The 144179-nt window shown below is 32.1% G+C and overlaps 14 protein-coding genes and 1 long non-coding RNA gene across 23 annotated transcripts; 7 read left to right on the top strand and 8 right to left on the bottom strand.

The window, feature by feature from the left end:
- Positions 1-7529: 7529 nt before the first annotated feature.
- Positions 7530-13143, bottom strand: LOC11424724 (NADPH--cytochrome P450 reductase 1). The gene is made up of 18 exons (XM_003610061.4): positions 12680-13143; positions 12527-12586; positions 12342-12418; positions 12156-12210; positions 11970-12056; positions 11828-11864; positions 10993-11062; positions 10702-10893; positions 10528-10620; positions 10178-10403; positions 9975-10058; positions 9738-9889; positions 9242-9338; positions 8877-9026; positions 8705-8782; positions 8460-8582; positions 8264-8377; positions 7530-7982 (listed from the first exon to the last, which is right to left on the bottom strand). Exons 1-18 carry the CDS (start codon positions 13007-13009, stop codon positions 7902-7904), a joined length of 2106 nt encoding a protein of 701 aa, XP_003610109.1. The 5' UTR covers positions 13010-13143; the 3' UTR covers positions 7530-7901.
- Positions 13144-32311: 19168 nt separating this feature from the next.
- LOC11423899 (afadin- and alpha-actinin-binding protein) lies at positions 32312-37670 on the top strand. 2 transcript variants are annotated; one of them, XR_003010938.2, is made up of 17 exons: positions 32312-32470; positions 32572-32600; positions 32689-32800; positions 32893-32990; positions 33097-33193; positions 33445-33534; positions 33646-33708; positions 33859-33933; positions 34024-34089; positions 34177-34254; positions 35014-35124; positions 35204-35281; positions 35384-35503; positions 35934-35977; positions 36060-36078; positions 36852-36928; positions 37326-37670. XR_003010938.2 is itself a non-coding variant. In XM_013603069.3 (16 exons), exons 1-16 carry the CDS (start codon positions 32438-32440, stop codon positions 37338-37340), a joined length of 1128 nt encoding a protein of 375 aa, XP_013458523.1. In that variant the 5' UTR covers positions 32312-32437; the 3' UTR covers positions 37341-37597. The 2 variants fall into 2 exon arrangements, 1 of the variants encoding a protein (XP_013458523.1); XM_013603069.3 differs by lacking the exon at positions 36852-36928 and having other exon boundaries at positions 37326-37597.
- Positions 37671-38123: 453 nt separating this feature from the next.
- On the bottom strand, positions 38124-39200 carry LOC11418637 (uncharacterized). Its single transcript, XM_003610055.4, has one exon. The coding sequence runs from the start codon at positions 39160-39162 to the stop codon at positions 38593-38595; it is 570 nt and encodes a 189-aa protein (XP_003610103.1). The 5' UTR covers positions 39163-39200; the 3' UTR covers positions 38124-38592.
- Positions 39201-40388: 1188 nt separating this feature from the next.
- Positions 40389-44625, top strand: LOC11446020 (replication protein A 32 kDa subunit B). The gene is made up of 10 exons (XM_003610054.4): positions 40389-40655; positions 40799-40909; positions 40981-41078; positions 41185-41226; positions 42010-42084; positions 42253-42331; positions 43172-43270; positions 43346-43422; positions 44061-44132; positions 44211-44625. Exons 1-10 carry the CDS (start codon positions 40554-40556, stop codon positions 44290-44292), a joined length of 837 nt encoding a protein of 278 aa, XP_003610102.1. The 5' UTR covers positions 40389-40553; the 3' UTR covers positions 44293-44625.
- A 9240-nt stretch (positions 44626-53865) lies between these two features.
- On the top strand, positions 53866-57746 carry LOC11445798 (AP2-like ethylene-responsive transcription factor AIL5). Its single transcript, XM_003610053.4, has 9 exons — positions 53866-54040; positions 54129-54456; positions 54634-54716; positions 55241-55249; positions 55465-55553; positions 55674-55747; positions 55860-55910; positions 56055-56131; positions 56724-57746. Exons 1-9 carry the CDS (start codon positions 53866-53868, stop codon positions 57374-57376), a joined length of 1539 nt encoding a protein of 512 aa, XP_003610101.2. The 3' UTR covers positions 57377-57746.
- A 9069-nt stretch (positions 57747-66815) lies between these two features.
- On the top strand, positions 66816-73643 carry LOC11438241 (glycerol-3-phosphate acyltransferase 9). 2 transcript variants are annotated; one of them, XM_039833439.1, is made up of 13 exons: positions 66816-67021; positions 67658-67803; positions 67909-67966; positions 68070-68188; positions 68494-68593; positions 69442-69537; positions 69644-69740; positions 70829-70916; positions 70991-71087; positions 71245-71330; positions 72314-72433; positions 72524-72622; positions 72726-72945. In XM_039833439.1, the coding sequence occupies exons 2-13, from the start codon at positions 67682-67684 to the stop codon at positions 72751-72753; spliced, it is 1110 nt and encodes a 369-aa protein (XP_039689373.1). In that variant the 5' UTR covers positions 66816-67021; positions 67658-67681; the 3' UTR covers positions 72754-72945. The 2 variants fall into 2 exon arrangements, with proteins under 2 accessions (XP_039689373.1, XP_003610100.1); XM_003610052.4 differs by lacking the exon at positions 72726-72945 and adding an exon at positions 73328-73643 and having other exon boundaries at positions 66817-67021.
- A 1332-nt stretch (positions 73644-74975) lies between these two features.
- LOC112421362 (uncharacterized) lies at positions 74976-75883 on the bottom strand. Its single transcript, XR_003011649.2, has 2 exons — positions 75602-75883; positions 74976-75202 (listed from the first exon to the last, which is right to left on the bottom strand). It is a non-coding gene; the product is annotated as an uncharacterized lncRNA (long non-coding RNA).
- Positions 75884-90582: 14699 nt separating this feature from the next.
- On the top strand, positions 90583-96381 carry LOC11443783 (VIN3-like protein 2). Of its 6 annotated transcripts, none has more exons than XM_039833900.1 (5): positions 90583-90868; positions 90973-91057; positions 92765-93443; positions 94188-94507; positions 94972-96381. In XM_039833900.1, exons 2-5 carry the CDS (start codon positions 91033-91035, stop codon positions 96138-96140), a joined length of 2193 nt encoding a protein of 730 aa, XP_039689834.1. In that variant the 5' UTR covers positions 90583-90868; positions 90973-91032; the 3' UTR covers positions 96141-96381. The 6 variants fall into 6 exon arrangements, with proteins under 6 accessions (XP_039689834.1, XP_039689832.1, XP_003610097.1 ...); XM_039833898.1 differs by having other exon boundaries at positions 92762-93443; XM_003610049.4 differs by having other exon boundaries at positions 90583-90874; positions 90978-91057.
- A 1094-nt stretch (positions 96382-97475) lies between these two features.
- On the top strand, positions 97476-98881 carry LOC11446762 (ribulose bisphosphate carboxylase small chain clone 512). The gene is made up of 3 exons (XM_003610047.4): positions 97476-97726; positions 97860-97991; positions 98459-98881. Exons 1-3 carry the CDS (start codon positions 97577-97579, stop codon positions 98696-98698), a joined length of 522 nt encoding a protein of 173 aa, XP_003610095.1. The 5' UTR covers positions 97476-97576; the 3' UTR covers positions 98699-98881.
- A 1246-nt stretch (positions 98882-100127) lies between these two features.
- Positions 100128-104739, bottom strand: LOC11443782 (U4/U6.U5 small nuclear ribonucleoprotein 27 kDa protein). The gene is made up of 2 exons (XM_003610046.4): positions 104046-104739; positions 100128-100534 (listed from the first exon to the last, which is right to left on the bottom strand). Exon 1 carries the CDS (start codon positions 104631-104633, stop codon positions 104073-104075), a length of 561 nt encoding a protein of 186 aa, XP_003610094.1. The 5' UTR covers positions 104634-104739; the 3' UTR covers positions 100128-100534; positions 104046-104072.
- Positions 104740-107338: 2599 nt separating this feature from the next.
- Positions 107339-107896, bottom strand: LOC112420972 (uncharacterized). Its single transcript, XM_024780834.1, has one exon. The coding sequence runs from the start codon at positions 107894-107896 to the stop codon at positions 107339-107341; it is 558 nt and encodes a 185-aa protein (XP_024636602.1).
- Positions 107897-108274: 378 nt separating this feature from the next.
- Positions 108275-109187, bottom strand: LOC112420971 (glutathione S-transferase T2-like). Its single transcript, XM_024780833.2, has one exon. It carries the CDS (start codon positions 109166-109168, stop codon positions 108275-108277), a length of 894 nt encoding a protein of 297 aa, XP_024636601.2. The 5' UTR covers positions 109169-109187.
- Positions 109188-114903: 5716 nt separating this feature from the next.
- Positions 114904-118918, top strand: LOC11425444 (probable receptor-like serine/threonine-protein kinase At5g57670). The gene is made up of 7 exons (XM_003610043.4): positions 114904-115450; positions 115554-115808; positions 115917-116074; positions 116168-116247; positions 116354-116489; positions 116890-117039; positions 118635-118918. Exons 1-7 carry the CDS (start codon positions 115246-115248, stop codon positions 118794-118796), a joined length of 1146 nt encoding a protein of 381 aa, XP_003610091.1. The 5' UTR covers positions 114904-115245; the 3' UTR covers positions 118797-118918.
- A 5959-nt stretch (positions 118919-124877) lies between these two features.
- LOC11438240 (WD repeat-containing protein 75) lies at positions 124878-132649 on the bottom strand. Its single transcript, XM_003610041.4, has 15 exons — positions 132199-132649; positions 131940-132113; positions 130916-131324; positions 130345-130463; positions 130161-130238; positions 129446-129586; positions 129079-129123; positions 128777-128943; positions 128542-128620; positions 128377-128462; positions 127859-127988; positions 127281-127413; positions 126918-127063; positions 125804-125966; positions 124878-125623 (listed from the first exon to the last, which is right to left on the bottom strand). The coding sequence occupies exons 1-15, from the start codon at positions 132487-132489 to the stop codon at positions 125418-125420; spliced, it is 2367 nt and encodes a 788-aa protein (XP_003610089.2). The 5' UTR covers positions 132490-132649; the 3' UTR covers positions 124878-125417.
- Positions 132650-134089: 1440 nt separating this feature from the next.
- On the bottom strand, positions 134090-136773 carry LOC11441757 (uncharacterized). 2 transcript variants are annotated; one of them, XM_024781083.2, is made up of 4 exons: positions 136351-136773; positions 135889-135986; positions 134527-134594; positions 134090-134437 (listed from the first exon to the last, which is right to left on the bottom strand). In XM_024781083.2, the coding sequence occupies exons 1-3, from the start codon at positions 136613-136615 to the stop codon at positions 134541-134543; spliced, it is 417 nt and encodes a 138-aa protein (XP_024636851.1). In that variant the 5' UTR covers positions 136616-136773; the 3' UTR covers positions 134090-134437; positions 134527-134540. The 2 variants fall into 2 exon arrangements, with proteins under 2 accessions (XP_024636851.1, XP_003610088.1); XM_003610040.4 differs by having other exon boundaries at positions 134524-134594; positions 136351-136771.
- Between the last annotated feature and the right edge of the window lie 7406 nt (positions 136774-144179).

Below are 144179 nucleotides of genomic sequence, written 5' to 3'. Positions count from 1 at the left end.
CTATCTACGGTTGTAATACGTTTATGGGTTGTATGAGGTTTATATTTTCATATCGGTCTGTGATGTGAACTTAATCTTGCAGATCCGTTTTTGTCATTGTTTTGTGAAGGAGGAAAAGGTGAAGGGAAGGTGGTTTGCAGAGGGGAGGAGTGTTAGAGAGAAAAGGAGTAAATTACAGTGAAATGAGGAAGAAGAGGAAGAGAGAAAATAACAACATTGCACATCCAATTAAAGTTGAAATTACATAATTATCCCTGATGTATGTATTGTGTTCACTAACAAATACAATATTGTTATTTAATAATGTGGTGGGCCCGAGTTTTTTTTAACACAATACCTTACAAAAAGTCACAACCCCTTATCAGGTAATGCATCTCCGCCATCCGAATAAACAAATATTAAATCTATGACTATTGTTCAACTTTTCCATCATGGGAAAGTAAGTTTTAACCATTAGATTCAATGAAGAATACACTTTTATCATACTCCTTCGATACTAGATTTTTTTCTCTCTCTCTCTCTCTCTTCAACCACACAATCATCAACCATGATCTCACTTTCTCTCTACCTCCTCCTCTCTCCTTTCTCTCCGTACAAGACCATCATAACCACCACCACCACCATGTTTAACACCTAGATCTCTCCTTTAGCTGGAACTGCAACAAACCCACAATAGCCTATGGACCTACCATTTCAGTGCTTCTTCTCTTTGAGGACAGATCATGGTTCGGTGGTTTCTGTTGTTACCAAAGAGTGCTTTTTAAGCTTTTTTTTTTTTTGGTCTGAAACATTTTTTTTTTCTTCAATTTTACGAGCAAATCATTTCACTCAAGATCTACCCATGGAATGAAAATCTTATCTCATGGAAAAAGTATTTGCAACTGATATTTTTGGCAATTTCATCTTACTCTTAATCTATTCACTTTTTGGTTTTTTATTTCTCTAAGTGTAATTTTTCAACCCAATACCCAAATCAACAAATAATATTAGAGATGGTATTAACTTACACCACGATGTTCTCTCTCTATGTTTGTTTGTGAAAAAGACACAAAGGTAGGGAAGAAGGGTGGTGGTGGAAGATGATGTGGGAAAAATTTGATGTTCAGAGACCATGATAAAATTGTGTACCCTATTTAATCTAATGATTAAAAATTAACTTTCCCATGTTGGGGAAAAAGTTTGCTTTCCCAAATTAAACGACACCCAACTCACAGTGTCAAGTCCAACTGCAGCAGAAAATACAAGAGAACACCTGTATAAAAGTGATCATTATCATATGTCTCTACTAGTACTATAACAGAATCTATAACATAAGTTATTGTACCCAAAAAAAAGAACTGGTACGTTAGTTTTGCTAGTGATTATTGCTCTCACTGCCCCCATTAACCAAAAATGAACTTGGTTTCTCTCTTTTCTCTCCTCCTCTATTTTATGACCTTTTCTCGCTTAATATTCTCTCTCTTATCTTATTTTTATTTTTATTTTTCTTCCTTTTGATCTTCTCTCTAAAATTTAGAGAGTGAAAGAAACAAAAAGAGGAGGGAGCATGAGAGGAGGAGAGGATCCAAATCCACAAAAAAAACATAGAAATAACACTCCCTAAAGAAAAAGAAAAAAATATAGAAATAACATATTACGTCAGTCTATATAAGATATTTTTCTTTTTATAAAAACACAAAAATTAAGAAAAAAAATTTGCATTAAATTTGGCAAATGGTATACATTCTATTTTTTTTAAATTATCCATCAATCAATTATTAAGAGAGAAAAATGATTAATCTTTTAATTTTTTTCGTTTAATTAGGAGTATTTTTATATAAGAGTAATTAGGATTATTTTTTTGAAAAGTTAACTAATACATCTTGATATTTGAATGTGTCATATAAAAGGACAATAAAATTTTGTATAATAGTATTATATTTAAGAAGGAAGGTAGTAGTAGTAAAATTATGTGCCTGTTTTCTACACAAAGTATTCTTATAAAGGATAATATTATAGAAACTAGACCACTGACCCATGCTAACGCACGGGTCATTTTAAGAAGTAAATATTCACTGTAAAAATAAAACAATGTAGTTCGCTTGAATGTAAAAATTGTCGTGAATCAAAGCATAATGTCAATTACGATAGACTTTGTTATTGTTCCATAATTCTAAGACGCGATTTCTGTTATTTTAACATAACATATAATTTTAAAAGGGAAACTGAAGTACGTTGACATGCAAATAGTTTCAATAAGTAAGAAAATGAATAATACAAAAAAAAGTCATACACATTACAGAAAACTTCTTTGTAGACCACATTTGATGCAACATCGGTATAATCGCCGTCCTCGTCATTAATCAATATCTTTAAACCACCCCTCGAACAATACGTGTGAGTAAGATATGATGGTTGAGCAATAAAGAGTATTACTTATCACGATAAGCACAAAATAGTGGAACAAAATTAGGAAATGCCCAACATTTTAGGATAAAGATTAATATGAATAAAATGAAATTAATATTTTTGATGAGACATTTTTTTTTACTTAAGAATTGGCATGTAAATTGGGAGGGCGCAGCACAAATGGATACACTTGAAGTGGATTAAATTTAGGAAATGCCCAACATTTTAGGATAAAGATAAATACAAATAATATGAAATTAATATTCTTGATGGGGCAGTGTGTTTGACTTAAGAATTGACTTGTAAATAGGGTTTAGGGGCGTAGAACAAATTATTAGGATAGTTGACTCGGGTGAAATGTAGTAGTTACTTGAATGAGATGAATTAGAATTTTTAGTTTGTTTCCACCCAAAACATATTTTAGAGATGTGGATGAAATCTCTTACTTATTTGAATGAGAGAAATAAGAATTTTGGTTTGTTTCTACCAAAAAGTTACTTTAAAGATGTGGATGAAATCTATTGGTTACTTGAATGAGAGAAATTAGGATTAGGATTTTAGTTTGTTTCCAGCTAAAAAATATTTTAAAGATGTGGATGAAATCTTTAGTAGTTACTTGAATGAAAGGAATTATGATTTTTAGTTTGTTTCCACCCAAAACATATTTTAGAGATGTGGATGAAATCCCGTAATTATTTGAATGAGATAAATAAGGATTTTAGTTTGTTTCCACCAAAAAGGTACTTTAGAGATGTGGATGAAATTTCTTAGTTACTTGAATGAGAGAAATTAGGATTAAGATTTTAGTTTGATTCCAACCAAAACATATTTTAGAGATTAGGATTAGTAATTGTTAGTAATAATGTTACTAAAAGTGTCACCAAAAGGTACTAATTGTTACTAATAATGTTACTAAAAGCTATGCTACTAAAATGCTTCAATAACACAACAATGCTACTAAATATAGTTTGAGGAGCACAAACACAAATATATAAATCAAAAACTAAAGCAAAGCAAGGCTAAATTATTTATGAAATTCAAGGGACATTTGCTAAATTCAAAGACAGAAAAATAGATGCTTCCAAAACTTTAAGAAACTAAAACTTAAAATTCAAAGTGGAAAGATGTTGCACAATTTATCTAAACATGGACTAATTGTAAATAACATCAAGGTAGATGGTATCATGTGACCCAACCATCGGAGCACCCCCTCTGATCTTCACACATTCACGGAGCCTGCGAGCTTCCATAAACCTATTCCAACGCTGTCCTATCTTGGAGTGTTCATAAGGAAAAGTTTCAAAAGTTAGCTCACACACCCATAAGTTACCGCAATCGTCGATAATATTCACAGTTGTCTTTGAGTGTATCAAGCATCTGCGGAACATTGCCGATGTAAAGTAGAATCTGCAAAATTAGAAATCCATGTAACTTATATCAACTAAACGGAAAAGGAATAAATGAAGTTAAGGTGGACACGAAAAGTGTATCATACCATGCAACCTTTAGTAACATCATACTCAGTTAATTTTTTTTTTTTTTTTTTAAATCAAGAACCATGTCAGTGATATTGTTACGATAAGCGAGAAGAGATGTTATTGGGGGGAGATAGTCATCGAAAGTTGCTTGCAAATTCATCTTGTCAAGAAGGAAATGCATAGGGGGATCAAAAACTGGGTAGGGGATACTCTTGTGAAAGCTATCAGTCAACTGCATATCAAACTGTCCTTCACCAACAAAAACTAAGGTAATCCAGGCACCAAGATCGATTCCGTAAAATTCACGAATCGCTTTCCATCCCTTTGTGAGAAAAAATGCTCCGTTTACTTTGTCGACCAATACTTCAAACTTGTTGGACTTAGGATCAGTCAATATTGCATAGCGCCCAATTTGATCTCCAAAATCACCGCCAAACATGTTTGGCAAGCATACTGCACCCTAAAAAAATAACAAACAAAAACATCACAAACGTTGATAAAATAGAATGCAAATAATTAAGAATAGGTATATTTCGCAAAAAACACATACAACATCAATGTCATATTCAACGATATATGATATGTATTTCAGTCTCAGCTTGTTGATTGCTTTGTCAAGATCGAAAAGAGGGTTTTTCACCAACGGACCTACAAAAGATTAAAAGGGATTGAAAGAATGATTTATACTTTACAACAGCGAGGAATAAGAGCAAAAGTCTATATATTTAGTATAAACCAGAGTGGAATGAAGATATGGTTACCAGTGAGGCGGCAGTGGTATGACAGCAAAGACTAAATGTTTCTGGAAGCCATGTTGATTAAGAAATTTCGGTTTAAGAGAAAAGTATGGTTTTAGAAAGAGATTTCGGTTTAGGAGAAAGGATTAAAATATATTGGTGAGGGTTTGGAGGAGGGGAGTTAGGAGATATGATTTATGGAAATCAATTGGATAGGTTTTAGGAGGAGTGAAGTTAGGAAATCATGGTTAGGGTTTGGAGGAGGGGAATTAGGAAATATGGTTAGATTTTGAAGGAGGAAAAAGTTGCTAAAATATTAGGTTAAAATATTAGATAGGTTTAGGAGGAGTGAAATTAGGAAATCATGGTTAGGGTTTGGAGGAGGGGAATTAGGAAATATGGTTAGGTTTTGAAGGAGGGAAAAATTGATAAAATATTAGGTTAAAATTAGGGCAACAAAGCTTTGTTTAGGAATAAGAAGATACCTTCACTAAAAAATTTAGTATCACATTCGATCCAAAGAAAAGAGTATAACATCGCATAAGAACGGGTCATTGTGTTTTGATACAAAAAGGTAAAAGAATTAGGCTTCGAAGACTAAATATTTACTGCGTTATGTACAAATCAGAATTAAACTCACAATCTTACAAATGAGTGAACTCTTTGCTAACCTTCATCGACATTAAATCAGTCACTGAAAATACTATAGTCGAATATAGTAGTTGGATGAATCGGTCATTGAATTACTATATAGTGTAGGTGATGGTGCTTTGAAGTACCCACTGAAAACATAAATCAATCGCCAATTGAATTAATATAACTTAGTCCAAGCTTACAGGCCAGAAGCGGTGTGTGTCATTGTCACAAACAAATTGTTTTTCTATCAAAATGATTGACTTTGTTTACCACTTGACATTGATGAAACATTTCGTCCATCATGAATTCATGATAGTCAGGGACTTGGTGTTAAAGAAATTGATGAGTTTGCTGAACTAAACTGAATATGGTTGAATAATTAATTATTGTGAATTCCGCCTATTTAACTGATTTTTCTTCATAAGTGAGGCAGATCAAACCGTAACCATTTATTTAAGATGTCCAATATGTCATTTCAACCAATTCATTGTTGGTATATTTATTATACAATCTTTTCATAAAAGTTAAAAATAATGACTTTGTTCATTAACGGTAACAGGGTCGGCCGCAGCCCACCATAGGCTCTGTTTGGTAAAAAGAAGCTATAAGCTAGCTGATAGCTGAAAAGCTAGCTGATAGCTGGTAGCTGATAGCTGATAGCTTATAGCTGAAAAGCTTGCTTATTAAAAATAATGTGTTTGGTAAAATTAGTTGTTGAAGTGGCTGATAAATATAAAATGACATAAAAGGACATGTTTTTTTTTTAATATACATATAGACACACACATTTTTTTTGTAATGTATTTATTTTTTAATATTTTTAATTATAGTTAAATATGTTTTTGGTCCCTATAAATATTCAAACTTTTGGTCTTAGTCTCCATAAAAAAATTCTTCGACCTTTAATCCTAAAAAAAAATTCACTAACAATTTTGATCTCTGCTTAATGAGTCCCAAAAATAAGAGAAATGTGGAAACAAAATGTGAGGTAGAATATATAAAATTTTACAACGTACAATAGACTAGTTATTTTTTCCTTTAAAAAAAAAATAGGCTAGTTATTTTTTGTGTGGTGTACGACATGTTAGTTATAACAAAATATAAAGCATTTCCATAAAAAAATATTATATATATATAAAGTGCTCCTTAAAAAAAACGGCATTTTATTTAAGGAAAAAATGGGGCGGTTATAAAGATGAACATGGGTACTTGTTTAATTAAAAAATAATTAATTAAATTAATAAGGTTAAAGTTGGAAGAAAATATAAAAAGCAACCAGCTATAAGCTAAAAAGCTACTTGAAATAGCTTTTCAAAAAACGCTACAAGCTCATGAAAAAAGCTTGTTACCAAACACGTCACGTTTTCTTCTAACGAGCTTATAAGCTAATCCAACAAGCTATAAGCTAGCTTTTTTGTGTTACCAAACACAGCCATAGATTGAGTTCAAAACAGATTCTAAATGATGCATTTTAAGTTATTAATAGTTTGTACGAAGAAGAAAAAAAAGTTATTATAGTATTTGTATTACGAAAGTAATATTTTTATTAAAAAATTCACTTTTCAAACTTTTTTGAATGCAAAATATTTCATTAAATTATTGTAATCAATTTTGTTTAACGACTCTTTTTCAATCAACAATAAAACATATTCATTTTAATCTTTATTGATACATATTCATCTTATATAAGATATTAACTTTAATTTTGATATTTTTTCGAAAAACACGACAATTATATGAATTGTTAACATTAAATATTTTTATATAATTAAGTATATCGATTGATGTATCATTTTTCATTTGTATTATCTCTCTTAAAAAATTAGCTCCATAATAAAATGAGATATTGTGTATAATAGGTAAAAAAAAAAATTGAGAAAAAAAATTGGAGGCTTTAGACAAAGGCTTAGTTTACGTAGCTTGGGTCGACCCCAAAAGGCAACTTAATCAAGATTTCATTATATTGTTTTTATAATTTCCTTTAGAGTGTCATTTAAAGTTCTTTATAAACATTTACTCGTTAAAGACGTAACTTAACATTAAGAGTCTTGCTAACTTGTATCCTAAGGACACAAGATGAGAAACTATATGTAAAATTTAATCTTCAAAATTGTGCATTTATAGTCTTAAAAGCTTAACGGTGCATAGCGGGAGAATGGTGTGCGAGTTCGACCCTAGTTCACCCGTCCCCCCTCTCCAGTGTATGCATCTCTCTTGGCCACTAAGCCATTGATTAAAAAAAGACATACTTTAGAAAACCGGAATGAAAAATGGAAATTGCATCAGATAATTGGGATATCAAAATTTGATATAATACTAGCAGAAATAATTCTCATTTTTCTGCAAACAATTTTATTAGAGGTTTACAATACAAGGAATTGTCTGATCTCAAAACCCTCCTTATAGGTTCATACAATATAAGAAAGCTAAAATACATAATCTATGTATAAACAAAGTATAAGTTACACGAACAAAAAAGAATCCATTTGAAAATAGTGACAAAGAATCGTAGGAATTGTTGCCGTGATGTAACACGCAGAAGTAACCCCTTCTCCCTCTTTTGAGGGCATAACTGAAAGGGAATAAATAAGTCCCTTCCAATATCTTATCTTCAATCCATTACTAGTCTTTACTGGCGTTTTATCATAAGCCCGGTTCATCATTACCATACATCACGCAAATATCTGCCAGTCATTTGTAGGTTCTTAACCATGCTCTCAGTCTTGGAATTGTCCAAAGAGCCCTAAAATAAGTATAGGAACTTGGTTAGATATTGAATTCACCATGCTAGTAAGCAATACATCTTAAAAGAAAATTAACGGTATGGTGAAATATTAGAAGGCAAACTCAACATGAACAGTAATGAGAGGCTAAAATAGACAAAACAATCTACTACACATAGACAAGATGTAATCATGCTCCAGTTAGCAGAGATATACTGTTTGGCATTATGTGTTGATAACCACATATCCCAAATGAAAAACTATTGTGGTCAGCCAATAATACATGGCAGTGAATATTTACCTGTTCTTGCAAAATTGTATGTAGAGTGCGGTGTACATCCTTAGCCATACCCTTGGCATCACCACACACATAAATGTAAGCTCCCTGAGATATCATGTTCCAAATATCTGAAGCCTGCAGAGAGGAAAGTGTTAATTAAGATTTAAGAGAAGGTATAAATTGTAAATTGGCAAGTCTTAAGAGAAAAAGTAAGCACCTTCTCTATCATTTTATGTTGGACATATTCCTTAGTAGGCCCCTCTCGTGAGAAGGCAACAATGAGCTCAGAAAGTGCGCCACCATGAACGAAATGGTTCAATTCATCTTCGTAGATATAGTCCTTCAATAAAAAAATATTGTTTTTTTTAAATATTAATAATCCAATAAAAAATGTTACCCTACTCACATGCACACACTTGTCTGCTTAAAGTCATGAACCTAAATGGAGAGCAGACAACTTACCACTTGACGGTTCCTGCAACCAAAGAATAAAACAGAGGGGCCTAGCTCAGCTCCTTCTTCTTTCAAAGCTAATCTTTCCTGAAGCGCAAATAAAAACGCATAAATAATTGGCATAGACAGTCGGATGGAAGAAAGAATTAACAGATCGAACATCAAGTATGTTGGTTCAAACCTGCAAGAAACCTCTGAAAGGAGCCAACCCAGTGCCAGGACCTATCATAATTATAGGCACTTTATTATCAGCAGGGAGTCTGAAATTGGACTGCCTAACAAAGATAGGAGCCCAACTACAGTCCTGACTTTTCTCCAATGGTGCAGAATTCTGAACAGCAAAACAGAAGGCAGGTTAATACTTTGCAATGAAGGAATAAAAAGTCGAGTATATTTACTAAAAAAAACTCACATAGACCAATCTCTAAATCCACCAAAATTCAAAGTTGATTGTTGAACTTAAAGCTAATATTTAAATGAATTAGACCCGGCAAGTTTTAAATAGTTTAAGTGGCCACAATTTAGGAATCAGGTAAATATAAGTACCTTCATCCAAGTTGAACACACTCCTTGATGAATCCGTCCAGTGGGCATTTTATCATGCACTAACGCGCAGGTAACATGAATTCTGGATGGTGCCACTCTGTGAGCAATAACGAACAGCCAAACAGTAAGTACAACATAAAATATTTCGTGTAAATTAGGAAGGGGGAAAATTACAAAGCCACTTTTCCTCTTTTGATGCCAATTAAGATATGCCCAAACTTAAAACTTGATGAAAATTCTGGGTCAAATAGGTTGATAAAAAATATTTTGGTATGAATTTGGTAATCCGTACCTCAGAAATTACAAAATGGTAGCCAAAAGATTTGAAAGATACGCACAAATTCTTTTTTTTAATGCATGGTTAAAGACTAGCGAGTAACTAAGAACTATAAGGCTTCTCCAAGTAAGTGTTCAGTCACGGGCCTCTCCCTAATTCTACATACCAGCACAATCCCACATGCACCAACAAAATGCAAGAGTAGCAAACAGAACTAACCTTGGAGATGATGAAATTGAATAATATCTTGGCTGTAGGCGAGGAGCAACTGATGCAAAAAAGACACCAATTGGAGGTTTGGCTGATGAAAATTCAGCCATAACCTCAAGGAGACTTCTTTGAGAGGCAATCACCCACTCTGCATACTCATCCTGTGAAGGCAGACCCACATACCAATGAGAAACATAAGCACAAAAAGTTTATTTAAATCCTCAAGGTATTAAAAAAAGTTACAACCTTTCCAGCAGGTGAGGCAAGATGTCTTAGTCGATCCGCTTCAGATGGATCAGATGCATGAGCAGCTAAGGCAAGCAAGGCAGACTGGAACATACATTCAAAAAAAATATTAACATAAAGTGAATCTCTCAACAAGTTAGCAAAGATAAAGGGATAAAACTTAAAAGTTGAAATTAAGGTGCAGCAGAACTCAAAAGACGCACCTTTTTAGGTGAACTCAAAACATCTGCGTATTTAGCAAGCGCTGTTCTTAAAGTACAGGGTGGGAAAGGAGGAGGCAAGGAGCTTCCACCAAGAGGTTTCCCATCTTCGTCATCGGTATGGACGGAGAAATAGGTGTCCGGGGACAAACCTAGTATCCTTTCTGCCTCTTCCACAGTGTCGGATAAATTCTCACAGTAAACACCAACATGGTCCCCTGTTTCATATCTGTGAAAAAAATATGATATGCATAAGAATAATAAAAAAAAAATGACAGTACATTATACAAACAATTGTGTCTCTGCATGCATATTCCCACATGACATGCATATTCCCACATGAAAATACTTACACAACTCCGGTGCCTGAAATGTCAAATTCTAAATGAGTGCAAGAACGATCTGATGCAGGAGTATGAAGCTCCTTTCGCACAGCCACATTAGCCCTGCATTGGTAGTAAGTATTCATGTCAGATTACAGTTTGGTATAACTCAGTAGCCAAGTAATATACTGCTATATACTGCACCTGACTGGATGATGAGCGTCCACAACAGCATGGCCATTTCCATTAAGCTGCTTCTTTTCGTCCACAGTTGCATCCAATTGATCACGAATAACAACCCGGTACTCCAAAACAGAAGCAGTATAAGGTGTAGCCACAGTTGCATCATCCTCATCTCTTAGCAATTGATCCAACGCTGGCCATAGTTCTTCTTTCCTGAAATATAAGTCATAGGGAAGGAGAATAGCTTGAAACATCAGCATTGAAATAGAGTGTTGATCCAATATATTCATATCCACTTGAATGATTACATACCATGCAGTAAAATCATCTTCTATACACTGATCATCATCTCCAAGACCCACGGGGACAAGACGATTCCCACCTGAAATAGCAGAATATAGGCCATATTAGATTTGATACACATATATCAACGCGGGTAAGATAAAAATAAAAAATAAACTAAAAGTTGACAACAGTTATTCTAAAGCTTTGTAACACACAAACTTCATTGCCACCAGGATTTATGTAAACCATATTAAATACTAACGAAATTAAATTTATAAAGAGGGAAATTGATGCTTAAATATGCCACTTCATTAAGAATGTTTTTTAGTAATAATTAAATCTGGAGAATAAAGAGAGGGTTACTAGCAAGTAAAAACCAACATATTATAATCATTTATGCAACAGATAAAGTCATTTCAGGATAATCATTCGATTCTCATGTGAGGGCCATGTGGAGAGAGAGAGTAAATTTGTATTAAGATATGTGTGCCAGGCTATCATTAAAAATATAACATGTCATGCGAGATCCAGATCCAAATAATTAAAATAATATTCTACTAGAAGGTCAATGTTATACAAGGAGAGGAGATTCCTGTGTATTTATTTTATTGATTGACTTGCAAGGTTTTCAACCACTGGAACATGCTTGGAAATTTTCATCAATGCACAGCATTATACACAAGAGTGAGTGACAGAAAAATGAAGGGAATTCAAAGCTACAAATCGGTAAAAAAAAAAAAAGCAACTGCAGTTGATTGCCTGCAAGCCAAGTATCAAACTATGTTCCTAAATATTCAAATGGAGTCCACCAATTCACATCAAATTCTAAAAAGGACCAAATGTGATCAAGATGATCATATACCTTTCTCAAGAAGCTTATCATCAACTATTTTAGCCACCTGCGTTGAATGATAGATATCAGAGAAAGCACGGAAACTAGCAACACCATCACTATAGTCAAAGCTTAGAAAACCACAAGAATGCATAAGGGCTTGAGTGCAAACCTTATTAAAATGCTCATACTGTCTGTTCCCAAGTCCAAACACACCATACTGAAGATTCTTAAACGAATCTTCTTCCCCTTCAAATTCCTGAAATCAAAATCACAATCACGCAATAAATATACAAACCCAACACTAATAATCTCACACCCAATATCAAAGAAACTACATAATCTATATCAATCTTACCTCGAACCATTTATAAAATCTCGCGGCATTATCAGTTGGCTCACCATCACCATATCTACATCCATCCCACCAAAAAAATAATATTACAATTATCAACAAAAATAGCTGAAGACACACACAAAGATGCATATAACTCAATTTTTCAAAAAGGTAAAAAAAAAAAAAAAAAATGAATAAATAACTTACGTAGCTAAGAAGAAAAGAGCCATTGTCTCCTTTTTTAATTTCTCCTCGTATTCATCGTCATCAGCAGCATAATCATCCTATTATACAAATACAAAACATAGATAAAATCAACTTTGAAAAAATAGACCAAAAAAGAGAATTATGATTAAAATCAAATAAACCAAGTTATAATAACATAACAGTACCATATCAACTACTTTAAACTTGGCCTTCTCATAACGCGCTTTTGCCTCTTCCGCTATCGCCTGTTAAGTTGAAAACGCGAAAATAAAATAAAATAAAACTCAGTTAATCAAAACACAGAAAAGTAATTAACTGATTATGATTGAATTAATTACCTTGGCAAAACCTTCGGCGGTACCGGTTTGAGTGCCAAAGAAAACGGTAACTTTTTTGGTACCGTCATCGATTTCAAGTTCAGGAAGTTTCTCGATAACGCGTTTAGGAACTTCAATTGGTTTTGGTTTTTGAGAATTGGATCTACGCCAAATTAAAACGACGACGCAACCGATGAGAACAGCTATTGAAGTTGTTAAGATCATAACGAATTCGCGGTTCTCAAGTATGAGTGAAGCTGGAACGGTTCCATTGGATGGATCGATTTTGCCTTTGATTAGTGCTGACATTAGATCAAGTGGAGAAAATTTCATTGAGCTTGAATCTTGCATGGTTAAAAAAAATGAAATGAAATGAAATGAATTGAATTGAAGAAAGAGTCTCTCTCGTCTTGTGTGGTAGGTGTGAAGTAGATGGGAGCAGAGAGAAAGAGAGAGACTCTTGTGAATGGAAATGAAATTAGGGAGTTATATTAATATTGTTGCAACGCGAGGGAAACGATGCAACCAATAACAATGCAATTGTACTTCTTTTTTTTTTTTTTTTTTTTTTTCTTTTCTTTCTTCACTCAACTAAACCAACGCCCACCAACCCAGACCGGTCAAATTCACCTACTTCTTCCCTTAACCATGGTTAACAATCAAACACGCTTGCTTTTTCTTATTTTTTTAAAAATGTTTAGAGGTCATATTTTATTGTTTTTTTTAACAGTATATAATTGTTTTTTCTTAAAAAAAAATAAAAAACAGTATATTATTGTTTTTTATAAAACTTATTACTCCCTCCGTCCCTAATTATAAGACCCTTTTAAGAATTTTTTTGTCCCTTTTTATAAGACCCCTTTGTTATTTTCAACTACATTAATTATTTCTTTACATACATGCCCCTATTTATTATACATCTTTTTCTTCAATCAACAATAAATAACATGTTGAAAACATAAACTAACCTTCTTTCTTAAAGGATAAAATTGTAAAAACAATAGTGATTACAAACAACTTTAATACAAATATCCACTATCTTAATTCCCGTGATTTTGGCAAAAGGGTCTTATATATAGGGACGGAGGGAGTATATTGTTATTTTATCGGGAAGGACTATTTCTTTTCAGACTGAACCGCAAGCAACGTGAAAATTGTCACACACAAGTTGAAGAGTCGAATTCGAATGTTGATTAGAAATCATAATGTCCGAACTAGTAATTTTGATATTTTGTTAACTAAGTTATCACTTATGGGATAAGTAACGATCAATTATCGATGTTTACCATCATTATTATCTCTTTCAAAAACAAAAACCATCATTATTATAAAAAAACTCTCGATTTATATATAATTTTATAGGTGAATTCTAAGATGAGAGTTCAATTAAGTCTCTCTTCCATGGAACACTTAAAGGTCACCATTAGATTTAATTAATTGTCTATATTTATTGAAAATAAAATGATAATTGTATACCTTTCCACACACAATTCTACACATCTATCTTTCCCATTTGCATTCTTTCCAATTAAGCATAAGATGTTTGTTGAAAATAAAATGGAACCCGTAATGGATAATTAGGAGGGTGTATTGGATTAGAATTTTAAATGATAATTTTTGTTTTTTTTTTTTTTAGGATTTTAAAAGACTTTGGAGGATTTTGATGATTTTAAAAGACTATTAAGGATTTAATTCATAAGATTTTAAAGAATTTGAAATGATTTTATGGATTTCAAGAGATTTCAACAGATATTATGAATTTTAAGAAATAATTGAAAAAAATATCATAACACACTATCTTTCACAAAATCTCAACAAAGACTCTTTTATTTATTTTACTTTATTTTTTACGGGAGAGAGAGAGAGAGAGAGAAAGAGAGAAGGAAGAGAGAGAGAGGGGAGGAGGAAAAGAGAGAGTAAGAGAGAGGGGAGGAGTAGGATCGAGAGATAGTAAAATCTTAAAAGAAAAAACAATCCTAAAAAATCTAAAGTTTTTAATGAAAGACTTTTTCATGCTAAAATTTTATTAGAAAATCTCACAAAATCCATCAAAATCTGATTTATTACACAATCCTTCGAAATTTGAATGATTTTAAATATCACTAGACTTTTTTTAAGTGATTAAAAATCTTGATTGAATACTACAAGACTTTTTTTAAATGACAAATAATCTTTATTGAATAACACAAGATTTTTTTTTTTTAATTGGAAAGAGTCTTGATTGAATCCTGCAAGATTTTTTCATGATAAAAATATTTTTTAAAATTCCTTAGAATCATGATCCAATACACATCCCGTTAGAGTCAATAGAAATTGGCCACGCCATGGGAAAATTGAATGAAAACGATGGTGGCTCTTGTTTTTATTGGGTTTAGTAGCAAAGGTAGAGAAGATGATTCAATTCAATTATAATTGTGCTATTGTTTGTTAATGGTACTTTTTCTTTGTTGTCGGTTGTTAACTAATACTTAATTGTTAGATTTGATGAAAATTTATGGTTATTTATTTGGTCTTGCCCAGAAAACAAAACCATATAGGCTCTTTGGTAAAAATAGCGGATAACTGATAAGTTAGTTGATAGCTTTTAGCTGATAAGCTAACTGAAGTGTTTGGTAAAAATAGCGGTTCAACTAGATGATAAATGTAAAATGACATAAAGGGTATTCTTAATTCATAATAAAAATTATATCATTAATTTAAGTATTTGTAATTTTGTAAACTAATTTTTCTTTAAAAAAAATACTTTAAATTTATTAATTTAATATATCCTATGTATTATAAATTAAATTAAATTTTATTCACTAAAATTTTATCTTATATTTATTATCATTTAAGTGTTTCCACTTTATAAAAAAAATAACATTTACCTCAAAAAAAAAAAAAAAAAAGGTAGCACTAATAAAGTAATACTAATAACAGAGAATAAAGAAAATAACACTTACCTCAAAAAAAAAAGTAACACTAATAGAATAATAGTATTTTGTTTCGTAAAAAAAAAACGAAGGTATATATTTTTTCAAAAAAAAAAAAAAAAAAAAGGCCAGCTGATATATATACAAAAATTGGAATAAAGGGATAGTAGTCTTTATTACGTAGCTTATTATAAAAATTATAATGTATAAAAATACAATTTAAATGAAATAATAAGGGTAAAATTGGAAGAAAAAGTGAGAAGCTATAAGCTATAAGCTCAAACGCTACTTGGGTACCGTTTGGCCAGGCTTTTTTTCGGTCTAAAAGCTACTTTAAAACAAAGTTAAAATAAAGCTCTTTAAGAAAAAGGTTAAAGCTGTTTGGTTTCTTTATTTTTTTTTTAGTTCTAAAGTTATTTTTGAGTTAAAAGCTGTTTGGCAAAATATTGTACAAAACTTTGAATTTATTATTTTTTGGTGGTGTCTGGGGTTCGAACCCGGGACCTTGCATATATTTATGCATTGTCTATAAATAAAAAAACTTTGAATTCATTATGAATTAACATAATAAATAAAAAAATGTCTAAAATATTTTTTGAAGGGAAAAAATGTTTAAAATATAAAAGATATATTTTTACCAATAATATATTTACTCAATGACGTTTATTTTGTGTAACATGAATACAAATTTGTATCATCATATAAACGACTTGTTAAATATTTGAATAGGATAAATAATTTAAGGAGGCTCAAATAATAACATAAATAATATCAAAGTAGTTTGGGAAATTAAAAACAATAATCATTTTTTTTAAAAGACATAAATCATCACAAACTCAAATATTTCTACTCTCCATCAACGCAACTCCTATTTGATTTCTAACTTTATTCATGTAGCCTCCATCTTGCACTCTTCCTGGATTATATGAACTGATTTCTTCATTTATATTACTTTCTTCGTCACGCTCAATCATATATGTAATATGTATATGTGTGTATATATAATGAGAATAATTGGTTTTTTCTTTTCCAATTATACTCTATAACAAATTTTGTTATAAGAATACCATATTTTTAGTGTTGGTCAAAAAGATAAGAATTTATATATATAATATTATATTTGTTACATTGATGGTGTCATTGAAAAATATATGTTTAGTTTTTTTAAGAAGAAAAAGATATGCATAGTTTGTTACAATACAAATGTGTAAATTATATATAAGTATAATTTTTTTAGGCAACTACACTTGTACTTTTAATTAAAATCAAAATTTTATAAAAATAATTATACGCATTACACAACACTAACAAAAATTATACGCATTAGCATAACAAAAAAAAAACAGAAAGAGGAACATAAAGTATTACTCTAAACACTAATGCGTGTGTGTATTTCCGTGGTTGAAGAAAGGGAATAAAAATATTCGGTGTCATTCATTGACAGCGTGAATACAAATATTTGCGTGGTTGTGATGATCAAAAGATATTGAAATTAATATATAAGTGATAAAAAGATAATAAAATTCCTTAAAAAAATAGATAATAAACTTAAATGGAACCTCATTAAAAAATTAAATGGACCAGTTGAAAAAAATAAAAAAAAATAAAATGGAAGAAAAAAGTGTATTGAAAAAATAAAACAAAAGGTTGCCGGCGGGAGTTGAAGAGAGGTGCTTGTGAAATAAATTGGGGAGAAATAGTTTTTTGAAGTAGCATTCAACAACTTTTGGTTAAAGCTCATTCCATTCAATTTTATGCATTCTAAAAAAAATACTTTTTTTCGAAGGTACTTTATTGATATTGTGTTTGGCCTAGCTTCTCCTTAAAAACGTAGAAAAGCTGAAAAAAACCCGAGCCAAACGGTACCTTGGAATAGCTTCTGAAAAATAGCTTATAAGCTCGTGAAATAAGTTATAAGTTCATGGTGAAAAAGTGTTACCAAATAGAACTTTTTTTGTCAAACGAGCTTATAAGCTATAAGCTAAAAGCTAAAAGCTCTTTTTTGAGGTTAACCAAACAGACCCATAGTATGTACCATCGCATTTTCTCAAATTGGAGAAGCTGTATATCTTTTTTTTTTTTTTTTTACTTTCAATTAATCTCAACAGTTGTTTCAATCAAATGGTATTTTCTTTTTGCGCTCCATTAGTAACGGAAAACAAGAATTAGGGGGGTGTATTGGATTGGGATTTTAAGAGATTATTTTGGAAAACAAAATTCTGCAGATTTTAAAAGACTTTGTGTGATTCTATTGATTTTATGAGATTTTAAAAGACTTTAAAATAACTTTTACAATCAGGATTTTGAACACAAGATTTCAATGGATTTATAAGACAGATTTGTTAAGATTTCAATGGATTTGTAAGATTTGAGAGATTTTGAATTTTTTTAATTCACTCTTGTCATTTTAAAGATCTTAAGACAGACTTTAATGGATTTATAAGACAGATTTTAAACACAATAGACTTGATGAAATTTTAATATTTAAGAGGATCACATGGATTCTTAAGAAAAATTCAAAATGACAAGAGTGAATGAAAAAATTACGAACTTAAAATATGGACTTTACTAATAATAATTATAATATTTACAAGTTACTCAAAATAAAAATAAAAAAAATAAATTAATATTACTAATAATAATAACAAAAGGTTGCAAAGTAACGTAAGATATACAAACAACAAAACAAACTGCTAAAAAACAAATAATGAAAAACTTTGTAATATAAACGTGTATAAGAAAAGGGCTTATGAACAAGCATGGTGAACATGGAAGAAGAGTATAATAGTAGCGCTGAAGGCTTATGAATAATACCAAGAAAAAGGTATGAGTGTGGTATGAGACGATAACAAAACAAAAATTATGGGAGTCTCTAAAAGTCTCAAGGATATTTGTGAGATTGTTGAATAAGCATGTTATGTGTATTTTTAGCTAAAAAGTCTCACAAAATCCACTCCATAAAAGAATCCATTAAAATATGTATACTTTTGAATACCAATAGACATTTTATAAGTCAGCCAAAGTCTCATTTGAATACCACCGGATTTCGTTGCCCTGAATAAAAAGTCTTGATTGTCTTGATTGAATACCACAATATTTATTTATATTATATAAAAGTCTTGATTGAATATCACAAGACTTTTTTATTTTAAAAAAGTCTTTTAAAATCCCATGAAATCCCAATTCAATACACATCACTATAGAATCCATCTATTTATAATAGAGTTGTACTTTTCCCACCTTATATCTTTCCTCGCGTGCCCTATTAATAATGTTTTACCAGAACTTTTGTAATTTTAAGCTTTACAATTCATAAAATAAAATAAAAAACAGAAATAAAAAGACACAAAACATAAAAACAACTCATTTATATAAAAATGTGAACAATACATTACAATAATTTTCAAGCTTTTTAAGCTTATTACATAAGATCCTAAATCTATTTCTAATCTTATCTTATTACATAAGCTATATCAGTGGCTCCAGCCATTGGTGGAGAGGAAAGAGGGGGGAGGAAAGAAGACGGCGGGGAAGAAGAAATCAATGTTGCCTGATGGGACATACCAGTAGCTTTGATGTTGGTGGGGAGACATATGGGGCACACTGGCCTCTAGGGAACAAGAGACCATGATGGTCAATATGACACCCAGACAGACAACCTCACACCCAAACTGACCACTTCCCTGTTGACCGATCACATGATCCCTGATGGATTTCCAAAGAGGCCTCTTTCTATGAAAGGCCAACGATGGAAACACATTGTTATAAAAGGAAGAATAGAGGAGGAGAAAGAAGAGGGTGTGAGAAATTGTGAGAAAATGTTCTTCTATTTATAGGGAGGGAGGGTTAAAAAAGTAGGTGGGAAAGCCATTATTACAGTCAAAAAATGTGTAAAAATGCGTTTTTCAACTTGACCACCGCCCAAAACGGTTGAAAATCGTTTTCTTTGTGATGCAGACCACCAGCCAAATTCTTTTGGTGCAGTCTGGAATATGCAATCCGGATTACATATTCCATAAACATATGATACTGGGGTGTAACAAGGGAAACTTGGGACTTTGTGTATGATGAGGGTTGGTTCGGATTTTAAAATCCAGAATTATTCAACATTGGATTCTTTTGTGTGTCCCACATTGCCCGACAATTTTTGTGGTCCACAATGACCAGATAACTCTATAAATAGGGGTCCCTGTTTTCATTACAAGTAAACTACACCAGACAAAAAATCATGGAATATCAACCGTCAACTCAATCACAGAGACACGAGGAAGGTGGTCGAAGTTGAATATCGATGTCCATTGTCCGACTCAACTGGACTCTTCGCTTCAGCCGGATGAAACTCATGAACGTCGACGACGTGAGAACCATGTTATTTGTCTTTGGTCAGCACAGTACAAGAGGACCGATCGAGTTGGACGCTTCGTTGGTTAGATATGCTGAACAAATTCTGAAAAATTTGCACCGGACCAGGAACTAAGAAGAGCTTCGGGCTCTGCTGGAGGGACCAGCGAAGGAAGAAGTTAGTTTAGATGGTCCGTTATAATGTGCTATGTTTTAATTAATCGTGTGTTTTATGTTGTTTTAAATACGCGTTAGTTATGTGTTGTTGAATTAAGTTGTTGCATTATGTTTTGAATAATATATATTATTTAAACTTTCATTATGTTTTAATTTACGTCAAAAATGTTCATTTAATCGATAAAATAAATGAATATATGCAGTCCGGATTGTAAATTCCAGATTCACATAGGGCGTAAGTGTATTCCGAATTTTGTATACCGGAATGCTTCAGCATAGGATCCTTTTGTATGGACCACATTGCACCAAGAGTTTATGTGATCCACAACATCCAAGGACCTCTATAAATACACCCTCTCCGGTTTTCAGCTTCAATACCACCAAAACACACAAACACACCAAAGAAAACCATGCAAATTTTTGTCATTAAGCTGAGGATCTTCCTCACGTTGTCGTAAATAGATGAGTTAACTCTCTATTTGACGGCGTGATGAAGATCTTCTACATGCTGTCAAAAATACAAACAAACACACCAAAGAGACCATGTAAATTTATGTCATTGTACTGAGGATCTTTCTCATGTTGTTTTAAATATATATATATATATATATATAACAACATGATGAAGATCCTCAACATGCTGTCAAAAATATATAGATACTCCTTGATGCCTCCTTGATACATAGATAACTCAAAAATATCAAGAGGTTGCTATGAGTTAGATCGTGCTGTCTGCCAGATGAATATGTTATTTGGCAAGGCAGCATGATCTAACTCAAAGAAATCCTTTTGAAAACACTTTCCCAAAAGATTTATGTTATTATCGTTTTTTTTAACTGTTTATTTGTCTTATGTTGCTTCTATTTATGTTATGTTCTTTTGTTCTATTTTTTCCAAGGCATTCGCAACGAAAACGATCGAAATAAAGGGTCTGGTGTAGTTCAAACTTTACAATCCGGAATAGCTTCAAGGATTCAAGATTATAAAATCCGGAAACTCTCAGAAACATTTTGGTCGGTGACGTTTCACCAAAGGTTAGGCCGATTGGTGGAATTTTAATACGTTTTTTGGACGGTTTTGAATGAAAAACACGTTTTCCTTGACTTCCAAATTACCTATGACTTCTTGTTTTAGGCTATAAAAAGGCTTGGATCTTCAACATTTTCCTTCGTTCTTCTTCACCCTCCTTTCTTACATTTTCTTCAATTCTTTTTAGTTTTTTAGGTAGCTTCTAGGAGTGTTTGTGGTGTCATGGTCATTGTTGACCGCTCATACGACCCCTGCTTATGCGGAAGTCATATAACGGTCAATAGAGACCATTGACATCAAAGAAAGACACAAGATATTCATGTCATATTTGTTCGGATATATGTTCCGGAAACACTAACAATCTGATTCGGAATACGTAATCCGGACCATGGATATTTTTGGAATTTTTACAAAGCGCGCGAGAAGGCAACATGGTGGAAAAAATAATTATCTTTATAATATTATAGAAAATATTATTTGGTTTTTGTTAGAAGTTATTTACTAATCAAACTATTTTCATTTTATATACTATTACAATTTTACGCTAATCTTTTCAAATTTTTGTATAGAAGTTTATTAGAAGTACCTTAAAACAAATCTCAAATGTTTTAATGTTCAAATTTTACGAACAAACTATTTGGAGTATAGTATATAATAACCCTATGGATCATGCTGAGGTATTGGTTAAGCATACCAAAAAAGAAAATTATTATTATAAAAGAAAATTGTTTTTGACTTTTTATAAATTAATTACACAATTTTAATGCATTAACTAATATATAATTTCTTTTTTAATAATGCTCCTGAAGCACCGGTTAACATTTCCCTAAACCTATTCATTATGCATGCTAAATTCGTTCAACATATACTGTACTTAAATATTTGCCCACTTGTCTTGCGCTTCCTTCGGTGTCGTCTTTTTTTACTATTGTTTTGTGTACAGTGGAGTAGCACAGCTTTGAATGAGCCGTTCAATTTCAAAAATACCGGTAGTCGATAGAAATGGGATCGCGTCTGTAACCAACATCTCAACCGACTTGAGAAATAAAGATTGGAGGTGAGATGTTGGATCTTTCCAAATAGTTTTTTTTTTATCCATATTTTATTTTATTTTTTGATCTTTTTAGATTTTAAATCAATAAAGTTGTGTCATTTTAAATATTTAAACATCTTTTCTAGTATTATTTTTGTAAAATATCCATTCAAAGTCAGAGTTTTTTAAAAATATTTTTCAATGAAATTAATCAAAACCAGTTAAAAAAATACAACAATATGTGTATATAATTTTTTGTGCTCATAAAAAAATGGTGTCTTGAATTTTCAGACCTCCTGCCCATGTTTAAGGACACCTTTAAACATGTATGAAACTGTGAATTGTGTCACTTAATGTATGATAAAGAAAGTAATGATGAACGAAATCTCGCGCTTTTCATATGTTTCCATTTAATGTTAAGGTCGACGTTATACAAATATGGAATAATCTGTTATATTTTAAACTAGGTCTTACTTACAATATTCAGATTGTACCAAAAAAACATTATTCAAATAAACGAAATGACAAATAAAATTGTGTTTTTATATAATTTAAAGTAATTTTATTTTTACAATATTTAAAGTAATCTTTTTGGCGGTTATCAATGATGATGATGATAGTATAATTATTGTTTGTTTTTTAAAGAATTCTGCACAATATCCAAATGGTTCCACTCATTTCCAAAGTAAATGTTCATATTGTCCCTACGCATGTTAACATACGTAGCGTGACTTAAGTTGCGCTAGTTATAAGAGAAATGTGATTTAAGTCACGCTACGTGCTGTAATTAGCTATAAAATATCATTTTATTAATATAATTCTTATTACATTTACAATGGGGTAAAACTAAATTTGCGAAAAAATAAAAACCACCAGAAAACCTACCTCCCTGGCGTAAAACTAAAAGAAAACCACAAAAAAACCAACCTCCCTGGGGTAAAACTAAAAGAAAACCACCAGAAAACCTAGCTCCTTGGGGTAAAACTAAATCTGCACATTTAGTTTTATCCAATCTGATTCTTTTTCCAATAAAGCTGCTCGCTACTTATCTTTTCCCTAGCATTCCCACTACTTATAATTCTTTCTCTTTTTACACCAAAATAAAGAAGGAAAAAAGAAGGAAAGGAACAAGATTCATGGGGGGATAGAGTGAGGAGGAGAGTGAGAATGTGAAATGCTGCGAGGAAATGAAGAAGTTTAGAGGTGTATTTATAGGGGGAGATTGTAACATAGGTTATATCTACCACAAATAGGGTCAAAAAACATGTACAAACTTAACAAAAACGTGTAAAAATAATTAAAATGCATTGAACAAAGTCAAAAAAACGTGTGTTCTTGAGCCCATGATTAACACTCGCATGAGTTAACTCACATCCAGAATTAACACTAACGTGATGTTAACTCACGCCCAGGTTAACACTCGCGTGAGTTAACTCACGCCAGTTTGGCCGATGGTCAAGAACACGTTTTTTGGACTTTAGTCGGTTATTCAACACTTTTATTGAGTTTTTTGACTGCATTTAGTGCATATGAAACCTATGCGCTAAATAATTTTCAATTAGGCCTTTATTCTTATTTTTGGTTACATTTAGGCCTTTATTCTAATTTTTTTATTAACTTTATTCTAAATTATTTTATTCTAATTTTTTTATTTACCTTATTCTAATTTTTTTTTACTTTATTCTAATTTTTTTTATTAACTTTAATCTATATTATTTTGTTTACATTAATCTAAATTATTTTGTTTACATTAATCTAAATTATTTTATTTACTATATTCAAATTATTTGATTTACTTTATTCTAATTTATTTATGCACTTAAAATAAATATTGATTCGATATTATTCATTAAATAAATACAAATATAAATAAAAGTAAATGAACTAAATTAATATTTATTCATTAAACACAAAATTAGAATATAAAAGCAAATATAAAATAAAAAGGAATGAATAAAATTGAGGCATATAACAATATCTCATTTTATTAATAATTCATACAGTACAATAATTTATTCAAATTCACTACTTATTTTCTCCCTCTTTAGGGCTAAAAGGTGACCAATCATCTTGGGGTAAAATAGTGAGCAGCCTTCTTGGGGAAAATACATCTTCTACCCTTGGGCTAAATTTAAATTTGTTTTTTTTTACCCCAAAAAGATTCTTTTTACTCACGGTAAAAAGTTTTTGGGGTTTAAAAAAACAAATTTAAACTTATCCCATGGGTCGATCACTTCCCCAAGTCAGCTCCTCACTATTTTACCCCGACGAAGATTGATCACTTTTGCCCCTAAAGAGAATATTGAAAAAGAAAGAAGAGAAATAGAGGGAGAGAGTGAGGAGGGGGAGAAATGATATAGTGTGAGAAATTAGGGAAGTATGAAGGGGTATTTATAGGTGGGAATGGTAGTATAGGTTGTAAACACCATTAATGTGGTCAAAAAAACGTGTGAATTGAATGTTGAAAAAATGATCACAAACCAAAAAACGTTTGTTCTTCAGTTCTGCACCGGCCAACTAGCGTGAGTTAACTCACGCTCAGAACACACTAGCGCAAGTTAAGTCACGCTACGTGACTTAACTTAGGTATAAAATACACTAGCGCATGTTAAGTCACGTAGCGTGACTTAACATAAGTACAAATTACAACTAGCGCATGTTAACATGCGTAGGAGCATTTTGGAATTTTACTTTAGGAATGAGCGAAACCATTTGATAAGAGTAGGGTTGAAAATGTGTTAGATCATGGTCTTCATAAATTTTACACAAAAATAGATTTTATTCCACTGAATGTGGACTTCATAGCCTTCGAATGTTAAACAAGTTTGCATTTGTGATGTTTTTGGGACGTTTTCCTTTGCACGTTAAACAAGTTTGCATTTACTCCGAGACACTATTTAACATCTTCCTTTTATTTTATGGTACAAATTAAAAGAAGTTAAATTTATATAACTAGACAAACTATCGAGTCTTATTATTTCTCGTGGAGGAAAAAAAAGAGTTAAAGTATTAAGCGCCCACTGTGATATGACAATTGGAAGGTGCAGCACCCGGCCACAGGTCACGAGTGCCACATGTGACAAAAGTTAAGTTTGGATTGGTTAGTTGATAAAGAGAAAACGATAATCACCCGGAAAAAAGGAGAAAAAAACTTGATACATACACATATCAAACCATAAAAACGTGGAAGGATATTCCACCTCAACTTTTGTATGATGTATAAACACTACAACCACTCAAAACCAAAAATAAAAATAAAAATTACAACACCGTTTTTATGGGTTGAGAAAAAGTTTTGCTTTTTTCTCTAAACAAAAGCGAAAGAAACCAATAAAAACAACACAACTTGACTTTATATTTATTTATTTATGTTCGATTTCCTCTAGTTTTAATTTAAATAAGTTAATTTAGTTTTTTCAAACAAAAATAAATATGGTCATGTTAACTTATGTCATAATAAGAGGGTATGGTTATCCTTTTTAGAGATCGTGACCACACTCTTCCTTAATGTTTATCTGATTTCCCTTTTATTGATCGATTAAACTCTCCATGCTCGACTATTACCTGACTTGACTTACTCGGGCATGAGCCTATGTATATTATTTAGTATAGGCCAAGTAGATATTTTAGAGACATACCGATGCAAAATGAACTCCACAGGGCACTGAACTTTTTCTCTTCCTCCATTGATCAAAACCTCAAATCTAATATAATTTGTAAAAAAAGCAACAAGAGAAAATCTCTATTCTCTACATATCCAGAAACACACCCACAAGAAGCAGAAGGAAACAAAAATACAACTCACTGTGGTCCGATACTTCATACTTACATCCATATATCTCAACAAAAAATTTATAATAACTCTAAACTTTTTTTCTTCACACTGCTTGATGTGACATTTGAATGAATATTCACTGTGTCATAACACTGTAATTGTTTATATAAAAAATACTATATTAATAAATTTAACATAAATTTATTTGTGGTAAATATTTTTTCATGCATGATATTATCTTCCTTGTAGGGTGGAGAAACAAATTTAATGGCCACACTTCTCAAATCAACGATGAAAATATTTCAAAGTTTTACTCAATTTATTTTGTCTCATAATGATCTCAACAATTTATTTTGTCCAGCAATCATTAACTTCAGTTAGCGATTTCACACGTGTATTAAATCTTCCTGTCTTGGCTGAAACGATCTTGCGAGCTTTCTTCTTCATTCGGTTCACCTTCTGTTGCCTATAAGAATGTAAAGCAAGACGCAAACATCACCGTGATAAATTCTCATGCATCAAACCCTAATTATTAAGTATATACGCCAATTGAAGAAAAATGAAATGTTTTCTATGCAAACAGGTCAATTAGTGCATATAAAACTGTATTATAAAATAGGTAAATTTAACATTTATCAATCAATAAATTTAATTTTCTTAATCCTTTGAAGACTCATGATTTTTATTTTATTTCTCTTGCATAAAAAGCTTCACTTTTAAGTTCGCTTTATGCATGAAAATATGTTGACCCGACCTTATGGGTGAGCCAATCAAACTCAATAGAGCAACCCAACAAGAGAACATGTTCCACCTCTTCCATTCATATCGGCCAAACTCATTTTAAACCTTTGATCTTAAACTATTCTCATTGTCTAGAATTGAATGAAAATTGTCCACGAGAAAATTAGGGGTTATTTTCAAAATTTTAAAAACATCAGTATGCTAATTAACTACGTGAAAAATTGAATTGAAAGGGAACAATAAAATACTACATTAAGTTGAGGTTTTGAAAGTGAACTGGTCAAAGTTCAAAGTAAGGACCAAGGATGTTTATTTTATATATGTTTTGATTGAGCTTGATGTTGTATAAAAAAAAACTAAGTGAAAAGTCCCCTGCTCGCATTTCTTGTTCTTGGACGATGTCAATACTCAATTGAAAAGTCCAGACGTTGATACATACATGTTCAGGGAACCAGCATGACCAATATAATATAAATTTTCAAGCTTAAAATATGTTAACCTTGCTGCTATATATATGTTTTCTTTAGTCAAGTTTTTTCTCTCTTCAGTTTTAAAAACATATTACAATTTGCTGTAATTTAAATTTGATTGATTACATGCTTATGCCTTGTTTCTTTGTTTGAGCATAATTTTTCAGCATTCATCGATTGAATTATCGAAAAGGTCAACTGCAGACTTTTCCCTCCTGTTGAGTAATCGAAAAGGTCAATTACAGACTTTTCCCCGTTGAATCAATATTCACTTGTGATAAAAAACAAATTGTCCAGTTTTTTTTTTCCAGCCAATTATAATTACATAATTAATATTATATGCATCACCATTTGCATCACTCTCAAATTATTATATTACCTTTATTATAATGATAAATACATTATTTTGTAAACAACAAAAAATACATTATTGTTTGGTTCTCTTCATAGTATTTGCCTTCAACAGAGCAATTAATCCTTGATATTCTTCAACAGTGAGGTTAGGTGTCTGCTTCTGTTCAGCAATAACAGACGTAGAGGTATCGGATTTGACAGATGTTGTATCTGTAGCATCAACACAGTTACTAGTAGAACCATTTATGAACTGAAAACCAGGAGAAAACAAAAGAACAATTAGACTCCTTTGCAAGCTTATGAACTGAAATCAAATTGAAACTAAAAGATGGCAAATAGAGCAAATCAGTTAGAATAATTGAGTCAGTAATGTGGACCTCACCAGAAAACTCAACAACAATGTTATTTCCATTTGGTAACCTAACATATTTATGATCGATGGGTCTATACGTAGAAAACATGTCTAATACTAAGGAACAATGATCGGTTGCTCCACTATCTATTATCCAAACCGGCAAATTTCCAATAGCAGAACAATATAATATAGATTGGATACCTTGCTGCAATGAGTTAAAAGCACTAGATGTAGTGCAGGTTAGATTGACACTATGAACGCCTTGGGCACCGCTTGTTACGCCGCTTCTCGACGGCAAGAACTACCACTCCTGATCGCGTTCGATGCGCCGCGAGCATAAGTCTTATTTTAACTGACAAAATACTAAAATTGTTTCCTTAAAAAAATGTCAAAATTGTTAAGCGGATGTCATGACCGGAGAGTTCAAACCACGGTTCCTCCACGTATATCTGAGTTTTCAACAACTATCCTTATTTTATCTATTTAAAAAAATACATCACTGTTTGTTACATATAATTTGGTATATTTTCTATCTTATGGGCATAATAGTTTATAAATGCAAATGAACTAATAATGGTTAAAAGTTTTTGTAAAAAGAAACTTATAATGATTGAAAGTCAATAACAAGAGTTCACATGAAGAGGAAGAAGAAATCAATAGCAAGAATCAGGTTTTTCTTTTGATTTTTCTTGTTTAATGTTCATCAAATATTCAAATATCTCCATACTAACATCAGCCTATATATACGTCAACAAAATTATAATCTTCTATATATAATGGAGACCACTAACTTATAACTTAAGAAGCGTAGATTAACAGCCTTCTTTTCTATTTAGACTATATGATACTAGAGTTGAGTACTTTAATGTTACCACCAATACCAACTGCTCTTGCAAATTTTTGTCTTGAAATCGTATCAAAAGTGTTTGCCGATAGATTATCAACTATTGTCCCCAAGCTTATTTCTAATGAGCAGAGAGGCCTTATTCCACACTGCATTTATCTTGCTTTTGAAGCTATTGTTTCAACAAAAAAGAAGAAGCTATTAATAAGTCTGGCAATAAGTTCTGCGGTGGCAATGTTGATTTAAAATTTGAGGAAATGTTAAATAGTGCTCCCAGGGCACTCGTTAAGGACTTTAAATAGTAACTTTTTATAAAAGTTTGTGTAATCACTGCATTGGAAATTGAAAACTTTTAAATTTTTAAAGAATAATTACTTAATTTAGCATGCTTAAAGAGTGTCCTGGGGGCACTCGTTAACAACCTTGCATATTTTATACATTGCCCCTACCAACTCAGCTAAGCTCACGAGGACATGATAATTTCCTTTTAAATATTCTCAATCTTTTTGGTTTTTAACTTTTTATCCTAAATTCATTCATTGGACAATTTTAAATTCTATTAAATTATCATTCGTTGTCAATGGAGATCCATTTGGATTTCTCTCTTGTAGGAGAGGAGTTTGGCAAGATGATTCCATTTCCCCTTTGTTGGTTTGCTTAACTGAAGAAGCTTTAAATAGGGCTATCAATCGCGGGCAGCACTTGGGTGAAATTGTGGTTGGTGACATTGTGATATTGGCCAACCATAACATCACAAGTGGCTTTTCTTCTTTCTCTTTCCTAAGGTCTTTTTGTTTGTTATACACATGTGACATTGTGGTTGGTCAATGTCACCAACCACAATGTCACCTAAGTATTTTCCATCAATCGCTGGTAGTTGATAAGAAAGTAATACCTACATCTGGTCCTAGATTTTATGCTACTCCTACTCATGCATTAAGAAAATAAAATGCTTAACTAGTGATTTTGTCCAAGTTGTAACACCCAAATAGTGAAATGAAATATTTATTCTTTTATACTCCGTTTCATTCTATTTCATTTTATTTTGTTATGCTCTGTTATATTCCATCAATCCAACAAGAATCTAAGAGTTTATTTGATATGCGATTTTTTTAATGACAAACAAATGTTGGTATATAGTTGTAATGTTATTTTCTCTTTTGTCGGAATTTGAACTCTGAAAAGTGAACCCCCCTCCCTTCCCCTCCTAAACCCTCCATCCAAACACACCCTTAATTTCTTAACACTTTTAATCTCATAGTTCAACCAAAATAGTTTAACAACCAAGCTAGCTATTCACCCCCTCTAATTTGATATGTCAATTTTCTAGATCAATCATGTGAATTTTTTTAAGCCTTTCTTGGCACCAGAAAGCATACATGCTTTCGAATGGGTTCTTCTAGACCAAATTACTCCTCCTGCAAATTCTCCAAAAGTATACTCCTCGATGTGTTTTTTAAACAGAAAAAAAATAATATAAATGGGGGGGTTTTAAGAACATTGGAGGTGAGAAAACAAGCTCTCTCACTTAATTTCTTCCCCAACCCAATGGTTAGAACCAATGCCCAAAGCCTAAAATTGAGAATGGATTTAAGCTCTTTCCCTTGCATTTTTCGCTCGCGTCCTGCAGCCATGACGAAAATATTTTACATTAGTTAATTAATGCAAGTGTAAAAAAAACGTGATTTAGTTTTTACACATACGTGACTTAAGTCACGCTGCGTGAGTTAACCCACGCCGAAATTAACACATGCGTGAGTCAACTCACGCAATATTTGTTTTTGCATGATTTTAATGTATTTCGTTTACTATGGTGTTTGCCCTTAAATGCATTCATGGAGGATTTAATTTTATCTACAATCAGTGTAGAACTTTAAGATATTAAACATTCTTCTGACAATATTTCAGTTGATTAATTGCTGAAATTACAAAAATACATACATGATGTTGTCCCCCGCTAATGATCAGCTTTTGTTGTGGTAAGCTCATAATTTTTCATGCAAAATTGATTTTTAATTAATTTTCTCTTATCGAGCTTTCATTGAAAACATGGTTTTGTTTGCTTCGTTGTGAGATATCTAGTGTCACCAAGGAATATGCAAAAATAAAGTTACGCATCTGTAAAAACTAAGTCACGTTATTTTTACACTTGCGTTAATTAACTAACGCAGGAGTATTTTCGTCATAGCTGCAGGACGCGAACGAAAAGTATAGGAAAAGAGCAGAAATCTTTAAAATGGAGCATACCATCAAATAATTCATTGTCTATGCAAGTTACTCTCAAATTAATTAACAACTCCAATGATTCAAACTAATTCATATTTTTGTTCAAAAGTTTGTCAACAATGTTTTTTCTTGTTTTTGCTAAATTATCTTTTTGGTCCTCTAACTATTTAATTGGTATCAGATTGATCCTCTAACTAAAAATTGATTTATTTCGGTCCTCTAAGTTTCTCACCGTTACTACATTTAGTCATTTCTGTTAGTTTTATTCAAATACACGTTAGAGTTTGTGTTATGTGAGTCCTCTAACTTTATTTATTAGTATCATTTTGGTCTTATGCCTTGTTAAGGTATTATGATTAAACAATGAGTGATATTATTGGTAATTATTATGGTTCATATGTATGTGTGAAACAGGAGGTCAGGTACCCACATAACACAAACCCTAACGTTTATTTGAATAAAACTAACAGAAATGACTAAATGTAGTAACAGTGAGAAACTTAGAGGACCGAAATTAATTAATTTTTAGTTAGAGGACCAAAAAAGTAATTAAGCCTTTTTTTTTTTCCGTTCATGAGATGAAAGACCTAAATTTTTAACAAAGACAACAACTGTACTTGCAGAAAGTATGATCTATCAAACTAGGGTTGATAATGTTTAGGTCATCCCTTAAGAATGCTCTCAAGGGGGTATTTATAGTGTAATTAGGCTCGTTTATCTACTAACTTAGGCAGGAAGTCAGTTGGGCTTAGATAAGCACTCGACGCTTTTAGTTGCTTCTATAAGGCCTCAAAGGCGGTGCCCGCGTATAGGTTCACCTAAGGTCTTCTTGGCCCTTATGAAGGGCGTTATGCCCTTATCCGGGCTTTCCCGGTCCAATAACTATTTAAAAATATTAACAAAGTAGATGACTAATTTAAAATGACTTATTAAAAAAAAAAATCTATTTTAACCCTAAAATGAAAAGCTATTAGGATTAGCTTTTCTCGAAATCTATGTTTTTCAAAAACAATGAGGTAACCAATGTACAAGGTAAAACTCATTTTTTAAAAAATAAATTTTTATGGGTAGTAGACAAACAAAAATAACTTCAATTTTTTTATTTTAAAATTTTTAAAAATTAATCTCTAAATTCTTTTAGCATAAAATCTATTTTATTTTTTAAGTCGAAACAAAAGCACCCTTCTGGTCACGCATGGTAGCACATGGACCTTCTTCATGGCGCCATAATTCCCAACCAAAACACAACCCCCAAATCCCAATTCCCAAACAACTCAAAATTCTCCACGTGGTAAATCATTAAACCAAAACCAGTTGTAAGCTTCCTATTGGTGAGTACATAAACAAATATCCAGATCCGAATGCAGAGTATTATTATCCACCCGCCCAACAAAAACAAATAAACACCGATTTCATTTATTTTCATCATTCAAATTCAGACACCGCTTAAAGCATTAGCATTAGATAGATCTAAAACAAAGAAAAAGAAGAAGAAGAAGAAACTCTTTTATCAAAGACAACAATGCCTTCCACTGAAGGAGACTTAGATCTTAGGGTAAAACTCAATTAAATTACTATTCCCTTTTCTTCTTCTTTAATTTCTTTCCCTAACTGTCTCATTTTTTCTTACACTCTTTTAATTGATTTTTTTTGCAGCCATCTTCTCATTCTGCTTTCACAACCGGGTCAGTTGAAAACCCTATCATCTTCAATTCTCTCTTTCTTAGGGTTTTCGTTTTTGCAACGACTAACGACATTGTCGTTTTGTTTCAGAGAATACACATTCGCCGATGTAAACAATTTGGAACATTGTGCTAAGTATCTGAACCAATCACTCGTTACATTTGGTTTTCCCGCTTCACTCGATCTATTCTCAAACGATCCCGTAAGAATTTTGATCTTCGATTTTGTTTCGATTATTACATTTTTTTTTTGTTCTTGTTTTTGAAAATGGTGATGTTTTTGAAAATGTGGTAGGTTTCTATAGCGAGGACGTGCAATTGCATATACTTCTTGCTTCAGCAGAGACAGCGTGATGTCGAATTTAGAGAGTCTGCCAATGAACAAAGACAACGGTAATTGGTTCAATTTTGATATCATTAGGTTAATGTTTGTGTTTGTTTGTGTGTGGTTTTGATTTATCTAGTCTAACTGTAAGTGTTTTGATTTTTGATATTATAGATTGTTGTCGGATATATCGAGATATGAGGCTAAAGTTGAGAGACTTGATGGACAATTACAAGCTAAAGATAGAGAGATAGCGACGATAACTAGAACGGTGAGGCAATGATTTTAAATTATGGTTTCGGTAAAATGTCAAGCATTGAATTGAATGATTGAAAGTGTATCTATAATGTGAGCATTGAATGATTTCCTTATTTACAAAATAATGCCAGTAGATCTGTTTGTTTTTTGCTCTTTAGCGGTGGGATTTTTGTTTTGGGTACAATCAGTGGTGGATTTTTGTTTTGGGTACAATCTAGTGGTGGAATTTATTTTCTGTGTTAAGTGTTAACTCTTCTTGTCTAGGAAGCTAAAAATACTGCAGCTCTCAAGGCTCAAATTGAGAAGCTGCAAAAAGAGAGGGATGAATTTCAGAGGATGGTTATTGGCAATCAGGTTAGAAGCTGTATTTACTTTGATTTTTTTCGTGTCTTGTTCTGCAACTCCTACTTTAAAATGGACAAGCTCTGACTATTTATCTATCTTACTATGTGATCGGTGCTAAAGCAAGTTAGGACTCAACAAATACATGAGATGAAGAAGAAGGAAAAGGAATACATTAAGTTGCAGGTAGGATATCTTTGACTTTTGTTGTTTAATGTGAATGGTATTTTGGTGATTCGTTCTGCTATATGGTAGGGATTTTACCATTGAATTATTTCATGAACTCGCAAGTTATTAGATTTAGAAATATGAAAGGCTGGTACATTTTACTTGCAGGAGAGACTAAACCAAGTGTTGATGGAGAAGAAGAAAGAATCTAGGTCGGGCATGGAGATAATGAATTTGCTTCAGGTTTCAACCATCCATATAGTTTTGAATGTTGCTTGTAACTTTTAAGACTGAATTTTGTGATAATTTGGTATTTATGATGTGCATAAACAGAAGGAAGGGAGGCAACGTGGAACATGGAATGGGAAGAAAACTGACAATGATTTTTATAAAAAGATTGTATGCAAGCTTTCACCCTATCATTACAAACTTTATATTCTGGACACATTTTCATCTTTCACAATTTATTTATTATAATAATGAAAGGTGGACGCTTATGAGGTGAAAAATCAAGAACTGATAGCAGAAAATGCTGATTTAAGGGCATTATTGAGATCAATGCAGGTAGGTTCTTGATTAGTAAGTTATTTGTTGAAATTTCTACTTGCAGACTTATAAGAATGCAACCTATGTGTTTCTTTTGCCCATGTTTCATTGATTCTCCTTGATGTGATTTGGATTTTCCAGCAACTTTTGTTTTTTTAACATCCGGTCAATGTATTTTGATTTCTTAACGTGTTCACTCATTAAGAGGTCTCCGGGTATTTGTGCACGCACACACACACACACAAAAACACGAGTTCGCCACTTTCATTCCGTTCTCATTTCATTCCTAAAATTTTTATGCTTTGGGGCTGATTTAGATATGAAAGCATTAGAGAGAAACTTGGAGGAAAAACCTTATGAATGGTGGTTGTTTAGGTTTTGGTGGTTGCAAATCTCATCGGAGGAAAAATTTAAGCATTAGAGAGAAATTTTAGGTTTTGGTGGTTGTTGCTGACTGGGTTTCAGACATAAAGACAACAATATAAATTCTTTAATGCATTTGGGGAGCTAAATGGATGCAAATTCCAATTGGATGGAGATTGGAGGGCAGTAATAACTAAATGGAACCGGGAAAAAAGGAAAACGTGAACTCTAATAAATTTGGTCTGGTGACTTTCAGCATGTTTCTTCTTTTGTTTTTCATCCATCTTGTCATTTTTATTTTGCGTAGGATTTGTTCTTCCTTCCTTGTAAAGGCCATTGTTCTATAATGCCCATCCCCCTCTAAAGCAGGGTACTCAACCTAGATTATGAGATTTGTTAGTGTATTGATTACAGGTTGATATGCGTGATTTCTTAAATGCTCCTAATGGACTACCAAATCAATCTCCCACTACTAACGAAAGATCTGAAAGTAATCCTTCACATTCTCCGCTGGTTGGAAGAACGGTGTGGAAATTTACTACTTTATTGTCCTTTCTTCGCATTGTCAAACTCCCCATGAAATTTATGAGTTTGTTACTTGCAGGACGTATTTGATCTTCCTTTTCACATGGCAAGAGATCAAATTGAAGAGAGTCTAAGAGCGAAGATGGCTTCTATAAAGGTTATTATTATTAGTATCACCTTTTGGTTTCCTTCGTCAAGTACTTGCATATATGAATTGTTTGTGTTTTGTTGTTAACGGCTTGAAAGTTGAAATATGAAGGAGCGCATGGTCCAACTGCAAGATGCTCAGAAAGAGGCCGAAGTCACTTCGGAAGCTACCGAGAGAGAACTTGAGCTTGAAGCTCAACTTGTTGAAGCAAGGAGCATTATACAAGAGCAGGTAATGTTTTTTGCTCTCGCAATTGCAACAAGTTAGGTCCAAGGCATTTAGAAACCTGTTTTACTATGATTCCAAATAACAAAAGCTGATACTTTTCATTTTGAAATGCTCTTCGTCTTATGTTTTATGGTGTTTGGCCTAGGCAAATTAGTTCTTTATGATGACAGCATAAAATAAACTGCTATTAAATTGGTGTTTCTTTTAAGATTGATATATGCTTACAACTTATAAGTCCATGTCTTTAGGTGGTTGCAGCCCTAAACATGTATCTTATTTTCAATCAGCACTCTCCTTTAACAAACCCACGACTTTTTTCTTCTTTCTTTTGCCATCGAATTGCCTGACAGTACTTTGCTTAGTGCTGGATCATGCTAATTTGGCAATGCATTTCAAATTTACGAGAGTAATGTGATAATATGTTGTATTGCAGGCTTCTATAATGTCTAAACATCTTGCAAAGTCTGACAGGCCAAGGTATTCTTAGTGTTTTCTATTTGTTATAAATTGTCTAATATGTACTGCTGCAGTAAATTGATTTACTCTTTGAATTTTACAGGGAATCGGCTCCGGCTGAGGTATGTATTTATGTATATGTTTGTCTGTTTCATGTTTTGGGTTAGGATTCTGTTGTGTCAATTTATAATCAACCTAATTTTATACAACTGAGAGTTTGAAGGTTTTTATAGTGTGAATTTTGTGGTGGTTGGTGGAAAAGTATCTTTGCTGATTTACTTTCAGCAAGGTGTATTTTATTTTGTAATGACTAGGGCCTCAAACAAAATCGTTGCATGGCTAATCCTATCTATGGGTCTGGGTTTCTTAAATTTCTTAGTGAGATAGTTTATGCACGTTTTCACATCAGATGAAACATCTAATATATTATGTCTTTTTTCTTTCGATTACGCGCATGCAAATGGTTGGTTAGGATTTGTTTTGGGGGTCTTACTCCTGGATAAATTTTCCTTTATGTTTATCGAGGTTATATGAGTAGCCATTTTTGTTTGTAAGAGTGCAACTTTCAAAAGAAGATTTTTTGTTAATAAGTTGATACAATTTAATTAACATGGTAGGACAAGATGTGTACCTAACATTTTAATGTTTTGTAATTTTTGTAAGTATGTTCAAAATGTATTGATCTGATTAAAATCCCCTGGCTTTCCTATTTTGGGAACAACTCATTTTGTATCTTTTCAGATGTCCAGTTTTAAAGATACAACTGGTTTGTAATAGGAATTAGAGCTTTAAAGAACAATAGAAATGGGTTGTTGTCGAACTTATTCCTCTGCTGGCAGCAGAAGGGGATCAACTATTAATGTTGACATGGTTCGTGTCTCTGTGGTGTTGATAGGGGTAGTGCTAGACTGGGAGCACATGTTGGTGTAGAAACGGTGTTGATGATGGCATTTAGCATCAACCTTTTGTGAGGTCATTGTTGTTGATTCTTCTGTTTGCACAATACTTTCATTTCATTCACTTTACTTGAAATGTTGTTTATTGAAGTATGATTATGGGATCAGTGTCAATGACAGAAGGCCAAAAATCCGCCATATAAAAATGCCATTGTGGCCTATGGCGCCGCCATGGTGGACATCCCTTTGAAAATTGTCGTGGCGGTTGTAAAAAAAAACTGCCACGCTATTTCTGCCATGGCCGGCATTTAACAACACTATATGATCATGCTGGTAGTAATTGGAAGCCTGTAATATCAAATATGGTAAAATTGTTGTTACCACTTTACATTTAGCAGTAGATTTGTTATTAATTGCATCCCAATTGGTCACCTGATGCCTGTGTTGTGATATTGTTCTTTTCTGATTTACAGGGAGTATGCAACTAACATGGCTGAGCGTACTCAGGTTTCATGCTTGTCATTATTAATTAAGTTTAACTATATTGGCTCGTAGTGGAGCATGCTTGCTTTTAGCCCGTGTAACTAATCTTGCTTGTCAATTCTTCACTGCCCCCCTTAGTTCTTATGTAAAAGGCCATGGTATGGTCGAATGTCGTTGTTGTTAGTAATAATATAGTGATATTGTAATCTTGGAGGTGCTTCTAGAGAAAAAAAGTTAGTAATGTCTCGATGGTTCACTCAAACTTGCATGGCATTTAAAATTGGTAGCTAGGAAGATTTTGAGTTAGTAGTAATTATAAAGTATGATTCATTACAGTTTTACAATCTCTCACTCACAGCATCTTCACTTTGTTTCCCTTCCTAAGAATTTCCACTAAATTAGTCAAATAAACACGAGTAAATATCAAAATGGCAATGTGTCATACATTTTTATCTTTGAATTTTAAGAACTTGAAAGTCTATCCTTCAAATTGCAACAGTTAGTAGAGTTAATTATTTCATCAAGTTCCTGTTTGATGTCAGATGCATATAACATTCCTATGTAGATGCAACCTCGCTCCCGTATCACAAGGACTGAATTGACCCTTTAAGGGCTAAAATGACCAGAACGATGATAAATTTGCCAGCATTTTAGTCACGCGTGTGTATAAAACCTACAACTCATCAAATCTAAGGAAAGAATTTGACGGAGGTACTGACCACCGATCTGTTACAATCTGAGGGATATATTCGTTAATTCATAAAATTCAGAGACCAACATATTCGACATTTACAATTTCGATGATCAACTGATTCATTCAATAAAATCCCAACCATAGAGATTAACCAAAATGTCTTTCCTTTGGCATCTGTGAATTGGAGTCCGCATCAAATTCTCGATCATTTTTAGTGTCGCACACTTTTTTATGTTAAATAAACATTTCTGCAAGGGTTACACATACAGCACATGCGAACCAACCACTGCTCCAACAAGTCATTGAGTCAATTCATTAGGGTATATTACAATAACATAAACTCACAATGAGTTGAAGTAGTAGCATTAGAGTGCATTGCAGGTGCAAAAGAAGCTCCGATTAGAAGCCAGTTATGATTAGAATAGATGATAAATTTTCCACAAAATTTAAAAAATATTGAATGAAAGTGGGTGTGAGTTGTGTATTTTTTTTTTCTTCTAATGTAAATGTAAATGCATAAATAAATAACCGACTCCACATACTACATTACATTGTTATTATTTTCAACCACGCCTTGTAATGGAAACAAGAACTCTGCTGATGTGCATCGGGAAACAACCTAAGGTAGATGGCTTTCGAGATACTTGTTTGGTATTACCCTCCGAGCATGATGAGCAGACTGAGTGCAATGAAGAACGAGTACTCTTCATCAACGACATCGAAGAAGAGGAAGATGAAAAGCTTGAACCACGGGGCGACACCATAGACTCAGAATCAGAGCTACAATCCAATCTTGATAGTATATCAAAATCTTCATGAAAACAAACTTCTTGTGGCTTCTTGCTTTTGATTTTGACTACCCTTTTCTTCCAAAACTTCAGCTTTGACATGGTTGACGCTGGTTTTTTGAGCTCCAAAATGCTTGGTTTGGGTAGCCCCAAGCTAAGATTTTTTGGTGGGGGAGTGAGTGGTGGAAGCACTTCCTTTGGTGACGATTCTTTTGCTATCCCTGGTTGCATTTCCCACTTGAATGGAACACCTTCTCCACTCCTATAATATGATATACGAGAGGAACATCCCACAGAGGATCTTCTTGATAGAATCTTATTGCTTTCAATCTCAAATAAATCCATTTAACCTTTTCCTAGTACTAAGAATTATGAAAGAGAGAAATAAGCTGCATGTATTTATATAGAATTCAATTCAACCGTGTTGACCATTAGAGTTATCATAATTTAAAAATTACCTATCTTGTTGGGTTGATCAGTCATAATATATGTTACTTGCAATTTGAGTGACTTGAAGTCTTTTTTGTATTGACAAGGAAACAAATCGCAAAGCAAAGTGAAAATGTGTCGTTGTTTCTAAGGTTTCCCTTGATAAACCTTTTATATTGTAAGTTTGCCGGCCTCTATTGCATGTGCAATTACCAAACCCGAAATATTTGGCCTCCATTTTAGCTACCTTCTCACACAACGTGAACATTATTTTTCTATTACATACGAATTACGGACTTGAGAACATAAGTATTGCGGCTAGTATACTTGAAAACACTCTTGTGTGTCAATAATGTTTTTGTTGAGAAAATTTGATGTTGAATTTTCACTAAGGTGTAACTAAGTCTCATTTTTATTTATCCATCTACTATGTCTTTCGTACTGGACTACTGGTTACAACTTTTGATTAGAAACTTGATAACTTTTCTCAATTGATAAGAAAGCAAAACACATTACTTTGGAAATTAGTAACTAGAGTTTCGTCCACTGAATTTGAACCAATGCAATTGCGTCTACTAGCTATTATTTCAATTACTTAATTACATGAATGGAGTAGACTTTAGGGAATAGTGTATGTTTAACTCTATCATGTCATATATCATGCAATTTTAATTTGTATAACTTATTTTTTAGTATGATTCAATTAACCTACAACACTAATTTTATCACAACTCCTTTTTATCACTTTTTACTGTTCATCCCATTGCTTTTTTTTTTTTTGATTTGCTAACTTTTTTGGGTGAAAGTTGATATGAGCAAAATTCATCTATATCAAATACGATATGATTCTATTTGATTTCAATTTGGGTGAAATTTTATTGACAATGTAATTTTTTTTACAACAATACAAATTTAAATCTTTAATTTTTTTTGACAAAAAATTAAATCTTTAACTTGTTAGTACTTATTTAAAATATTCACATTTATCTGAAAAAGTAAAATGACTAGATTTGCTAGAATAAAGTAAAATAACTCCCATAAGAAAAAAAATAAAATAACTAGTTGTAATAGAAAAACAAAAGTAAAAGTTTTCCTCCGTAAAAATAATATCTACGGTCAGTTATAAAAAATCATTTATCTTTTCCACTTCTTCCGGTGAAGAAACAAGCGGAAGCGGATAGTCACAAAAATTAGGGAAGAAAAATGGCGGGAAACCAATTATTTAGATATTAAATATCGACACAGCGAAATGTGAAATTCGAAATTTCTGTTCAATCACTTCATTTCAATCGCGGAAAATCGGCACCATGCATGCGAATCAGTTCGACGGCAACGCCGCCTTCGCCGGCGGCGGTTTCATGCCTTCTCAGACCAATCAAGGCGGTGAATCCTCTCTCACTCCCTCCAAGGTTCTTCTCAGTTCTCACTCTCCATTTTCTTCTTAATAATCTTAACCGCAACTTCAATTAGACACGCTAGGTTTAGGATTTAGGGTTTTGATTTGATTTTCATGTAATTGATGTGGTTTAGGGTTTATTATTTGCTTTTTCAGAATCGCGAAAGTCAAACTTTGCTTCCGCTGACGATCAAGCAGATCAACCATGCTCTTCAATCAAGTGATGATAGAACCGGTCTTACTATTGACGGTGTTGGCGTTAACACCGTGCGTTACTCGAATCTTCTATTGTGAATTACGATTTGTGGTTTTTCTTGTTCTCACAATTTTGTGTTCAGGTTACTCTTGTTGGTAGGGTTTGCAACAAATCTGGACAGATTACTGAATTTAAGTTTGTACTTGACGATGGCACCGGAACGATTGAGTGTACTAAATGGTGAATACTGAATGCTGTTAAATCTGTTCAACTTGTAAACATTTAATTTATTTATTTTTTCTTTTCAATTTTCCTTTGTGAACGATGAGTTTTTGTCTGCTTGCAGGCTTCACGAACCTGCTGATGCAATGGCAGTGGAGAGTATCTTGTATGTTACCTTTTCTTTACGGGATTGTATGTTGCCTTATTGTATTGCATTTAGTACTATACTTGGTTAATGTGTAATCAGGTTTTATACTTTCTATGTAAGTAAGGATAGGAATAGGCTGGACCGACCGACCTAGACTTTACAAACACCAAACATGGCTTGGACTAACACTTCAAGGCATAGGACTGATCTGTAGTCTGTCATAGTCATAAACTTAAATTTAGGCTTGAGTCTGCAATTATTTTATGAACATATTTAAATAAGCAATATTATCTATATCTAAACAAACTAATGCGCTAATAGAAGAACAAGATTGAACTCCATTTTGATATTACAATCACCCTTGTCGGTTAGCCTGACTTATTCTCATCCCTACCTGTAAGTATAGAAAAGACTAACAAGAAAAGTTACTTATTTTAACCACTTTTTTATGCTTTCTCATCCGCCTCTTCTTAGCACTGGTAAGTTTTACCAGGCTAATTGATTTAAAATTAAATGTTAAATGCTGAATTTTTTTCCATAAAAGAGAAAGGAAAGAAATATATGATATACTGATATAGTCGACTTTCTTTTTCGTTTTTTTATCTTTCTGTTAATGTACACACTACTGATTATTTTGCATTGAGGTGGCCTGTAAAATTGTAGTTGCCTCCTCCTTTTTTTTTGCTCAACCAAGTGAGCTACCCATCCCCCCTCCCAAAATAGTTGCTCCCTCTGGTTTATTGATTTATCGTACAAATTAGATTCATATAATACGAACTAAAATTCCATTTTCATTGTTAGGAATGGAATGTATGTGCGGTTATATGGACAGTTGAAAGGTTTTCAGGGTAAAACCTTAAGTATTTTCTCTCTCAGGTATGGTGATACGAAGTTCACATTTCTCATTTTGTTTTAGCAGTTCAATATTTTAAATTACTTGGATACATTTGTCGTTAATCTATTACCCGAGGCTAGTGTTTTTAGCAGACCTGTTATTTTGCTAGCAGATAAAACATTTACTCCCTTAATTTGTGTCATTTTCAGGCCCGTTACTGACTTCAATGAGATCGCCTCCCATTTCATTGAGTGCATTTATGTTCATCTATACAATTCGAGGTTACAGGTATAAGTTATAAAATCGACTTGTTTTATGTTTGTGTTTAACATGATATATAAGATTAAGAAACCCAGACTCAGATAGGATTAGCTATGCAACGATTTTGTTTGAGGCCCTAGTCATTACAATATAAAATACACCTCGCTGAAAGTAAATCTCCAAAGGTACTTTTCCACCAACCACTGCAAAATTCACACTATAAAAACCTTCAAACTCTCGGTTGTATAAAATTAGGTTCATTATAAATTGACACAACAGAATCCCAACCCAAACATGAAACAGGCAAACATATACAAAAATTCATACCTCAGCCGGTGCCAATTCCCTGTAAAATTCAAAAAGTAAATCAATTTACGGCAGCAGTACATATTAGACAATTTATAACAAATAGAAAACACTAAGAATAACTTGGCCTGTCAGACTTTGCAAGATGTTTAGACATTATAGATGCCTGCAATACAACATATTATCACATTACTCGTGAAATTGAAATGCATTGCCAAATTAGCATGATCCAGCACTAAGCAAAGTACTGTCAGGCAATTCGAATGCAAAGGAAAGAAGAAAAAAGTCGTGGGTTTGTTAAAGGAAAGTGCTGATTAAAAATAAGTTACATGTTTAGGGATGCACCCACCAAAAGACATGGACTTATAAGTTGTAAGCATATATCAATCCTAAAAGAAACACCAATTTATAAGCAGTTTAAATTGTGGTGTCATTATAGAGAACTAATTTGCCTAGGCCAAACACCATAAAACATCGGACGAAGAGCATTTAAAAATAAAAAGTATCAGCTTTTGTTATTTTGCATCATAGTAAAAAAGGTTTGTTCCATATTTGTGGCAGTATACCCAGGCTAGCATCCCCAGTCAGCAACATGCTCCCAATTCCATACAAATCACTCCCACAAAAGGTTATCAAGCTCAAGCCATTCCACCAAATCAAGTAAGTCAACTATGTCTTTTAGTTTCTGCTTAATTTTTATCATATCCTCACTCGTTCAGTACTCTCTCTCTGTAGTTCTCCGGTCAGCATAATAATGGTCAGAAGAGTGTTCAAGAGTTGGTGTTAGAATATTTGGCTCTTCCCACAATCAGGTGTATTTTAAAAGTTGTTTTGTTTTCTTTTATTTCATTGACTCCTATAACATATAACTAACTGTTATTTCTCGGAGCCTTTGTTATTTCTTGAATTTCGGTGTTAGGTCTGTTAGTTGAGAGTTAAGTTAGGATTACCTGGGACTTGACCTAGACAGTACGAAAGGCACAAATTGTTAATAGCCTTCTTGAACTTGGAAGGTGAATGAGCAAAAAGTTGGTGCAGTCTTATATATACATTTTCTGTTATAACAATTAAAACCCAAAATTGTGCGTTTTCTACTTTTATTTTTCATCTGAACAGAATTTTTTACGAGTCAACTAGTAAAATTTTTATGGTGGTGCATATTTGCAAAATAAACAGTGACAAAAAATTATTTTTGGCAATTTAACTTGATGGCAGATTACATGGTTAACACAATCATACAAAACCATCGCACCAGATTACTATTAAGTTTTCAGTTATCACTTGTTTGTTATTAGAGATGCATATGTAGAATATTGCATTTAGTATGCTTTTAATTTTTCAGTTGCTTAACCATCTGTTACTTATCTGTGTTTTACTTTGTTAGAATTGGGATTACTTGAAGGATTTTGTCCAGTATTCACAACCTAAAATTTTGTTACTGATGTTTCAGGGAATTGGAGGGGGGAGTCTTTTGTGGAACTATTGCAAAGCAACTTGGAGTTTCTTTGGATAATGACGTCATGTCTGTATTCTCTCTCGCTCTCCCTCACTTATCATGTTGACGAAGTTATGTTTTTTGACTCCTCATCTTGTTTTGCAGACCTGCTCTTGATCTTCTTAGTGGAGAAGGTGTCATTTATGAAGGTCTACCAAAGCACTATAAGATATGTTCCGACGGTTGACATCTTGGTGGCAGAGGCATCAATATTCCCAGAATATGCTCTACTTTGCCCAAGTTTTTATGCATAACTGTGATTCTACATATGTGGACATGAGGAAAAGCTGTAGATCTGGCTAGATTTTGAACAACTTGTCGTCTTTTCTCAGTAGCTAATGTATTTTTTTTTATGTATCCAAGTTGACCCTTGAACTAGCGACAGATAGCATGACGAATGCATCTATCGTGTAAACGGGTTTTTCTCAGATTGTTGGAGATTAATCACAATTGTTTAAGGGAAATGACAATTTGTTAGATTGATATTTAGTCCATTAATGTTAGATTGATATTTAGTCCATTAATATTTTTCTTAAGTCAGGAATTCGGTGGGTGCAACAACTGGAATTCGGCAAACCTTTTTGTTGGAAAAGTATCTTAGCTTCCCTATGATTCATGGTGGTTAACCAAGAGTGACTATGAGTTTTTGCTTAATAAAATTCAAAGGAGATTAGCCTCATGGAAAAGCTACTTAACAAGGGGGTAGAGTGGCACTAGTTCAGTCAGTTTTGACCTTAATTCCTAGCTATTACATGCATATTGCTTGGTTACCCTCTTCTGTCTGTGAACACCTAGATAGGTATGCACACAATTTTTTGTGGAAGGGGAACAAGGATAAGGGTGTCCATCTTGTGGGATGGGATAAGATCACTAGGCCACTGAAAGCTGGCGGTTTGGCTATTCGAAGGGCTTGCGAATCAAATACGGCTATGTTGGGAAAGCTAGTTCGGAATATTCATTGTAATTCAAATAAGTTGCGAGTCTCTCTGCTTCGACACAAGTATGTTGGTGATAAGTTCTTTCTTGATATGCCCATAAGCTAAGGTTCCATTGTGAGGCAATCCATCATGAAAGCAAAGGAAACACTTCAAAATGGATTCGATCATAGATTGTGAGATGGGTCCTCTCCCTTTTGGTATGTGTCATGTACTAAATTTTGGAAGTTGCGTGAACAAGTTTTATATGTGGATATTCATGATGTCCATTTGACAATAGCTGATGTAATTCAAGATAATACTTGGGTGTTGAGTCGTTTATATACCCCACTTTATTCTCTTGTAGTTGAGGCTATCTGTGGCACCCTGGTGTGTTTGAACGATTGAATTCGGGATGACTTTCCATGGAAGGGTAATCTGAATTGTATTTATTCGAGGAAAGCTGAGTATAAGTGGCTTCTGAAGTGGAATGCAAGCGAGGATAAGGTCGGATCACAGAAATGGATTTGATGATTAGCTGCTCCTGAAAAGATTAAATTTTTACATTGGACGATTTGCCATGATGTTGTTCCTGCAAAGTCGTTGTTGCATAACAGAGGTATGCTAGACACTAATAACTGTCTGAGGTGCCTCAATAGTGGTGAAAGTATCATGCACTGTTTCCGGGATTTGACAACATTAATCATTTTTGGCTTGCTCAAGGATTTGACAATATAAACTTATATTTGTAGAATTTGATGATCACGTGGCTCAACACAAGGCGCATTTAACGCAAATAATAATTTATTCTTTGTTGTTCTTTGATGGATTTGGTGCGCAGGAAACTCACTTTGTATGGAGAATGAGATAATCTCTATTTTCCCCTAGAAGGTAAAAATTTACAATTTGGCGGTCCTTCTTTGTTTTGTTCTCTCTGGCCTTATCCACGAATATAGGACGTCATTATGTGACTTGGCATCTGGAGGAGAGTATGGCCATTGTCTTGAATGTTGATGACAACAATTTTGGAAATCCCGAAATATCTTATTTTGGTGGCGTTCTCCGTAGGAATGACGACAATTGGCTATATGGGTTTGCTGGAAATGTTGGTATTTCCACAATCATACATGTAGAGTTGTTAACTCTGTATCATGACTTCAAAGTTGTTTGGGAAAGAGGATATATGAATGTGATTTGTTACTCTGACTCGACTCGGGCTGTTCAGTCAGTTTTAACCATGTTGAATCATTGACATCGTTATGCAACAATTATGAGTAATGTACAAGATTTATTGCAAATGAGCTGGAGCGTCAAGTTAAAACATTATGTGAGGGATGCAAAATTGTCCGCTGATTTTATGGCTAAACTAGGCGCTACAAATTCTGAGATTTGATGTGAGATTTTGGAGTCACCAGAAAGTTTGCTTCCGTTGCTGCAAGTTAATACCTGACAAAAGATCCATCACATAGACTAGTTTTTAAAGATTTTTTGTTCTTTTTCTTTTTTAAAAAGAAAATCAAAATTTTCATCCGTGCCCCAGAAGCTCTTGTGAAGCCCCTAAAAAAAAAGCTCATGCGAAGCATGTTAGAAAGCTGACAATACAGAGAAATTAGTAAGCTAGAATTTTTATTTTTTTTTAAGGGTGGTAAGCTAGAATTAGGATTATTTGAAGGATTTTGTCCGGTATTCACTTGGGATTACTCTAGAATTTTTTATTTTTTTTAAGGGTGGTAAGTATATAGAAATTAGTTGAGGTAAGCATTATTAATTTCATGCAAAATTGCAAATTAGAAACTACAAGTGGAAGATGGCGGTCACACTAGCATCACATGTTTTTTCATCTCCGAGCGACTACCACCGCCCTCTTCATCTTGTGCGTGAAATGGCACGTTGAAACATAGTCCTTGTTGCCAAGTCACGTGCTCTGATGGATCATTTTTCAATCGGTAGATCCACCAAGATGCCACGTGCGATTTGATTTTCAAAGTTTAGCCTTCTTCCAGCTTTTATTTTTATTTTTATATATTCATTATGAATTAAATATGGTACGGTTTATTTTTTTACAATAACAACAATTAACCATTAATAAAATGAATGATTTCAACGATAATTATAAAAATGAGTTTAATGGATATGTTTCTTTTAATGAGAATCAATCATCTCTTCATGTCATCGTACCATTAAAACTGAATGTAATAACGAAGTAATTTGATGAAATACATGGTTGCTATTCGTTAATTGTATAAAATTATTTTACATTGCCAACGGATATCCTATTTTCTATTATTTTTTTGACAAACCTATTTTTCTATTAAAAATCTAATGTTTTTATTAATTTTACAATTAAAAAATTAATTGATGGTGTAAAAGATGTTTACACTTATATTATATATGAATTAAATTACTTTTATGTTTTATACGCATTCTATGGTTTTTTCTTTGACATAACTTAGTGCATTGGTTTTTGAAGATAAACGTAGTCCATTGTTAGTCTGCTAGCATGTGTAATTTTATTTATTTATAGGAAAAACTCCAAAAGAACAAAAATAGATTATGAGGACTCAACTTTTGTATCAATCAACCGCACGCATTGTAAATCCTTAGTTGGACCCGCAATTATACATACATGTCTCAAATCATGTAGAATGTAAGAATAATAATAACTAAAATAAAAGAGATAAGACTAATGATGAAGCAGTAACAATAATTAAAAAACAAATTAAGATATGGGCAGTGAACGTGGGGAATGATTCGTTTCTCTGACCATGCAATGGCTTTCTGAAATAAAGTTTGACCATTTTGGCAAAGTATATGGCCTTCGATAAAAGAAAAATGCTTTTAGTGATAATCTGCCCCCAATGTTACAAAATTTGTATGTTAGTGGAAGTTTATTTTTTTGAAAAATCCTCAATCATCATTAGTCCTTTTTCTTTTCACTGCAGATTTGAAGGGAATCAACCCTCAAATGCGAACACACTCCCGCCGAACTTTGCCAATGTGAATTACTTTGTTTGTTTTTATGAAATTTAAGTTCAAAACACATATACAAACTATTGTGATCTACTGCGACGGTGTAAACTTTCTATACCGTAGGAACATTAATCCCTTTATTTATTCGTTTCATTTAACTTAACTTCGTCAGTGTGCAACCGTTTGCATTAGTTTTTTTTTTAGTCAATTTATTTTCTAATTCTTATTGCTTAGTGTAAAAGCATTTTTAACTATAATAGAATCCGGGTTTTGAGGATTTGACTGTCTGCTGCTCTCTTTTTTTTAAAGAAAAAAAATTGGTTTGCACCTACCTAATCTCTATCAAATTTTCTATATGTCTCTTTTGTCTCTCAAACTTCTCTTGCATGTGCAAATGTGACTGTTAACTTTGCTTGGCTTGCAATTTGGAGTTGATGATTATTGGTGCTGTGGCTGAGTCACCAAAATAGATGCATATTTCTGCTGATATTGAGACAAGTGTCCACACTGTCTGCGAGCCAGCCACTACACTTCTTACCTAATACTCACTCTTCTTCACCCATTCTATAATCGTTATCAATTCATGATTAATTTAATTTGATGTAGTATTCTCTTCCTTTTAAAATACATATCGCAAATTATAGTGTGTACTATTCACATAATTTATTTTAATTTTATTTTTTAATTAATTTATAAATACATATGTTAGCATGTAAATTTTTTTTTAATTTATCTCCATGAATATTTTTAAAATATCAAATTTTTATAATTTTTTATTTTATATATAACTAAAAATATTAATGATCAAAATTGTATATTAACATTGTGCAGTGGTTAACTGCGACATATATTTTGAAACGGAGAGAGTATAAACTAATACGACTCTCTTAACCAAATATTAATTGAGTTTAAACGGTTAATAAACTTAAAAAAAAACGATTTGTATAAGATGATCTGAATTTGATTTCTGACAAAAATAATTCTCAGTGAAACCTCACTTAATATTTGGCTGAACTCTAAAATAAATCATTGGGTTTAATTAGTCGCTCTCAATTTGTTTTTTATTGTAAAAAAAAAAAATCAAAATATAGCTACTTAAATGATACAAATAGTCCCTCAATATATTGGGTCAATGAAGTCCTTGCTTTATTTTTTATACTCTCTCAATCTTTTTAAATTTCCCACCGATAAATTCAATGATTGTGCACTAGCATTTTAAAGTAGTTCTATACAGATCTTATTCAATCATTTTTTTATTGAGAGGAATTATTCAATCATTTTTATCTATGGACAAATAATAATTGTTGATATTAATGAATGAATATAGAAAAATAGTGTGACTAGATTGCAAGATATATAAAAAGTTATTAAAATCGCTGAAAATTTTTACTCTATCCACAGTGTGATTAGCTAGAGTAATGCAAATAAATTACAGAGAGATTAGAACTCCCATGCACTTTTGCATGTCAAAGTATGATCTTGTGTCGATAAGAGTTCATTTGTGTGTTTATTAGTATTGTTTACACAATAAAGAAATCTCTAGACATAGATAAGATTTTCACCTAATTTTGATTTAACAACGATGTCATTGACTATGATATAATCCACACCTCCAATAATGGAAGGCACGCCTCAATTTATCCAATAATGGTATAACCAGTGTGGCTCAACAACACGTGCAATGCAATTAAATTAATTGACTTATTATATTGTACAATTTTTATGATTTGCGAGTGAGGCAAGGAGCTGGGATGGGGGCTGAACTATAAAATTTTAAAATCCATACACAAGTTTATACTTTATACGTATACTCATATCATATACATTATTATTAATCTATTAAAGTGAAAAATGTCTATTGTAATGCACCCAAAAAATAAGTGCAAAAATGTCTCTTATATATAATTATTGAGACATAATTTGAATTTGTATGTACACCGCACTTCTCTCTATAAGAACTCAATTTTCTATTCTTGTATATAAAAAGAACACAGCAAGCTACATACATTGCTGTAACAAACGAAAATTGCATGGCATTCTGGACACATTCTTCTATTGACAAACGTGGTCAATTTTTTAGCTAAGTCCAACATTAACGCTAAAGAGTTGCCTACATATCCAAAAGATTGAAACACGAATTTCTGTCCAAAAATTGACGCAATCAAAGGGGTGGTTCCATCGTGGTCGTTATTGAAATCAGACAGTTTTAAAATACAAAATACTAAGTTAAAATATGAACTTCAACTGCCATCCAACGACAGCCGTGAATATACTGCATGACCGTAGTCAATCTCAATCCATTCGAAAATGAAACTTTAGCATAGGTGTTGCTCTCAACGTGTTAAATCCAATTACTATAAACCACATTACTCTCCGGGGATCAGTACTTTTTGTTGTTGAAAGTTGAAAGTTGAAACTTTTGAATTACAAGTAAACTTTTAATTGCCCAATTTATTTGGCCCAATTGAGTTGTATGAGTACAAATTCGTATAGTATGTGCAATGTATAAGTAGAGGACTCTGTCATTTTCCCTCTTTGAATGTGTGTTACCATAAATCGAAGTTGCAACACAAAATTCAAACTATCCCATTGTTTAGTTACATGCTCATCTCTTAAAATGTATTCCTTCAACACACACGATCAAATTATGATTAGGCAATTTCTATGATACTCCAAATAAAATTGAGTGTTTTGGTACTCTCAAATGTTTAATCAATAGAATAATGTCAACATTATTAAAGATTGACTTAAGAGAAAGAGTTTTGGTACACTTCTATATTCAATTTAACCCCCAAAAATTGTACAAATTATTATTTCAGTAAATTAATTAATTAATTTTTTTAATCAAAATAAAACCAAATCATTAACCACCGTCACAATTTTCTCTCCAACATTCATCATCTGAAACGTAGCCTCCTCTTTTTCTTTCTGGGAACACAAAACTTCATATATGTACCAATTTTGTCTCAAACATCTTTGAACAAGGTTTCCTTTAATAACATTCTTATTCACTCTGATACTATATCTGTTCCTTCGTTTCTTTCTCACCATTATTTTTGCTTAATGAATTTTAATTGAAAAATTGATGGCATGGCTTTCTTGCAGGTGACCTATTTTCTTGTATTTTACCCGCACAATTTTGTTTTTTCTTATACTTGACGTTTGGAATGTTGTTACATAAACATAATCCATGATCCTTTGCTAAAGAGACCATCTTTTTTATCAATCCAATTGGCTATTACTTCTAAATATCTATCAATCCATGTTGTTTTTCTTGTTGTTCCTCTTTTTTTTAGTGTCATGAGTGTTTTTGGTAGCTATCCCCTTTTTTACTATAAAAAATAATTGCAAATTAAAATTAATAGTAGCTTCTTTCTTCTTCTTGCTGTCCTTTTCAATTTTCAGACCACTGCAGCGCTGGTTGCAATGAAGGAGAGGAAGTAATGATTTAAATTTGTTTTCTGTTAAATCAAAAAACTATTGACCATTTTAGTTTGGAGTATTGGTACATACAAATATATGGGTGTACGGTAGAAGGAGCCTTATGATTATGTGATTAAGATTAATGAGTATTTAGAGTGTAGGATCTATATTTTAAAAAATAAAATCATAAAAAGTGATTTTCATTTTGATGAAAAATGTTCGGCAGACTCACTTTTTGAATTTCATTTGCAAACAAATCATTTTTTTAACATCAACTATTTCAATTTTGTACTAAACTATCCTACTATAACTTCACTTGTTCATTAACTGAGCTTTGATTTCGGTTTATAATGGAAATATGCAGGGTGTATAGAATTGTAGACTAATAAATGAATACATATGGACCATACTCGTTTTTCTTTGGGGACTGTAATAATGGATCAAGATAGTCCCTTGGTTATGGGTCATCGTGTTCCCTCTTCTTACGTATTGCTTCCCCGCTATTATACACTATATATATCTATGATTTTGATTCTAAGCAAAAATAATCGGTCTCTTTTATATTTATTAAAAAACCCGGTTAAGTACATATTTTAGTTTGCAAACCCAAGATATTGAATATATACTTCAATATCTATAAATTGTAATCACTCCCATGTCTTCATATTTTAATTTACTTTAAAAATTATATTCTACGTTCATGTGCGGATCTAGACTTTCGATATTGGTGTGACTAAAATATCAAAGAAACTATATATATTAACCAAATGGCTTAGGCTTCACACTTTCACTTATGTGTCACATATTCGGATCTTAATTTTATATATGTTGTATTACAATTGATAAATCTCTTACAATCATGATTTCAACTTTGACTTGTCATGTTCTCTAAGGATTGGATGAGCTCTCTTCATCTCTTAAAATAAATAGGGTTAATTAAGTTTTTGGTCCCTATAAATATCTGCAGTTTTGTTTTTAGTCCCTATAAAAATAAATCACACTTTTTAGTCCCTACAAAATTTTATGTTAGTGTTTTTAGTCCCTGTTAAATTAAAATTTGTTTAATTATGCTTAAAATTTTAAATTTTTTAATGATGTTTTACACACTTGTTTAAAACATTATAAAAGGTTCCGCCACAATAAATTAGCTCAAAATTTTATTTTTAGGTCCAAATTTTCATTAGTTTTATCTTGAATTTTTGACGTTTTAAAAAAATTATATTTAATTCATTACATGTTAAAAAATTCTAATTTTTTATAAAAGAGATTATTATAATGTTCTTAACATGTCTGTTAAAAATCATTTAAAAATAAAAAAGTTTAAGTATAATTAAACAAATTTCAATTTAACAGGGACCAACACATACTTTTAGTCCTTGTAAAATTAAAATTTGCTTAATTGTGCTTAAACTGTTAAATTTGTAACATATTTTTCACATACTTACTTAGAATATTATACCAAGTTCCTCCGCAAAAAATTAACTTAAAATTTTATCATTGGGTCCAAATTTTCATTAATATAAACTTGAAAATTTTGCTTTTAGAAAAATTCATATTTAATTCATTACATGTTAAAAAACTAATTTTTTTTTACAAAAGAGTGTCTTACGATGTTATGAACATATATGTAAAAAATCTTTCAAAAATTTAGAAGTTTAAGCATAATTAAACAAATTTTAATTTAACAGGGACTAAAAACACTAACAGAAAATTTTGTAGGGACTAAAAAGTGTGATTTATTTTTATAGGGACTAAAAACAAAACTGCAGATATTTATAGGGACCAAAAACTTAATTAACCTAAATAAATATAGATAAAATGACACTCGAAAATCATATTTTGGTTGTTATTCTCTCTTTGGCTTTTGATTGTTTCTTTCTCTATTAGAATGAATTAGTATTTTATTGAATAACTAATGTATCAAGATTAGAATGAATTATTATTTTATTGGATAACTAATGTATCAAGAGAGTGTAAGATCCTTCCAATTTATTAGTTTCATACCTATTTGTCGTGTGAAAATCAAATGGTTGATCAAATAAGTTTATGATTCTTGGAGGAGAGAATTGTAAACAGAGATGATCTTAACTTCTATTTTATGATTGATCAATGTCACCAATATCACTTAACTCTATCTTATCCAAATGTTACCCGAAATATTTAAACCTACAAAAAATTCTAAAGAAAACCTCGTTTTTCGAGCAACCCTAAGCAAGCAGGAGCAGGAGGTGAGGTGAGTCACATTCTCTCTCTTGACCACCTCTATATCTGTGTCATAATCCCACACTTCTTTTCTTTCTTCATCAACCCTTCTCTCTCTCTTCCCTCTCTATCTAAAAAATAGATTCTATAAAAGATCGCAGTTTCCAAAGAAACCAACTAAGCTTCAAAGCCATCGATATTTCACGTTCATATAAAACAGCCAAAAACAAAATCAAAATCAAAATCAAACTATGGACAAATCCTCTTCTTCACCTCCTACAAACACTAACAACACCTCCCTCGCTTTCTCTCTTTCCAATAATAACTTTCCTAATCCTTCACACTCTTCTTCCTCTCACCTCTCTCTTTTCCACTCCTTCACACCTTATCCTTCCTCTATAATACCACCATCTCTCACCCTCACAGGTCTTTTTTCTCTCTCTCTTCACCCTAATATCATATTTTCTCTCTAAAAAAATATCAACTTACAGTAACTTTGTTTTTTCATTTCCAGGAAGCAACAACCCCGTGGAAGCTTCACCAGAGGCAACAGACGGAGGAACCACCAACCTCTCCATATTCACCGGCGGCCACAAGTTTGAGGACTTCTTAGGAAGCTCCGTTGCACCAACAAGAACCGCTGCCGCAACGTGTGCACCGACGCAGCTTCAGCAGTTTTCCACCGACAATGATGTATATAATTCTGAGCTCAAGAAAACAATAGCCGCTTGCTTTCCTGGTGGCTACCCCACCGAACCAAACTCCGAACCTCAAAAGCCTTCTCCTAAAAAAACTGTCGATACCTTCGGACAACGCACCTCCATCTATCGCGGTGTCACGAGGTATGTTTAGTGCATGTTTGGATTGACAGTGAGTTTAACATAGTCCGGGTGTAATGTGATTTTTTTAAAAAAAAAAAAAAAAAAACTAATATATAGACATGGACAAATAGTATACACACATGCTTTTGATTTTTTTTTTTTATATTTAATGTTATTTATTTATTTAATAATTTTCAGACATAGATGGACGGGGAGATATGAAGCACATCTATGGGACAATAGTTGCAGAAGGGAAGGACAAAGTAGGAAAGGAAGACAAGGTACTATGTTAGTTAAAGTTGTGAAACATTATTTATATCTAGGGACTAGGGCTTTAAAATTTGAATAAGTGAAATTAATCAATGAAAACATAACATATAGTAGTATAAATAAATTTGAATAAGGTTTGTTTATGTCTAACGTGCGCTATGGATGATGATGATACACGGGCAAAGTGGGTCCACGAGATCTAGTGTTTGTGATGGGAAGGGTCCAGTGAATGTGACCACTGACCGGAATAAATGGGAGTTAAAGAATGTGTCTTAGATATTCAAATCTCAAATTCAAAACCCTTCTTAATCAAGGGTTCAGATTAATTCATTTCAGCTGCATTTAGATCATTGTTAGTTTTGTTATAGTGTGATCCAGTGCATTAGTCACACTGCATGTGTTTCGTTTTATTTTTCAATATTATTTTACTATTACTATTATTATCAAAATTGGTTTGAAGATTCTGACCGGGCTTTTTTTTCTTTTGTACCTGGCGAATGATTAATGATTCGTTGGATGTGATCTTTTGCTTCAGTTTATTTGGGTGAGTACTTTTATTTTACTTTGAAAAGCTCGTAATAGTTTTGTTTTGTAATCTTTGACCAGATCATCATTTTGTTTTTGGCATATTCCTGCTTCATGTACATTTTAATGATCATGAATTTGAATGTTTGTTTATGTAGTAGATTCAGATTCTACTCAGTGTTAATTAATCATTTAGCTCATAAAATGAAATTTTTGTTTTTTGTTATAATTTAGGTGGCTATGATAAGGAAGAGAAAGCAGCTAGAGCTTATGATCTTGCTGCTCTCAAGTACTGGGGTCCAACGACCACTACCAACTTTCCAGTAAGTTTGTAAAAAGAATCAAAGATAGATCCCTTTTATTTTACTGTTCAATGCAACTATTCACTCTCCTTTAACGGTTTTCATAAATGTTTTACATTTTTTGTTGGAATTAATTCTCAGATTTCCAACTATGAGAAGGAGATTGATGACATGAAGAACATGACTAGACAAGAATTTGTTGCTTCTCTACGAAGGTGAAATGAACCATATTTTCATTTTACTTTTAAATTCTTATGAATAATCATGAAAACTAGCTAGATTATATGAATAGTTTTATGGACATTTTTATTTTCCCTCATGTTATAGGAAGAGTAGTGGTTTCTCAAGAGGAGCATCAATTTACAGAGGGGTAACAAGGTACTACTACCTTTGAGTTTTAACTTTTTGTGGCATGATAATTTCATATTCGTTTTGGCCCCTAGTGTATATCATTAGATTCTGAATGAATAAAATAAGTTATTATATTTTGGATTTTGAAACAACTTTAATTTGCTGTTGCAGACACCACCAGCATGGCCGATGGCAGGCAAGAATAGGCAGAGTTGCCGGAAACAAAGACCTCTACCTTGGCACTTTCAGTATGTACTCATCCATTATCCATATATATCTTCCATATATTGACATCACTTCTTTAATCAAATACTACTGTACAGCTTTTATTGACTCTTTTTTATATACAAAAACAAGATAAAATCTACATATGCCGACCCATCTAATATTTTTTTATGGGTACTTGTTTGCCCTTAGCGCACTTGTTAAGGATTCTAAAATAGAAATAATTGATAACTTTCATGTGTAAAAAATTGTTTTTTTATATTTCTTATCAAGTGTCCTAAAGGGTTTTTCCTTTTTTTATTTATATGTAGTATACTATAAAGGGAATATCAATTTTCAATTTTTGCCTGTTTTTTTATCAAACTGTTTAATTTGAAAGAGTATTTACTTTTGACACAACCATTTTTATAAAAAAAAAAAAATTATTGATTTAAATTATTTTATTTATAATTTCGTCTTATTAAAAAAAGAAAACGAGTCTAAAAGAAGTAGACATAATAACACACTTGCACGTTAATTTTCTTCTGCATGCTAGTAATTTATGATAAAAATTTAGAAAATGACGTTTTCATTCATAGCCTGATCATTTTTTTTCAATTTAATTTATGAATTTAGGCACTCAAGAAGAAGCTGCAGAAGCGTATGATATTGCAGCAATCAAATTTAGAGGACTAAATGCAGTAACAAATTTTGACATGAGTCGGTACGACGTAAAGAGTATTGCAAATTGTTCTCTTCCCATAGGAGGTTTATCAAACAAGAACAATAAAAATTCCACAGATTGTGTATCAGAAACCAAAATCAATGAACCAATTCAATCCGACGAAATAGATCATCCATCTTCAACTTCGTCAGCAACAACTTTAAGCTTCGCCTTACCTATTAAACAAGACCCTTCTACCGATTATTGGTCCAATATTCTCGGCTTCCATAATAATCCTAGTGCTGTTACTACCACTACCATACCATTCAACATGGATTTTTCTGCTCATGTACCTTCAAATACCAACAGTGATAATCCCCACAATGCAGCATTTTTCAGTGGATCAGGTATATTTGTTCAGCAACAAAATATGAACGGAAGCAGTGGTTCCAATTCTTCATCTTCGTCGTCAGCTTCAACGAGTTCAATTCCATTCGCAACGCCAATATTTTCTTTAAATAGTAATAGTAGTAGTTATGGAAATGGAAATAACTGGATTGGACACACATTCCAAACACATGCAAAGCCAAGTCTATTTCAAACGCCAATATTTGGAATGGAATGAGCTCATGCATCAGGTGGTGGAGCTAGAGAAATGAGAATCTGTGCATATAATAATAATGAATGATGATGATGAAAGTGTTCAAGGAAGGACAGTGATGTAGTGATGGTGTTGTTAGTCTTAGCATGCAACGCAATAGAATCAGAAGAAGAGAAGGACTAGTCTTTATTTACAGTCATAATAGTTCATGAGAGATAGCTGTTGCTGACTGACACTGTACTAACTCAAAGTTCCTTTGTTTTAAATCTTCCAAGTTTTCCTTTTTTGTGTTTTTCAATTTTTTGCATTTTGTCTCTGTTTATATACTGACATGATTTATGAGTATAATGGGAAATAAATCCTTTTGTAATCCATTTCATTGTGTTGGTATCAACTTGCTATATACGTGAAAGGGGCGGAGCCACACACAAGCTTGTGTGGGCTCCTGCCTGCACAAAACTTCCATAATTTTTTTTAATACTAGTATTGCTAGATTTAACCTAAGCAAAAATTATGATGGATGGCTTATCATCCATGTAAAATATAAGTACTGTTTCTCTACATGCAGTGATTTAATCTCCTATGAAAATGACATAAAATTGAGAGGCGCTACGAAATTAAACATGGGTAAATTTGGGGGATAAAATTGTTCAAAAAAATTTGGTGAGTTAAAGTTACAAAATTAACAAATTTGTAGGGTTAAAAATGCAATTAAGTCTAGTTATTTATGTATAGAGAGAGGGATATTTTTATTGATTTTGAAAATGAGACACCATTCAATATTTCTAAAATATCCCAAATCATAGAGTATATTAATGCTTTCAAAAATGAAATAATGTAAAAGCAAAATTACACAATTTGTCCCTTAACTTAATTTTATATAATACTTTCGTCATTTATTTATTTTTTTATCATGATTTAGTCCTTTATATTATAAAATGACAATATCTTATTATTTTTGTGAGATTCTTTTCAATGGAATCTGATTTTTTAGGTTTTGTATGATGCAGATTTGAGTTTGTTTATAAGTATGATGACTTTTTTTTGGTGTTTATAATTTTTTTTTTATAAAAATTTAAAAATAACTATCTTGACATTTTATAATATAAAGGATTAAATAGGAACAAAAAAAAATAAAAGACGAAAGTATTACCTAAAATTAAGTTAAGAGATGAATTGTGTAATTTTGTCATTTATATATTTCATGCTACAAATTTATATATATATATAGTTAATAGGTCTTTACCCTCTGTTTTTTTCATTTCTGGTTTTTCCTCCTGTAAATTTTTTATTTTGATTCAACCCTCTCTAAAATATTTTTGTTGTGATTTACCCCCCTTAATAGGTCAAACAAAAACCAAATTTTTTTTTTAAGAACTTTTCGTTTTTGTTTAGCCTATTAGGGGGGTAAATGAAAACAAAAATATTTTACAAGGGGATAAATCAAAATAAAAATTTTACAGAGGAAAAAACCAAAAATGACCTATATTACAGGGGTAAAGATCTATTAATCCTATATATATATATATATATAGTGACCCACTTTTCAACATGTCAATGCCTATGGCTATACTCACCCATCATGTATCATTGTTGTGTATTATTCACTTGATGACTAAGTTAACAAAACGAATTACTGCAAGTAAAATTAAGTTGAATTTTAGTGTTCAATTTTTATTTTACTTTTGATACATAAGGAAAATATTTAGTAAGTATTGGGTGCAGAAAATGTAGAAATTATATTATTAAGGGTTAATTAAATTTTTGGTCCCTATAAATATCTGCAGTTTTGTTTTTAGTCCCTATAAAAATAAATCACATTTTTTAGTCACTTCAAAATTTTCCATTAGTGTTTTTAGTTCCTGTTAAATTAAAATTTGTTTAATTTTGCTTAAAATTTTAAATTTTTTAATGATTTTCTACATACTTCTTTAAAACATTATAAAAGGTTTTGCCACATAAAATTAGCTCAAAATTTTATTTTTAGGTCCAAATTTTCGTTAGTTTTATCTTGAATTTTTGGTGTTTAAAAAAATTATATTTAATTCATTACATGTTAAAAAATTCTAATTTTTTATAAAAGAGATTATTATAATGTTCTTAACATGTCTGTTAAAAATCATTTAAAAATATAAAAGTTTAAGTATAATTAAACGAATTTCAATTTAACAGGGACCAACACATACTTTTAGTCCTTGTAAAATTAAAATTTGCTTAATTGTGCTTAAACTTTTAAATTTGTAACATATTTTTCACATACTTACTTACAAAATATTATACAAAGTTCCTCCGCAAGAAAGTAACTTAAAATTTTATTATTAGGTCTAAATTTTCATTAATATAATCTTGAAAATTTGACTTTTAGAAAAATTCATATTTAATTCATTACATGTAAAAAAACTAAATTTTTTTACAAAAGAGTGTCTTACGATGTTATGAACATGTATGTAAAAAATCTTTTAAAAATTTAGAAGTTTAAGCATAGTTAAACAAATTTTAATTTAATAGGGATTAAAAATACTAACAGAAAATTTTGTATGGACTAATGTGATTTATTTTTATAAGAATTAAAAATAAAACTGCAAATATTTATAGGGACCAAAAACTTAATTAACCCTATTAATAAATCAGTCTGGGTTGCGTTTACTGTGAGTGGGCATGCATCTCTTTAATTTGGCTAGCTGGAGTTGTTTCACATGCAAGCACAAACGTCTGTGTGTACTTTATAAAGTCAGACTCATTCATTACCTTTTATTTTACTACAGTGAAGTACTTTTTATTATACTAGGAAAATATTGTAAGAGGAGTTAAATGATTCTCTTCCCAATTAAGTAGAAATCGTTATATAAAAAAAGAGTTCGAATTCAGATTGAAATAACAGCTTGTTCAGACTTTAGTTATGTTTTGATCAAATTTTGGGTTACTATGGCCTATTTCTTCTGAAAATCTTAAAAACAAACTCACAAGTCACAAGTAATAAATAATATATTGTTCATTACACGTTTTCTACTTCAATCACAAACAATTGTAGTCAAATATTGTATCCTTCTCACTTAAGCAAAACGTTAAAAGATAACACATATCGAACTTCGTTTTGATGGCGTAATAGCAGTGCACTAAAAAGTTAGTGTGAAAATACAAGCAAGAAAAAACCTTCGTATTTTAGGACCATTTAGAGTATCATTTGACCACGTGACAAAAAGACTAGTTTTACGGAAATAGACTATTTATCTTTTCATTGTTGGGAACTTTGTTGACTTGCATTTAAAAGAGAGGTAAATTGAGATTTATATGCAAAACCTGATACTAAAAGCAATAATGCTTAAATATGTCTATACATAATTGGAAATAATTCCATCCAATCTAGCAAAATACAACATAAAAAAAAAGGTCTACATACTACAAAAAATTGGGATTTTTATATAAAAGTGGGAAATTATGCTTATATAAACATGATAATTCATTATGTGATTTTTTTCTTAAATTTAAGAATGAAGAAACCAGGAATATCAATTTATCGATTGGAAACGGTGCATGTCACCCCTCCTCATAGCATTATACACAGCTTGGACCTGAAAAATACAACAAACTTCAAGTTATGTCTATATATTGACCCGAGTTCATTTCATTTACATGGAGAGACAATTTACACTATATAACTGCCGAGACAATTAAAACTATATAACAAACGAAATTTTATTTTCTTTTAAGAATAATGAAAACAGAAAAAGTAGAGGAGGAGGATCACTTCATAGAGAGAAAAATAAATATCAACCACCAAATATAACTGTAGATGTAACATATTAATGAGAATTGATCATTCAATATTTCACACTTTTCCTAAAAATTTCCTACAAAAACTTAAAGGAAATAACAGAGTGACTGGTAAAAAAACCATTCTTCTCCAATCACCAACATCTGTTTGTTATGATGAACTATCTATCTTTTCATAATTTTAAGTTTTAATTATCCCAATAGTCGGTTTCCATAACTAAGGGATGAAAATACTAACTCATGACTCACGATGAGGGCTGCAATAATTGGTCCTATATGCTTCATTACTATTTTACATTAGAAAGGTAAGTCTTGGGGCCACTAATTATGAGGGAGTAAATTTTGACTAAAGTTGGATCATCAAAATTCTAAAGTGAAAAAGGAAAGGTATAGCTAGATGGATGATCATGATACACACAGGACAGAAAAAACCAAATATTGTTAATGTTATGAACTTTTTGGAATGGGTCCCTTTCTTTTAGACTAGTTACAACTGGACTTTAATTAGTTTTTAATTATAAACTTGTTCAAAAATTCAAAGAATAAAATGGAATGAAAAAAAAAAGGAGGGAATAGAAGGGATAGTAGCTAAAAAATGTGTCTTTTCTTGTCTCTTATCAAACCCTCATAGGACAATGAAGGATGATGATTGTCCTTTGTACCTTTCGGTGCTTATTATCCTTCCCATCCATGCATGCTCTCATCATCTTTGACCATTTTTTGACTATCGAATCCTTTAGGTTTTAATTTAATCGCTCCATTGTTATTTTTTTAATCAAAAGCAAAGAAGTTGCACCACTAATTCAAACTAATAAACCACAAATTAGAAATCACAGGGTCACATTCGCTAACACACTATTTTAATATATCCAATAATAATAAGTCATGTTATCCATTTTTTAATTCATTTTATCTATAATCGATTTCATCTTTGCGGCATTAACATTTTTTTATTAAATTAAATTTAACTTTTCTTGTTCGATGCTCAACCTCCCACAAACTCTGTTTCTTCACGTTGTTCTTTGTCAAAAATTGTCTGTTGAAACACGAATTATACTCGACGTGTGGATTTTGGAATTGCTAAAATAAGTTTAAAAATGGAGATGATGGTAAAAGATATTTTAATTTAGCATGTAGTCGTGCTAGAAAGTATGCGAGACGGTCAAAGAATCTCTTGAAGCCAAATCTTTGTGCATAAACAGGGTGTAAGGTCAGATTGAATGTGTGTATGAGTTTAGATGGCTCAGTTGCAGTTTCAAGGGTTTTTCTTGTTCGTAATCATGATCTAGGTCCAACCAAAGCACAATATTTTAGATGCAACAAGAGTGTGGGGATCAGGGCCGGCCCATAGTCCGTCGAGGCTGGGCGACGACACCGGACCTCCAATTTTTTGGGGCCCAAAATATTTTTTTTTTATATGTAAGACACGAAAATAATGATTATATATCTATTAAAAGCGAATTTATTCAATTTGTACAGCTTGCTTTAGTGGCGTGACCATTTTTTGTTGAGTGTGAGGTCATGTGTTCAAGACCCACCAAAGTGTGATTTTTTTTAAATAACTTATTTATTTTTTTGGGGCCCAGATTTTTTTTTTTTTGCATCCCTTATAAAATTAAAACCGGACCTATGAATTTGTTAAGACGGCCCTGGTGGAGATTCAAGTGAAGAGGAGGTTAGAACTCAATGATCAAACTTGTATCAATGTAAGTAAAACCTTTCGATCTTTAGTTTTTGAAGAATATGGATATGAGAATCTTGCGTTTGGAGAAAAAAGATTGTAGAAACTATATAAACAAGGTAAGAAGACTACAACTTGGAACTAGATATGCCGAAGCAATACAAATATACTTTGTGAGAATATATGCAAAGGCAAAACGGTCAATTTTATTATGCAATAGATGTTGATGATGAAAGCCGGTTACGAAAAGTGTTTTGGACAGATGCAAGATGTAGGGTTGCATATGAAGGTGAAGTCATAACTTTTGACACCACTTATTTAAATAATAAATATGATATGTCTTTTGCTCCTTTTGTTAGAGTGAACCATCGTAGTCAATCTATGTTGTTGGATTGTGCTTTGTTGTCGAATGAGGATACTAAAACTTTTACATGGTTGTTCATAACTTGGATAGAATGTATGCATGGTCGTGCTCCAAATGCCATTATTACTTATCAGGATAAAGCAATAAGGAATGCAATTGAGATTGTCTTTCCGAAAGCTCATCGCCGATAGAGTGCTTATGGCATTTAATGAAAAAAGTTCCTAAAAAGTTTGGTACTTTGGGTCTATCAAAACACTTCTACATGAAATTGTATACGATTGTTTTAACAAAAGTGATTTCATGAAGAGTTGGGGAAATATGATTAATAATTACAAACTAAGAGATATTGAATAGTTGAAAGGGATTTTTTGGAAACAACATCGATGGGTTCATGTGTATGTGAGAGACAAATTTTGAGCCGGAATGTCAAGCACGTAAAGAAGTGAAAGTATGAACTCATTTTTTGATGGATATGTAAGCTTAAAGACAACATTGAAGCAATTTGTTGAGAAATATGATAATGCATTGAGAGACAACATTGAGGGACACAAATGACCATTTCAATGTTTGTTATCCTGTGCAATTGAGTTCCTGCCAGCGCGGAAGGCCAACGATGCAGCTAAAGTGGCAAGTGTAACAGACAAGTCAGCACTGTTAACACTAAGTTAACGTTTCAGATGCATTTGACTATTAGAACATACATTGGAGGAGTTTTTGATTCATTAAACTGATTCAGAGACCAATCTGATAGTGAGTGACACTTCAAGGACCCAAATGAAGGTTTACTCAACAACTATTCTATATAGTACGATATTTTGCTTACGAAATTTGACAAATGCGCTTGGTAAAGCATCTCGCACGTGCATCTCCTAGTTTCTTTGTTTGAAAATGAGATAAAACAAAAATTAAATATATTAAAGAAATATTACAAATCCCTTCATCTTGTATTTTACTCCAGCGCAATAATGCCAACGACTATTTCAACTTTTCAACCAATGAATTATCTATTGCATTAACACATCTACAAGATACTAAGCTACAAACCATTCATTTGCATTGCTATCTAGCATTCACTCAAGCAATCTAACAATGTTGATGGCTATATTAAATTCAGAAGCTTGTTGGAAATTGACTTTTCCGTAAGTTGAAAACGATTGCAACTTTCGCCATGATGAAACCTATGCAAATCCAGTGAATTACAAAGCCTATTTCAAAGACTTGTGATTGTTATTCACCGCCCCGAATTGAAGTATAACCCCAAACTGGGGACTAAGAGATGTGTGTGTAGGTTGAACAAGTGGGTCGGAGACACAATCTGGAGATGGGTCCACTTTGCCAACGAAGGTGACGACATTATGCTGATGTGGGTGAAACGGTGAACATTATTCTAGTTTTTAAGTATCCGTGGTTATTCGTACCGTTAATTAAAATTTGAAATTCAAATTGTTGGGGCTTCTTATAGAATGACACGTGGCAACATAACATGAAATCTCTCTAAGAATGTAATTTGTTTTTGGATTTTTTCTAGTAACACCCCTCGAGTATCCACCCTAAAATAACTAAAAAACCCTTGTTGTGAAATTAAATTTACAAAATCAAACCATTGATCCATTTTCTTTTCCTCTTCACTTGCCCCTCGTTGCTTTGCTTCATTTTCGAATCTATATCAACATTATACTCCCTCCGGTCCTATTTATAAGAAAAAATTGACTTTTTAGATTCATTGAATAATTAATGTATTTGGTATAGAATGTAGACCAAATACATCATTTATGCAATGAATCAAAAAAGTAAAATGTTATCACATTTTACATGTAAGAAACTCCATTACCAAAGCCTCATTTATTTTGATTCTTATGTTGGTCATTGTGTGAGTGTAATTTGCGCCCATTTTTGTTAAAACCATCTATTAATAATCTCAATTAATTGTAGAACGATTGAGAAAATTTAAACTAGAAATATGAAGAGCAATTGGAATTTGATTCAATTGAAAAAATATGGATGCAAATGAATTACTTTTAGTTTTGGTTTGTGTATTTGTTTTTAAAGAGACTTGAAAGTCGTGGAGTCGTTGATAAAAAACTCAGACTTTATGAGCGAAATGGAGTCGAGGATTGAAAGTTGCGTGGTTTCGAAAATTGAAGGCAAACATTTTTTTTTTTTTTTTTTTGTATAAAAAGAGTAATTTAGTATTATGATTAAACTTTAAATTGATTTAGGTGTAACTAAATATTTTTGGGGTATTCTTAGATTTATTTATTTATTTTTGTTTCCTAAAAGTAAAATAGGAAAGGATTCCTCTCATTAAATATATAGATAAAATAGGAAAGGATTCCTCTCATTAAATATATAGATATAGATACAAGCTCTATTTGATAAAAATAGCGGATGATTGATAAGTTAGCTGATAGCTTATAGCTGATGGTTTATAGCTGATGACTTATAGCTGATAACTAGTAGCTGATACGCTACTTGAAGTGTTTGGTAAAATTAGCGGTTCAATTAGCTGATAGATGTAAAATTATATAAAAGAACACATATAATTCATAATAAAGTTTATATCAATTAATGTTTAAAGTATTTAAAAATAAAAAATTGTTAATTTAATATTATTATTAAATTAATTTTTATTTCCTAAATGTTAATTTATATTTATTTTCATTTGCCTAAAAAAATTAGATATAAAGTGTAAAAATATATATATATATATATATATATATATATATATATATATATATAAATATAAATATATATTGAAGGTAAACTTAACATTCTCATTTTTTTTTTTGGAGAAAATTATTGTCCTTGTTCTTATTTTCTACAATTCTGATATATCAAACAAAAATAACGTGTCATTTCGCAAAAAAAAAATGTGACATTAAATATTGAAATAGTCCAAAAAAAAAACATAACAATTGTAACGAAAAAAAATTTAAACGTTACGGTAAAAAAATATCTTTTTCTATTGAGAGAAAAAGGATCTTTCATTCATAAATAAAATAGCATTCATATTTAAAACATATGTATTTTAATTTATAATATAATAAAAAATGGAATTTAGTTAGAATAATAAGGGTAAATCTGGAATTAAAAGTGAGAAGCTATAAGCTCAAACGCTACTTGGAATAGCTTTTGAAAAATAGCTTATAAACTCGTGAGTAAGCTCATGATGAAAAGTGTTACCAAACATAGCTTTTTTGTCAAACGAGCTTATAAGCTATAAACTCTTTTTTGGGTGTTACCAAACATACCCATAAAAAATATAAAAATATAAAATAGATGTGCGAAAAATATACATGTATTTAAGATATTATCCACCTTGGATATTATATAACTCTGAATATTACACTGTTGTAAACTCTATCTATTTTTCACTTGAACCTGAATCGTCTAATATAATTGTTTTATGTCGTAAGCGATATTGATCGTAGAAAATAATGGATTGATTATTACTACTATTACAGACATTTTGCATCGGTCTTTCTACTTTTTTACTACACCAACACTTACGAATAATATATATATATATAATTTTGATTAAAATTATAGATAAATAGAGGTTTATATATATCTTTATTTTATTTTTTGAAAGATACCAATAATATAGTAAATATAAGAAAAATTCATAGCCTGTACTAGAGAAATCCTCATTTTCTCTCCTAAATCACCTGTACCAAACACACGCTAAAGGCATATAGTCTGATAGAGAGGTGCGATGAAATTGAAGCTTCACTCCTATTGGAGTTAGTTAAAGTTGCTTCTTCGTTTCTCCTTCTTCTACTAAGCACACTCACCATCGTGAGAAGTGAAACGCAGAGCCTCCGCCGTAGAATTCCATCCAGATCTACAGGTCTTTCTTTTACTCTTTCTTTTTGCTTATTTTGTTTTTCATCATGATTCATTACTTCTTATTACTGCGATTGTTCAATTCTCATACATAATATAATTGTGTGTGATGATCTCACTTTCTCAATTCGAGATTACTTTCTGTAATTCTAGATAGAAGTTAAACACTAATTTGCCAGGCTATTCACAAATTTCAGGCGATTTACTCTATGTAAATATAGTAATAAGTTGTTTCTAAACTGCATAACATAACATGCATCAATTTTAGTCCCTATTGTTAACATGGTAGGCATCAAATACTTTTAGAGACTACATTGACAAATTCCATGTACTTTATGGACTAGTTACTAGTTATTGTATTTATATATTTTAAGGACTAAATTAATGGTTTATTTTTTAGTTAAATTCTCTCTTATCTCGTTTGTGGATAATGATTGCGACAAGTAATAATTTCGATTTCAACATTTTATCTTATCTTTAAAACATATACGATAATGAATATGACTTTTGGATCAGACCATGTTGTATTCATTGTTTATGTTAGTTTTAGATCAAATCATTAATTAGGTGACTACTCCATTTGAAATTAAACATCATCCATATTTCAGTTATTTGATCGAGGATTCAATTGATTTTTCAGTAACAACTACACTGCTTGATACTGATGAATAGCTCTGGAGTACTTAAGTCTTCAAGTTCTGAGTTAGATCTCGATCGACCCAACATTGAGGATTACCTCCCTTCAGGAGCTGCCATTCAACAAGAACCTCGCGGAAAGCTTCGCCTGTATGTCTTCTCTCTTCCATATTCTGTTTGTTTCTACTCTGGAGTTTTGGTTGTGATTTTAATATCACCAGTTTTCTGCTTTCTTCTGGATTTTTTTTTTTTCAGGCACGACTTGCTCGATATTTCTCCTACGCTATCTGAGGCTGCCGGTGCTATTGTAGATGTAAACTATTCCCGCATCTTTTATTCATCACTGTTTTACTGTTTGTAAGGTTTTTATGTATTGGTTACTCTTTATCACATATTTAACTTTTGTGTTGTACCAGGACTCGTTCACAAGATGTTTCAAGTCAAATCCTCCAGAACCATGGAATTGGAACATTTATTTGTTTCCTTTGTGGTGTTTCGGAGTTTTACTTCGATATTTGATAGTATTCCCTACAAGGTTAGCTGATTCCTATCACTATGCATTTTACTGTTACTATTATTAAGTTTGGCTATTAGAGGGTCTGCTTGGTTGATTTCAGATTGCGTAATTAAGCTTCATGATTGACAGTATATTAGGAAAACATAATTTTTACAACATGGTTTGAACTTCGACTTTTGCACTATCAAATTGACCTTTTTTTGTTTTTTTTGTTTGTTTTTGTATTTGGCCCTATTTCTCTTACTTTGCTGCTTTTAATGGTAACAAGTTACTTTATTGTCATCTTTTCTTGAAAAATGATGTCATCCTAATTGATCTTGCAGGGTTCTTGTGTTAACAATAGGATGGATAATATTTCTTTCCTCCTTCATTCCAGTGCACTTCCTATTGAAAGGACATGACAGGTTGAGGAGGAGTATTGAGGTGATTATTCAACTTATTTATGATTCATTCCATCATTACCTATTTTATATTTTTGTTGGTTTCACTTTCTCTCTTCGTACACTTCACTACTGTTAATGACCATTCTAACAGCATAAAATATAAATAACCACTCAGATTTCTCTTTTATTCACCTCATCTATGAACATAATAAATTTCTGGGTTTCAGTTGTCTTGATGATACTGATATTTAAGCTGAATGATATGCTAATGTTGTTTCGTAAGACGAGGTATATATACTTCAGGTTTATGTCCATATTTTGGTATCTGCCCGTGTACTTCTATTTGAGTATTACAATAAGTTTTAGCTTCATTCGGTTTTAAGTGTCTATTATCTAGTCTCAATTCATTTTCCCTCAACTATTGAGGGAAATATAACATTTTCCTTACATTTTGTTTTTATTTTTACTACAAAAAGTGAAGGATTTTCTCTTGCAATAAAAATATTAACATTCCATTAATAGATTGGTCAGTTGCAGAAAGAAAACATTGTGAAAATGGCTGCATTTAAAAATCAAATTGTGAATTAGACTTCAGAGGAGTTAGTAGAAATATCTTGAATAATGAAATCCACCTGTGTAGAAGATTTGGCCAAAATTTTGGTGGGCATGATTAAAATTTTCCCTCTATGTAATGATTTACCTGATTAATGGATGTTGTATGTCGTGGAGTACTAAATACAAGTTTGTTTCATATTCTTGTTTGTCGGGCAATGTATTGTGTATATTTCTAAATGCCCTCTCTTTTTATCCCTTTGCTGGGTATTAATTCCAGCACATTAACCTTTTGTTCATTAAACTAAATGTATTTAAATTGCTTATTTCCTTCAGAGGTCTTTGGTAGAGATGATATGCAGTTTCTTTGTTGCATCTTGGACTGGGGTTGTTAGGTACCATGGGCCAAGGCCCAGCAGGCGACCGAAACAGGTTTGTCTAGCCTCTGTTAATGTTGTCATATTTCCCTAATTTCCACATTCAGGTAAGATAAACGTGATAAATTACTAATTGATATTTCCCTTCATTTTCTTAATAGGTTTTTGTGGCCAACCACACTTCCATGATTGATTTCATTGTCTTGGAACAGATGACTGCATTTGCTGTTATTATGCAGAAACATCCTGGATGGGTTGGTAAGCATACAGAGTACGATTTTTTTTTTCTTTTTTTCTTTTTGCAAAATAAAGAGTAGATTAAATATGAAGAGAAAAGCAAAGGACTGGGGGGACATAAACCTGACCTAGTAAAACCACACAAAAGTGTTAAAGTTATCCCAAAAGTGTATAGCAAACAGGGCAAAACTACACCAAAAATGGTAAGGAACCAACCCAAAGGGGTATATTAAACAAAAACAACCAGACAACAGCAAAATGAAGCTACCAGGAAGAGAAACCCAATTCCGAAGCAAACGAAAACCCAACAAGCGCATATAGAGTATGATTTAAATACATAGGACATGTGTCTTTATCACGGATGAGAAGCTTTATGATCTAAGCATTTGTTGTTGGTGTTGTTGAAGTTAAAAGCTTTAGATAACAAGAGAAAGGAATAAGTACTTCAAATTATGACTACGATTTGATGTGTTGATTATATACAAAAGGCGAAGCATTAACCCTATTTATACTATTACTAGCTCCTAACTCTAATCAAACAGGGAAAGAAAGGGTGGGTTTAATTTGTGCCTGACTGAGAAAAAGAAAGGTAATATTGGGGAATTGACATGATTATTGCAAGAGTCCCAAACTTTAGGGAACTTGGTAGTGGAATAGTGATGAAATAGGTTGCAAAGGGCGGTACTGCTTTGATACTATGTTGAATTAAGAGTTTAAGATAGTAAAGAGGAAGGAATGAGGACTTTGAATTATGATTATGGTTTCATATATTGATGATCCGAAAGACAGAGAACTTACCCTTACTTATATTAATATTATAAAAAAAAATTCATATGACTTACTAGGTTTTTATACGATTACACTCAGATTTTTACAGAATTTGAATCGCTCAACGAAAGATTTGTGGGGGGTGGGGGGGATGTGTTCATTGCCCTTAGGCGCTCTATCTTAGGCTTTGGGTGAACTAAATGGACATCAGGAAGAGTAGGGTTTATGATGAACAATCATGGATGATTTAAAGAATAGCTTCGTAATGTTGATTTGTTGTCATAATTTGTCTTGACTGAACTTAATTTATGAATTTTATTAAAAGTTTAAATACTATGCAGGATTGTTGCAAAGCACCATTTTGGAGAGTGTAGGATGTATCTGGTTCAATCGATCAGAGGCAAAGGATCGAGAAATTGTGGCAAGAAAGTTAGTATAAGTAAAAATATTAGAAAATATATATCTGTTTCAAATTCCTCCTTACATGATTATGCGTATTCTAGATTGAGGGAACATGTCCAGGGAGCTGACAACAATCCTCTTCTCATATTTCCTGAGGGAACTTGTGTAAATAATCACTATACAGTCATGTTCAAGAAGGTTTGTGAATCATTTGCAACTACAGTCATGTAAAATGTTATCATATTTGTGCAGTAGCTTTTCTTTTGTTGTTCTGTTATTTTGCACTCATTGATGTCTCTTCTATTTATGTTCCTATTTTCTTTATTGAAGTCTTGTAACTTTTAATGGTGTTTAGGGTGCATTCGAACTTGGCTGCACAGTTTGCCCAGTTGCAATCAAGTACAACAAAATATTTGTCGATGCTTTTTGGAACAGTCGAAAGTAAGATGTTTCTCATGTTAATTACTCCCTCCGTTCCTTTTAAGTGTCCATTTCAAGGAATATTTTGTTCCTTCCTATTTAACTGTTCTTTTCAAAGTTCAATGCAACATTAATTATTGATTTGTCAATAACCCCCTTAGCTATTTATTACATAGAGAGAAATAGATGAAATGTGATAACAAACGATTAAGGGTAATATCAGGGATGGATCTACCTTTAGTAAATTGGGGGCAACTGCCCCCACTACTTTTTCAATGGTATTTGTTAAATCTTTGATATTTTAGCCTATTGCCCTCTCTAAAATAATAGATTGCCCCCATTAAATGGAAATTTATACTATAAAAAGAGTTTCTTTCATGAATTTTATAAAATCAAATGTGTAAATGCATTTGAGATGAAATTTTAAATGATTTTTACCATACTTTTTAAACATAATGACATGTAAATGACAATTTTAATTTGTAGATATTAACGAGTCTTTAATTTTTCCAGTATATAATAGTATAGCGTTTATAATGTCAAGTATTTTGCTCAACGATAATGATGTTATTATTTTATCACTTTTGCATTGCTAAAATTTTTGTATAAATATTTATCTTATAAAATCTTGCTCCCACAAGTCAAAATTTCTGAATCCGTCACTGGGTAATATAGGTAAAATATAAATAATGGTATCAAAAGTAACAATATTTATTTGGTGTCTTGGTACATGTAAAAAGCTACAAAACTGTGCCTAAAAAGGACCAAGAGGGGAGTACTTCTAGTGTTGTAAAATATTGGCCATGGTGGCACCATTGCAAATTGCGGTGGCAGATTTTTTGACAACCGCCATGGCCAATTCGTAAAGGATGGCAGCGCAATTGGCAATTGCAGTTTATGGAGGATTTTTGGCTTTCCGCCATCTGCAATCAACAACACTGATTACTTCTACCATGTAAATTGTTTATTGATATAATAGAGATTCTGCATTTCATGCTTTGCAGGCAATCATTCACTAAACATCTGTTGCAGCTAATGACATCTTGGGCTGTTGTTTGTGATGTTTGGTACTTGGAGCCACAAAGTCTGAAGCCAGGAGAGACACCCATCGAGTTTGCAGAAAGGTAAATAATCTTGACCCCCAAATATACAGAGGTCTATGTTTTTCTTTCTCCAAGTGTTGTAATTGTATCAATTTAATTTTAATTGTTCAGGGTTAGAGACATAATCTCAACTCGTGCTGGCCTTAAGAAGGTTCCTTGGGATGGATATCTGAAGTATTCTCGTCCTAGCCCAAAGCATAGAGAAAGAAAGTAAGTTCAAGTTCCAATTTTTCTGGGTGTCCACTGTACTATCATATATTGTCTGGAACAGAAAAACCCTTATATCAATTATCAAATGTGTTACTTGAACTAGGGATGTTCATGGTACGGGATCAATCTGATAATCCAACTCAACACAAATGTTTGATTTGTTTTTTTTTAGTTTGGGTCGAGCACAAATCAACTAAATTCAGCCAAACCCGAAGTGGATTGGTTTGGGTAACGAGTTTATGATTTCAAACCTGTGATTCCGTGAAAAATGCGATATTTATTTTTTTGTTAATGTTGTTGAATTTAGAAAATTTTCAATTTAATTCATGTGCTAAAGTTTAAAATTAGTCTAGGTAGTAGAAATTTCATGAAATAGAATGTCATTTAATTAGATTAATTTTTTGGAATTTTCAAAATATTGTCTTATAACCCGTTCCAACCCAATAGATTCATCAATGGGTTGGATTAGTTGAATTTGACAAAAAACTGATTTTGACTCTATCCGAACACATGAATTTTGATGGGATCAGCTAACGAGGTTGGCCTAAACCTACTCAACCCTACATGTGTAAACCCTGAACTTGAACCTTTCTGTTTATATCAAAATATAGTGTTAGTGTTTTACAATATTCAATGGCCCTGCTGTGATTTGTTAGTTTTTAAGTTAATTCTTACGTGTTATGTTGAATATACTCATTTGTGTAGGCAACAGAACTTTGCTGAGTCGGTGCTGCGGCGCTTGGAAGAAAAATGACTTGTACCTTTTTTTTTTTTTATTTTTTTTTTTTAAAGTTTATGCCACCGTTTATATTTAGGTTCATTTTGTCATGCATACATCAAAAAAAAAAAAAAAAGTTGCCCGATAAAATTTGGCAAGGATGATCATTTTCTTGGACAAATAAACGAATATGAGTTATGTCAAAAAAAAAAAAAGGAGCTATGTTTTTCATGGATGAATAATTTGATGGGGTTCTGGATCTGAGCTTTCATTCAAACGTATTAGCAGTATCTGTTCAAAAAACTTTTTCATGAATTATTTTATTACCATTGTATATTCCTTTGTGTTTCTTCTATTATCTAAATACATGACATATCAGTAAGAAAAAAAGAGTAACTACTAAATAATGAAGATAATGTTCTCCAACTATTCTCACTAATCGAACTTTAAAAGGGATAATAATATGAATTGAAAACAATTACATAGTCAAACGCTAAACTTCAAAAAGCTTCCCCTTTTCCTATTTTGGTTTGTTAAATTTGTACGTAGGGTACCTCTTTTTGTGATTTTTTTTGCTTTTAAGTGCTTTTCTTTTGGGTGAGTTAAGTCACAATCTATGTTCCCCATATGTTTTGCCTACAAACAAGTTATGTCGGCCATAGGATAGTATACAAACACTCGCCTTAACTCTCTGATTTATTAATTAATCATTACATATCTACCTTTTCCCTCTCCCTCTCGTGAGTACCTTTGACCTAAATTAAAAGGCATGAAGTACCTATATCTATATGTCTTAACTAGCAACCAAACCCATGTTTGATTTTTTTTTTCCTTATGTTAATTAAAATGATGAAAGGATTGCAGTAATTTTGCCTTTTGGAGGATGCAAACAAAGAACTCGTGGATCAAGTTAATTAACCAATTGTGCTTATATCTATATCTATAAATCTATCCAACACTTCTTTTCTAATTACAGCACATTCAGAATTATTTTGTTAATTAATCATGCTTTGATGAAGCACTACAGTGCCCCCGACCGGCGAAGCATGCGGTTGAATTTCAGAATTTCATTGCCAAGATCTTGTCTTCTTCTATCTGTATTATCTTTTCTTTCTTGCTATCTCTTCTCTAGTTCATACACAGATGTAAAGTGTTTTTTAATAGACGAAATGACAAAGTGATTATAAATTCACACACATAAGTGGAGGTGTTGGGGTTGAACTCTGATCATGACATTTAACCTAACAATTTTGATATTTTTGTTTAGAATTTATTATGCACATTAATAATTGTCTTTGGGTTATTATTGTTATGCACTTACAATATTTGTCATCTTAACCTTTGTTTTAATTTTGTTATTGACTATTATTACTAGTAAATCAAAGTCCTTAAACAATGTCTTGAAGTATCCGTTAGCATTTTCCTTATTTTGAAAAAAAGCAAACCTCGAGTGACCCAAGTTTATAAATTAAATTGCATTTATTTTTTCAGGCACCAAATTGAGTCACAATTTTCTTTTTTCCAGAAGCCAAAATTTGTCTCCACCTAATAAAAATGATAGATCTAGTGGCGAACGAGAACTACTAATGTTGTGTGGTTGTTTACAAAAATACTAGTATTTGTTTGCACAAACTATTCCGTGCACAAATTATGCAAAATTTAAGGCAGATCATTCCTGCTGACGAGAAGAGTTAGTACAGGAAAGGAAAAATTAATAATGCTTCTTTTTCCACATTTAAGTTTTTCGTGCGTCATATGCAGTTTGGATTATAGAAACATTATTAATCTGAGACGGAATAAACGTCCAAGAGGATATTCTCGATGAAATTCTCTTCCGTCCCACCCCATGTCTCTAATGTGCCCTGAAAAATATATGAAAAATGGAGAAAATTAGCAATAGTCATTTTAAATGTTATGTTCGGATTATGGAATCTAAACAAAAGTCATTTTTACACGTCTTGATTTTAAACTCCAAACGTTCTATTTATATGTTTCGAACCTCTATTGTGCCTGAATGCAATTTCATAATTGTTTTCTTCATCATTTGTTAGGCACAAGAGCGGTTTCAAAACATGTAAAAAGGGTGTTTGGATTATAAAGTCTTTTGATTTGTTTAAAAAAATTGAATTTATTTGCAAACATGTTACTAAAGCTAAATGTGTAGTACAAGAAGACAGAGGAAGAAGATGGGAACAATCCCATATTTGAATTGATCAAGATTTATGAAATACAAGATGATAGTGCAGGAGAAGCTGGAGTACATGACAATGGAGAGTGAGAAGGTGAAAACAATCTCATTTTCAAAACTGATCTGAAATACAAGTTGATATGGAACAACACACTCAACTCAATCATACTAACCCCACAACTACTTATACAACGGCCTCTGTGGAAACCATAACAACATAAATGTCCCCCAAAAGAAAAATAAGAAACAAAATGGAAGAAGGAAAGAAGTAGAGTTGTAGAATGAAAAATTCGGAAGAAAGAAATGCTATTTATAGCAACACCACCCAGACTATAGCTACAATCAATATGGATGTGTAAAACGGGACTAACCAGTCAAAGGTTGTTGACAATGCCACCCATCAGCCAAACCTCGGTGGCAATAATGTTGTCCATGTTCTCGGGATGTTTCAAATAATATAATCCATAAACAATATTTTAGTGGTTCAGATCATTACATCTGAAACATGTCAAGAATGTGCAAAAACTTCTGCATTGAGGGTTTTGTCATATTTTGGATTATTTAATCTGAATCAGTCAAATACAAGATTTTTCTGTGGTCCACATTGCATCAATAGTTTATATGGTCCACGACGCATAGAACCTTCTATAAATTGGTATGTTTGGTTTAACTCACGCATGGTTTATAACCTACGTGAGTTAACTCACACAGGATTTATAACCAGTATGAGTTAACTCATGCAGCGTGAGACTTAAGTCACGCATGATATTTTCGAAAGTTTAGTTGGGAGCGAGCAATTTTTGATGGGAGGAGAGCATTTTTCTAAGAATAAAGGGCCCATAACTTTTTTTTGTCAATGAAAGGGTTCAAGACCCGTTCATATTTTTTTTCTTAAGTTGCTATGATCCATAAATTTTATAAATATTTGAAAAATGCTCTTTATACTTCATTATTTGCTCTCCGGCACTCCGATAGTTAACTGTTGTTTGGTGCTCAATGTCCTAATGAATGGTAGTTGCTTTTCCATGTGTTTTGAGGAAGCGGGAAGAGTGGTTTTTCTAAAGACACAACTTCTGATTATGTTACACCATCATCCTCCCTACGACAAGGTTTTCAAACAGGTTTACATAACACCGAGTATGGCTACAAATAAATCTTGGTTAAGGCTCCTATGATACTTAACTGTCGTAGGAGTTTTTTGGTTCTTGTATATGCATGTCTAGATTTAAAACAGCGGTAATTATCATTGAGAGTAAATAATAGTTAACTGCTGTTGAAGATAAAATAGTTATTTATGGGGTGTCCGAGAGCAAACAAACCTGCCTAAAGAGCAAATTTCTAAATATTTTCGAAGCTTGATGGAACGTTTTTATTGATTTTCCACCATGTCATATATCAAGTTACTGTGTTCCCCCACTACCTGATAATTGTCGTCTAAAATATTTGAGCCATTTTTTTAAAAGATTTGAGAATATTTGAGCTATTTGATTAGTATATCTTCAAATTATTATATCTCAATCAATTTTATATTTTTTTAGTAATATGAAGTTACAATTACCTTTCAAACATCATTTTTAGTTACACAGATTTGTTATTAAATTCGTATTTAGGTAAATATATCTCAATTTTATATTGAATTTACTTTATATTAAAGAGTTCATTTAAAATGGCAATTTCTTGGCCTTTATTAATAGGTAAATCTGAATACCTCCACTTTTCTGTATATGTCTTGGAAGCGGAATCTCTTGGCCTTCTCCCCTCTTTAAAAATGGCAATTTCCAATGCAAAATGGTATCTTTGGTGGAAGCTCTCTTAGCTCGCAATATTCCCTCCAATGAATTTGGGGATTTAGTTTTGAATGTAAGAGTCTCTTATACAATAATCACGACTATATAGTGTCGTTTGCTCGGAGGTAAGCAAATAAGGTAGCTCATAACATAGTTAGAGCTGCTTTATCATACCTTAGGCCCCAAACTTTTCAGGAAGCCTCTTCTACTTTGTATCCCTTGATCTTTAATATGAAATGCAGTAATTTTGCTTTGTTTAAAAAAAAAAAAAGTTCATTCAAAATATTTTTGTGACGTGTTATTGTGAACAAGACAAGAAGGATAAGGCTGTCAAAAAAAAAAAAAGACAAGAAGGATAAGAAAAATGATGAATTGATAATGACAATACTGCAATCAAGTAAGCAACAATGACTACATATCATCAAGCTAAGGCAATTTCACGTGAATACATACTTGTGTTGTTGGCATCAAGAAACTTAACGGATTGGCTCAATTGTCACGATCTTAGTATATTATTTGGTTTTATTCCAATTACTTACACTTACCAAAAATGCTGACAACTAATTACATTTGTTAAGGGATCAAATAGAGCAATAAACTTTTGGAAAATGTTAAGGGTTCTAGTTTTTAAAGTAAAATTTTTCGTTTTTGTTTTCTTAATTAGTGTTATGGGACACTAGTTAACATAATCCTAACAAGTATCATGATGCATCAATCCCATTTACTGTGATAAAATTTAAAATTTGACCGTTGATTGTGGCTTTACACTATCAAAGTTTTTTTTTTTTTTATCTCACTATGAAAGTTTTATCTTTGAAATAGTGGCGGAATTTCACATGATTTATATCTTCTTTTGTTACGTTCTCATAATTTATATGAGTGTTAAAATAAACTAAAAAAAATGTCTTAATATAGAAATAAACTATTTACATACAGTATTTAAGGAAGAAAACCTTTATGCTGTGAGATATATCAAATTAAATTACAATTTTTTTGTTTCCTATAGATTCTCTTCACTTGAATTAATCTTATTCAAGACCCTATCTTATAGCAATAGCAAACGTGGTCACTTTATTTTTCAAGCATAAATTGTTCATCACGTTGTAACAACTAATCTCTTGCACTGTACCCACAAATTCTGGTGCTAAATTTGCTATTCCAATTGGTGGAATATCAATTTATTGACAAAGATTGAATGTTGAGGTGGATGATTGCAATTGGCACTCCGTGTCCCTTATAAGTTACTATACCCCACTTGATTTCGGTGCTCTATCATAAACATGGCAAACAAACTTCTTGTATTGTTCTCCTACATAGAGCATTGACGGTGTTTAATTGTGCCTATATACATTATTGTAAAATTATAAGTAATATTATAACAACTAGTGCAATCAACAACCGTAAAAAAAAAAAAAAAAAAAACTATGATGGTGAGTTTTAATTATATTTGTACAAAGTATTACAATATTGACAAGCATTATATTTAACCTATTTGCATTGTTTTAGTGGTATTGACTTGAGATCTTATAGTGTGTTTCATTTAAGTTCTCAAGTTCGATTCTCTCTTGTGTCAGTTTTGATGGGTTAGTTTAACTTCTTCAAACAAAACAAGCATTATATATAGTGAAATGTAGCAAGTGTGAGTTAGAAATCATACATTACAAAATAAAGACCGAACAAAATATAAGTGAAAAAAATCCATAATCTTAATGCCTTAATGTTTTGGATGAAGATGTAATGTCTAACTCACTTGTGTGGTTGCTCTTGGCGTAATTAATGTGAACGATCTCCGAGTTCTCATCGTGACACAATAGTGGTATCAAAATAGATGGTTCAACTAAGGGACATACTCCTTGTATCAAAACTATTTCTAACAAACGTGGTCAAGTGACGTGTCCCATTGAGTGAATCGACAACGACAGTGCCAATATAAGTATATGTTATATAAAAAAGTTTTCGCTTGAAGGAATGGATAATGAATTTATATGGACTTATACTCGAGGAAGAGTCTGTTCGGTAACCGGTGTGAGTTTTTGAAAGCTCGTATTACTTAAAAGTGCAAATATTGAACATCAAATAAATGAAATGACTCATAAATATAATGTCTTTAACACTCAACTTATAATCCAATTATGATCATCCAAACTCTCCTCGTAACATAAATTATTATGATTCATTCATTTACTCAAGGATTGAATTATAATCCCAATCTATTAATGCTGTTTGGCCGGGTTGCAAACAAATGACTATTCAGCATATGAAGTCTTGCCCTGCCTCAGTCACGAAAAGAGGAGAAAAAGTATGTGGAGACAAAAGAGGGTAGCTGGAATTCACCTAACTATTTTTTGTATTTGGACTATTTTATCGCAACATATTCAACTGTATTAAACCACAAATGCACCAACAAAAGAGAGTACTCGTATAGAGCAACTGTTTTTTTCTTTTCTTTTTATGTAGGTGCCAACCGCAAGGCCTAGCCTTAAAAGAACAAACAATTAATAAGTAATTTTGGCCTACTCATTTTACATTATTAATGTTTAGTTTATGGCTCTTGTTGGTTGCTTGCCATCAAGAACTCGAATTTTCAATCAGCTAAGCATCCATAATAGTGGTAAACTAACAAGAATCTTTAAATGGGTCTCATGTATATATATTATTTATTAATAATATATAAGTAAAAATACATATTAAGAACTCGATGATTCTATGATTCTAAACTAAAAAAAAGTTTTTAAATAAGTCTACTAATATGTACTTGAATATATGCATTTAGAAAATAAATAAAAGAAAAATTGAAAAGAGAAATAATGTCATCAACTTGAGATGATGGAATCAATTTTTACCCACTTTTTTTTTTTTCCTACAATAAAAGTCTTTAATAGGTCGAAGGGATTTCCCATTGGAGATAATGCAAGGAAATATAAAGTTTGTTGGCGCACGACAGTTAGTTAATACTGCGAAAGGAGTGGCATGACAGTTACGCTATATTGAAAAGCTAGTACTATTGGTTTGTAACCAGCACTAGTACTAGCTGGCCATTCTATAGGGGGGATTCTTAGATGCTAACACCTAAACTACTTTATTTCATATGATATGATTAAAGCATGATGATGACTAAGGAGTAACATTTATTTTTTATTAGAGATATGTTAACTTGTGCTCTTGTGCATGTCATACGAGAATAAGTTAAAGAGTTTAAAATAGAATTAACAAATAAATTTTATATTGAAATGATAACTTTTAAAACATTGAACGCACAACTTTTAATTCTTTTTCTATATTTGGTTCCTTAACTTATGCTTCAAGGACACAAGTTAACATTTCACTTTTAATTATTGACTCTGTTTCATTTTAAAATAATTGACTTTGTTTTTTATTTTGACATGTAGCAATATATTTTGACCATATTTTTTTTATAAAGAAAAATAGTAACATATACAATGTTGTTGAATTTGTTTCGATGGTTATTTTTTAAAATATCAATTTTTTAAATAATTTTTGCTAATAATCCTTGTCATGTTGCATCCTTGGTATCGTGGAAAATTGCAGTTAAAGCAATCGTAGACACACATACATAAAAAAACCTTGATGTACCAGAAAATCTTGAGGAAGAGACACAACAAATAAATCAATCCACAACAAAATCATATATAATTAAAAATATTGAAGGTCAAAATTATATATTGACACGTGTGACGATCAATTATTTTGGTATACAAAAAGTAATTGTTAAAGAAGTGGTAATATGTTTAGAAAAATCTAAATTGAGTAAAAATTATTTTACTCTATAAAATTATAAGATTGTTGAACTTATTGTATGTTTGATATCACGACGAATTGATCAGAATCACAGTAAACCACCGTAATTTTACAAAACCTATAAGATGCAGCTTCAGCATAATCTTAGTGACGCACCATAACTTTGGCAAAACCTGTAATCTATGACTATCAAGTACCTTACAATGACTAGGCCGAGCGTAACTCGTGATAGACAAAAACCAAGCTAATTCATGCATTCCCATGTTTGTTTAAGGATGTGACTTTTCTTTCCTTTGCTCTTCTGAATTGTACCTATCTTTGATTTTAGTGATGCATATTTAGTTGGATGTATTGACATTGGACGTTCAACTGCAAGCCATTGTTTTCTTTATTGAGTGTTAGTTTCGTGGAGGTCAAGAAACATCAAACAATGTCTTGCTCTCTTCTGCTGAGGCAAAGTATAGATCAGCTTTAGCCTCTACAACTAGATAACTTCAATGGATTTTCTTTCTTCTTCAAGATTTGGGTCAGCAACCTATGATAATGAGTGCATTGTCCAAAATTACAGCGGGACCTCCAAATTGTTAGGGACGACCCTCAAAGATAATTAAAGTATAATAAAAAATGGTTTCATCCGTAGATCGAATTCGGAATATCCAACGCAACGTCTTTATGTGGAGTTTCTTAATCAGTTGATACCATTTCTTTTATTTGTTAATAGTTTTTGTTTAGCTATCATTGACTTGGTTAGGACAAGCTATCGTGCCATCTTGTATATATAACTCAAAATAGTATTCTTCACGTTTCATTCAATGAATCGCCAAATTTGATATCCAAAGTTTATCACCGTGCATTTTGAGAATGTTGATTACAATTTGCAAGAAAAAACTATAACTAAGAATGTTTCAAAAAAAAAAAATCATTTGAATGTATGGCTGGCTACATATATGGCTGGTTAAGGTAGTCTCAATTTCTCAAAAGAAATAGTTGAGAGACCCTTCCTATTTCTTTTGTCTTGTTCTATAAGTTTTCTCATAAAAACTAAAAAGATACAAAAAATAGTGTTAATCAAGTAGAAGGAAGCATGTCAAAATTGTGATAATGTAGAATATACTTTGGACCTACTAGCAGCATATGCTACTCAACTGTGTGTGATATTAAATAGAAAATAAGAGAAGGAGGTGAGTCACACGTACTAAGTGATTAGACGATATTAAATCACCCATTTACAAGAAACAATGAGAGAAGCATGTTGCTTCTTATAAAAAAGAGTCAAATCATATTATGATTCAACTAAATTACTGTTCAGAACAAAATTATTTAAACAATAAGGAATGCAATGATATATTTATATTCGTGTCACAATTGATAACAAGAAGGACCACCCAAAAACTATGAGTGAAACAAGGTCAAGGACCACCAAGATTATAATAGTTGTTGGTGAACGATGACCACTAATAGAAAATTCTTTGTTGAAAAGCCAACCCAATAATAGAGATAATTAATTAGTACAATATCACTAATGATTCCCAATTGTACGCATAGCTATAAACAAACAAAGTAGTAATTCCCTTCATATATATGAAACATATATATCTTCTTTCATTCCAAAATTATTGATGTTGATATTATTATTTTCTTAACTATTGGTATTTTAAAAATCAAATGCTTAATCATTCGTTTCGATTTAAACTTAGGGTCTCTAAATCCTTAACTTAAATAAGTTGAGTTATCTAACCTTCCAAATGATCTAATAAAAGGTAAGCGCATGTTTAAAATTTGTTCATTATTCAAAACTATTTCTTAGTTTTTGCAAAACAACCTGAAAAGGATCTTAGTTACATGCATCGTGAGATTAGTTTCTACTATATTTTGCTTTTTTTTTATCAAGTAGCTTAGTTGTTAGAGAAATTCACCTTAAGATGAATAAATGAAATATCCAGCGTTTGAACCCCGGCCCTACCAAGTGACTTCCCTTGGGCAGATATATAACATGTTAATCTCATTTTATATATTTGATGCTTTTGCATGAAATTAATTTGGGAGAGTTGGGACAACCTAACCCTTAATAAAATTTTACCGGTATATAAGTCTCATTCAATTGAAAAAAAAAAAAAAAAAAAACCCACTTCCACATGCAAACAAGCCTTCCAGCTCTTCCATCCCATCATATCCATATTTTTCATTTCGTCGGCGGCCTCTGCTGCACCTCCTTATCTCTACCATTGTTTAATTTAGGCAAATGTCCTTTTCATTTCAACTATAATATAATGTCCTTTATCTTTTCGTTTTCATTTGGACCATTCAAAGCTCCTTACCAATATAATATCAATAATATCCGCTAAAAAAAATATAATATCATAATTTTGTAAGTACAACTCAGTTGATAGCTATAATGATAATATTATACAATGATTGAAGTTTCAATTCAAATTTCTCACTTCTTTATATTTAAACAATATAAGCTCCGATCACTACGTTATTTGATAAAAATATATATTATTGTCATATAGATTATAGTCTAAGTATTCAATTATAATCTACACGTTCTTTAAAAAAGAAAATATATAATCTAATACTAGTAAACGTTACCAAGAGACCAGCGTTATCAATTTATTTCTTATTGGTGAAATGTTCATGCAATCATTAAATTGTAGTCAGTCTATTATTCACAGACAACACAACAATTATTAGTTTCTAAAAAAAAAATTATCAAAATAATTTCTCAAGGAGTGCACATATATTTGTAAAAAATATATTAAAATTCATCTGTTTTTAAACGCTTGTCAAAACTTTGTGCCAAAAAAAAAAAAAAAAAACTTACCAAAACTATCTCATTATCAGATAAAATCAATGTGAAATCAAACACTTTAAAATTGGATATCACACGAGTAAAATGGTAAGATCTACAAAAATTCTATTCAAAATAAATAAGCGAATGTTAAGAATAAGTGTTGAAAGTATGATGTTTCTACCAACACTTTTTACATGTAATGTACTACTTTATTAAATGTTCTACATGAGGGATCAAATATATTAATATAACATGTGATCGTTTTTTGCATTTTTTTTTTGTCAAATATCCTAATAGATAGATCTCGCATATTTTAAATGTAAAAAAATGAAGTGTTTAAAATTCAAACCTCGATCCATACATATTTATGCAATATCTCTACTATTTCAGTTAATAAGCTTACAATGACGTTTTTGCATATTTTTATTTGCGCTTTAGATAAAAAAAATGCATCACTGAAGTTAAAAATACACGACATTATGATAAAAAGTAATTAAATAAGTTTCAACACCACATCAACATATATGTTACTTTTAATGAAGATTGATCAATAGATGTTAATCTATGTATAGACTTAATGGCAAATACATTACTTCTATCACAAAAAACAAGTAAATACAGTACATTAGTAATTAACTATTTTCTTCCCTATCCCTAAAAATAAACTATTTTCTTCCCTAAAATAAATTGGTTAAGTTACACTTACACCCTATGCATAAAAAAATTGATATAAGTTAAATTACACTTTTGATCCTTTAATTCAGTTATTTTTAAGTTTCGCTTTAATCTCTTAAAATTGTTTCGTTTTCACTTTAATCCTTTCATAAGTTGCAAACATTTTACAATATAATATGCTCCCTTAAGTTTTTTTTTTTTTGTTCAATTAGGTTATGAACGCTACGCATTTAGTCCCTTAAATTACAGATATTAATATATTTGGTACATGATAGGGAAGGATTCCAGTGTCTAAAGTTTGTAAATTAAAGGATCAAAGTATATAATATTTATAAGCTAGGTGACCAAAATAAAATGAAAAAAATTTAAAGACCAAGTTTTCCAACCTTTGTAATTTAAGAGATCAAAATGAAGCAAACAAAACTTATGGAACCAAACTCACCAAAGCAAAATCTAGACTTACTTAAAGGATCAAATGTATATATATTTTTGGCTTATTTGATTCATTAGTCCCCCAAATAATTTCAGATTTTCATTTTCGTCCCACAATTAAAAAAATAGGCGTTTTAGTCCCTCACTTTTTCCTCCGTTTGCCAAATAAATCCATGGGTGTTAACTTTAATCTCAAATGTCTATGGTGGATCAACATTATAGATGGTCCGCCGTAGACTTTATCAATTTTGTTAATTTTAACCCTTTGATCTTTTTTTAAAATATAAACCATTGGATTGTGCAGGTCTATTTTAACTTACAGTGGACCACCTACAACTAATTTATCTTTGCTTTCTTCATCCTCTTCCTCATCTTATTCTTAATTTTCATACTATCTTCACAAACCTTCATCATCTTTCATAAACCAAAAGAACTCTTTCATTTTACCATGAATCAAAGGTATGGTTCCTCGTTACTGAGTACCAAAACGGATGTATCACAATCTTCTTCCTCTTACTTGGCCTTATACTCCTCACAAGTAACACATTCAACAAAATAAAAAACAAGTAACACATTCAACAACCTAATCAAAACCCAGAAAATTATGAGGTTACTGTAGCAGCCAAGTTGAAAGGAGATTTGTGAGTACTGTTCATTGGTTCCAGAATAATAATCAAATTTGTGAGTCCCTGTTCATTGCGGTTACTATAACAATCAAATTCCAGATTCAAAATTCCAGATTACAAGTTACTGTTCATTGAAAAAAAAAACTAATCTTTTTCCCCATTTTCAATTTCTTCACCAATTCTCATATTCGAAATTCGAATTTTGCAGATAATGAAGGAATTTCACAGAGAAACGAATCGAGGAAGAAGAAAACGAATCGACGAAGAAGAAAAAAGAAATTCAGATTGATGGAGGTTTGGTTGGATGAAATTGAATTGAAAAGGGGCTTGAATTTTGGGATTTTATTAGATTTGATAAATTTAGGGTGTTTTGGGAGAGAGAAAGAAGGGAAATTGGAAAGGGTATGAAAGTGTTTTGTTTGATGACTTTTTTCTTTAGGTTTTTTTTTTTTTCATGAATCCTATGAAGATGATGAAGAACACAATGGAAGAATCCTATTTTCTGGATTTTCTTTTGCCATGTAAGCGCTTACTAACTGAAGTGTTAATTATTTGACAGAAGGGATTTATTTGGCAAACGGAGAAAAAATTGAGGAACTAAAACGCCTGTTTTATTAATTGTGAGATCAAAATGAAAACATTAAATTATTTAAGGGATCAAATGATCTAATACACCTATATTTTTTGTTTTATACTTCAAAACACAAAAGACGTTGCACAACCTACATGATTATACGAAAAATATAGAGAGGAAAATGATTTGTCTACACTCATGTAATATTATGCAGTAATTGTGAGTTAGAAGTCTCACAATATTTAGAAAAGGGAAGGTTAAACATTTTATAAATGAGACGACTCATAAACCTAATGCCTTAAGATGTTACGTAAAGATGTGATGTCAAACTCGCTTTAATGATTGTTATATAGGTCTAATTAACGTGCATAACTCGCTTCTCCTCGTGATCCAGCAATAGTATCAGGTTCAACAAAGGTTTGATCGCCTCTTGGTGTAGAAAGTCTTCCTAGGAAGGTGTTCAGTTGACGTGTCACGTTGGTGCAATAACAAGTGGTACAAGTATAAATGCAAGTATGTGTGGGTTAAAAAGCTTTTGTTTGAGGCATAATATTGAGACACGATATGAGTATGAGAATATTCGCATTTAGTTAAGAGTAACAAATAAGGTGTACATTATACTTTAACTCCAAAACCCTGAGACATTGGATTTACCGATCTTTCTACTTATAAAATGTTTAACCTCCACTTTTCTAAGCAATGTGTAACTTCTGGCTTACACTCGCTACACAACATTTAATGAATTGATGGACTCACACTTGAGGGAAGATTGTTGTGTAAAGAACGTGAGTTGGAAGTTCTGCATATTGCTTATAAAAATGAAAGTTGAACACTTTATTTATTAACGTGGTGACTCATAAACTTATTGCCCTAAGATTTTAGTTAAATATTTGGTGTCCAACTCATTTGTATGATTGTTCTGGGTCTAATATGGATGGTCTCTCAAGTTCCAACCTCCTCTCATGACCTAACAATAAACACAGAGAGATTAATATCATCGTTGTTGGAGAAAACTGCATAGCATAAAATATGTTAGATAATCAAATATTTACATTTTTTTATTGGATTATATATATATCTTAACCTTTTTTAAGAGTTGAAGAAAGCAAGCGTAAATTATTAATAATTTTTTTTTTTTTTTAAGAAGCTAAGTCAACAAATCTTATTATTATACTATGTCGTGTGTGCAATACAAGCTAAGCCAACAAATGTGTAGGAAATGAGTGGCATGAGATTTTTTTGACGCAGTGAGTGGCATGAGATGGGAAAGCATCGATTCGTATATGCAAAGACCATAATTTATTGTTTTTGTCAAAACTATAAGATATAAAAAAAAACTCAATGTCTTACATGCAATATTAGTTAGTGGGGCAGCTATCTAAATTGACCATGTTGTCCCCACAGTCGATTCCAATCTTACATGCGTGTGTCCCTGCCATAGGGCCATATCAACAAAGTTTTAACAGACTCTATTATCCAATCGTTAGCCACCAATCGATCATAAATGGACAAATGAAATTAAGTTTTTTTTTTTTTTTTGTAATAATATACATTGCAAAATTTGTTAAAAAAATATATATTCTATTGCAAAATTTTGATAAAAGTGTGAATACGAACAAAATTTTAGAAGATAAGAGATTTATAAAAAAAGAAAAGAAATGAATGGAGTTATAGTAATAGCCGTCGTACTTTTTTACAAAACACACATAAGAGATAGCCGTTGTATTCCATTTTTTCTAAACGTAAAACCGCCGTACTCCTTTCTTCCTCACACAAATTTTAAATCCGCCCCCGTCATCATGTAGATCAAATGGATGGTGGTGCGACGAGGGTCACTGTCCTCCGCACCACCGTACCTTTCCGACGTGCGGTTGCTCTCTATCGTCGTAAAGGTTGGTTTGTATTTTTGATGTTTTTTATTTGTTTCGTTTGGCTGAGACGTTGGTGGGTTTTGTGGTGTGTCGTTGGATGCTTGTCTGTGGTTGTTTGGTTTTCGTGGGTCTCAAACTATTTGATTTGTTTTCTCTCTTGGTTGTGGTGGAGGTTATGTTTGCTCGCAACATAGGTGGTGACAGATCGGTCACGATGGTGGTGATGAATCATATCTAGATTCGCTTATGAACTTATATGGTTTCGATGGATCTTTGGTTGTATTGGTTTGTGGTACTTCATGATGGTTTTCTTGGTGGTGTTGATTTTGGGTCTTTTGTGGCGGGGGCTCGTGGTGGTTTTTGGTGGTGATGCTTGTGGTGGTTTTAGGTGTGCTGCGCGTGGTGGCTGGTGTTGCTTTTAGGTGAGGGTTAATGGTGATTTTTGTGGTGGTCAATGGTAGTTTTGGTGAAGGTGGTGGTAATGGTGTTGATTTTTGTGGTTATGTTTGTGGTGGTTTTTGGTGATGGTACAAGGATTTTTGGTTAGCTTTTGCGGTTGTTTACGAGGTGTGTTTTGGATGAAGGTGCTTAGGAGAGCTCATGGTGGTGTTTGGGGTTTTTTTTCCCGGCTGTTTTCAAAGGTTGTTGGTTGTGGTGTAGGTTTTTAAGTTGATGTTCAGGGGTTGTGTGCGAGCAGCGGAATGTGGGTGTGGTAGAAGTTGTTTTTGTGGCAGTTGTGACGATGCTTGAGGATTTTGTTTATGTTGTTTTGTTGATCGTGATGTTAGCTTTGTTTTGGTGTTTCTATTTATTGATTTCGGAGATAGCCCTTTGTTAGGAGGTGTTTCCTATAGGTTTTTGGATTTTTATTTATTTTCACGGGTGTATGGATTTTCCATTGGGGGTTTCCATCATCCTTTGTTTATTGTTACTGTAAGACTCCTAGCCTAACATTCCTTGTGCCGGTTAAGATTAATTGCTATATTAACAAATTCCATTTTAGCTTATTTTAAAAAATAATATATATATATATATTAATTACGAGAAAAAGACTTCATTCACCTGAATGAAATCTTATCATGCAAAAGACATTACCACACACACACAGCCACACTAACTCAGATTTTTGTGATGTATGGATTTATGATACAGGTTATTGAATGGACCTGATATGATATGGTGTATGTGCCAGTAGATAATGAAAAGAATAAAGGGCTATTTTAGTAATTTAATATATTATACTATCCTAATTTCTTACCGAAATATTCGACTATAAAAAATGTTGAATTGAAAGTCAGTGAGCATCGCAACAATAAATCGGCAATAACGCCATTATTTTAGATCTAAACGTTTACGTAAAGATTTCCTTCTTCACATTTTTTCACATTATCTTTGTCCTTTTAACTAATTTTGTATATGAATTTTTTGAGGGAATTAATTTTGTATATGAATTTTAAGATTTAATATTTGATTTTGATACGAGCTTTCGGTGTTTAAATCAGTGGTTCTCTTTGTTGAAAATTCATATACAAAAGACTAAAATAAAAAAAATGCAATAAATAAATATAAAAGACAAGATCGTTGTTTAAAATTAAGACAAGTGACTAGAAGTTTATTTTTTTTTCTAAAATTGATTTTTGATATTTTTAGACAGAGAAAAGTTAATTCATCTATAGTAAAGAGTCAAAATTAAGTGAAAGATTAATTTGTCCTCCTAAGTTGTAAGGTGTGTGTTTGGTTTGCAAAAGAGTAAGTACTGGATAGAACATATCAGTACAAAACAGAACATCACAACATAAGGCATAACAACACAGAACAAATTTTTATGGTATTGAATAATTTTTTGTTTTGTATGATTTTTGAGGGACGAAATACTATTTTGATGTTTTAGACAACTTGTACGTGGGACAAAAAAGTTGTGCTGTGGTTTGGTGAGGGACAAAAATTTCAGTTTTTGTCATGTTCCTTGCCTCCAGTTTATCCTGTCTCTGAAACAGTTTTGCAAATCAAACACTAAACAGCTGAAGTTATTATGTCTTGTCCTTCATTTTTTAACAAATCAAACGCACACCAATATTGTTAAATTGAAACACGTTTACTCATGTTTAAACATAACACATTGCACTTGTGTCGTAAATTTAGTTGTATTTGTCAATTTATCTAAAGAATCACTTATCACAAGTTTGCGAAAAATCTAAATTTGATTCCATAACCAATCTTAAGTGAAATGATAGCTATATTTTATTGGTTTAAACTAACGTGGGGCATATACATTGGAAATGGAACCGACATAAAGTAATTGGACATATTGATTTTACTCAATAAAATAGTGAGCCTCAAAAGAGAGTATTATTAGCCTTCCTCCTCAAGTGGTTCCTAAATTGTCATATAATATTAATATCTATGCAACTCAAACACATTTCCTTCAAAATAATTTTTTTTACATCTTATTTAAGCTATTTCAACCTTTTATTTGCTATCTATTTTGCCGCATCATGATTTATTCAATGAAGAAATGTTCATATCATCGTTTAGTTTTAGATACATTGTAGATGTTGAAAGCGTCACAAAAATTGAGCCGAAAAATTTGTGAGAGATATTAAAGCGCTCTCTCTCTCTCTCCTTCCACCTATCTAAAACGCTTTCTCTTTCTAGACTAGAAGCAAAGTAAGTACATCAACAACTTTCTCCTCGAATCTCCCTCTATCACATACAGAGGAGAGAGAGAGAGAGAGAGTGTGCGCGCGTCACCATTTTTTTCAGTTACTGAGTGATTCCGTTTTCTTCTTCTTCTTCTTCTTCAACAATTGAAAGCATCTTTTTTTTAGGTAATTGTCATTTCAATCTTTCTCTATCAATCACTCTTAATTTTCTTTCCTTATACGGCGATTCATGACGTGGATTGGATTTATTTATTTAACTTTTGTTTAGGTTCGATGAATTTTGTTGATAATGTGATGTGATTCATTCATTCTCGTTCTTAGTTATGGCTACCGATTCGTCTTCCCAAGGTAACACACACGCTTCCATCACTTGCTTATTTTATCTCTCTAATTTTCTTCAATTTTTCATGTATTCTTATATCTCACTTTCTTCGTTATATTCAAACTGAGGTGATTCAATTATCTCAATGATTGATTAGATTCGTTATAATCTCTGTTGTGCTTTATAATCTCATGTGATTTAACGATGATTAATCTCTATCATATCATGTTTTAGCATTGCCATCGGTCATGTACCTCATTTTTCTGTAGTTTCGTGGTCCATATGATATCATGATTTAGCATTGTGATTTGTGACATATCTGATTTCTATGTGGATTGATTTACTTTTTGTGGTCTCTTCATCATCAAGATTTTGCATGTCAACGCTTCCGATGATATTGCGGTAATTTTGCATGACTTGTATTTAACTGCAATTTTCCGTTACATGTCCGCAATTGCGTTACTTGAGGTTGATGTATTTAACTGCTCTTTTCCGCAATAAAAATGATCTCAACACGACAAGGATTGGATTTGTTATCCGTGTTATGCTTTACTATTTCGTGTGATTTAACATTATGCTTTTTTACCAATTTATTTTTTATGACAAGAAACCGATTTTCTTTGTTGTTTAATTTATTTGTTGTGGCATCTTCTCGAGTTTTTCTGAGGCTTGACATGTCAAGGTTTTTTTTATATCTACGTGTCCAAAATTGCGTTAAATGTGGCTGCTACACGACAAGGGTTGGATTCGTTATCTGTGTTATGCTTTAATATCTCGCGTGATTTAATTGTGGATTGATTTATTTGCCATGTCATCTTTCTCATGGTTTTTCGAGGCATGACACGTCAAGGTTTTTTATGTCTATGCGTCCACAATTGCATTAATTCTGGGTGCATCAGTTGTATCTAACCGCAATTTTCTGCAATACAAGGATCACAACACGACAACGGTGTAAAACCTTGTTTTCCATGCGTGTCCTTCCTGAATGTTGGGTTCTGATTAGCTTTGATTTTTTTTCCTTCAGAAAAAAGAATGAACTTTAATGAGAGAGGTGTTTCACTATTTTATTTGATTTAATTGTAATTTATTTTATTTATCTTTTGCTGATTCTGCCTTTTTTGGCTTAAAATCTATGCTATATATAGCCTTTTATTCCCGAGCTTTTGGTGTGAACTGCATTTAGGGGCCGGGCAGTTCAATATTTTATTAATGCATTTTGATTAAAAAAGGAGTCTTGATTGAAGTAGGCTTATCATTTGATATGCGATGTGCCAACAACTAAATAAGCAGGTCCATGAAGGTGCTTATAAAAGTCAAAGGAAGTTAAGTCCAATTACCTAATTGGCTGACTTGATTAGTCCATTGCGTTTACACTGAGCTATCCAATATTCCTAGATTCCATTCTGCATCAAGTGGTTGGGATGTCCTTGTGATGCAAGTTCAACCAGTTACAGTTTTATATGTTATGTTTCTTGTTCTTGTTTTCTTGGTTATATTATATGCAATCAATATGTTAGTTCATTAAAAAATGCATTATAGTTTCTTCTATAAAATCCATTATTTCTGCGTATAATTTCTTGATGATGACATGTCTAGCATGAGTACAAATTGTAGCAGAAGTCTTTGTTGAAATAGTCTTGTTTCCTTCAGCACTTGGAAGTTTTAAAATTGGAATGCTCTCATCTATATAATAATATGCTAATATTTGTTTTCTTTTTCCTTGATCTTAGCAGTTGCTCTTGATCCTTCTAAATTTAGTAAATTGAGTATGGAGGAAAAAAGAGAGCTTGTATATGAAATATCTAAATCGTCTCATGATGGTGCATCTGAGATACTACAGTCATGGAGCCGTCAAGAGATTTTACAAATATTGTGTGCTGAGATGGGAAAAGAAAGGAAGTATACTGGGCTGACAAAGGTGAAAATTATCGAAAATCTTCTGAAAATTGTTTCCGAAAAGAAATCAAGTGGCCATGATATTGCCACCGACCCTGAACCACATTCTTTTCCTGAAAATGGTCAGAAACCTGCTAAAAGGCAGAGAAAAATTGAGAATCCATCTCGGTTAGCTGTTCCTGAAAACAATGTTTTTGTCAATAACAGTGGCGATGTGAATCATAATACCTCATACTGCAAAAACTCAGCATGCAAGGCTACGCTAAATCAAGGAGATGCATTTTGCAAAAGGTGTTCATGTTGTATTTGTCATCAATATGACGACAACAAAGACCCTAGCCTGTGGTTAATATGCAGCTCTGAAGCTCCATTTCCTGGTGTTTCTTGCGGCTTGTCATGCCACCTTGAGTGTGCTTTAAAACATGATGGTTCTGGAATTGGCAAAGATGGCAAACGCCCCAAACATGATGGAGGCTTCTACTGTGTCTCTTGTGGGAAAGTAAATGATTTACTCGGGTAAATTTTATATTCTTCTTTTTATTCTTTTTCCCTATATTTCTGTCTTGTCTTGGTCTTATAGTGTTTTCTACAATGGAAACTTTGTGTAAATGCAAATTATTGATATTATTAGGATTCAAGATGATTATATCTATTTATATGTTGCTTGCAAGATACAAAATAGATATTAAGTATTGAAATAAGTCAACCGAGGCTTAGAATTTTCTTCATTCTAAAGAAACAAGTTAAGTCAACCAAGTCGTTTGTCGTCTACAAGATACATCAAAATACGTTCATAACTTTAGAATTTTTTCCATGCCAAAGTCTTCTCCTTTTTCCTGCTAAAGTCTTATCCTTCTTAATGGACCAGTTGAAAATCAATCTCTCCTTTTTTAATCCTTCCCTCTTTTGTTTCGGGCTTTCAAGTTCTATACAGTAGGAAATATAATTGTAGCATCTTTTAGTACATAATTTACTTTAATCTTACATAGGTCTGCCATTTCAAGATTAATATTACGTATGATCAGCATTGTGGAATAGAGAGATTTGTAAATTGTTGAATGTTCTTTTGAATTGCTATGCTCTAGTGATCAGTGAACTCTACTCAATACAGCGGAGAAAATATTGCTTTTGTTCAATCAAAAGATTGTAAAGTTGTTACTTTGATATGTATGGGATGCACTATAATCATTTTAGGATGATTTTTGGAAATTGTGTTGGGTATGTACAATCTCATCTATGCTTGTTTCTTAAATGTAATAGATGCTGGAGAAAACAATTGATGGTAGCAAAGGATGCCAGACGTGTGGATATACTATGTTACCGTGTCTCCTTAAGCCAAAAACTTTTACAAGGGACTGAAATGTATCGAGAACTTTATGAAATTGTTGATGAAGCAGTGAAGAAACTTGAACCTGAAGTGGGTCCACTGACTGGCTCACCACTGAAGATTGGTAGGGGGATTGTGAACAGGCTTTCTTCGGGACCTGAAGTTCAGAAACTCTGTGGTGTCGCTCTTGAATCACTTGATTCAATGCTTTCCAAAAGGATCTCGCCTCTGTCTCCCAATCCAACCATTCAAGGTGACCAACAACTCTTTTAAAAAGGATCTTGCCTTTATGGAATCAAATAATTTACTTCTTCTATTTATGGTAATTGGTATAATGGTATAGAAATATTTTAGTGCAAGGAGAAATTAATTTGGTAACAATGGGTTTTATATTTTAGAATGTTCACCTATAAGTAATTTTGGCTAATTTACATGTAATTTCTGGTAATTGGTGGTGGTACAAAAATGAAAAACTCTTAATCACAGTTGACAGTGCTGATGAACTTTTGGGACCTACAATGACATATGGAATTGACAGGAAAACACAAAATATTTTACATCCAAGATAACTTTTTGTGTATGTAATTATATTTGATTTAAATTTCTTAACTATAATATTGTGATGGATAGAACAATTATTAGCTTATTGACATTTTGTCATTGTGTTTACAATCTCGAATAAGGTAATTATTGATCAGTCTGTGTCTACATTATCAGATGCAAGTTTACTAGCACCAAATATGGTGAGGTTTGAAGATGTCACTGCAACATCCCTCACTGTTATTTTGTGTTCGGAAGATGCTTCTGGAGAAAATAGTGCTAGTTATGCTGTGTGGCATCGCAAAGCTGATGATGTGAACTATCCATTGGACCCGACTTGCACGATTCTCCTACCAAATAGAAGACTTGGCATCGAGGGTCTACTTCCAGATACAGAATACAGATTCAAATTTGTTTCCAATGATCCGAGGATGTTGTGTGCGTGTGAGGTTCAAGTCTTGACAGCGCATGGTGAAGATGAAGTTCCAAATTGCTCAGCAACGGAAAGAAGTCAGAGCCCAGTAACCAACGGTAGCAGCCTTTCCAATCCGTCATCAGTAGAAGATGAAACTAATCACAGCGACCAGACTGATAATCGATCAGATAATTATCCTTCTTATCACAAGGACAGTGACCAGCTTGCTCCTGGAAATCTATCTAATGATGCGAATAACTGTTCTGGTTTGGGTGGAGTAGGAATCCCCAACAATGCAGATTCCTTGTCAGACAAGCAAGCTGATGTAGGAACAACTGCCATCATAGCTAGTTCTGATGTACCAAAGCTTGAAAACAAGCATTCACAAGAGGAACAAGTAGCCGAGGACATGAGCACCGAGGATGGGTCAGTTCCAACGGGAAGGGAATGTGTTCCGTTAGTAGGTAGCTCAAAAGGGGGATTGCCTAATACTCCCTGCAAGTTGGAGATAATTAAAGATGGTCGGGGAAGAAAAGGTAGATCCAAATTCAGTGGCAAAGATCTAGAAAATGGATCCGGGAAAAGGAATGTCCTTCGAGATGGAAGCACATCCAAGAAGAGAAGTAGTGAAAGGCAAGACGAGGGCTGCAAGGCTAATAGTTTCTCAGATCAGGATTTCGAGTATTATGTGAAGGTGATTAGAAGGTTAGAGTGTGAAGGACACATTGAAAAGAACTTCAGGCAGAAATTTCTGACTTGGTACAGCTTAAGAGCAACCTCTCAAGAAATAAGGATTGTGAAAATATATGTAGATACATTTCTTGAAGATTCCGCTTCTCTTGCAGAGCAACTTGTGGACACCTTCTCAGAATGTGTATCAAACAAGAGATCATCAGTGCCTGCAGGATTCTGCATGAAGCTTTGGCATTGACCCTATTTTGTCGGTCCAACTACTAGCCATGAAGCTTGAAGCCCTCATGGGTTGTGATGAATTAATTCTTTAGATTTATGATATTCTTCTTTTAGACAGTTATCAAAAATATTAATTTCAACATTGTCATTCATATTGATGATGTAAGAATTTTAGATTTACTTAAGTTTACAATTGCTATTTAAAATTGTTAACTTTATATAGATAACATTCAAGGGTTTATGTTAAACTGAATTATATATGGTTTTGGTCAAAGTAGACAATAATGCCCTTTAATATTAAGGATTTTGTCCATTAATATACGAACAAGTTAATACTTGGAATGCCGTGATCGGTTAAAGAGATAGATTTTTTCTCTTTAAATCTAACAATCCTTACAGTTATAGCTGTGATGCAGTTAAAGAGAATCCAGAATTGATGGTATAAATGACAAAGATTGGACTCCAACCAAATGTGGTGACTTTTCTATGTGTATGTACGCGGGTCACAAAAACTGTTAAATGAAGCATATACATACATACGCATATATAATGAAGCGTGGTTAATTTTGACGTGATCCCATTTCCACCATCCATTGAGCAGTATAATATATGCATGGTTGATATCTTTTTTAGCTTGAGGTGGGCAAATCTAAGAGGTTGATATGATCATGAACAGCAAAAAGCTACAGCTTTGGGTATAAAGCTTGTTGATATTTAGGACTTACTAGTAGAACAACGTTTTAGTGAATTGTAAAAGGTTACTGGGACTTGGAACATCCACAGTGTGATACACCCAGCCAAACTTGTCTTCACCAGAAAGGCCAAAAGAAAAATACTGGGAGGAATCATTTGCATATTTTATTCAAACTACGACTTCTTCTTCAACTTGGATGCACACGCAGCACCAGGTATTGGCGCGGGGCACTACCTTCATTCTAATGGTTTACAAAAAATGTTACTAGCATAAAACCATTTAAGGATCTTTATACAAAAACTGTTCCATAATTTCACGCCGTAGATACATCGATGATGGTTCATCAAAGTGGGATGGTCCAAATTTCAACATTAGTATTTTGGATTTTCACAGATATAAAAAATTTGTATAGTTGTGAAAATCCAATATAACACTTAAAATTTGATTTCAAGATTAGTTACTTTTGGTTTTTTGAATTACCTATTAAAAATTAAAAATAGAGGTACCGTACATGGTATCAATTAAAGTAAATGATGGGCCACAGCATTAAAATAACATAACAAGGTAATTATTGAACTGTTTTGACAATAGATAAAAACAATGCATAGTATCCTAATTAAAATCTCCATTTTATTGTGCCCACTGTCTTCTTATAAATTACTTACTTAACATATCATTCATGATCACCTAAGCCTATTCCTTTCTTCCTTTCATCTTAACTATTCTGCCTCCTTCAAAGATCAGACATTTATTTGATTAAAATGTCTGCTGGAACATTTGCAGCTCCAGTTGCTGGGCCTGGCTTTGTGGGCTTGAAGTCCAACTCATCAAGTCTTTGGCCCAGTGCTACTTATTCCATTGAATGGAAAAAGAAGACTGTCTCCAATGGTTCTAAAATTCACTGCATGAAGGTTAAGTAATCTTATACAATAGCCATATATTATGATAGCATGGTTATATATGCACTAGTACTCCCATGTTGGTCTTTTTCTTTTCTTTTCTAATATGCTTTGATTTGTGATATAATTTTGTAACTTAAAACAGACATGGAATCCCATCAATAATAAGAAATTTGAAACACTTTCCTATCTACCACCCCTTTCTGATGACTCAATTGCAAAGGAGATTGACTACATGCTCAAGAAGAGATGGACACCTTGCCTTGAATTTGATGAGGTTAGATCGACCTAAGTCTAGTTTATCACATAAGGTAGTTTTTTTTATTATTATTAAAAGAAAGAAAGAAAGAAAAAAGGTATACTACTACTATACTAGAGCTCTTTGATATTGATTCATATGATATATATTAAGGTTTAAGGCCATGTTTGACTAAACAATTTAATTAAGCATTTATAGCAAAAATTAAAATAAAGTCAAATTATTTTCATAGAATCTATAAGTTATTTTTATAAAATTTCTCAAAGAATCTTATAGTGTTTATGTCATTAGATAAACTCATATAAGTCGATATAAACAAACGGTAATAATCTAACGATATGCATGTCATGATCCAATAAAACTTTTGTATAACATTATTTTATTCTATGAAGTGGATATTTTTGTTTTTCCATTTGATGCTTTTGTTTTCTAAGTATTGTATATCTTGTTAGTAACATGGAACTTGTATTGTTTGGAAATGGAAGTTTGGGTGTATTCATAGAGCAAATAGCCAGATGCCAGGATACTATGATGGGAGATATTGGACATTATGGAAGCTACCAATGTTTGGTTGTAACGACTCTTCACAAGTGCTTAATGAGATTAATGAATGCAAAAAGACATATCCAAATGCATATATAAGATGCTTAGCATTTGACAACAAGCGACACATGCAAGCCATGGCTTTTGTTATTCACAAACCTACTACCACCACAACTAATTAATCAAGCCATTTTGTTCTTATTTCTCTTCAAATCCTTTGTTGAAATTCTCTGTAGCCTAGTACTTGTTTAGTGGCATATGAATAAAATGGATTTGGAAAGTCAGTTTGTTTGAGCAGAATACAAATATGTTTGTACATATTAGTGTATTAATAGATCTTTGTCGCTTTATTGAACATTGTTTAATTTTAATGGATTTTTTTTTTGGAAGAATCTATTTCTTTTTTATCAAAACAACATTGTCAATTGTGGTTATGTATAATCACTTTCATTTTCTCAAATTATTATTAACGTATATGTGTTGGTATCATACTAAGTGTTCATGTTTGTGTGAGTGCTTCATAGGACACGAGTGGTATGAGGTTCAGAAATCTTCAGGCATTTAACTTAGCCATGCTTTGCAAGTAAAGATGGCGTTTGGTGACCAATATGAATGGACTTATCACCTCCTCAAAGCTAAATATTTTTTGAAGAGTGATTTTTTCAGGGATCAAATGTCTACTATTTATAACTTGTTTGGTGTTCTTTAACTCACCCCTTGGACTATCTACGTGGTACATTTTGGTTTATGATATGTATGCTTGTTCTCTTTCTTTGTACAATAGTGATAATGGTGCTCATGGTTTAAATATTTTTTTAATCATGTCCAATAAGACATTAAGTACCACCTCATAACTCTTAAAAAAAGCATCACTCTGATAAAAGTATTCCGTGTAACAAAACCAGCCCATAGATTTAGATTTTAGTGCGCATCCCTTGATTTGGTAGAGATAGAAATAGTATATCTGCATGATTGAGGTTCATTCATAAACAATTATTTGGATGGAGTGGTTTTTGTAAAATTAATATTAGACAATTTGGTGACAACCACTTTTTCTTCTTCTTGTGATTGGACAAAAATATTGGAGAGAGAAAGAAGAAGAAGAAGGAGAATAAAAACACATGTGAGTATGGAAGAGAGGGTGGTTATTACAAAAGTTGTTAAAAAGTGGTTGTACAAATATCATTTATCAATTTGCAATAAGCACTTATGTTAATTGGTTAGGAGAAAACCAGTCCCTGCTTTCCTAGGAACTGAGGTATCAATGTGGTCCTTGAGTTGTTAACAAATAAAAGAATGGCAAGTGCAAGTGTCAACGTTGGATATCTGTGTATGTAGTGTTTTTTTTCTTTCTTTTTTCAAATAGCCTAACAATTTAATCGTTGGATATCTGTATATGTATGTAGTGTGTAGTACACCCCTTTTATTTATTATTCATTTTTTTTTTTCATAATTTATTATTATTTGTATTATTCATTTTATTTATTATTTGTATTATTGTCGCCAAAACTGGCCACTTCGATCAAAGTGGGATTTTCACTGTAAATGGGCGTGTTTGTATAGAGAAAATTTACAAGAGGTAAGTTAAGGTGAGTTTGTTTGTAGAGAGTATTTAGTTGAACAAAAACTAAAACATGTTTGATGTCAATTACATAGGACATTGGTCCCAAGCAGTCAGCTCGATTGATGGGTTGAGGAACACTGAACGAGTACTAATCAGAAGGTTCAAACCCTACTAACTTTTTTTTTGATGGTGGGCGGGATTCGAACCCTGGACCTTGCATATATTATGCATTATCCATACCAACTGAGCTAACATAACCTAATAACATTTGACGTTACAAAAAAATTACACGGACATTGAGTTGAAGGTAGCAAAGGGCATCATTAATTCAACACAAACAACAAGTGTGTCAAAAAAAACAAGAGGAACTCTTGCAATCTTGCTTCTTTAGTTTCCACCAACTGTTTCTGCCTTCAGGCTACCCAAAGATTGAACCGCCGCCAGAAGATATTACCTATATGCAGTGAAAATTGCAAGACTTAAGCAAAGAGAATGGTTTATATTGTGCACAAAATATTTTATGAAATAGACACAAACAAGTCAAAGTAAAACAGCATCTGCATTTTGAATAAAAATGAAGAAAAAAAAGAAGGCCAATTTCATTCATACGCATCATGTGGATGATGGTTATTTGAATTTTGAACGTTTATAACAATTTCCTAGAAATCAACGCATGTAAACTCACTACTCGAGTATAGCTAAAAGGCATGCGACCAACATGAGCATATACAAGTAGAAATATCCATACCGGGAAATTAGCATTGCATCTTTGAAAATTTAGGGATACGGAGTATACAGATGAAGAATATAGCAGAACATATCGTCTCATAGGGCTTAAAAATAATGGAACACACATTAAACAGGGATTTCATGGCATTAATATAATAAATACTCCCTCCGGTCTCAAATGTAAGAAACAAAAAAATAAAATTGGTGCTCTCAAATATAAGAAAAAGTATAGTAAAATGAACCTATTAAATGCCGCAATATGAAGTTTACCCTCATTAAACCCACTTCATCATTAACGTCTTTACTACTCCAGGACAAGGGTAAAATTGGAAAAACATCACTTTTATAATGACTTAAATGTGGTCAATCCACTTTCTTAATATGTGTGTATTTTGTTTTTTGACCGGAGGGAGTACATATTATCCTTATTGCCAATCATGTAATCTCTCAGTTACAACACAGCTTATATACCTTTCTAAAGCTGCTTACTAAAATAGCATTTTTCCAAAAAAATCAAATCCCAGAAATAAAAAAATGCATTCCAACAGTGTACCCAATGAATCATTAATAATTAATATACTGTATCAGCAAAATATATAGTTATTATTAATTTATTATCATTACACCCAATCACAATTCACATCTGTTCTCACAGACTAACTGCAAGCAATCTGTCTCCAGTTTCCAATTTTAAACAAAGCTTCCAGGAAAGATAAGTTTATTTTACAAAGTTGTATATAACGAATCGTGACACTTTGAATTCCCTAATTTTCACAGAACAGAAATTCCCTCCGACACACACGTCAAAACTTTGATCAATAGTCCATCACATAACATGTCCAAGTATAGCATAGAAAAGAATATTTCACCAGCCTACGCATCCTATGGTGTTTGTTTCTAGTAGAAGCATAGAAGCTGTGAACACGATTTTGAAATATAACAAATATCTTAGAATATCTTGATATTATATTAGAATATTGTAGTTTATCTCCTACGATAAGATCAGTTCACCTCTTGTATTATCTCCTAGGATTAGTTTTAAGTATTTTATATCAAGATACTATCATGTTTCTTATAACATAATCATATTTCTTATTTTATATAAAACTCATAACTTCAACATGATATCTAGAGCTTGGTTTGATCCTTTGTGATCTATCCCATCACTATTCCACCGCCGAGTTTCAGAAAGGTTGGGAATGTAATAATAGATATATTAAAAATTCATTTAATTGAACCCTTTTACTGGTTACATATTTTCCAGTGTAATCTGCACTTTTGGCTTCCTCCCTTTGTTGGTTGCTACGTTTTCTTCCCTCACCCTTTACCCTAGCAGCTATAACTTCAGGCCACCATCACCACCGCCGGCCGCCACCGTGAACAAGTTTCAAGAAAAAACCTCCACCATTAGAATTGTCTTGCTTTGATCTAAAAGCCCCTACAGCTCAAGTGGTGAAACACAAGGATGCTTCCAAGTACTTAGGCCCTAGGTCATGGGTTCGAATCCTTGTTATGGAGCCCACTTCTTTTGTTCAATTGTAATCTCCCTTGGATTTGGTTTTTCTGGTTGCAAGTTGCTGTTTAGAACACAGTTATGCTTTGTTCATGTGTTTATATTTGACAAGGCTTTGCTCATCGTGGGGATTATCTGACAATGATTTTGGTTTGCTGTCAGCTTCTTCTGTAGACAGGTAAGCTTCGTGTTTCAGCTTCTTATCTAGACGGTTAAAAGCTTTGGTAGCTAATGTCTTATGTGGTATTTAAGCATATTTGCTTCTATTAAGTAGTAAGGCTTGAGTTGTGGCTTTTGTACAATGGTTCAGTGTTGCCTTTAATGTTCGGTGTTTAAGCAGCCTTGAGTAATTGCTTGTTCTTGGTGATTGAATTTTGCTTTCCTACTTGAAGCATTACGGGAATGTTCCCAGATTGGAGTTTTTTTAATTATTTTGGGGAGTGTCGCGCTGACATTAGAAGAAGATTGAAGATTGAAAACTCCTAGCAACTAGTACATCAGGTTGTTGCTTCCAGTGTTACATTTTCTCTTTCAAATGTTATATCACAGGATCAGATTGGAGTTTTTTTATTATTTTGGTTTATCTCACAGGATCAGTATTACATCAAAGAATATCTTAGATAATCTCCTAAATTATCTATTTATTTGGGATAAGGAGTCTTGTATCCCTCCCTATACATAGGGACTAATATTTAATCTTCTGCATCAAGCTATATTAAGTTTATCATGCCATATTGTAACACAGTCAAATTTCTTCTTATTTCATCTAAAATTCAACAACAAAAACAGAGATTTCCATTTCCCCAAAAGTGAAAAAAGATGGAAATACGGGCTTTGTGATTACCAACAACAACCACCATTCAATACCTTTTACAGGATCAACTATATGAATCAAGTGACAACCTAAAGTCTTGTCATGAACTATTCTAATGATACTTTGTGAATCCAAATATCCCTTATTGATTGATCTATGATTGTTTAAAGTCTATCTCGGCCTCCAAGTATTTCACTGTTCCCCATTTGGTCTACCTTCCTAACAAATACATTCACGGGTCTTCTAAAAACGTCACCAATCACTCAAGCTTGACACTTTACAATCTTTTCTACAGGTTTTCTAAAAAATATCAGGGAAGAAAACAAGTAACTCATCACAAAACTCTCCATTTTGGGGATAATACTTACCATAGTGAGTAAGCCAAAACCACAACCCACAATGATTAGAGAAGAAGACAAGGTGAACTACGAAGGAGGAAGAACAATGACAGCCCCAACCTCAAAGTACAACAACACCAATAAACCAATAAAGAGTGCCAGAGTGAATCTGCAACTTTTATGTGTTTATTAAGACATATCTCCGGGACAATTTACAGATTAAAGCACTAACCAAATCAATCAGCATACAGATTAATAACAGTCTGGCATTACCAGAATGCTGATAACCATTAACCACCGCAATATTGCACTAATCACAAGTTATTCAGAAATGCTAAAGTTATTATTAGAACGAAACACTCGGAAATTCTTCAATTTAAATTAATAAGTTACCACATTTATCAATTGAAGACATTCAGCTAATCACATTCTGTAAGAAAATAATTCAACATTCAAATCAAACGCCAATTTAAGCTAAACCCTAACCTAATAGCAAGTCAAAATCTTCAAGTTCAAAATAAACCCTAAATCTATCATAAATTAGGAGAAATTAGAGTAAAACTGAACAAACCTTAGGAAAAACAGAACGAAGCGAACCCTAGCGATTCTTCTCAGCAGGCAATGGACGATTGAATCCACCACGACGATTCATATACTGCCTAGGCTGCCGTTTCGTAACCGCTCTAACACCGCTGACGTCAGCACCAGGTACCGGTTTTCCCTTAGTGGAATCAAAACCAACAGGAATTCCCATCATCTTCATCATCTCGATCTCATCTTCGTTCACATCAACTTCTTCTCCATTCTCTTTCTGCTTTTGCTGCTGTTGTTCCTTCGCGATTCCGTCAACAAAGTCAGACACCACTTTCTTCGTCTCTTTGTGTTCTTTCGGCTCGTCATCGACGGAGTCACGCCGGTGACGCTTTCTAGGAGGATCTGGAGAAGGTGTTCGGTGGTGGCGTCGACGGTGAGAACGATCGACGGGAGAACGGGAGCGAGAGTGACGAGAGCGTACACGGTCCGGTGAACGTGTACGGGATCTCTTGCTGCGTGCTCTGTCGCGATCACGGTTGCGATCACGATCGACGTCACGGTCGCGGTCGTCTTTGTCTCGTCTTCGATCTCTTTCTCTGTCGCGGTGGCGGTCACGGTCGCTCATTGTGGAAGATAGGGTTTAGAGTTCATGATTCAATTTGGTGCAAAACCCTGTAATATACATCTTTGCTCCCTTTGATTTTTTGGAAGTAAGTTCACAAGCCTTTTGAAATTTTAAAATTATCATTTGATTTTATATAATTTGAATAATTTAAAATGAGATTTTTTTCCTGTTTTTATATGAAAAAATTTGACCTTATGAAATCCGACAAAATAAACATTTTGGATTTTATAATAAAAAAATTTGATATATTATCATTACTAATCGTGTTTTATCATCTATTTAAATTATGAAATCCGACAAAATAAACACTTCGGATTTTATAATACAAAAAAAAATTAATATATTTAAGATTGAAAATGTTCACAATTCAACGATTATAACAATAAAATGAGCATCTAAACAACGATTGTTCCAAAGCAAAATAAAACATAAATCTTAATCATGATGTGGTTGCACCTAAACATCTAAACAGTTGAGAACTCAATTGATAATAGTCGTAAGAGAAACCCTTAACTTTGTTCTTAATCAAAGACCAAAAGGAAAAAAAAATTACCATATCAAAAATAGAGACATTAGAGCAATCATGTAGGTCAAAAATATTATGATTACGCTGCTTCCATATTGACCATAAACATGCCTACCATGTTACTTAAAAGATATCCCTATGCTTTTTCTCTCCATAAGAACCCAAATTTGTAAATTGATTCATGTGACAAAAGCTATTGTTTGTCAAAACACAACTAATTCTCAACCAAGGTAAAACATCCAACCACAATTTACAACATACCACAAATTCAAAATAAAAAATATGTTTATGCGATTTAATTATATTAAAACCAGTCACACTTAAATATGAAACAATGTTTTGAACACCTTGAGGAAGCAAATTATCGATAATTAAAAAACAATCATTCAACAATCTTCAAGTGATCGGTGAGAACTTTAATAAAACCAAATTTTTTATATAACTTTAAACATACAAGAATTTGTTATTGAATCAAAATTAAAGATTACCTCATAAGTTATACATCCTCTAAATTATACTACAAAGAAAAAGAAATGTTAGAATTCAATATCTTATACTCCTCCTATACAACTAAACCTCTCCACCAAATCCACCCTTACTCGGACTCCGTTACTATTAACCATATCCTTCACACAGATATTTGTATCAATCACTGAATTAAATAATCACTATGAATATGATGGACCCTTCAGAACCCCCTCCAACGAAGGTTCATACCAAACACAGTGGTACACTTATTTCCAATCTTCTTAGACACATTTTAATAAACCACCTCCCTTAGCTTACCTCATCTCCCATTTCTATGCTATAAATATCCTTCCATGTTTTTTTTTATACATGATCAACATGCTGGTTCTTGATTTCCTTAATTTTCGTTCTCACTAACATGTGTTCTAACTCTAATGGATACAAAATGATAAATCTTTTTTAAGGCCATAAGTCATCTATATTCTCAAGGTTTGAACTTTGGTCATGAAGCATACGAGGCCCTCATCTTAATTAATTAAATCTGACAAACATTTATAACTATAATTAAATTGAATCTTTTTAAGCTTTTTTTTTTCTCCAACATTTGAAGACATAAAGTCCGAGTTTAGACTGCTTGATCCTTAGACCAGACCTGTCTCAAAATGAGCAAACGTGTCCCAAAGTTAGTTCCAACACTGACAAAAAATACTAACTTAATAACAACGTGAACAATGGTATGCTTAAGGGATTGGGGGCATGTATGTTCCAACACTAATGGATGAAAAGTGATAAAAAAATATAGATTATCTAGACCATCCCCAATGGTTTTTACCATTCAACACCACTTTTTCAATTCCCAACACTTCACATCATTTTCTCTCTCTTATTCAACACTCATTCAACTTTAACCCTCTCCAATGGTTTTTCATTCAACACTCTACCCCACCACTTTTTATTTTTTATTTTTATTCAATTTTTGTTTTTATAATTACATAAAATTATCGATTATAATTAAATTAAAATAATACAATTAACTATTTATTTTTTAGTATTTTTGGAAAAAAAAAAATTGTAAAATAATTTATTTTTATTTTCTTAATTTCAAATTCAAGTACAACAAACTAAGCACGCGGCACACAAATAACTTAAAATGCAATACAACAAACTAAGCATAAAACACACAAGTAATTTATTTAGTACGATACAAATCATCTTCAATCACGATACATTCCAAACTTTGTCCATATGTGTTTCACTAGATCTGCTTGCAATTCGTGATGAACATCTGGATCACGCAACTCGGATCTACCACGCACATGATTTGCAAAAGCTGGTAACACCTCGGCCGAGTATGGTTGCGATGTACTTGATCCACTTCCCCCAGGTTGCTCAAAATCAGTCCAACGTTGAGCATATGTATCTCGTTCATCCTCAACAATCATATTATGTAATATGATGCATGACCTCATGATGATACCCAAATCGGCTATGTCCCACAAGCGAGCTGGTTCACGGATGATTTTAAATCGAGCTTGAAGCACTCCAAAAGCACGTTCGATGTCTTTCCGACATCCCTCTTGATGTTTTGCAAATAACTTATCGGGTTCACTTTGAGGAAGTCTAATTGATTTGACGAAAGTTGGATACGAAGGGTAGATACCATCAGCTAGATAGTATGTCATATTATAGGGACGTTGATTCACAAAGTAATTCACCCTCGGAGCCTTTCCCTGTTCCACATCATCAACACTGGTGACCGGTCTAGAACGTTTATATCGTTCAACGTTCCCGGACATCCAAAAAAGGCATGCCAGATCCATAGATCATGAGATGCAACTGCTTCCAGAATAACTGTGGTGGTTCCCTTATCCCCCCTGGTAAATTGACCTTCCCATGCTTTAGGACAATTTTTCCACTCCCAGTGCATGCAGTCAATACTGCCGATCATCCCTGGGAACCCCCGCATTTCACTAACATGCAGTATTCTTTGCAGGTCATCTTGGGTTGGTGCTCTCAAATACACTTCCTCATAGAGTCGTATGATTCCTTTGCAGAATCTAAGTAAGCATTCCAATGTTGTACTACTTCCTATTTTAATGTATTCATCGACCGCATCTGCTGCCACACCATATGCTAACATTCGCATTGTTGTGGTACATTTTGCTAACGGTGATATACCTTCTTTATTGGCTGCATCAATTCGTTGGGTGAAGTAGTTATCACTACTTGAAAGATCTCCAACTATTCGAAGGAAAACATGTTTTTGCATCCGATAACTTATTTGGAAGTAGATATGAATGAGATTTGTGAAATTGAAAGTAGATATGAATGAGATTTGTGAAATTGGAAGTAGATATGAGTCCCTATATATAAGCACATTGTGTGGTGGACATTGACGGATTCGAAATAAGTTATTGTAGGTAAAATAATGGCCACATAGTGTGCATAATTATTAAAGCAAATAGTAGGTGAAATAATGGGCACATAGTGTACGTAATTATTAAAGCAAATAGTAGGTAAAATAAGTCACGAGGGACTAGACAACACTAGGGACTATCACTGAGGACTAGACAATACTGACAATTATTAAAGTAAACATTGGGACCTAGACAACACTGACAATTTTGACCGAATACAAACAAATATTTCAAAACAGCTCACGCACCAAGTTTTCCAACAGCTCTTTTTTCCGGTCATCAAGATGCTCTTCAGAACTTAACTTTAGATACATTTTCATTTTCGTCAATCTGTTTTTCTCCTGTTGCACCTTGGTGTAGTCTTTCAAATGTTCAATCTCTTTATCCTTGATTTCTTTGAATTGAACCCACTCCTTTTCCACCTCCTCCAAGCCAGCAGCGTTGGTACTTTTCTTTTTACCTTTTTTTTTAGCTGCCTCCCTATCCATTGGACGAGCACTAGATCCTACAGAGTCCTCGTGAGATCTCTTAGATCCACTACTCCCTGACCCAACATTTCCTCCCATCTGACTACCATAACGTGGTTGATCACGGAGAGCGTGCCATTCTTCATTCAAAGTAAATTGAATATTCTTCCCACCTGCAAATAATTCCTGCGCTTTTGTCAAAACATCATCTTCCGACCAACCGCTTCCTTGCATACGCTTAGCACTTTCATAAGCACCAATCCATTTATTTATTATTTTGCTCATATAATTAAAACGGTTTCGGCAGGCAACTAGATCGCGGGGAGAATCGAATGAGCAATACTCATTACAATACTCAGCAATTTTACCCCAATATGTTTCTCCTCTCTGGTTTCTCCCGACAACACTGCTTGTTCCATATTTAATCCATGCACTAATTAGAACCAAATTTTGTTGAGTGTTCCATGCTGGTTCCTTACTTCTCTTGCTCTTAGGAGTTGAATCTTCTGGAGTGACTTCATCAGCAACTGCCATGCCACCAGGAGTTATTTGTGTTGAAAATTCAGGATATTGGGTTGCATCAACACTAGGAAAATTTTCATTCCCCATTGGCATATAACCATTAAACGGGGGTGTTTGAGATGGATATCTCATCATAGATCCATAATATGGATGAAAGTTTGGAAAAGAGGATGACTGGTTGAAATTTGGTGAAAAACCAAAATTAGGTACGTTTTGATGTATGTTTTGAGGACGTTGGTTATAAAATTGATTTGGATTTGGATAATTGTTGGGATTTTCGTAGTTATATGGGTAATTAGAAAAATTTTGGGTGTTGAAATGGTTATTATTGGGATCCATTTCACAAAAAATAAGATTAAAACTTCACTTAGTTTGCTAATAGAAAGATAATAATAAGATGAAGATAGTGAAAAACTTGGTTTTTTTTTCTGTGTCCAAATCAAATGATCAAAGTCTCTATTTATAGAGGAAAAAAAATCATGAATTTTGGTAATTTTTTTTTTTAAAATTAATTTACAACGAAATAATTGAGGTCAAATTATTAAAATGATAAGAATCCGGACAGCCAATTAAAACGCGCCACGTGTCATTATCTATCCAAAAAGCCATTCTCTCTCCGCACGTCTGACGCATCACGCGCCTTGTCTGCGCGTGTAACGCACGCGCCCGTTTTGGGCCAATTCCGCGTCGCCACGTGTCCGGCCTGGCAGGGTTAAATTGTGTTGAATCGGTTCACCTTCTCTCTCTTCTCTTCCCTCATTCAACACACCATTGGAGGGGAAATTGGTGTTGAATGGCTCATTAAATTGGCCATTGGAGATGGTCTAAGTTTGAACTTTGATCATCAAAGATATTTGAAATTCTCATTTAAAATAGTCGAGCTAGACAAATATTTGTAACTAATGAGTCATATATTATAATTAGATTAAATCTTTTTAGGTGTTTTTTGCCCATTATTTTGAAACATAAAGTTTTAGTTTTAGTTTTAGTTGTTTGACCTCTTGATCCGATCCTTTTCAAAATTAAATGAACAAACTTTTGTCTCAAAGTAAGTTCTAACACTAACCGATAAAGGATCAAATCTGAAATAAAAATCATACGTAAAGGATTATAGGCATAACTTTGTCTTAAAATAAATCTTGTTTGTCCTTGGTGAACATAGCTTAGTTGACAGGGACATGCATTGTTATATACAGGAGTCGGGTTCGAACCTCGGACACCTCAGTAATTCATTTTGAAAAAAGTGAATTCTATTTACTAAATTACTTGACAAAAAAATAAATCTTTTAAAAAAAATTGAAATAGAAAATGAATAGCTTATTCATTTTGTTCTTGATGGGATCAAGAAATACTCCTACTGCTACTGGATACAGTACTTTATAAAGGAGCTTGACTGATTAGTTATTTTCCAATTTATCATTTTTGGGGCGTCTAAACTTTTTGTTCCTTTGTGATTGATTAAAACAGATGAAATGCATACACAATACATACATAGTAACAAGAAGTTATGTGAAGCTCGTGAAGAGAAAGCAAATTAAATTAATATAGCAATATCTCTAGTTATGATCATGGCTTGCATATCCAATTTGAACTTTCATTGGAGACTGTTGTTGTGGTCTTAGCTGGGCAACTTTAATGCCTAAAGGTGACCACACACGCATGTTTGAATAAGTAGTTGGCTAGAAAGGGACTTTGTCTCTTCCAAGTTCCCAGATTATGGTGGAACAAGAACTAAGTAACATGCCCCATTGATTCTGCTGCATGCCATGCATGTAGTGGTCCTATAAGTTTAGTATACTGTGCTGCTTCGTGCACACATACTAAAAGCTCATAAGTTGAAGCTCGTGACTCTGTTTATTTCAAATTAAATATGACCGATAATTTTAGTACAAATAATTTCTAAATAACTACTCCCTTCGGTCCTATTTTAGTATAAATGTACTCAATGAATCTAAAAGGTCAAAGTTTTCTTATAAATAGGACCATATTGAGTATATTTAAAAAGTGATATTTGTTTAACCGATATTTTTATTATTAGAATTTACTGTTAATTTCTACTATGTTTAATCAATATTTGTATGTTTCGATGCAAAATTAGTCTCATCATCCCTTAATTTAATTTCAGATAACGATTTTGCCATTTACCCTTTATTCTCGTCATTTTGATCGATTTTCATATAGATTATGCCTTCACTCTGGTACCGACTTCTTTTCTGTCTCAGTTCATGTGACTGTGGAATGTTATGCTCAAAAGAGCTATTATGTTATGTCTGTTGCTTTGTTCATGAGGTAGTTGGTATGTGGATCTTGATACCGTGTTGGCGGTCGATCCTTTCACCAACTTATAATCCTTTTTATTCTTACAATTGCTCACTCACTCTTCATCTTTTTTGTAACTTGGTTTCGTGTCTGTACGCAAGTTCAATGGTTTTGTTTGTTAGAATTGATTATGGTTGACCCATCTGGTTTGTATTATCACGATGTATTCCTATTTGAGTTGTACTTGGGTCAGGTCTAATATCCCCCAGTCTCAGTGTAATTTTTTTTATTTAAGATATTTTCTTTTTCGTCTTAAAAAAAATCATATAGATTTTCAAGACTTTGAGGCAGATTTGTAGTGTACTTATATGCATGGAGTTGGAGTCGGTCTTAAGATTTTTCGTGCCTAGGGTAAATCAATAAAGTTGTGTTATTTTAATTATTTAAATGTCTTTCTTATGGTATTTTTTTGTTGCAAAAATTCATTCATAATCAAAGTTCGTTAAAAATATACATTCAATAAAATTAATCAAAGTAAGTTAAAAAAATATATTTATATAATACTAACTACTAAATAAATAAAATAATTTTGATGTACTTAAAAAAAATGATATCTCTGGGTTACCACTTACCACCCCTCCGCCCCCTCATGGAGTATATCAAGTTATAATCATTATATGTGTAGTGGATGAAATCAGCCTTTGTTTGTTTATTTGTTTGTTAATGCTACATCTTTCTTTGGATTAATGATTAATCGGATGGCTTAACAAAAAATGATTAATCGGATGACAATGTGTCTCTTATTGCTTGGTCAAGTTCATTTTAATGAAATTGATCTCTATTCGGTGTTGTTATTATGAGCTGGTTGTTGAATGTGTTCGGTGATGTGAGATGAATTATTGTGTGATTATTATGCAACAAAGCCAAGCTTAAAAAAGATATCCACATATATAAAGTGGTTTTAACTGCTACATTAGACATATAAAGTGGTTAGGTCTTTATTCCTTCACTATTCATACTATACATTTAATTAACGAAATCTATTTTTCTGTTTCATGCATCTTTCTTTTTAGCGTCTTTTCCATTTAAACAATTTTCCTACTTTTTTTTTTTTTGACAGAATAATTTCGCTACTTCACTATATAAAGATGGTTTAATACACTACAAGAAATGTTACATTTTGCCAGGGGCAGAAGCCCTGGCAAAATGTTAAAAGCCTTGGCAACTGGACGTTTACCAGGAGTTTTGCCAAGAGCAGAATCACCAGCAAATCTGCTCATCGCAAATGAACTTGTCAGGGCTTTAGCTCCTGGCAAATTTGCAGACTGTGTCAGCATCACATCAGTCGTTTTCAAACCATGCCAGGAACATTGACAGGGGTTAACCCCTGGCAAAATATGTACGATTTTAATAAAATAAAAAACGTTTTTTAATTGTTTAAAAAATCAAAATATTAAAATTTAATAATTAAAATAGTTTTAAAAAACACTATCTTTTTTTTGTTGAGGTTAATAATAATATTATCTTTTTTTTGTTGAGTTAAATAATAATAATAATATCTAACTATTCAGTTTTTAATGACAAATAATTGGGGATTAATGACAATGTCACATAGAGAAATAGTTGGGAGCGGAGGTCAGCGATGGAGAAATTGGATTTGAGAAGGGACAACACAATAGTACATACATTAGATCTAAAAGAAGAGAGGGAAGTAAAAGGGTTTTCGCTTGACAAAAGGGTAGTTTTATGAGAATCGGGCCCACTTTTTCTAAAGTAATTTTGCCAGGGGCATCTCTGGTATTGCTCCAGGTAAATTTGCCAGGAGTTGTTGCTCCTGGCATAGTTTTCTGGCTAATTGCATCTTTTCTTATAGTGATATCCACCAAAGGATACAGATTCTGCACTAGGAAAAAATGAGAAGAGAAATGCGCCAGATTAATCAATTTCAAATCCACTTATTAAGTTGCACTTAATTCTCCTCAAACAAAAAAAAAAGTTCCACTTAATTAACTTTATAATGTAGCAGATTTACTATATGTATGACAATAATCATTTGCTATAACTTGAATTCAAATTTTAATTTTAATTAAAATATTATTTTGTATAAAAGAGGACAAAAACCCAAATTTTAATTTTAATTAAAATATTATTTTGTATAAAAGAGGACAAAAACCCAAGAGAAAGAACTACAAATCTAAATAGGCTTAATACATGTTTTGGTCCCTTAACTTATTTTTGAATTTCAATTTGATCACCTAACTTTAAACTGTCTCAATTTGGTCCCCTAAATATACCTTCATTTACCCAAGTGGTCCTTTCTGTTAGTATTTTTCAAAACGTTAACTTTATCCATGTAGCCAACATGAACAAAGTTAACGTTTGTTTACAAATTTTGGTATTTTTCTGTTAGTATTTTAGATGACAGAAGATAATGAATGAATGATTAAAATAAATTATTTAGATGAGAGAAAATGATTGATTAAAAGAAAAGTAGAAATAATGTCATCAAATACTATATCATCTAAGTGTTACAGATTAAAATATCTGATCTCTAGTCTTTCGTATGAATAAATAGATCATTGAAAGATATAATTCGTTTCAAAATATAAGCAAATTTTACTTTTTAAATTCATTCAATTAATGATGTATGTGGTCCATATTGAATAAACCTAAAAAATAAATTTTGCTTATATTTTAAAACGGAAGAAGGAGTAGCAATATCAACTTTTTCGCTAAAGTTCATTTTCTTTCATAAATGCAAAGTAGTTTACCTGAACCATTACCAAAATTGGGGTATCACTAATTACATCTACAAGTACCGATAGATAGCATCACCTTCATAAACTCACATATAATAAGCTTCCATAGTATTTTTCCTTGTGTCATCTACATCCTCCAGTCACTATTATAAGCAAAAATTTATATTTTAGATTCATTCAGTTAATGTTGTATTTGATCTTTTTTATAAATAACATACATCATTTAATGAATGAATATAAAATGTTAATTTTTACTTATAATAGTGATCGGAGGGTGTAAAAACAAGGATTATTTTTTATTTTTTTTACCATTGAACCTCAAAATGATAAAGAAACAAAAAAACCACGAATTTAAATTTTACAAATAACAAAATATTCTGTTACATCACTAATTGAAAAAAATAGTCACGGAACACGCATCTCTCTAAGGACTAAGATATTGAGATGGCATGTATAGTGGCAACTATTGTTACAAATACAATTGAATTTCCCTAATTACATATAATTATCACAAATCTAACAATTTATGTTTGACACCACAACAAATTATCCCAAAAGTATATGAATTATCGTGATTTTATATAAGAGATTTTTTTTATCGTGTGCAAATTTATACACGTTAAAGAAATTTAAAATAAAACTTTTACATTAAAACTTGTACATTTTGTATTTGATATATGACTTTTTAATAAATTATTATTATTTTTCAATAAAACCTTATTACTTTTAATTACTCTATCATGTGAAAGATACACAACTATATTATTTTTGAAGCATACACAACTACCGTGACCTAAACTTATATTGAATTAACCAAATTCAAACCCATTTAAAATTAGTGTAGATGATAGGGTCACCCCATTCTAACCATAGCCACGCCACTTTAATTCATTTTTCTGCTTTCTCCTAACACACGTCTAAGTTTCATTACTCTTGTAATAACTCTAAAATCTTTGTACATTTTCAACAGACAAAGCATTTAATCTCTCTCTCTCTCTCCCTCTCTCTCTCTCTCTCTCTCTCTGACCCCTACACATATACACAGCTCTTCTTCAAGCTACACCTTGAAACCAAACACAGTCTTGGCTTTGTCTCTATGTTTGTAGACTCAAACACAAACACAGACACAGAGTTATCTATTTCATTGTCCTCTGTTTTGCATGAAACAGAGTACTCTGTTTGATATTCATTGTGATGAGGTATATAAGAACAGGCAGCTTCAAGAGGCTCTTCTCATTTACCAAACGTGGTTTAGGGGAACCAGTTCTGAGTCCCAAAGGTGAAGAAAATGAAAAGAGCTTGAAGATTCTTCCATATGAAGAAGAAACTTGTCAAAAACCAACATGGAAATGTTTCTCTTATGAAGAGTTGTTTGATGCTACCAATGGCTTCAACTCAGGTGATTAAGACTTGTTTGTTTTTTTGAAAAAGTTCATAGTATAATATTCATGAAATTTTTGGGAATAAAAGTTTTTTTATTTTTGATTTTTTTTTTGTTTTAGAAAATATGGTTGGAAAAGGTGGTTATGCTGAGGTTTACAAGGGAACATTGAAAAATGGTGAAGAAATTGCTGTGAAGAGATTAACAAGAGCTTCAAAGGATGAAAGAAAAGAGAAAGAGTTTTTGACAGAGATTGGAACAATTGGTCATGTTCGTCATTCCAATGTTTTATCTCTTCTAGGATGTTGTATTGACAATGGACTTTACTTTGTTTTTGAACTATCCACCACTGGTTCTGTTTCATCTATTCTTCATGGTAACTACATAAACCTCTTTATTTGTCATAGAAATGATGTTTTGGTATCAAAACATGAAATGAAAAAAAGGGTTGTTAATAGTATATGAAAATCTTGTTATATTGTAGATGAACAGTTGGCTCCTTTAGATTGGAAAACAAGACATAAAATAGTTGTTGGGACAGCGCGTGGACTTCACTACTTGCACAAAGGTTGCAAGAGGAGAATAATCCATAGAGATATCAAGGCATCAAACATTTTATTGACAAAAGATTTTGAACCACAGGTTCTTATAACCTTCAATGTTTCAAATGTTATGTTATACAGTTTTTCTTATGTGTGTTTTCTAATGAAAGTTTGTTTTGATTGATTGTGTTAGATATCTGATTTTGGACTAGCAAAATGGCTTCCATCACAATGGACTCATCACTCAATTGCTCCAATAGAAGGAACATTTGGGTATTTTTTATTTTTATTTTTGTTTTCAAAATCATTCATGATACTCATGTAAATATTCTTTTTTTTTTTATTTCTTTATAAAAATGGAATGGTTTATGTTTTGTAGACATTTGGCACCAGAATACTACTTGCATGGAGTTGTGGATGAGAAAACAGATGTATTTGCTTTTGGTGTGTTCTTGCTAGAAGTCATTTCTGGTAGGAAACCTGTGGATGTGTCTCACCAAAGTTTACATAGCTGGGTAAGTAAGTAGAGTAGAGTAGACTAGCCCCACTTTTGATTGTTTTTTTCTCCTTGTAAATGTCTTTTTTGGTTTCTTCTAGTACTAGGCCAGAGTAGTCTTGTTTTTTGCATTCATTAGTTTAATTACTTTATTTCATGAATTTTTGGTCATCTGGGTTGTCTATATAGTCACATTTTCTTGATCAAAAGATTTGACGGTCCAAATTATTTAAGAAATTAAAATTTCTATCAAAATATATATCGTCAAGTGTTAATCCAACAACCATCAATGTGGTCGACTGCATAGAGATTGTGAATGCACAAACCATTTGGATGATGATTTTTACATTGATGTTTAATAACTTTGTTTGATGATTTTGTATGAGCCTTGTTGATAATTTCATCTTTTGAATGAGTAGGCTAAACCAATTTTGAACAAAGGTGATATAGAAGAGCTAGTAGATGCAAGGCTTGAAGGAGAATATGATGTAACACAGTTAAAGAGACTTGCCTTTGCTGCCTCTCTATGCATCCGGGCATCTTCCACTTGGCGACCCTCCATGACTGAGGTATACTTTCTTTTTGTCTTAGATTATAATTATAATTAATAATAATAATTCTTCAAATGTCATCAAGATTACTTCTTCAAATAATTGGTCCATTGATTAATATGGTTTGCTTCATTTTATTCTTTTGCTATGACAAAAACACCAAGTCATTCATGGAGCCCATCTAGACATTGTGTAGGGTTTGGATAAAATACTTAGTTTTTTATACAAAGAAATATCTACTACATAACATGTGAGCAGAGAGTTGTTTTTGTGCCTGGAAATATAGTCATCCATTCCTTCCCATCCATTAATTTCTTTCTTCCCAAAGAAGGAACCAATCACCAACTTCATTTTGGTCATCATTTTAGGACATACAAATAGTAAAAACTGGTACAACTACCACGGTAATGCACAAGACAAGTAAAGCGAGGGGTCTTCTCTAGTAATAAATTTTTATATCACTTCATCGAATTTGTGCATACTTTTTTCAAAGAATATCACAAATATATGCTCTTTATTTTAGAACTAGAAAAAGGTATCTAAATGTATCACAAAATTTGTATATAAATTAAAGAACGCAATAACATAGGGGGGCAAAACCCAATACCCATAAAGAAAATAGAAACTAGTTAAACTTAAAATTAGGAACACTCAATCTGTTTCGAATTAAAAACCTATCTCTATTTGAATTATGAATAGTTTTCTAACTAGTAAATCTTTAAGAGTGCACACACACTAGTCTAATGTTTGCATGATAAGATGACGTACCCAATGTTGATTTACATTTGATGTAAATGAAAATTGTATCCAGTCAATTGATACGTAGAACAGATTAGGACTCTTCCACTTGGCATTTTCTTAATTTATCTCATTGATTGGTGAAATTTTATATATTTTGACTTTTATCTTTACATCAGCCCACATATAAATTTTTCAGTATATACTATACTTCTAACGTAAATAAAAAAGTATATATACTTTTCTATAAGTAAACGTGATTTCGTGGATATAATTTTTTTTTTCTTCAAATTAGATCGTTGGTATTTGTAAAAAATAAACAAATTGTTTTGCATCCGTGACATATATATAATTTTTTCATATCTTCGTAAACTTGGTCAATTTGTCACATTATCTAAATTGGCATGGCGTGTTCACTTGTCCAATTAATGCTTTTTATTTAGACAGTTTGCCAAGTTACCAATAAACTATACACAATAACATCAATTTCAATGCTTCAAACAATCAAAATATATTTTTCGTATGTTATCTTTTATTAAAATATGATGGTTTTGCTTATAACTTCTTATGCATGAATTTAGACTTGTTCGAATTTTCTTAATGCAATTCAGTGGCGGCATTTTTTCTCTCATACAAATTGACTAATCAGTTGATGTTGTGTCTTACCTAATCTTGACTTTTATTATAATAGGACACATGTTAATATATGGCAGTCACACACACACAAACAAAATGTGTGTATAATTTAAAATACACTAGAAGACAAGTTAATTTATTAAATGTGTAGGTTCTATTCGATTTTATGTCACACTTTAATACTGTGCAACAATAACAGTTACTTAATTTTTAGTTTATGTTCAATTGATTAATGACAGGTATTGGAGATAATGGAGGAGGGAGAGATGGATAAAGAGAAGTGGAAAATGCCAGAGGAAGAAGAAGAACAAGAGGAAGAGTTCTGGGGTTTTGAGGATCTGGAATATGAATATGACAGTTCCTTTTCAATGTCTTTAATTGATTCAATTGAAAGTAATTAATTAGGACAAAGTAGTTAGGCAAGCGCATTGAGTTACATATGTATGTATATACATGTCTTAATTTTGAGGATAAAAATGAATAAAGTGTCGATTTAGCCTATAAACTATCAAATCATCTTCAATTTATTAGTCTCAAAGTTATACTATACTATAAAGAAAAAAAAATGTTAATTAATGCTCTCAGAACATTGTTAAAATAAATATAAAATTTTTGCATAACAAAATGTTGCATTCAACATTTTAGAAGTTCAAAAGTCGTTTTTTCTAATACAAATTTTTTACTTCTGATTTTCTTAATTAGTGCGGACTTAATTAATAACCACTCTTTAATATATAAAACCTATCAATTTGGTTCTTGTTATTAAGATTTTAGGGATCAAATTGACTTTTTTTTTTTTTTTTTAAATTTTAAGGACAACTTGTTGGCTTCTTTACCTATTAGGTTTGGAGGGTTGGGTTTGTACTCAACATTAGAGGCTTTTTTGTAAGCTTTTGTGGCTTCTAGGGCACAATCTTAGGTGCTACAAGATCATATTTTGAGAGACAGTGGGTTATGTGGCATGAACTCGGATTTTGATAATATTTTGGATTGTCTTCGTGGTGCGATTTCAGATTTTGATGTTAGTAGTTTTACTAGCAAAGACATCGTCCCTCCTAAAGCACAACATGTTTTGGCGAGTGCTCTTTTTAGTAAAAGTGTTCAAAATATGGAAGTTAAGTTTGACATAACCACGAGAAAGAAAACAATTTTTGGATGTTTGCAAGCAGCACATGCTCAGGATTTTCTTCTAGCTATCCTAATTGATGGGTTAGTTCAGCATATATCATCAGTGGAGTATCGTACTATCTTTAGATATCACCTTACGATTCCACTATTTTCTATTGATGAGGTGTGCCCTGTTTGTCGTAAGGCGTGCCTGAATACTTTTGGGGAGCATGTCGTTCATTGTAAGGAGCTTCCCCGCTCTAAGTACAGACATGACTTTGTAGGGATGTACTTTTTGATATTCAGACGGGCAGGAATATCAGTGAAGAAAGAGGCGTCTGTGAACTTCCTGACTGACCTACTAGATAGAAGATCAACACTTAGGCATGCAGACGTTATGGTATGGGTAGGTGGAAAACATGCTTGTGTAGACTTGACTGGGGTTTCACCACTCGTGGGATTAGGTGTCGGACCTTTTACAGTATGACAGGCAGCCCTAAAAGTCGTGTTAGGTAAAGTAGCCAAACATGAGAAAGCGTGTTCTGACAGTCAACATGCTTGATTTGCTTTTGACACTTTCGGTTTGCTAGCACCAGAGGCTGTTGACCTTCTACATAGAGTTCAAAAGGTCATGCATAGCAATGTCATGTCTCCTATAGGTCATGAATGTTGTGTTCACGAGGATTGATTTTGCTATCTAAAAAGGTCTAGCAGTGCAGCTGTTGTCTGCTTGCCTTCTATTCAAATGTAAATAATGGTTTATATATATATAAAAAAAAATGTTAGTTTGAAATTTTTATTATGCTCATTATTAAAGTTTTAGATTTGATTTTTCTCGGTATCAATTTAGGTGATTTAGTTTTTAAAAAAAATTATATAGTGGTTTATAGACTAAATTTGAGAGGAAATAATAGTTTAAAAACTAAATTGATAGTTTATTCGACACAATTGAAGTGTTCTGTTGTGGTACAATATGTTACTCCTATCTAATCAGTCTCTATAATTGATTTTTGTTTTTGTTTTTGAGTGTGTGTATGTGTGCTTGTGGATGTGATGTGAATTTATGATCATATAATTGAACTCCAATCCATATTATGTCGGCAACACAAAAGGAAAATGACAATGCATGGTTGTTTTCGCGTGCAAATTAAATTACTGCTCACGGGATACATGTAAACTCTTTATGTAAAACAAGGCAGAGAAAATTGTGTACATAAAAGGTGTCCTTTATGCAAATTTGACGAATAATAATAAGAAATTCGTAGATGTTTTCTTTAAATTGTATGAAATGGTGTCTCATTTTTCAAGCTAATTTTACAATTATTCTAGTTATATAATAATTTGGATGTGGTGGAAAAAAAAAAACAATGAATTGATTTTGTTTTAAGTGAGTTGAAGGTAAAAGAATTTATGTTCGATTTTATTCATAAAAATTAAGTTGAACAATAAATTCAAACTAAAAATATCAATGATAAAGGTAAAAACTTAAAATAGTAGCTTCAACTTAAAATCAAATTTTAAGGCTAAACTAGTTCTATTCAAGATAATCTAATTATCTTTTTTTTTTTTGGTAAGGGATAATCTAATTATCTAAACATGCGTGTTTTGTTTTGTGATGAAAAAAATTAACTTCAAATTGAAATTATTCTCTAAAATTGATTATCATCAAAATAAAGTTAATGCAAAGTATTTTTTGTTTGGATAAATCTATTTATATAAAAGTGGAATTCAAGGCGGAAAATTAATAGTACAAACAATGACTCCTATTATTATAGTTTTAGTTAGAATAGATTCTACTGGATAACATCTAAATATGTGAAAACCAATTTTCTACCTCTAGAATAAATTTCACCTCCTTCCAAAGTGGAATCAAACATAATCAATTTTACCCCTCTAAATCATTTTTTACTCCGTAAAAAATGAAATCAAACATACACTTATGTTATATTTGTTTGTGTGGTGGATTGGGTTGTCAACGTGTGGTCAAGGGAATCTCTAATATGAACTTTTTGAAATATAGTGTGTGTTTGGTTTTACCTTAAAAAAAATTTGATTTTGAATGAATTGATGATGTAAATTTGATTTTAGTCAAAAGTAAATTGAATTGAGATGATTTATGTTTGAATGCATTCACATAAAATTGATTCAACTAAATAAATTTGAGCTTAAAAATCAAGTTTTGAGTAAAAAAAAAAATATATATTTTATTTTACAAAACAAAGTAAAATGGAATCGAGATCACTAAAACATGTCAAAGTCAAATCTATGTGTTTCAAATCGCTTTTAGTTCTCCTAATGGTGGGAAATCTATCTAAAAACAAATCTCAAATATCATTCCAGTTATAATAATGTGGGAAATAACCATTAGCTCATATGGCTTAGTGACCTTCTGCAACTATTGTTGCATTCAAGTATATCATAAAAATAAGTTTTATGGATATGTTGGCTGTCATGCAAGTTGCCATATGCGATATGTTAATCATAATTCTTGGTTTGGAAATTGCAAGGCCCGTTAGAGCTGTCATGTACTTTTTTGTAAGCATATGACATTAATCAATACCGTAAATATCAATTGGGGGTTCACATGTACTCTTTTAAATGCATACTCCTAAAATAAGAACTAAATCCAAGGACATACAAAGTTTGATAGTTGAGGTTTAAAGAATCCTTTTGTTTTGGTTACCCCTTCTAGTACGTTTGTTTTTAGTCACGGCATTCATTTCAATAGTGCATATGTATCCAATTCTACTGTTGAAAACCATACTTATACTCCTATAAGTTAGGGATGCACCAAAGTATTGGTATCGCATGTATGAGTTAGAATTTTCATTTGAAAAAATGAACATTGATCAACATATAATTGAGATAAATTGTTTATCTAACATATTAATATTTTAGGTTAAAATGTGACATCGAATCATGTAAGGACATGTCCATACAAGACAAAGATCATGGTAAAAAAATTAATATTATAAATTCATGGTAAAATAAAATGTTTGATGCAAAATATAATATACAATATATAATAAACTAAAAATTAACATTATATAATAACAAAGATATCAATTATCTTTAAAATATATGAAATAGTAAAGAGTAGATTTAATTAAACTAATAAGATTCTTTTTAATTATTAAAAAAAAAACAATTAATGGATTAATGTAATATCTCATACTTCGAAAAGTGGAAATAAAATTTTGTTAATTTTATTCTTTTACAAATTTAAAAATCAGAATAAATTTTATTTTTTTTTTTTGAAGGGAAAAATCAGAATAAAATTATAGTCTATGATAAATGTAGATCGATCAACTGAAAATAAACTTAGGTTTGCCATGCCATATGAATATTATAGCATATGTCCCTATAAAAACTACAAGTGAATAGATTTAAATAAACAAAAGTGGTCCATTGACAGTTCATGCATTCAGGAATGAATTCATTCTTAGGAACATAGATTCTGGTCTAGATCATATTATTTTCAGTAATGACAATGTACTATTTTATTGTGATTGTCTTCTATTAATAGTTTTGAATAACTTCGCATGAGAGTTGAGACCTTAAATTTGAGCTACCCCGCATAGTTCTTTTTTTAATCAGCACATTTTATTAGGCAACTTCCCCTATTGCAAGAAGCAGCAGAGAGGCCAAAAGAGTATATTTTTTTGAGAGGCCAAAAGAGTATATATATATAAACACAAAAATACACCCCGCTTAGTTAATAAGTTATGTTCCAAAAACAAATTCAATGTATATCCTCCAAGTGTCAAACTGCACACAACAATCAGAAGAACACTGGTATTCCTTTTATAAGAATGCCCTAAATATAAGTTCAAATTCTCGTAAAAAAGTCCCAATTCAAATTATTACATGTTTTTATTATTATTTTTTAAATATATTATTGATTATTACTAATAGCTAATATTGAATACATATACTCATTGACGGGTCTTGAAATTTCAACGAGTGGGAGCAAGATTAGTTAGAGAGATATGTCATTTTTCCGTTACAAAAATCCGTCCTTAAATTTATTATTTTATTAGTAGTATATGATGATATCATTGTTATTAAATAAAAGTTTAGAGATTAGAAATATCTATAAATTATAATTGTTTTCTATGCATGTGATCAAACAAACATTCATTAATTTATCTCTCACAGTTGAACATTTAAGTTTTCACAAATTACACAATATTTTTGGTTGGGACAATACTTATTTTTTAATAGAAAAATAGACTGCTACAAAATTTAACATTTTAGTGGCAATTCTCCAAATTGGATGCAAGTGTTTGCATCCCGGTATACACAAAAACAATTTAATAGTTATACCCAAAATATAAACATTAATTGTATTACCAAATTGTTTTTTGGTAGAACACTACCAATTGTTATTTAATATTAATACAATAAGTAATTACTTGTTAAAAAAATTTTAGATAGACGAAATAACAAATAACCATTAAAACTCACAGACAAACTTCTATCAAAAAAAAAAAACTCACAAACAAACTTGATCTAGGACTTATGGACAATTGATTTTTAATATTTGTTAAAATGGGACTTATGGACCATTGATTTTTAATATTTGTTAAAATGTGAAATGTACTTTATAAAGAATGATGGATGGAGTAGAACTGTAGAAGTTAAATTATGCACGAAAATAATAACGACAATATGAAATAGTAGTAACAAAAATAACAAGCAGTTTTCCTAAAAAAAAAAGCAGTTGATGAAGTGGTAGACTTTTCCGTCGGTAAGTTCATTGCTTCAAGTTGATTGATTTGGTGAATTATAAAATCTGCATTTATGTTAGTTGAAAACGCTACTCAAAAAGTTGTTCTGATAGTGAGAATTAATATCAAGTCTTAAATGTCAAAATATCCGAGGTCTGTTTCCAATACTAACTTTAGGGTTTTTCCACACAAAAAAAAAAAAGGTCTTTGAGTGAAATGGCAGTGCACCGAAGTAAGTATAAGTTGTACTATTGCTTATCTTCACCGTAGCTAACACTAGATGAAACATGTATTTGTGAGTTGAAGTTTGTAATCATTAGTAAAAAAAAAAAACAAAAAAAAGAGGGTTCATAACAATGGTCTGCGTATTTTGTACATCAAACAGAGGGTCAATGGTGTGGCCATAGCACTAAGGTGGTCCTCTCCTCCCTTTAAAACTCTCTGTAGCTACATCTTTATCACATCCACCAATTCCTGTACGCTACCAGAAGAATATGGTGTGATTTAAATTCATTCACTATGCATCTAACTTTATGATGCAGACTCCTCCAAAAAAACAAGGTCTGGAAATGCATCATACCGGGCCAATTACAACCAAAAATAGACATAGAAATTAGGTAAGAGTAAAAACAGAGAAAGCAGATGTATAGAATGCAACAAACAATGAATTGGCATATAAATCACAATTGACAATACTGTTACACGAACTGTATCTTCCATAGCATTCCCAACTAACTGTCTAGACTCAGTCACAGTACGACAAGCCTACAAAATTGCTACACTGCAAGCTTATCATTTTAAAACACACTGAAGTCAAACCACATTTGTTACTATCAAAAATTTCATCCAAGGGGATAACTAAGAATATATATAACTAAAAATAACTAGCGAAATTCTTTTGGAGTGGGGGGGGACCTCTCTGGTACACTAGGCAGTCTTAACTAACCATCTAAAGCTGAAATCTTTAGTTTTCCAAACTCTTTCTACATATGCTAACCATACAAACAGTTCCCATCAAGTGTCATGCCAACCTGCAGCAGCTAGTTGGTAGGGTTTACACATGTCTCATAGGGAACATCTCAACTTCAAGCCCAATCCTTATGACTCTTCTGCTCTGTTGAATTAAGTGTAAGTGGCACCAAAGAAACAAATATCCTACAACAACGGATCCATGCATGTAGTATGTCATTCTACCATCGATGTCCTTTTCTCCATCAGAGACTCCATAAATTCAGAACACAATTTCGTGAGGGGTGGCAACATATGTGATGACCCACTAAATATGGTTTCCCAAGGCCTATTTGATACACCAGAGAAAACTGATGATGTCTTGTTCCTTTTTAATTCAAACGCAGGTAACTCTGGATAAATTGATGTATATCCAAATTGTCCTGAAAAAGTGGATAAGAGGAAAAATGAAAAGCTAAATCTTAAACAAGTACCGCAAGAACAGAAAGAAAAAGTGGAAGTATTTTACATTTTTACTGACTAATTTTCAATTAGCTAATTCTTTCATCCTGCATAGTTAAAAACAGATCTAAAAAACAGTAAAAGAAGCAAAGTAAACCCACCATTTTCTTCAAGCCCAACAAGATCATCCTCCATAGTCATATTAAGTTCATGTGCTTCCTTGTCATATGGATCAAAGAGAACATATTCACGATCTCCATTTAAATATGCAAGCAGTGTTTGTGATGTTTTTCCTTTAATAAAAGCAATGCTCCCTCCCTTGGCCTGAATAAAGAGAGTAAGAGAAAGGGCAGAAACAGAACACCACAAATTTCATTCACCATTAAAGAATTCATTCCGGCACTAGACTGGCTAAAAATTAAATTAAAAGACAATTCTGGAAGATATGTCTAGTTGCAGCTCCAAAACAATCTGATTGGAATGAACTTCTATTCATTTAGAGACTAGTATGCATATATACCAAAACATGGACAAGAGTGGAGGAAAAACGAACAAAACTAAATTTTAGTCAATTTTCATTTCCTGTTTTTAATTTAAATTACAAAACTGAACCTTTTTTTTTTTACTTTATTTCATGTTTTCAAAAATTTGTATATAAAACATTGAAAACAAGTGTTTTATTTTCATACAAATCTTACAAAAAGGAAACAAAGTGAATACATAATAGCAGTTTTATAATTAAAAGTGAAAATGATAAAATCAAACATTTAATGAAAACAAATAGGCCCAGTTTCTATCTCTAAGACAACGATGCACAATACTAGCTTGCACTTATTTCTTCACTGCTTAATATTAACAACTGCTTATTGTTTTTATGGGTCTTGTTACCCGGGGGCACTCGTTAACATTTCCCATAAAAAAAAGGGAAATGTTAACAAGTGCCCCTTTTTTTATTCCAACAGTTATTTTCTTAACCTTTTTATTTCAAAGTGTTTTTTTCTTATTTCTGAAAAGCTTGTGTTATAAAGATTTTTGGTTCCTCGTGTCGCTTCTCAGAAATTAACACAATAGTACACGTTGGAGAAATAAAAGTGCAACAGAAAAGCTAAAATCCTAATGTCTATACTCATTAAATAGATTTGCAAAGAAACAACTTTCAAAAGTACTGGCAATGTGTATTTAAAAAATCATTCTCAATCTTGATTGTTGCATTTAAAAACACTAGCAATGTCATAATATTTTATAGAAACAAATGGTTTTTTAAACAAACAATACCTTCGTTACAGACCAGGAAGCCACTGGAATAGGATCTGTTGCGTTGAATACTAAGATTATTCCATCACCTTTAAATAGACGTTCCTTTGATTTGGGAATGAGAGCAATGATAGCAAAATATGATAAATCTAATGCACATGAAACAGCTGCATGAATATGAATAACAAATTTGTCAGATCAATAATACCCCATTCAATGAGTCATAGGTTACAAACAAGGACTATACGGTGAAATGCAAAGAACGGAAATGAAAAAAATACTTATCAATAAAAAGACGAGAGGAAAAAATATCAACACGGTAAGGTAAAACTTGATTCACATAACGAGCATTAAAAAATCGTAGAGAAAGATTTTTCTTCTAACCTTCTATTTGAATCCTATATGACCAAGATGCAGCTAACTTTGACATACTCCAAACAGACAGCTGTGGTGTAGAACCATAAGATACGGAAAGAAGATACTCTGAATTTCCAACAAAGATGAGCCTCCCAATTGGCTGAAAGAATAAAAAATTAAACCAACAGGGATGAGTACAGGTACAACTTAAGGAACCCTAAAATACAGAACCCACAGCAACACTTATAAGCATGTATTCTAAAAATGTAACAGTAAGGAAAAAAAAATCTTATGTGCCACGCTTTCTTTCTTATTATTTTTATACTCCTGTGTTTGATGCTTTAATGCATGCTACAAGATAAAGATCCAACCAATAAATGTAAGTAAATGTAAGCTTTGCTGCCTCCAATAGCAGTCATAATCTTCATGAAGACTCCACAAACTAATCACACAAGCAATAGCGAATGAACTTTCACAAGCATCTGAGTGAGGAGCATGCATGTCTTATTTGTTGAAATGGAACACGTTTGAAATATCCCCGTGTGAATGAAGAAACGCACAAACACACAAATACAAATAGACATGATTAGAGTTCAAAAAATCACCGATGGAGTCTCTCCTACAACAGCAATGAGCTCATTCTTGTCATGGTCCCACAATGTAATAACAGTGTCAGCTGCAACCGCAAGCACAGAACCATCTGCTGAAAAAGCAGCAGCTCTCATTGCTTTATTTCTGTTAAGGGTGAAAAAACAACATGATCAGTTGGTCGTAATTAAAATCAGTATTCAATTATGCAATTGACTGATCTTACTGAAGATAAACCAAGGGGCCAAATGACAGTAAATAAAGGTATATAAAATAAAGGAAATCTTGAAATTCAGAAGAGAACTTTCATACCACAGCTAATCCAACATTTTTATTAAGAAAAGAAAGAAAAAAAAAGCTCAAGTACGTTAACCACTTTATTACAGCCCAACAGGCAAGAGATGACTTGGGGCTGGGGAAACTTACATACTGAAGGCAAAGCTTTAAGCTTGTTAGTAAAGTTTTGGTTATTTTATTTAATATCTATAGCCACAAAATAAAATATTAAATGCGGCAATTAAAGTAGGATTTATACTTATATGACCCAACAGCATGGCACATCCAACTAAAATTCCGATGCGTCTGGTCTTTCTGCTGAGTTTCTTCCCTGCAAACCCATATCTGAAAGAGAGCAAGAAAGAGAAAAGTGTCACCAGAAAATTCTTAAGCATTCAAAAAAAGTATCTAAAAAGGGAAATACCTTGAAATCTCCACCATAAGATGTGCTGACAGCCATACGACAGGTCGGATGAAACGTAATAGCGGAAATATGAGCATCCCTATTAATAAGCAGAAATGTGTCAAAACCACTTTCTAATATATCTGAAGGCACAATACATCTATCAAATATGTACGGAATCTAAAAGACTGAAAACTACAAATATAACAATGACACGCATTTTTATAATTCTTGTTCAAATAATCCGTTGACACACCTGTGAGGTTCATAAACAAGGGTGGACATTGAAAATCTTTTGGTATCTGAATCCAAATCCCAGAATTTCAAACAAATAAGACCTCCTATTCCTTCTTCAGGAAGCTTGACTTCTACGGTACCCATCATAGAGCCGTCAGTAGACAACTCCACCATGGTCACTACTACCTGCAACCACATTATTTGATGAATAAATGTAACAATCAATTAAATGATTAATTAGCTGAGACAAGATGTGCAAATACTTATATGCAAGACTATCAACATATCATATTTAGAAGCAAAATGGGCAAATTCACATACCGTGACCTCGTCAACTGGTTGATAATTTCTTTCACATACTTGCACCTGCAACAAACTTCAACATTTTAAAACCCATGTGTTCAATTTTGAAGGTTGTTATCAAAGTTTAAAGGCAAGGTAAATTCCAAGGAGTTGTTTAGAGTAAGGAAATAAAAGAAAATTAATGAAAAGGAAAACATTTATTACATTGAAAAAACAAATCATTTATTAACTGTTTTTAAGTACTTCTACGAAACCTTTAATAAATACTCCTAAACCAGTGCCCTGAATCATTAACTACACCCTAAGTAATTATAAATTAATCTAGAAATACCAGACCAAACACCAAATTAATAATCAAAAAGAAAATTGAACATCAAGATATTACCTCATAAAGTCCACGATTAGCAAACAAGCTGTAGAATTGGATGCCATAATTATCTGTTTGGACAGCCACTAAACCAGAAGAGCGGTCAAAGGCAGCTTGGCTAGAAATACTTTCACATGTTTCTTGAGAAGACAAAGGAGGCTGGAAAAAAGCAAATGTCAGGTTCTTATCAAACCTTCAACAAATGCATTTCTTATGCGTGTTATCAAAACAAACATGTAATGTATAGATAAATAAAAATCAGTTTTCCCATTGTTCTTACAGGATCATTTTCAAAAGGCAAATGTCCATTTAGCATAACAATCTTTATATATTCTCAGCACAGCTAGTTGTGGAAGTGAATTAAAAACACTCTTCATATCAAATATGCTGTTTAAAGTGACCAACGTGATGCAAGTTTGCATGCCTAATTAAGTAGAAAATTTATAATGATGGTCAATAGACATTTGAGACTTAAAATTGTAAGACCTATTAAGGATATGTAGCATACAGTTTTTATATATTCTCAGCACGTTAGTTGTGGTAGTGAATTACAAAGTCACTCTTCATATCAAATATATTTTAAGTAGAAAATCTATAATGATGGTGTATAGACATTTGAGACTTTAAAAATGTAAGATCAAATAACGCCCTGTCATGCCAAATATATTTTAAGACACACTGATGACCGATCCCAGAAACAATATTTACGAATAGACCATATAAAGGAACTAACCTTGATCCCTGAAATAGACCTCATTATCTCCACAGAAGAGATCTTTAATATATGAATTTGGTTATCTGCACAAGATATCTGCAGACCCTTGATTAGTTTAAAACATTATAAAGAGCTAGTTTGCTGTTGGGACATGCCCACAGACTAACAATCATATGTTCGACTACATAAAGGTAATCCTCACCGAGGCAAATGAAGGATCTAGAGAATCTACAAAATACCGAAGCGGAGATCCAATTCTTGGTAAAAATTTCTTCTTTCCGGTGTCTAGCTGCCAAAGCACGAGAACTCCTTCCTTCCCACCTATTATAAAATGGACACAAACAAATTTTATATTCGAAAAGCCAATAATTTTCTGCTCAACAAAGGATAAGACAGTTAAACCATCATCAACCATCTCTTATATTCATTTAGCATAACTGCTTTTTGAAAGACTCGGTTACTGCTAAGAGTTTAAGATATACACATTATTCAAAACAGTTTGAATGGTTGCTTGAAACCCTAAAGACATCTACTAAGTAAATAATTAATGAAATCCTAATTCGAGCAAATATTGTTGCATATGATCCATCAAATAATATAGGATATGCCGCCTCTAATACATGTGACACAGGAAGTTAATGTCCATAAAAGATAATTGGAAAAGTTTTCAAACCAAACAGAAGAATAATTACAAAACAGCCTAGTTCTAGCTCCGCGGACAATCATTGTCCAGTTCAATTGTTTTTTATAATAATTCCAGGCGTATGGTTTACCTGAATACAAATAGACTCCATCTGAAGAAAAGGATAAAAGATTCACTGCATCAGAGTGCCAATGCCATGTGGAACATGATTCGGCATCATCATTTTGCCTTACCCCAGGCTTACATTCCTCATCAGTCATTGATGTTCTGTTCAACAGCACATCATTTTCCTGAAAGTTCTTAGCACCAAATCCTCTAAAAATTAAAATTCTTCCAGTTACATCGCCCGCAGCCACAATCCTCTCAGTTGGATGGAATGCAAGAACGGAAAAGGTTTTTGTATGATGCAGGGAAATCTTCTTTGAGACAGCAGAATTAGAGTCCACTTTAGGAACTTTCCATATATGAAGCGTGCGTTTTTCCTTTATGCCCAGAAATTTCCCACATGGACTAACGATCAAAGGGTGAGGCTTTTTAGTCTGAAAAAAAACATTCATACACTTACACAACAATCATACATAATATTTAAATCATATTCTCATAAATGTTGACAACTTGATAGGATCAAAAGTAAGACTATGTTCGTTTTCACTTTTTGATTAGCAAAAATTGATTCTAGAGGTGTAAAACTGATTTTGATATGCTTGGCTGATCTCAAGTAGGAATTGATTCTAAATTGGAGCTAGAATTTTGGAACTTCTCATTCTTGAATTGATTTTTAAACTCAGTTTTACATGATGTATCCATACATAATCACTTTACTGTCAGCTAACCAAAATCAATTTTACATGATCAATTCACTCAAAATCAACTTTTTGTCACCGCAAAACCAAACATACACTCAAATTCATTGTTTACCATTTACCTTACTTTTACATAAATGTAACCAAACATACACCACTTTTAACCAGAATCAAAATCAATTTTTGTCACAGCAGAACCAAACACACACTAATTCAAATAACTTCCAAGTACAAGAAACATTAATATAAGTACATAACCCTCAGATTATACAATCATTCACAACCTCCACAACCACAATAAAACCTAAAACCAACAAAAAAAACTAAATAAAAAGTAGAAAATAGTTATACCTCTTTCAAAGTAATTGTGGAAAGCTTGTGAAAATCTGTCAAATTACACTTTCTAATCTGTGCAGAACAAAGTTTAGGTCTATTATCTTTCTCATTTCCAGTTTGCATACACACATACGCAAAATGCTTCTTTTCACTGATTTCTTCTTCCGGTGACAATAACGAAGGTATCACCTACAATATTCATAACAAAAGTTAATAATAAAATAAATTAAAAATAAATAAATAAATAAACATACAAAATCATTAGAGAGAGTACCATGGAGAAAATGGGAAGTTTTAGATCAATTATTTTGATGCATTTGAGAAGGGAGAAATCCCAATGGCGAATGGTGCCGTCGAGGGAAGAGGTCCAACAGTAGGTAACAATGTTTGAACCGGGGACGACGATGACGGAGGTGACAGTATCGGTGTGACCGTCAAGGGAGGAAACTTGTAAGGCGGTGGTGGTGGAGAAGATAGCGACGGAGGTGCCGGAGCCGACTAGAAGACGGTCGCCGGAGTTGGAGAAAGATGGAGAACACGAGACATAGCTTTGTCCTCCCTTCATCGTTCGGTGCTCAGTGAAACGAAACGCAGCGTTTTGTAGCTTGGAACTCGAACTGTGTGAATTTCAGGGCAAAAGAGAAGAAGAAGAAAAATGGAGGCGCCAAGGGAGGGAGGTAGTAAGCGTGTACCACTGAAGCATACAAGGGTTTGGGCTCTTGCTTCACTTTTTTCTTTTCCAGATATATATTTTTTGACACAGTGTTATGTTACTCACACCTGAACAGATTAATTTCCACACCTCCTTTAAAAAAAATTACAATTTTACATTGCATTCAATCAAATAAATTTATTTTTTAAATAATCCAATAATATTTTACGATTTCTACTATTTTTATCGATAAAAGAGAAAAAAAACATATGTAATTGTCTAGACGTTAGTGTGTTTGATAGTAGATTTGTAATCTATATCAAAGTGACTTCCAGATCCAATATCATAAAGGGAATTGAATATGTCAGATTAAATCTCATCATTTAGAGAAACCAACAAAGCAAATTGAAATTATAACTTAATTTATGCACATGCTTTTGTAATTTGTATTATTATGAAACTATTTTTCTTCATTTTTATTCTTCTTATTGCATCATCTTAAGTCACGATCCCGTAAATCATTCAACGCAGTCAAACGGTAACTCGATTGATTGAACAATAACTTAGAGATTTCATCAATTTGATTTGTGACCCAATTTTTTAAGCATTAATATTTAAAATTCTCCTCTAATTTCACATTTTACTTTGTTCATTTTGGCATCTTCGTTTATTATTACCAAACATTATTTAATTTCATTATCTCATTTTATCCCGAGGGATTAGTGAGATGTATAGTATTTTTCTTGAAGGAATTGTTAATGAGATACATAGTATTATAATTGATTTAATTATAGTTTAAAACGTGTTTTAGGTCATACTTAGGCGACGCTTCTTCTTTAGGCACTGTTGAGACATCTCATCTCATTTCATAGACTTTGACATTGACATGGAATAAAATCTATAATCACATGATTAAAAGGCTTACTTATCTATCAACTATATCACACAATATATTAATTATATACGTTACCGTTTTTTTTAACGATATACACTAATGTGTTCAAACCCCGGTCACAAAAAAAAAAATGTTTAAGAGCTCGTTTTCTTTAAGTAAATTGGATCATGTGACATCAAAGCCGCTACATGCCTCAAAACTCAAAGAGCATTAACAAACATTTACAAACTAACATAAATTTACAAATTATTTACTAACAAGATCCTTACAATGCCGAAAAAATTTCATTCAATTCTCATAGGTTCCTAAATTGATGTGTTTTAACAACAACTAGTCAACCATACCCTTATCTTATGTTCCATTGCAATTACCTCTTGCCATGAAGTGGTGAAATTTAAACCTACCAGTCACCGTTAATTTTTAATTCTGAATTAATGCAAGTGGAACCCAAGACAAACTTATCCCCTCATTATTAAGAGTTTCAATCCAAATCTAGCATTGCTGTACTGAAAATTTATGAGACCAACAATTTATTAATTTTCTGTAAAATTGAATAGAAGCTAGATTTGATAGGTAGACATAGACTGAGGGAAACTAGAAATACTCTTGTTATCAGATGATGATGATGATGATCCAAATCAGACCCTTAGATATTCTCCTATGTTATTATAGTAATTCATAAGCCATACAAAATGTTTTGAAGATAACGTTGTCATCATAAGAATGCAACTATCAATATTTTTCCTTAACCAAATACCAATACAAAAACAGCTCCAAGGCAAGGAAAACTAAAACACTACTGAAACTAAAATACAATACAATAACAAAACATTAACTCGGAAGATCAATGGTTGTAGATCAAATAACTCTTGAACATATCAGAGAATTTTTTCTACTCCACATGTAAATACGAAGGTATAAATATACTCAAAGCAAGAGTCTTCACATCTCACTTTTAATTAAATCCTGCATAACAATACCAAATGCCATGTTAAATGAACCATTCATCCATTTCAAAGATAATATGTATTGCAAATCAAAGGTAATATTACCACCAGCACCAAGCAAATCAAACACTCTGTACTTTGCTTGACATTTCTTTCACTTTTTGGTCTCCCTTTTCCTACAATCAAATCAAAATTTATATAATCAATAAAAGTAATACACACCATAATCTATATGCATGTGCAAATGACACTGAGAACAAAAACAACTATTCAAATTTCTAAAATGACCAAGTAAGCATATCATTGTCAAGACCAGTTTTTATACATGGATATGGAAAACCAATTGAATAGTGCATAGAAAAGTTGTGAGAAGATTTCATAATGCAATCTGAATCCATGATTAATTGGTGTCAAATAGGACCTAAGTGCTGAAGAGTAACCATAAAAGATGAGTCTACTGTCGCCTTCACACTCCTTTTCATATATACACATTTATCAGACTCCAAATTGTCCTTCACTAATCCTTATCATCTCTCTGGTTGTTAAATCTGAGTTTGGACTACTCAGAACTCATAGCAAAAAAAAAAATACGATAATGATCAATAACTTGATTTTGAAGAACCAAGGGAAAGGCCCTTAATTACAAGTTATTCAGCTTTAAGTCATAGCTTTTGCAGTAACTTACACATAAAGCATGTGGCCTAAGGGAAGACTTAACTTACTTAGATCATCATGACCACCCATGATAAATTAGTAATTATACATAACACAAACACCACAATGTCAAATTTTTAGATTAAGCTCGATGGAACTCCATTTTGAAAAATGATAAGCCAAAATATGACTTAAAACATGTTTGTGAGAGCTTATGCAAACAACTTATGACATGTCTATAAATTGCTTTCAGCTTATTTTCACAAGTTCATGATAGCTTATGAAAATAGTTTATAGCATATATGAAAATAGTTCGACTTTATTTATCTTTTGTTATAAAATAGCTTATACATAAGCATGCATATGATAAGCGCTTAATTAAGTTGTTGTGTCATCAACAAGTCAGTGTAAAACCTGTACATAAGCCTAATCCTCTCTTACTCTAGAACATAGCTAAACTCTAATAATCCCAACTTCAATGATTAGACAAAATTTTAATTCTTGCCAAAAACAAGGACGGAACTTATATCCGCTTTTAAACCAGTTAAATACTATCCTTTATGAATTGTACAGCTGTTCAAGCAATGCAGCATAGTGAAAACATACACTTGTGATTTCAGAACTGAGAAAAAGATTTAACTGAAACAAAAGTTCATTTGAAAGGCTAAAAAAACAGTCAAACACAAAGATATATCAGCATATCAGTAGAAATCAGAGGAAATCACATCAACACATTTACAAGTTAATTCAATTGTATAAGCATATTAAACACCATTCTTATTCCTGTGTTAATTAGATATCGAATTAATATCTCACCGTTCCCTTGGTCTCATAATAATCATCAAGAGCCCATTGATACTTTGACTGATTCAACCCAAACCAACGAGCCAAATGGTCATCCAAACTTGAGTGAGCTGTAAAATAAACCATTTAATTAGTAAAATAAACAACATAATTAATCAAAGTACCCCAATTAAAAATAAAAAATAAAAAAATTCCCAACAAACTAAATCATGCATTAAAATAATTGCTAAGCTACATATTCTGAATTTAGTTAATCAAATCAAATCAAACAAAAATAATTCTAAAAATAGAAAAAGAAGACTCACTCACTCTTCACAATCACACTTTTCAACAACTCAATTCAAAATTCAAATAATCCAAATCACTACTACTACTACAAGAATTCATTTCATTTTGTTTTCACTACCCATTGTTCATAAACACTCAACGAAATAAAACAAAGAGAAAGAGAAAGAGAAAGAGTAAAGCAATTACCAGTTTGAACCTTGTTAACAGCGTTCTTGAAAAAACCCAAAACAGAAGCATCAGAGGAAAGGGTTTTGGAAGAAGGAAGAGGGGTATGAATCTGAGGTGGAGGAGGAGCGATCTTAGCATTGTTGATGGGTTTAGGAGAATGAAGAGCAACTGGGTCAGAAGAAGAAGAGGGTTTAGGTGTTGATGGCGGCGTCATGAAAACAGTGTAAGGTCCGATTTTGCCTATCACAGGTGGCGGCGGTGTAGATTCACCGTTGAGAGACATTGCCGGAGAATCAAAGAAAGTTCAGTAGGAAAATGAGAAGAACAAGAACCAACCAATCAAAAGAAGAGGAGTAGATGTAGTTGGAATGTTGTGTTTTAGTGTTTGTGTTGGGTTGTTGTACTTTAGTTGTTTCCCATTCTTTTCTTTCTCCAAACTCCACACTTCTTTTATTTACTGCCTTTTATTAAAGCTTTTTTACTTTTCTCTTTTTGTAAAGGAATCCACATTTATAAATTACTACAATCAAATTCTACCATTACTTTCCAATTTTAGTGACAATAACCAGTATCTATCTTCTTCATAGTTGTTGGAATTGGAATGAATTTTAGTCAGATAAGTGTACCTTTCTTTCATTTTTCACATTTTAGAGGAAAAATGCTACTAGTACAATTTTGTTTTACTAATTTTGCTTTGCTTGAATTATTTAAGTATGAGGAAAATTGTTTAACTATTTCTAATACAATTTATTTAAGATTTGATTTTTTTTAAGATTAAAAGTTTTTAAATGAGGCACAAAGAATATTTCGTCAATATTTTTTTAAGAGGAAAAAGGTAATCTATACGATAGTTACGGGTGTACGTGGGTCGGTTTGAGTTAGGTTTGACCAAACCATATAGGGTACTCCGGTTTAGGTGAGGTAAAATAACCATTCATTTTACTATTTGATCGGTTTGGGTAAACCCACTAATTTTCAGTTTTAGTTGGGTTGAATAGTGGATTACCCAAATTACTTTTATGTTTTTTTTGTTAATATTAAGTGATGATTCCTCGCTTTTTTTTCATACAGAATACCCAACTTTTTTATTTTATAAAAAAAATTGTGTGACTTATTTTCACTATATTTTAACGTATAAAAATAATAAATTATAATATCAAATAATAAATTTCATCGTAAAATATTTGCAACAAACTAAAGTTAAATGACAAAATTGCATTAGCATCAAAATAACCAAAAAGTGCAACATCCAAAAATTGCATTAGCATGTATTGATTTTCAACATAGAATGTTTTGTGTCAATATGGAAAATTAGACTTGATTTATAACCATTTTTTTTTTACAAAACAACAAAATATTCTGTATTATCCTTTTTTCAAATGAAAATAAAAAAAATGTTATAATTATTGGATAAGTGAGTTTATTAGATTTGGATTTGGATTTGGCTTTATTCGAAACCCGTTATTTTTTTATGGGTTTTTCATTTTTAAAATTATGCTCACACAATTACCCAACCCAACCCGCTTTTTTAGGTTTTTTATATGGGTTTGACCAAAAAATTTGAGTTAACCCAACCATTATACACCCAAGTAATAGTTATGATTTCGAACCCATCCGCCTTTCTCATGGTTCATGAAATATTTTTTACATTTCTTTAGATGCCATCACTACCAATTTCATTGAATACTTATGGTGCAGGATAGATTTTTTCCATTAAGAGAGTTGGAATGTTGTGTTTGTTGTGTACTCTAGTTTTTTTTTTCTTTTGAGAGGAAAGTTATGTCCTCTAATTGTTTCCCTTTCCTTCCTTTCAACTCCACTTTATTTAGTATCATTTATTAAAGCTTTTTAATTTTCTTTTTGGCTTAAATAGTTAATCTGTCTCCGTCGTACATGTATATATTTTGAGAAATTATATTTGAACATCCATTTAATGATAACTTTTGCAACAATTTTTTCTCTCATATTCATATTATTTTTTACTTTATCTCTATATTGTTATGGTTTCTGTGCCAATACCACTTTTTTCTTTGTAAAGTATGGTTGTCAAATAAGTTGTCACCAAATTGGTTGTTCAAATAACACTCCTCATATATTTTTGCTACGAAAGAAACTTGTGTAATTTCTAAATTTTGACTTTGGTCCTTACCATTACCATTTGGTACAAAAATACACATGTGGCTAACAGAGATTGACTTAGTGACCTATGATGTAGTGATATTGGCTGAAAATTACCGGAGGAACTAAACTAAAAAAAGTTGATGATAATAAAAAAAATCAAATTAAAAACTCATTACACTTCCATCTTCATCCTTAAAATTACACGCTTAAGAGTTGATTAAACACCCTTAAATCCTTCGGATCACCCCACCCATCCCCCATCACCCAACTCCTTTGGTCTACATGCATATTAGCCCACCAGATCCCAAGTTGAAGCGCTCCTAAGAATTGCTCCCACCATCAAATATTAACTTTACCAATCACCATCACAGTTGCTTCACCGTACTACAAAACACTCTCTTGGCAACAAAAAAAAATAATAATCAGGCAAGTACGTCGTTTTCAGCATACTTTGACACTGAGGGTCTGTATTTTATTTATTGGCTTAATTGATCATTCGGTTCCTTAATTTAATTTTTTTCTCTCATAATAGTCCTTTAACTAAAAAAACGTCTTAAATTGGTCCCTTATCTCTTTTGTCGTTACCTCTTTGATCCTATCGGTTAGTTTTTAACCATAAATGTCTAAGATGTAGCAGCGTTGTAGATGGATTACCATAGACCTATTAAAAATTTTAATTTTAAAGATTTGATCTTTTTTCCAAGTAGAAAATCATTGGATCATATAAGTCTATTGTAACCTACAGTGAATGATTAACACCTAATTTTTTCTCTTCATCATCTTCACTACTATTCTTCTTCATCTTTATTTATCATCTTTATCCATTTTCCTTTACCCTCTCGAAACTTATAATAATAATTAGGAAAATAAGGTTTTAAGTATCATAAAAATGGTCCTGCAAAAAAAAAAAAATTAAAATGCTTCAGATGAGTTCTCTGTTCTCTCTCCTCAATGGTATTTTTTGGTCATCGTAAGTTGTTTTTCGGCACCTCGTTGTTAGAATTTTCTTGCGTTTTGGCTTCGATTTTGCCTCTACCTCACATATTCGTTCACTCTAAGTCCATGTTTCATATGATTTCTCTTATCTCTCTCCTCTATGATACTTTTCGGTCGCCGTAATAAGTTTTTCGGCAACTCCTAGTTAGAGTTTTTCTTGTGTTTTTGCTTCAATTGTGCTTCTTGTTCACATATTCGCTCATTTTTGGTATAGTTTTCATCTTGATTTTGCTTATTGGGGTTTTCCAGTGTACTCTCCGTTGAGGCCTGCTCTCGTCGGAATTTGGTGATTTTGTGTTATAACACATGCGTCGAAAAATTTGGTGATTGATGACAATTTTGTTGTTGAGGTTATTGCTGATGTTGTTGAAAAGAGAGGGTTTACTTAAGATCTTGTTGGAATTGTTTTGAGAAAAATGGATGAGTTTTAGGTATGAATTGTTGAGTTGCTGGTTTTTTTTTTTGTATGAAGTTAGGAGATGAAGAGGAAAGAAGATAAAGATTGATGGTGATTTATTATTTTTATTTTTAGGAAAATCAAGAAAAATATAAATTATCATATGTTGTGAGTCCACGTATCCTGGTGTGTTTTTCAAATCCAACCCTTGATCGCTAATCTTAAATGACACGTGGACATGGCTAGACGGTTTTTGCAAAAAAACCAACGGATAAGACCAAAAGAGATAATGACAAAAGATATAAGGGACCAGTTTAAGACGTTTTTTAGTTAAAAGACCATTGTGAGAAAAATAATTAAGTTAAAGGACCAGATGATCAATTAAGCTTTATTTTTATTTTTTTTGCAAAACATTGTGGCAACACTTTAGCCTCATTAAAACAATGTCGTGTCACTACCAAAAAAAAATATATACTCTACCAAAAAAAGAATAAAAATGTCGTGTATCCTTGAACTTAAAACAATGTCGTGTATCCTTAAACAATTAAGACCCGTTTGGAGGTCACATATGAAGCAATCAAGTCTTAATTGATTTTTTTTTTGTTTGAAGGAAAGTCTTAATTGATTATGGTCTCAAATAAAAAATGTTTAGACAACATATGTGAAAAAAATAGTCATATTATTTAATTCATTTTATTTTCTTTTTCATTTATATATGCGTTCAAATATTTTTGGTTTAAAATTGTCTTCAATATAGTCATTTATCATGCAATTAAAACTCTAATCACCCACTTCCCTCCGGTCCAAAATTGTTCGCTCCCAACCAAATTTTTGAAAATACTTCTGCGTAACTTAAGTCACGCAGAATTTTGGTTGGAAGCAAGCAATTTTTTATGAGAGAAGAGCATAATTCTACTTTACATCATCTATGAAACCCAACCTTTGATTCTCTCCTTACCACTTTTTCCTCTTTAATCAACATAAAAAATCCAATGACTAAAAATTGCACAAGAAAAAGCAAAAGATGGTCCACTTTCCAAATTAACGGTGGGGTAGTAATAGCTGCACCGGTTGCTGACAAAAATAAACTAACTTGAGCAAGACATTACTCATAAAACATCAAACTAGAACTACCTTCACAGCCTATGTTGGCTAGAACATCCACACATCTATTCCTCTCGGAGCGAGAGTGGTAGGCTTTAATTTCTCAATCTATCTCCAACAAACTATAAATCTCATACTTACACTCCCATTACTCCATCTCGATCTCCATTAATGTATTTAATCATTGTATAGAGTGCAAAAACAATTAGTATCAATGTTATATTGTTTTTAAGAGGACTTCTATTTCTCACTACAATCTATCTTAAGAACGAATCACACTTTGTTGGTAACCAATTAAAAGCTTAACTGGCCAGATGTCGGAAAATATTCTTGGTTCACACTTTAAAAATTGGTTCAACTTAAAGTGGTATTAATTTTATCCAATAAAAAAGTGAATGTTATAAAATGTTGAAAAGACAGTGTCCTTAACATTCCTTGTAAAGTCAAACTTTTACTACTACCTCAGTTTTACTTCGATGATTAGACAAAGTGACTTAAGATGCATGTACTCTTCTTGCGTATCATCTAATACATATTTTTTTTTAAAGAGTGTATCATCTGATACATGTGCAGCTAACAAATAACAAAACTACATGTTAGTGAAGAAGCAAATCACCCACTATTATTATTATTTCTAAATTGATGACACCAGTTGTCACAGCTTGGTTTTTAGTACTTTTTTGTCTATGACTTCAATTAATCGGGCAAAGACAGTGTTTAGTGAAAAAAAATGCTGGAAATACAACTAAATCTGTTTTTAGTATTTCGCAGGTGAAAATAATTGCATGTCATTGCCTTCTTCTTTGAGTTTCGATGGATTTATTGCTTGTTGGATCTTTTCACAGGTCATACTCATATTCATTCACCACGTAAAGCAAGATTTTTTAGATTTGTAGTCTGTAAACTTGAAGATATGAAGTTAATTAGATGTAGTAAAAGATTTTTCACACGAAAAGAGAATTAGAACGATAATATATATATATATATATATATATATATATATATATGCGTGAGTCAGGATCCATTGACATCAGGTGTCAACAGATTCGTTGACACCAAATCTCAACCGTCTATTTTTTAAATCAAAGGCTTATAATTGCTTACTAAATTAACTCACATGGACCTTTCTTACTGTAACTCCCACTCTTGTTTTCTTTTTCTTCCTTTTCAATCTCGCGAAATATACACAAACAACAATGGAAAAATGTTTTCCCACATATCTAAACTACACGGCTACTTCCTTAGTCCTTTTAATTTTCATAGGTTTTCATTTTACCAAACCCACAATTTTTTATTTTATATTATGCATTCTGATATGCAATTTCTTTTTCTCACCTAAAATTGAAGCAAATCCATAAATAATACCCATCGATTTCCTACCTTCATCCAATTGCTATTGATTTCATAAATTTAATCAAAAATTTGAGGAATTAATCTAAGAGGAAAACCCTTTAAATTGTTTAGGGAAAATATTATGCATTATGTATCGTTTATGGAAAATGAAAAACCCTTTCAATTGAATTGCATTTATTGTATAGAAAAAAAATCAAGAATTATATTTGCTAGTTATGAACAGAGGTTATTTTGTAGTTGAGATTACAAAGGAGTACAAGCATACTTTTGGAGTTTGAATGTTTACATAGCAGATGAAGACGAACGAGTTTGCCCAGCAGGGAGGGGAATCAAGAGAAAAAAGATCACCGGAGTAAATTAAACAAGTAATTATGGATCATTGAATTAAAAACAATAAACGGTTGGGATTTGGTGTCAACGAATCCGTTGACATCTGGTGTCAATGGATCCTGATTATATATATATATATATATATATATATATAATTTGATATGTTCATCGAAAAATGAAATGATAAATATCTACCATTTATTTTAAGGGATATATTTACCTATAGTAAATTCAATTTTTTTTCTTCCAAACTTGATTAAGTTCAATAACATATAAAATATTCAATTTATATAAAGATATGTTACAACATAATTTTATCGTGCACTTTATAGCAATTGACTATATAAAACTCCTTAAATAACTTAGTCTTCGTGAGACATCCTGTTCAAAATATTGAAGGGATGGCTTAATTAAAAATGAATAAGTCTTTTTATTTAAACAATCAAGATGCATGTCGTATAATATTCACAATGAGTATATTTTTAAATGAGGAATATCATAGTGACATTATTTGTCCATTTTAAAGAAAAAGTTTTTGAATTTATTTTTATTCGATTTTTTATGATGGTCAAATAAATACTATTAGAGCTTCTGAATTTTGTTTGAAATGAATTAGGTTGGATGCACAAAGTTTGTTTGAAATTACAAATTTATATCTAAACGTGATTTTCTGCATGGAAAAACTTATATAACAAAGGTATTAAAACAGTTTGATATGAACAAATTTAATTTGTTGTGTACTATAATGATTGCGACGTCTTATGACATGAACAAATATCATGTAATGCCTTAAGAAAATGATGAACAACTTGAATTGATTCTAAAGTACCATATCATAGTTCAACTGAAGACACCGATGGATTTTGCTACGTCATATAGAGTTTTCCAACAAAATGGGCTTTCTATTAATCAGCATGTGGACAAAATTAAACTACAATTTTTCTGGTGATTGAGCAAATCATCATAATTTTGCTTTTAATTACCATATGTGGTGGCTTAATCCTCTTTTATGTTTGGGAGTTCAAAATTAGTTTCAATATTTTTTTGTGTTTTTTAGCGTGTCTGCTTTGTGGTTGTAACATTTATTTCTTGCAGGTAACCAGATCTAATACTTTTCTTAGCTTTTCTCTGGCACCTCTCGTGCTTGAGAGACTAAGGTTCTGATTAATTTATTTCATTTTAACTTCTTCAAAAAAAAAATATCATGGTATTTTATTTTTGTCAATATTAGTAAACACAGACATTGGAACAAAGTCAAACATATAATTTGTATCTTAAATAAACAACACTATCATCAGAGCATTTGGAAATGTTAGCACTACATCAATGAAGTGGAGAATGATATTTTATTTAGGATTATGATTTTACATGTACAAGAAACTTGTGATTTTCTTATTCAAGAAGAGGGTTGATGCAACAACTCAATATGAAGATAGAGTCTCAAACAACGCTAATACGAAGAAGAGTATAACAAAATAAGATAAATCATATCTTTCTACAAATTAAAATCAATACCAAGTATAACTTTTAAGCAACCGATAAGATT

The sequence above is a fragment of the Medicago truncatula genome, chromosome 4 (genome assembly GCF_003473485.1).
Source record: "Medicago truncatula cultivar Jemalong A17 chromosome 4, MtrunA17r5.0-ANR, whole genome shotgun sequence".
In the NCBI taxonomy this organism is placed as follows: Eukaryota; Viridiplantae; Streptophyta; class Magnoliopsida; order Fabales; family Fabaceae; genus Medicago; species Medicago truncatula.
This window is presented reverse-complemented; position numbering and strand designations above follow the sequence as displayed.

Excerpts from the sequence above, each read along its gene's own strand:
- LOC11424724 (XM_003610061.4), bottom strand. The coding sequence starts at position 13,009 with ATGCAAGATTCAAGCTCAATGAAATTTTCTCCACTTGATCTAATGTCA. Across the intron at positions 8,378-8,459 it reads AACATAAAATGATAGAGAAG|GCTTCAGATATTTGGAACAT; the intron begins GTGCTTACTTTT and ends TCCTCTCTGCAG. Across the intron at positions 7,983-8,263 it reads ATACAATTTTGCAAGAACAG|GGCTCTTTGGACAATTCCAA; the intron begins GTAAATATTCAC and ends TACTTATTTTAG.
- LOC11423899 (XM_013603069.3), top strand. The coding sequence starts at position 32,438 with ATGCCTTCCACTGAAGGAGACTTAGATCTTAGG. Across the intron at positions 33,709-33,858 it reads AGGAATACATTAAGTTGCAG|GAGAGACTAAACCAAGTGTT; the intron begins GTAGGATATCTT and ends TTTTACTTGCAG. Across the intron at positions 35,282-35,383 it reads CGAAGATGGCTTCTATAAAG|GAGCGCATGGTCCAACTGCA; the intron begins GTTATTATTATT and ends TGAAATATGAAG.
- LOC11418637 (XM_003610055.4), bottom strand. The coding sequence starts at position 39,162 with ATGGATTTATTTGAGATTGAAAGCAATAAGATTCTATCAAGAAGATCC.
- LOC11446020 (XM_003610054.4), top strand. The coding sequence starts at position 40,554 with ATGCATGCGAATCAGTTCGACGGCAACGCCGCCTTCGCCGGCGGCGGT. Across the intron at positions 40,656-40,798 it reads CCTCTCTCACTCCCTCCAAG|AATCGCGAAAGTCAAACTTT; the intron begins GTTCTTCTCAGT and ends TTGCTTTTTCAG. Across the intron at positions 41,227-42,009 it reads ATGGCAGTGGAGAGTATCTT|GAATGGAATGTATGTGCGGT; the intron begins GTATGTTACCTT and ends TTTCATTGTTAG.
- LOC11445798 (XM_003610053.4), top strand. The coding sequence starts at position 53,866 with ATGGACAAATCCTCTTCTTCACCTCCTACAAACACTAACAACACCTCC. Across the intron at positions 54,457-54,633 it reads ATCTATCGCGGTGTCACGAG|ACATAGATGGACGGGGAGAT; the intron begins GTATGTTTAGTG and ends AATAATTTTCAG. Across the intron at positions 56,132-56,723 it reads CCTCTACCTTGGCACTTTCA|GCACTCAAGAAGAAGCTGCA; the intron begins GTATGTACTCAT and ends TTATGAATTTAG.
- LOC11438241 (XM_003610052.4), top strand. The coding sequence starts at position 67,682 with ATGAATAGCTCTGGAGTACTTAAGTCTTCAAGTTCTGAGTTAGATCTC. Across the intron at positions 67,967-68,069 it reads CTGCCGGTGCTATTGTAGAT|GACTCGTTCACAAGATGTTT; the intron begins GTAAACTATTCC and ends GTGTTGTACCAG. Across the intron at positions 71,331-72,313 it reads GCTTTTTGGAACAGTCGAAA|GCAATCATTCACTAAACATC; the intron begins GTAAGATGTTTC and ends CATGCTTTGCAG.
- LOC11443783 (XM_039833898.1), top strand. The coding sequence starts at position 91,033 with ATGGCTACCGATTCGTCTTCCCAAG. Across the intron at positions 91,058-92,761 it reads TACCGATTCGTCTTCCCAAG|CAGTTGCTCTTGATCCTTCT; the intron begins GTAACACACACG and ends CCTTGATCTTAG. Across the intron at positions 93,444-94,187 it reads AAAGTAAATGATTTACTCGG|ATGCTGGAGAAAACAATTGA; the intron begins GTAAATTTTATA and ends TAAATGTAATAG.
- LOC11446762 (XM_003610047.4), top strand. The coding sequence starts at position 97,577 with ATGTCTGCTGGAACATTTGCAGCTCCAGTTGCTGGGCCTGGCTTTGTG. Across the intron at positions 97,727-97,859 it reads CTAAAATTCACTGCATGAAG|ACATGGAATCCCATCAATAA; the intron begins GTTAAGTAATCT and ends AACTTAAAACAG. Across the intron at positions 97,992-98,458 it reads CTTGCCTTGAATTTGATGAG|TTTGGGTGTATTCATAGAGC; the intron begins GTTAGATCGACC and ends TGGAAATGGAAG.
- LOC11443782 (XM_003610046.4), bottom strand. The coding sequence starts at position 104,633 with ATGAGCGACCGTGACCGCCACCGCGACAGAGAAAGAGATCGAAGACGA.
- LOC112420972 (XM_024780834.1), bottom strand. The coding sequence starts at position 107,896 with ATGCAAAAACATGTTTTCCTTCGAATAGTTGGAGATCTTTCAAGTAGT.
- LOC112420971 (XM_024780833.2), bottom strand. The coding sequence starts at position 109,168 with ATGATGAGATATCCATCTCAAACACCCCCGTTTAATGGTTATATGCCA.
- LOC11425444 (XM_003610043.4), top strand. The coding sequence starts at position 115,246 with ATGAGGTATATAAGAACAGGCAGCTTCAAGAGGCTCTTCTCATTTACC. Across the intron at positions 115,451-115,553 it reads TACCAATGGCTTCAACTCAG|AAAATATGGTTGGAAAAGGT; the intron begins GTGATTAAGACT and ends TTTTTGTTTTAG. Across the intron at positions 115,809-115,916 it reads TGTTTCATCTATTCTTCATG|ATGAACAGTTGGCTCCTTTA; the intron begins GTAACTACATAA and ends GTTATATTGTAG.
- LOC11438240 (XM_003610041.4), bottom strand. The coding sequence starts at position 132,489 with ATGAAGGGAGGACAAAGCTATGTCTCGTGTTCTCCATCTTTCTCCAAC. Across the intron at positions 127,414-127,858 it reads TTGTAGGAGAGACTCCATCG|CCAATTGGGAGGCTCATCTT; the intron begins GTGATTTTTTGA and ends TTATTCTTTCAG. Across the intron at positions 127,064-127,280 it reads ATATAGGATTCAAATAGAAG|CTGTTTCATGTGCATTAGAT; the intron begins GTTAGAAGAAAA and ends ATATTCATGCAG.
- LOC11441757 (XM_024781083.2), bottom strand. The coding sequence starts at position 136,615 with ATGTCTCTCAACGGTGAATCTACACCGCCGCCACCTGTGATAGGCAAA. Across the intron at positions 135,987-136,350 it reads TGTTAACAAGGTTCAAACTG|CTCACTCAAGTTTGGATGAC; the intron begins GTAATTGCTTTA and ends TTTATTTTACAG. Across the intron at positions 134,595-135,888 it reads ATTATGAGACCAAGGGAACG|GAAAAGGGAGACCAAAAAGT; the intron begins GTGAGATATTAA and ends ATTTGATTGTAG.